Source organism: Pristiophorus japonicus, chromosome 2 (genome assembly GCF_044704955.1).
Source record: "Pristiophorus japonicus isolate sPriJap1 chromosome 2, sPriJap1.hap1, whole genome shotgun sequence".
Classification (NCBI taxonomy): domain Eukaryota; kingdom Metazoa; phylum Chordata; class Chondrichthyes; family Pristiophoridae; genus Pristiophorus; species Pristiophorus japonicus.
The window spans coordinates 129,096,840-129,241,018 of NC_091978.1; positions in this window are offsets into that span (position 1 = coordinate 129,096,840).

The window sequence follows — 144,179 nt, forward strand, 5'->3', positions numbered from 1 at the left end:
CCACGCACGGCCTGCCTGATGTCCTTGTGAGCGACAATGGGCCATGTTTCACCAGTGCCAATTTCAAAGAGTTCATAACCCGTAATGGGATCAAACATGTTACATCTATCCCCTTTCAAACCAGCATCCAATGGTCAGGCAGAGAGAGCTGCATACCATCAAGCAGAGCTTGAAGAGGGTAACTGAAGGCTCACTGCAGACTTGCCTATCCCGAGTTCTGCTTAGCTACCGCACGAGACCCCACTTGCTCACTGGGATCCCACCTGCTGAACTACTCATGAAAAGGGCACACAACACAAGGCTCTCGTTAGTCCACCCTGATCTACATGAACAGGTAGAGAGCAGGTGGCTTCAACAAAGTACATATCATGATAGCGCAAACGTGTCACGTGAAATTGAAATAAATGATCCTGTATTTGTGCTGAACTATGGACAAGGTCCTAAGTGGCTTCCCGGCACTGTTGTAGCCAAAGAGGGGAGTAGGGTGTTTCGGGTCAAACTTTCAAATGGACTCATCTACTGGAAACACTTGGACCAAACCAAACTCAGATTCACGGACTATCCAGAGCAAACCACATTGGACCCTACCTTCTTTGACCCCCCCAAAACAGACACGAGTGGCAACCGACACCACGGTTGACCACGAAGCAGAACCCATCACCCTCAGCAGCCCAGCAGGAATCACCACACCAGGCAGCCCTGCAAGGCCAGCTGCACAGCAACCCATCAGGGGCCCAACAAATGATTCACCAAAACCAGCATTTACACCGAGACGGTCAACAGAGAAAGAAAGACCCCAGATCGACTCACCTTGTAAATACTGACTATTGACTTTGCGGGGGAGTGTTGTTATATATATGCAAACCTGTAAATACCTTGTGTAGCCACCAGAGGGCTCATCCCCTGGAGTCCCAAGGGATCCCACAATCCCTTGGGAGCATCTGTACTTAAGGAGGTCTCACAGGCTGGAGAGGCACTCTGGAGACCTGCAATAAAAGACTAAGGTCACACTTTACTTTGAGCTCACAGTATCTGGTCAGACTCTTTATTCATACACAACAGATAACCTCACATTTTCCCATATTAGATTCCATCTGCCAAATGATTGCCCACTCTCTTAGCCTATCTATATCCTTTTGAAGATTCCTTGCGTCCTTCTCACAACTTGCTTTCCCACCTATCTTTGTATCATCAGCAAATTTGGTTACATTATACTCGATCCCTTCATCCAAGTCATTAATATAGATTGTAAATAGTTGAGGCCCCAGCACTGATCCTTGTGGCACCCCATTAGTTACAGTTTGCCAACCTGAAAATGACCCATTTATCCCGACTGTCTATTTTCTGTTAGTCAGCCAATCCTCTATCCATGCTCTACCTCCTACCCCGTGAACTTTATCTTGTGCAGTTACCTTTTATGTGGCACCTTATTGAATGCCTTCTGGAAATCCAAATACACCACATCAACTGGTTGGCCTTTAACCACCCTGCTCATTACATTCTTAACAACTGCAGCAAATTTGTCAAACATGATTTCCCTTGAAACCATGCTGACGCTACTTGATTGTATTAAGAATTTCTAAATGTCCTGCTACTACTTCCTTAATAATGGACTCCAGCATTTTCCCAATGACAGATGTTAGGCTAACTGTTCTATAGTTTCCTTCTTTCTGCCTCCCTCCTTTCTTAGAGAGGGGCGTTACATTTGCGGTTTTCCAATCCCCTGGGACCTCTCCAGAATCGAGGGAATTTTGGTAGATTACAACCAATGCATCCACTATCTCTGCAGCTACTTCTTTTAAGACACTAGGATGCAAGCCATCAGGTCCAGGGGACTTGTTCACCTTTAGTCCCATTAGTTTGCCTTGTACTTTTTCTCTTGTGATAGTGATTGTTTTAAGTTACCCCCTCCCAATAGCCTCTTGATTATCAATTTTTGGGATGGTTTTAGTGTCTTCTACATCGAAGGCCGATACAAAATATTTGTTGAAAGTCTCTGCCATTTCGCTGTTTCCCATTATTAATTCTCTCAGTCTCATCCTCTCAGGGATCAATATTTACTTAAGCAACTTTCTTCCCTTTTATATACCTGTAGAATCACTTACTGTCTGTTTTTATATTTCTTGCTAGTTTACTCTCACAGTCTATCTTCTCTCTTATATTTTAGTCGTCCTTTGCTGGTTTCAAAAAATTTCCCAATTCTCTGGCCTTCCACTTTTCTTCTCATCATTGTATGCCTTTGTTTTCAATTTGATACCTGCCTTTACTTCCTTAGTTAGCCATGGATGGTTCATCCTTCTCTTAGAGTCTTTGTTTCTCACTGGAATATATCTTTGCTGAGAGTTATGAAATATTTCCTTAAATGTTTGTCACTACGTCTCTACTGAGTTACCCTTTAATATATTTTCCCAGTCCACTTTAGCCAACTCTGCCTTCATACCTTTGTAATTGCCTTTATTTAAGCTCAGGACACTAGTTTGAGACTTAGCTTTCTCACCCTCAAACTGAATTTGAAATTCTACCGTGCTATGATCACTCTTCCCTAGAGGATCCTTTACTATGAAATCATTAATTAATCCAGTCTCATTACACATTACCAGATCTAAAATAGTCAGCTCTGTGGATGGGTTCCACAACGTATTATTCTAAAAAAACCATTCCGAATACACTCTGTGAACTCTTCCTTAAGGCTACCTTTGCCAATTTGCTTTGTCCAATCAATATGAAGATTAAAATCACCCATGATTATTGCCGTACCTTTCTTACAAACCTCTATTATTTCTTGATTTATACTCTGTACTACAGTGTAGCTACTGTTAGGGGGCCTATAGATTACTCCCACCAGTGACCTATTTCCCTTATTATTTCTTATTTCCACCCAAACTGATTCTACATCTTGATCTTCTGAGCCAATATCATTTCTCACTACTGCACTGATCTCATCCTTTATTTACAGAGCTACCCCACCTCCTTTTCCTTTCTGCCTATCCTTCCAAAATGGCAAATACCCCTGAATATTCAGTTCCCAGCCTTGGTCACCTTGCAATCATGTCTCTCTAATGGCTATCAGATCATATCCATTTATTTCTATTGGTGCCATAATCTCATCTATCTTGTTACGAATGCTGTGTGCATTCAGATAAAGAACTTTTAATTTTGTCTTTTTACCATTTTTCCCTACTCTGACCCCACTTTCTGGTGCACTCTTATGTTTATACGCTTTGTCCCTTCCTGGTTATCATTACCCCTATCATTACCCTGCACTAATACCTTCTCCTTTCTTTTTGTCTTTTTAAATTTCTGCTCATCTGATACCTCCCCCCCACCTCCCCACCGCCCCCACTATTTATTTTAAAGCCCTATCCACAGCTCTAGTTATTTGATTCACCAGAACACTGGTCCCAGCTGGTTCAAGTAAAGCCTATCCCGAAAGAATAGCTCCCTCTTATCCCAATACTGGTGCCAGTGCCCCATGAATCGAAACCCATTTCTCCCACACCAATCTTTGAACCACGCATTCATCTCTCTGATCATATTTACCCGATGCAAATTTGCTCGTGGCTCAGGTCGTAATCCAGAGATTATTATCTTTGTGGTTCTGTTTTTTCATTTAGCCCCTAGCTGCTCATACTCCCTCAGCAGAACCTCTTTCTTAGTCCTACCTATGTCATTGGTACCTACATAGACCACAACAATTGAATCATTCCCCTCCCCCTCCAAGTTCCTATCCTGCCCAGAGATGTCCTTAACCCTGGCACCGGGCAGGCAACACAGCCTTCTTGACTCATGCTCTCGACTGCAGAGAACAGTATCTGTCCCCCTAACTATACTGTCCCCTACCACTACAGCATTTCTTTTTACTCCTCCAACTTGAATGCCCCCCTGTACCATGGTGTTGTGGTCAGTTTGCTCATCCTCTCTGCAGTCCCTGCTCTCGTTCACACAGGGAGTAAGAACCTCATACCTGTTAGACAAGATCAAGGGCTGAGGCTCCTCCATCGCTACATCCTGGGTCCCATACCTGCCTCACTCATAGTCACACCCTCCTGTCCCTGACCACGGACCAAATGAAACTGATTTAACTTAAGGGGTGTAACTCTCTGCTGGAACATAGCGTCCAGGTAACTCTCCCCCTCCCTGATGTGTCACAGTATCTGAAGCTCGGACTCCAGCTTATCAATTCGGAGCTGAAGTTCCTCAAGCAGCCAACATTTACTGCAGATGTGGTCGCTGTGGACCTCAATGGTGTCCACCAGCTCCCACATACTGCAGCTGAAACACATCGCCCGCCCTGCCATCTCTAATGTATTTTATTTAATTCATCAAGTTTTCAAGTTTGGAAATATCAATTATCTATGCTTAGTTTTTAATTCCAGCTCTTAATTTAAAGCAATGCCCAAGTTTAGAAAAAAAGAGAGAGAAATAAATACCAACCGTCTTCCCAGAGTTCCTGTGACATCACACTTTGAGTTCTTTTTACTTCTCTCCTCTCACAGGTTCATTAGTGCTGATCCGGCTGATTGCTCCCCTTGGAGGATAAGGCACACCCAGAAGTTTCTCTGGAAAGTGTAATTAGAACCGTCCAGCCCAAATTCTCAGTGACTTTGCAAAGTGCAATTCGAGCCATTCTGACTGCCATCTCCAGACAGGATAGAACTCCCCCATCCCAGACCAAGTTCCTGCCCCATCCCAGTCCAAGTTACTTACACCCCCAGTCCAATTTCGTGCCCCCACTAGCCGAAGTTACTGCCCCATCCCAAGCCCAAGTTCCTGAACTTACCACCGACCCCCCCCATCCACGCCTCACCCTAGATAGGGAATTGTGGTGTGCATCACAGATTGTTAACAGGTATATTGGGTATGAAGTGAATAGATACATGTACCGAGCTTTCTGAGAAATTGGATGCAGGTGTAAATGGGGTGCGGTTGGAGGAACGTGATCCGTCTTTCCTGAGTTCCCTCTCTCCACTCCAATCCCCTCTCCTGCATCCCGTCTCTCTGCCTCCCCCCAGTCTTTCTCCCCCCTCCCCAGTCTCTCACTCTCCCCCTCTCTCTCTCCGCAGTCTCTCTCCCCCTTTCTCTCTCTCTCCCTCTCTCTTTCCCCCTCTCTCTCTCCCTCTCTCTCTCTCCCAAGTCTCTATCCCCCCCAGTCTTCCTTTACATATCTACAAATGCGGTCCTTTAATGGACCCAGGTCCACACCCCCTGTAATTGCTCCCTCAGTTAGTCTCATGGTCCTACCTGTTATGAGTTCGTATGGGGTTAGACCTGTTGTACGGTTCTGAGTTGCTCTCAGCCTCATTAATATGGCAGGTAACAGCTCAGCCCAGGCCTGTCCAATCTCTTGGATGGCCTTGGCCAGGGCTGTCTTTATAGTGTGATCCATCCGTTCCACCATCCCCGAACTCTGGGGGTGGTAAGGGATGTGAAATTTCTGAAATAACTTTACTACCTGCCATGTGAAGTGGGTTCCTTGATCAGAGTCAATTTGAGTGGATATTCCTGAGTGGGGAATTACCTCTTCTGCAAATATTCTTGCTACAGTTGTCGCTGTGCAGTTTCGGATAGTAAATACTTCCACCCACTGTGTAACTATATCTATTATCACTAGACAGTAGTTTCTTCCTTGAGAGTTTGGCAGTGGCCCTGTAAAATCAATTTGTATATTCTCCCACGGTCCCCGTGGACATGGTTGATGAGCCATTCTTATTTTGATGGCCTTCCCCGAATTATGTTGGGTGCACGTAATACACTGCACCCAACATAATTCCCATTCCTGGCCACCCCCAATCTCGGGAAGTAATTATTATCATGGCCACCCCGGCGTGGTTGATGCCGTGGTGCAATTCCATGAGCATTTTCCTTATACAGGAGGGGGCTAATACCTTTCCGTCCTTTCTCCACACGGAGTCCGAACCAGACACTCCTCCCTTCCTGTTCTATTCTGCTCTTTCTTTCTTACTAATGTCTGCATGTAATTTTTATATTCTCTTCTATGGTCAGGGTGCATACTGGTTCTGCCTTGACTTGGGCAGATGTTGACGCCTCACGAACAGCCTCGTCTGCAGCCTCGTTTTCTTTCTAAATGTCGTCCACCACCCGCTGGTGGGCTTTTACCTTTAGTACCACCGCCTTGGCAGGTTTACTAGCAGCCTCTAGTAACAACCTAATCTGGCCTTCAGTTTAATGGCCTCACCACCTGAGGTGACGAACCCTCATCTTCCCCAGGTAACTATGTATCATGTACTACTCCGAAAGTTTACCTGCTGTCGGTATGAATGTTTACTGATTTTACCCTCTGCTAATATCAGGGCTTCGGTCAGGGTGATCAGCTCTGCTACCTCTGCCGATAGTCCTCCATCCCGTGCCCCTTGCACTTCAGACCCGAGCCTTTAACCTCTTTTTACACTTCCCTCCATTGTTTCAAAGTGCCTTGGGATGCTTTACTACGTTAAAGGCGCTATATAAAGTTATTATTATTATTTGCAGGTGTTGATCCACCACCGCCCATCCCATTCTAGGATGGCCATTCACATAGATTCGAGACCCGTCCATGAGGTCTGGATTCTTGAGTGCAATCCCACCTAAATTTCCCGGGGAGTCCTCCCACTCCTGAGATTTACTCGGGGCCACATGTAGTCAGGAGTGTGCCATCCTGATTCTTCAGGTACAATCCACTAACCCCTTTAAACAACATTGTTTCTTCCCGATGGTCGCCGACTTAAAACAAAAGAAACAGAGAATCTCTGCTGATTCTGCTTAAGAGCCCGAGGGGTTAATTTGTAATATGATCCTAAAATTCCTTCTACCCCAGGAGCAAATATTCTCTTCAAATTAAGAAAATCTCCAATATTCAAAAGGTATCGCCCACTGAATTAAAACAGAGTTCACAGCTGCCTGTGAAAGAGTTAACTTCCTTTGTTTTGAAAGCCGACAAACACAGACACCATCAATCAATGTCAACTTTCGTCCCACAGCTTGCAGTCTTTTCAGTATAACCTCTCTGTGCTTTTACACTTAAAGAAAAACATAATCTTCCCTTTCAGGCAGTGCGTTCCAGACCCCCACCACCCATGGGCGAAAAGATCTTCTCTAAACCTCCCCCCCTTCTATATTGTCATCCTGATGGGTGCTGTCACCATCACACCTTCTGTCGGTTTATTTCATCGCCTTCTCAGTCAATAGTCATCACAATACTCGCGAGTCACTAAAAATAGGTTTTTCTCCTCTTTTTGTTTCTTTTCCAACTCCTACCACTTCCTTTGTGCCACAGGTGGGTCGTCTGGTTTCCAATTTCAATTACTTTTTGATTTTTTTTATCTGCTAGGTACCGTGTCAGAGACACCTCTGGTGCCAACTCGAGTTTCTCACTTCCCATGGCTATATGTTGTCAGCGGTACGTTCCTTAATTACTTGCCCTGAGTGAAACCGATACTTGCAACATATACCAATTATCATTCGGAACGTTACACAGGCACCCTTCTATATAACCGATCGCAATTGTTTCACCTGGGATCTTCTGCTGACTACTTGAAGTCTTGGCCAGACCTGCAGATTAGGATCTCTCAGGCAGCTGACACCAGACACATTTCTGCCCTTGTCTTAACTATGGTAATTAAAATGTACTCACGCCTTTGACGTGGCTTGGAGGCCCCGACCTGCGAGGAACATCAGCGGCAGGTCGGGGCCATAAAAGGAGCTGTGAGCAGCGGCCATGGGCAGCGTGGAGGCAGGCCACTACAAGGTACAGCACGAGCTGGTGCAGGAGAGCGATGGCTATGAAAAGTGGCGTGGGCAGATACAGCAGGAGCAGCGAGGTCGGGGTGAAGGAGCGGTGAGAGACAGTAGAGGGACGTGATCGGGCCCAGGGGAGGCGTGAGTTCGGGGCCAGGGCCCCAGGGGCAGCACGGACCAGCCCACACTGCGATACGTGTGCGCACTAGGTCCGTGCAGCAGAGCTGGTCTCTACTTGTCTTGGGTAATCCTTGCCACTGGACCAAGACCTAGCTCTGTCAAGCCCGTGTGGTAGCTGGTGTGCAACGTCCACCCCACGTTAAAAAAAATCACGCACAGGCATCTTCCATCCTTCAGGATGTAGTTCGGGTCCTTCATTGAAACACCCGTGAACTCGTCCTTTTTTTGGCATGGAAACAAATCATCCTCATTTCGAGGGACTGCCTCATGATGATGATGATGAATTGCCGGTGTCTGCCGCTCGCTTGAGATCCTGTCGACTACGAAGGGGGAATTCTTTTTAGCTTAAGCCTGTCTGCGGTTTATGTGTACGTGCCATCTCAGCCAATGCAGTAGGTTTGCAGGTTGCATTGTTAATCCCTTAATTCCTGAAGGACGCAATGTCCCACTTCAATTCTTTTAGTTTCTATATATTTGGCTTGTTCAATTCCACATATTTCAGAAATTGTCGTGCTATAATTATGCCAGCTTTAGTTGCCCTTTTTCTCTTCTCTTTCACCCACCACTCCTTTTGAGTAGGTGGCTCTTTGGACGGGTCCCAACTGTCTTTTATCATTTTATTTATAAGTCCCTGGCGGTCATCGGCATAAAACCTCGTGAGCGACTCTTCTGGTCCTCAGTCTATTTTACTTCCATCGGCCATCCCTTGGTCCGAACCGATACTTGATAGTTTAATCTCTTCCGAGTTGGGTATCTCTCTAGACAACTACCATGCATTCAGGTACTTCCTAGATCCAGATTAACTAGTCCTCGACTGTTATCCGGAAAGTTATATTGTACACTCTAAACTTATACAATTACAACTAACTTAATTTACTTTCAACTTGCCGACTGTAAAAGTGAAAAACCTTAATTAGGGGTGAAGTAATTCGGTGTAATTAAAATACAAAAGTAGGAAAGGCAGAGAAAGGTTTAAATGCGTTCGTGGTAGAATAGCTGAATTCCACATCCCAGCAATTAGGCAGAACATAGAAGGTCGGAGAAATTCTCTTAGGAGATAAGAACACACACAGGATTTATGTAGACAGCTCACAGTAAAAATGAGAGGAGGCCACGATGTTCCAGCCACATGAGATAACAGGGATAATGCCTCTTTTAAGCAGAGGGTAGCCATATGTCTGCCAAGGACATTAATCTGAGAATTAGCCTGGGAAGACGTTCCCAGAAATGTAACACATAACCTGTATGGGGCTTTTCCCTTGCAACAGTCGCCAGAACTGAATATACCACTGGAATCATTAGAAATTACTGTAACCAATAAAATTAATGTGACTGTACCACCCAATGAAATTGCTGTAACCTGTATTAACCAATGGAACACTTCCCCGCGTAGTTCCACCATTTTGACTGTATCTGAACTGTATAAGAATGTAACTGCGTAACTTGTCCCATGAGATCGGCGTGGAGAGCACTGATGAGGGCCGGATCTCCCTTGATTAATCAGGTTTTAATAAACAACTCTTTTCTCTATAAAAGACTTTTCGAGTGAGTGTTATATTTTTAATACTGCACAACATTATCGCGTCACGAACAGGATTATAATGGGCAACCTACAGACGGACGTATACGAATCTATCACGAGTGAGTATCTTCAATTACCACTCATAATCCGATGTGAGCCGTTACGAGACGTGTCTGTTGCCCGGGGTACTTGAATCTGTGAAAAGTCTGCTATGGTGTAAAAGACTTGGGGGAATTGGGAAGTCACGATAGACACTATCAGAAGGTATCAATGTGGAAGTGGCCTCTAAGTTCAAGGGGAACCGGGTAGAGGAACCATTAGTGTCTAGAATACAGATAAATCGATAAGGGTGTTGATGGGATTGCAGACTCTAGGGGTAGGGGAAACCGATTAGAGGGACAATCAGTATCTAGAGATACAGTTTAAATCAATAAGAAGTCGGTGGGACCGTAGACACCGGGGTTAAGTGATACAAGTGGGAAGACGGTCAGTATCTGAGAATACAGTGAAACCGATATAAGGGTAGATGTAACAAATTGAGTATGGTGTGTAAAGATATACTAAATTAGTAGATATTTTTCAGCCAACCACAAGAAACTAATAGTGACTATCTTAAGTGATGTATGGATCCAAAAATAGAGCCGGCCAAACAATAAAGTTTGTTGAATAAAGAGAGACTTTTGTGAATGTCTGTCTTTGAATGAAAGTGCTTGTGTGATTTTTGACGGCGGAATATTTGAGATGGGAATTAATGAATTTTTCATGTGTCTGAAAGCCTGTTTGAAAAAATGGTGGAGATGTCTGTTTGTTTTAGCTCCACCCACTTTTTCAGACAGAGTGAAAGTTTTTTTTAACCCTTTGTAGTGTACTGTATGTGGGAAGTTTTAAGAAAGTGTGAACCTAGAATTTAATTACATTTTAAGTTAGAAATGCAGGTGCGGATTTATTCGGATGATAAGTTACGGAGCTAGGAAATGCACAAGGGATAGGTTTGTTGAGCAACAGGTAAAAAATGTATGGTCTTAAAAAAAATGTTGACACACTCACTTACTTGTCAAAAGAGAACACGTAATCATTGATTACATTGGGTTGAAAGACAATAAATTTAGTCTAGGAATGAAATAAAGAACGGAGAAGGGAAGTTGTAATGCCTTTAAAAAATGGCTGCGTGGGTCTCTCGAGGCTGCGGGCTGGGGAAGTACACCCCCATTTTCCTTTGTGTAAAACCTTGACGCGAAAGCTTCTAGCTCAGTAAAAAGAGTTTTAAATAAAAGATTAGCAGTACAATATTTGAATTGGGATTTTGAGATATTTCAGGTGATTCTCCTTGATAAACATTTTAGTTGTATTGGAAAATCTTGGGTTTGGAAGTCTTAATAAAAGTATACATACTGCGTCAGAAGCTGAAGCTTAAAAAGATGTAATTTATGAGATACTGTATCATAACATTGAAGTTCCAGAGCAAAAGATTAGAGTTTTTGATGTTCAGCTTCTAAAATAGAAGTTAGGCACATAATGATAAAACAAGTACTTTGCATTCTATGATCTGTGAATCACTATAAGCATAAATGAGAAGTCTGATATTAAAAAAAAGCTTTACCATATTTGACATTTCGTAATCCAACAATAAATACAAATACTACAAAAGGGGAGCAGTAATTAGGATGGGAACAGTGAAGAGTTAATTTTGTTGTGAAGGTTTCAAGTACCACTGGTTAAGAAAAGGCACTACAAAATAAGATACATTTAAAATAAAAAGTTAAATCTGATCTCTTAAAAAAAAGAAACAAAACTAAAAGATTTGGAAACAATCTAGAAATACCTTCAGAAATCAGGTCAAACTCCCCAAGAGGGGAGCTATCTGCGAAAGTGTAAAAGGGACTTTGGAAAAATTAAAATGTTAAAACGGCAGACATTCGCAGTTTAGAACAAAGGACAATATAAGTTGAACTTGTGACTTCAGATACGATGGTTGAAGAACCACAGAAAATGAGATGTAATCATCTTGAAACTGGAACATTTGAGATAACGGAAAGTAGCTTTCAAAGCCTACGTGCTAGACCCTGTTCTAGTTATGGAAAAGACATTTGAGATAACGGAAAGCAGGATTTAAAGTAAATCCCAAAAAGGCACAAATTGGACAAGCTGTGGTACAGTACCTGGGACACGAAATATCCCAAGGAACTAGGGCCATGTCCAATGACAGGAAAGAGGCCATTAGGATTATGCCCCGACCAAAAACAGTCCGAGGGGTGCATAAGGTGCTGGGGCTCTTTTAGCTATTGCAGGAATTTTGTACCTAACTTCGCAGCAATTGCAGAACCAGTACAGCAGCTAGTGAAAGGGGGAAGCCCATCCTTAGAAACTATAGAGTGGGGCTCCGAACAAGAAGCAGCTCACGGTAATCTGAAGGAAGCCCTAATGTCAGCTCCAGGCCTGGGACTCCCGAACATGGATCTCCCGTTCCATATATATTGTGAGAACCAGGGAGGCTTCTATGGAGCCGTGGTGACACAAATGCATGGGGATAGGATGAGACCCGTAGCTTACTACTCAACACAGCAATTACCAATGGCAGCCGGTCAGTCCAGGCGCATGGCCGCACTGGATTGTGTCACTTGGGCAGTCAAAATTAACGAGCCTGTCATAATGACAGGAGAAATAATGCTGCATACAAAACACACACTGGTGGAAATGCTAAATGGGAGGTAGTCCTATTACCACATGATTGACTTGGATCAAGAGACTCATTTCACGGGTCAAGTGATGAAAGAAACTTGTCGAATAATTGGTATTAAGCAGAAGTTTCACATCCCATATCACCCCTAGAGTACAGGGATGGTAGAAAGAATGAAACAGACCACTAAAAATGCCTTGAGCAAGGCAATGAAATTATCAGAAGGAATAGTGACAAGAGGAACCGATTTGGCCCCCTACAAGACAGAATCAGAAAGTATGTGAGGGAATTGAGTGAGCAGTTGAAAGTTATGCGACAGGAGGTCCGAGAAAGGCAGAAGGAGGAGGACGAAGGCGGTGAGATAACCGCCTCGGCTATAATCCCCGAGGTGGGGGCGAAGGTAATGGTTAAGGAAGTGGCAGAGAAGCCAGGGTTTGCACCTAGGTGGAGCGGACCATATGAGGTATTAATTAATGGAGATACGTGTGCTTGCGTGAATATGAAAGGTAGGGGTCGATGGAAGCACTGGTCCCAGCTGAAAGAATATAAAGTTACGACAGATGTGCTTTTTAGAGGATTAGGATGTATATTTGCAATATTAGGGGTACTGGCTATAACAAAATGGATCTGGAAAAGGGCACATGCCTGAAGAAACGGTGAAACGGTGCAATCCGGTTGAAATAGAAATGGTAAGACTCTAACTAAAAACCTGGAATATCCAGGATGGATATTTTATCAACAGAATGTATATAAACGTGATCACCACCGCTCTTACAAGTCTACAAGGACAAGCTACAAGGCTGCCCCTAGGGGGCCCAGAAGCATATACCCACACCAGAGGATACAACAACTACGTAAAGCAGCCCCTAGTGGGGTGGCATCCGAGTGTCAGGAGCGTTTATCTTGAAGCCACAAGTGGGTAACAAAATGTTACCTGAATATTGTAAACCAGGGGAATTAACCTTGGGAAAGCACGTGGTAGTTAAACCTGGAACAGAAGTAATGTTGTTATTTGATAATGTGCAGCATGAAATGTTACCTGTGAGCATAAATTTAACAGCCCAATATCTGCCAGAAAAGTTTAGCCCCAAGATTAAAGCGTTGTACACACGATTGCTAGACACAATCCTGAGAAAAGCTAGTGACACACCAGGAGCAAGGGAGTATCACAAGCAGCTGAAACACAAAGGAGGAAGACAGAGGCGATCCAAAGGGAATGATGTATTAACAGGAGTGAGTACAGGGACCTCTCTAGTAGATGCACTAGATATACAGGCGATCCAAGCAGGAGTAGATAGTTTGAGGGGAACGATGGAGGTACTAATGAGGAAACAGGCTGGGATAGGGATAGAATCTTCAGAGTTAGGATCTAAAACATCCAAAATACTGTTAGAGGGTATATCCACATTGGAAGGTCATGCACGAACAATTAATGAGCTAAATAAGCTGGCATGAGAGGACGATACCGAGGACAGGAAAAGAGACACATATCATGCCTATGGGAGATGGATGATAGGTCAGGTGAGACACAATATGGATCAGATACAAACCGAGCGAGTTCTAGATTGGATAAATAGCACCCAGTTGAAAGAAATGGCACAGAACACTGGGCCTTTTGATGCCTGCACCCTGAAAGGAATGACTAAGGTGTATGCGGTTACAGGAGGATGTAAGGAGAAACAAACATAATACGAGGGGAAGAGTACATCCGCGATGGACCAGTATGAGATCAAAAAGAATGGAAATATAAGGGGAATATCTTTATCCGGGTGCTGGAGAGAAGGAAGCCTAACTATATGCCCTCACCCAGTGGGAGACGGGAGCAAGGATAGCTGTGGGTTGGACAATACGGAAGGATGCGTCATTGGAATAAGCCCTTCCTGAATCAAACCCACACATTACGCCTATCAAGGGCGAGGAGAATATTGTGTGGTAACTAGCCTGGGAACTTACGATTACGGAGGCTTGACTAGTATCATTTTAATGTCTAACTTTTGCTTTACTCCCAGTGTCGGTGGCAGTGGGAAGAAGCGATGAGATTAAGCAAGATATTGATGATTACATGGAAGAGCAAGCATCACCAATTCCCCTGTTACTTGAAGATTTAACTGAGCTCAAAGGACTATTAAGAAATAACATTAAAAGATATTATGAGTTAAAGGATAAAGTCAAAAGAACTGAACAGTGAAATAAAGGATAACCTGAAAAACCCGCCTTGATACTTGAGATTATACATCCATGGATAAGGATCCTTTCACATACCCCAGTGGCAGTACAGATAGGAATAGCCTTGAGTTGGTTGGTGAGGTTATGTAACAAGTGCAAAGACAGAAGAGGCATACCCTAGTAAAGTTACAAGATAGGGGTTAGAATTAAATCCTATGTGTTAGTCCTAGACAAGCAATAGTGTTGCTGATACTCCTGGGAGAATGTGCAGGCAGATACAAGAGACGCAGAGTGAAGAAGTTGGCCAAGGCCCGTAACCAAGAATGCAGAAAGCCTTTGCTAGATCCAAAGAGGGGTAATCAAACACAAAGACGGCATGAATACCTGATATGAGTCGTGAGTGTCCCAATCCTATCGCCTGATCTACGAAACCGAGGCGGGAGACACACGAATCAAGACAGGAAAAGCAGAGAAAGGAAAATTGTTGTTCATGGTGGGTATTAGGGGTTACCACCTGATCAAATGGGGGATTGTAAGAGCGAAAAACCTTAATTAGGGGTGTTATGTATTTAACCCCTTGTAATCTGCATCACACCTGACCACTAGAGGGCCCACCTGTTGGAGTCCCAAGGGATCTCAGCATCTCTTGGGAACAGAGTATATAAGCAGGCCACCTACGCGGTACCTGTACTCTGGAACCTTAATAAAGGAGCTAAGGTCACACTTGCTCATTACACACAGTACTCAGTCTGACCATTTATTATGAGTGTAACAATTTGCGACGAGGTAACGAACAACCACGCAAAAATGCAAAGAACAATCGGCATCCTGGAGAAGTTCTCAGAGGGGGACAATTGGGAGGCCTTCGTGGAGAGAGTCGACCAATACTTCGTGGCCAACGAGAATGCTACCAAATGAAGGGCGATCCTTTTAACTGTCTGTGGGGCAACAACCTATGGCCTCATGAAGAATCTCATGGCCCCGGCAAAACGAACAGAGAAATCCTATGAAGAACTGTATACGCTGGTCCGGGAGCACCTAAATCCTAAGGAAAGCGTTTTGATGGCGAGATATCGGTTCTACACGTGTCAACGATCAGAGGGTCACGAAGTGGTGAGCTACATCGCCAAACTAAGGCGCCTTGCAGGACATTGTGAGTTTGAGGGATTCCTAGAACAAATGCTCAGAGACTTTTTTGTACTGGGCATCGGACATGAGACAATCCTTCACAAACTGTTGAATGTAGAAATTCCGAATCTGAGTAAAGCCATAACTATAGCCCAGGCATTTAGGTCCACCAGCGACAACACCAAGCAGATTTCGCAGAACAAAAAAGTTTCGGCCAGTACTATGCATAAAGTAACATTGGTTTTGAGCAGAAAAGTATAGGGCAGAACTTACACGCCGACTGCTGTGGCCCAACCTCAATTGACCCAGAGTCTGCCATCATCTGTTAATGCGAGGCAGTTAACACCCTGTTGGCACTGCGGAGGTGATCATCGGCCCTGTTATATATGTGGAGTTGTATTTACTCTGTACAGCCACCAGAGGTCTCATCTCCTGGAGTCCCAAGGGATCCCATAATCCCTTGGGAGCACAGGTATGTAAGGAGGCTTCACAGGTTGGAGAGGCACTCTGGAGACCTGCAATAAAAGACTAAGGTCACACTTTACTTTGAGCTCACAGTGTTCAGTCTGACTCTTTCTCCATACACAACAACTGGTGAAGAGATACAGATAGCGAACCCAAAGATGCAGAGAACAGTGGGCACCGTGGAGAAATTCTCGGAGGGAGATGATTGGGAAACTTTTGTGGAGCGACTCGACCAATACTTTGTAGCCAACGAGCTAGATGGGGAAGAGAGCGCTGCCAAACGAAGGGCGATCCTCCTCACCGTCTGTGGGGCACCAACGTATGGCCTCATGAAGAATCTGCTCACTCCAGCGAAACCCATGGAGAAATCGTATGACGATTTGTGCACATTGGTCAGAGAGCATTTGAACCTGAAGGAAAGCGTTCTGATGGCAAGGTAACGGATCTACACCTACAAAAGGTCTGAAGGCCAGGAAGTGGCGAGTTATGTCGCTGAGCTAAGATGCCTTGCAGGACATTGCGAATTTGAAGGACATTTGGCGCACATGCTCAGAGACTTTTTCGTACTTGGCATTGGCCATGAAACCATACTTCATAAACTTTTGAATGTAGAGACCCCAATCTTGATTAAGGCCATAGCGATAGCCCAGGCGTTCATTGCCACCAGTGACAATACAAAGCAAATCTCTCAGTACACAAGTGCTACTACAAGTACTGTGAACAAAGTGATGTTGTTTTCGAATCGTAATGTACAGGGCAGGTCATACATACCTACAGCTGCACGTCCGCAGATGACTCAGAGTCCACCATTAAGGGTGATGAATGCAAGGCCATTAACACCTTGTTGGCACTGCGGGGGTGATCATCGTTTCCTTCATGCCGATTCAAAGAGTATGTTTGCAAGGGCTGTGGAACAATGGGACACCTCCAATGAGTGTGCAGGCGAGCTGCAAAACCTGTTAAACCTGCAAACCACCATGTTGCAGAGGAGGACAGATGGAGGATCACAACGAACCAGAGCCTCAGATAGAGGAGGCAGAGGTACATGGGGCGCACACATTCACCACGAATTGTCCCCCGATAATGCTGAATATTGAACTAAATGGACTCCCGGTGTCAGTGGAGCTGGACACGGGCGCGAGCCAGTCCATCATGGGCAAAAAGACTTTCAAAAGGTTGTGGTGTAACAAGGCCTCAAGACCAGTCTTAATTCCAGTTCACACGAGACTAAGAACTTACACTAAAGAACTGGTTCCTGTAATCAGCAGTGCTACTGTAAAGGTTGCCTGCGATGGAGCGGTGCACAAGCTACCACTCTGGGTGGTACCGGGCGATGGTCCCACGCTGCTCGGCAGGAGCTGACTGGGAAAGATACGCTGGAACTGGGACGACGTCCGAGCGCTATCGTCTGCTGACGACACTTTGTGTGCCCAGGTCTTAAACAAATTTCCTTCACTGTTCGAACCAGGCATCGGGAAATTCCAAGGAGCAAAAGTTCAGATCCACCTAATTCCGGAGGCGTGACCCATCCATCACAAGGCGTGAGTAGTACTGTACATGGTGAGAGAAAGGGTAGAGATCGAGCTTGACCAGTTGCAAAGAGAGGGCATCATTTCACTGATCAAGTTCAGCGAGTGAGCCTGTCCCATTGTCCCAGTCCTCAGACAGAGGCAATCGAGAACGCACCAAGGCCACAGAACATGACGGAGCTGCGGTCGTTTCTGGTACTCTTGAACTAATTTGGTAACTTCTTACCGGGTCTCAGCACACTGTTAGAACCACTACATATTCTTACTATGAAAAGGGGGCGAATGGATTTGGGGCAAAAGCCAAGAAAATTCCTTTGTAAAAATGAGAAAATTGTTATGCTCGAACAAATTGCTTGCATTGTATGATCCATGTAAGCGTTTGGTACTAGCATGTGATACGTCATCAACTAATGATTTTGGGAAACTGCAACCGCTGCTTATGCATCCAGGAGTCTGTCTAAGGCTGAGAGAGCCTACAGCATGATTGAAAAAGAAGCATTAGCGTGTGTCTATGGGGTAAAGAAACTGCATCAATACCTTTTTGGGTTAAAATTCGAATTGGAAACTGACCATAAGCCATTTATATCCCTGTTTTCTGAGAGTAAAGGGATAAACACCAACGTATTGGCCTGCATCCAGAGATGGGCGCTCACGTTGTCCACATACAGCTAAGCCATCCGCCACAGGCCAGGCACAGAAAACTGTGCTGATGATCTCAGTAGGCTGCCATTGCCCACCACGGGGATGGAAATGGCACAGCCCGCAGATCTGACCATGGTTATGGAAGCATTTGAGAGTGAACAATCACTCGTCCCTGCCCGGCAGATCAAAAGCTGGACAAGCCAGGACCCCTTATTATCTCTATTCAAAAGCTGTGTGATTCAGGGGATCTGGTCCAGTGTCCCAGTCGAAATGCAGGAATAGATAAAGCCGTTCCAGCAGCGCAAAGATGAAATGTTTATACAGGCAGACTGCCTTCTGTGGGGCAATCGACTAGTGGTCTCCAAGAAGGGCAGAGACAGCTTCATCAATGACCTCCACAGTGCCCACCCAGACATCGTAATGATGAAAGCGATAGCCATATCCCACGTGTGGTGGCCCGGTATTGATGCGGACTTAGATTCATGCATTCACATATGTAATACATGCTTGCAGTTAAACAATGCACGCAGGGAGGCACCGGTAAGTTTATGGTCTTGGCCCTCCAAACCGTGGTCTAGGGTACACGTCGACTATGCAGGCTCATTCTAGGGTAAAACCTTCCTTGTGGTTGTAGACGTGTACTCCAAGTGGATTGAATGTGAGATAATGTCGGCTCGCACACCTGCTGCCACTACTGAAAGCCTGCAGGCCATGCTTGCCACTCACGGCTTACCCAATGTCCTGGTGAGCGACAATGGGCCATGTTTTATCAGTGCTGAGTTCAAAGAATTCATGATCCGTAACGGGATCAAACATGTCACATCTGCCCCGTTTAAACCAGCGTCCAATTGTCAGGCAGAGAGAGCAGTGCAAACCATCAAGCAAGGCTTGAAGAGGGTAACTGAGGGCTCACTGCAAACTCGCCTATCCCGAGTCCTGCTTAGCTACCGGACGATACCCCACTCACTTACTGGGATCCCACCTGCTGAACTGCTCATGAAAAGAGCACTTAAGACAAGGCTCTCGTTAGTTCACCCTGATATACATGAACAGGTAGAGAGCAGGCGGCTTCAACAAAGTACATACCATGATAGCGCAAATGTGTCACACAAGATTGAAATCAATGATCCTGTATTTGTATTAAATTATAGACAAGGTCCCAAGTAGCTTCCCGGCCCTGTCGTGGCCAAAGAGGGAGCAAGGTGTTTCAGGTCAAACTTTCAAATGGACTCATTCACCGGAAACACTTGGACCAAATCAAACTCAGATTCACGGACTACCCTGAGCAACCCACCTTGGACCCTACCTTTTTTGATCCCCCAACATACACACCAGTGGCAACCGGCACCACGGTTGACCACGAAGCAGAACCCATCATCCACAGCAGTCCTGCAGGGCCCAACACACCAGACACCCCAGCAAAGCCAGCTGCACAGCAGCCCAGCGAGGGCCCAACAAATGATTCAACAACACCAGCTTTCACACCTAGATGATCAACCAGGGCAAGAAGGGCCCAAATCGACTCACATTGGAAATAGTTACACTATTGACTTTGGCGGGGGGTGGGGCGGGAAGTGTTGTTATATATGTTGACTTGTATTTACTCTGTACAGCCACCATAGGGATCATCCCCTGGCATCCCAAGGGATCCCATAATCCCTTGGGAGTACAGGTATTTAAGGAGACTTCACATGTTGGACAGGCCTAATGGAGACCTGCAATAAAAGATTAAGGTCACAGTTTACTTCGAGCTCACAGTGTTCAGTCTGACTCTTTCTCCATACACAACAGGCCCCATCAATGATGCTTGAAGCACTATGCATGCAATGGCTGCAGAACAATGGGACACCTTCAACGAATGTGCAGGCGAGCTGCAAACCCTGCAAACCCTGCAAACCACCATGTTGCAGAGGAAGATCGATTCACAGTGGATCAGACAGAATTGAAAACTCGTACGGAGGAGGCAGAGGTACACGGAGTACACACGTTCATGACGAAATGCCCACCAATAATGTTGAAAGTTGAACTGAACGGTATTCCAGTGTCTATAGAGCTGGACATGGGGGAAAGTCAGTCCATAATGAGTAAAACAGCCTTCGACAGGCTGTGGGGAAAGAGGGCACACAGGCCCAAGCTCAGCCCCATTCACATCAAACTAAGGACTTACACAAAGGAAATAATCTTTGTAATTGACAGTGCTGAAGTCAAAGTCTCCTATAATGGAGTCGCACACGAACTCTCGCTGTGGATTGTGTCAGGGGATAGCCCCACGTTGCTTGGCAGAAGCTGGCTGGGGAAAATCCACTGGAACTGGGCCGACATCTGAGCAAGTTCCCTTCGTTATTCGAGCCAGGCATTGGAAGCTTTTTGGGGGCGAAAGTGCAGGTTCATTTGGTTCCCGGTACGCAATCCATCTACCACAAGGCTCGGGCGGTACCGTACATGATGCGTGAAAAAGTGGAAATCAAGCTGGACAGGCTGCATCGTGAAGGCATCATCGCGCGGGTGGAATTCAACGACTGGACCAATCCGATTGTTCTGGTACTCAAGGAGGATGGTATGGTTAGAATTTGTGGGGACTATAAAGTAACGATTAACTGTTTTTCGCTGCAGGCCAGTACCCGCTACCCAAGGCAGATGACCTATTCGCGACCCTGGCTGGAGGGAAGACGTTCACCAAGCTGGACCTAACCTCAGCCTACATGATGCAGGAACTGGAGGAGTCTTCGAAAGGCCTCACCTGCATCAACACGCACAAAGGTCTGTTTATCTACAACCGGTGCCTGTTCTGGATTTGGTCAGTCGCAGCGATCTTCCAGCAGAACATGGAGAGCCTGCTAAAGTCGGTTCCTTGCACAGTGGTCTTCCAGGACGACATATTGATTACAGGTCAAGACACCATGGAGCACTTGAAGAATCTGGAGGACGTACTTAGTCGGTTGGATTACGTCGGGCTCAGGTTGAAAAGCTCGAAGTGTGTTTTCCTGGCACAGGACGTCGAATTCTTAGGAAGGAGAATCACAGCAGACGACATCAGACCCACCGACGCCAAGATGGAGGCCATCAAGAATGCGCCATGACCACAGAACGTGACGGAGCTGCGGTCGTTCCTGGGACTCCTTAACTACTTCGGTAGTTAAGCACCCTGCTAGAACCCCTACATGCGCTACTGCACAAAGGAGACGACTGGGTATGATGGAATTCACAAGAGGCTGCCTTTAAGAAAGCCAGAAATTTATTGTGTTCTCACAAACTGCTTGTCCTGTATAACCCATGTAAATAATTAGTGTTAGCTTGCGATGCATCGTCATATGGGGTCGGGTGTGTGTCACAACAGGCTAATGAATCAGGAATTTTGCAACCAGTTGCGTATGCATCCAGGAGTTTGTCCAAGGCCGAAAGAGCCGACAGCATGGTTGAAAAAGAGGCTCTGGCGAGCGTTTACAGGGTAAAAAAAATGCACCAGTACTTATTTGGCCTCAAGTTCGAGGTTGACACTGACCACAAGCCGCTCATATCGCTATTCTCGGAGAGCAAAGGGATTAATATCAATGCCTCTGCCCGCATCCAAAGATGGGAGCTCACGCTGTCGGCATACAACTATGTAATCCACTACAGACTAGGCACAGAGAACTGCGCAGATGCTCTCAGTCGGCTACCATTGCCCACCACCGGGGTGGAAATGGCACAGCCAGTGGACTCGCTCATGGTCATGGAGGCATTTGAGAACGAGAAATCGCCCGTTACGGCCCGCCAGATCAGGAACCCAGGATCCTTTACTGTCCTTGGTAAAAAACTGTGTCCTCCATGGGAGCTGGTCCAGTGTCCCAGGGGAGATGCAGGAAGCGATTAAGTCGTTCCACAGGTGCAAAGATGAGCTGTCCCTGCAGGCGGACTGTCTTTTGTGGGGCAATCGCGTGGTCTTGGCCAAGAAAGGCAGAGTCACACTTACTTGCGAACTGCAGAACACCCACCCAGGCATCGTAATGATGAAAGCCATAGCCAGATCCCACATGTGGTGGCCTGGCATCGACTTAGATTTAGAGTCTTGTGTGCAGCGCCAGTGCAACACTTGCTCTCAGTTGAGCAATGCACCCAGAGAGGCACCGCTAAGTTTGTGGTCCTGGCCATCCAAACTGTGGTCGAGGATCCATGTAGACTATGTGGGTCCATTCCTAGGCAAAATGTTTTTGGTTATCGTGGGCGCTAACTCAAAGTGGATTTTATTGTGTTCCTAACACAGATAAGACTGCACACAGGGAGGTTAAAGTAACAGTGACCTCAGTCTTTATTAAGACACTCCAGAGTGAGGAACAGGCCTTAGGGGCCGGCTTATATACAGTGCTCCCAAGGGATGCTGGGATCCCTTGGGACTTCAGGGGATGCACTCCCTGGTGGCGGAACATGGGAGTGCATGCTTTACAGATACACAACATCACTCTCCCCGCAAAGTCAAAGTGAAAACTATTTACAAGGTGAGGCGGTCGGGAGCCTTTCTTTCCCTGCTGGACCGCCTCGGTACAAATGTCTGTTCTGGTGTATTGGCTGTGCCCTCGCTGGGCTGCGTGTTGTTGGCCCTGCAGGGCTGCTGGGTGAGCCTGGCCTTGCTGGGCTGTTGGGCGTGATGGGTTTGATTTCCTGGTCCGGGGTGGTGTCGTTGATCCTTTGGGTGTGTGTTGTGGGCTCAAAAAAGGTGGTGTCTGCTGTGGGTTGTTCAGGGCAGTCTGTGAACCGCAGCCTTGTTTGGTTCAGGTGCTTTCTGCAAATTTGTCCATTGTCAATTTGACTACAAACACCCTACTCCCTTCTTTAACTATCACCGTGCCCACGATCCACTTGGGACCATGTCCATAGTTTAGCACATACACAGGGTCATTCAGATCAATTTCCCGTTACACAGTGGCGTGACCATCGTTTACATTTTGTTGCTGCCGCCTGCTCTCTACCTGATCATGCAGGTTGGGGTGAACCAGCGAGAGTCTGGTTTTAAGTGTCCTTTTCATGAGTAGCTCAGCCGGGGGCACCCTGTGAGCGAGTGGGGTCTCGTGCGGTAGCTGAGCAGTACCTGGGACAGGCGGGTTTGGAGTGAGCCTTCTGTGACTTGTTTCAGGCTCTGTTTGATTGTTTGTACTGCCTGCTCTGCCTGCCCATTGGAGGCTGGTTTAAATGGGGCCGAGGTGACATATTTGATCCCATTGCGGGTCATGAATTCTTTAAATTTGGCACTGGTGAAACATGGCCCGTTGTCACTGACCAGTATGTCAGGCAGGCCGTGGGTGGCAAACATGGCCCTCAGGCTTTCAATGGTGACGGTGGCGGTGCTTCCCGACATTATTTCACATTCAATCCATTTAGAAAAAGCATCCACCACCACCAGGAACATTTTACCGAGAAACGGGCCCGCATAGTTGACATAGATCCTTGACCATGGTCTGGAGGACCAGGACCACAAACTTAGTGGTGCCTCTCTGGGCGCGTTGCTCAACTGAGCACACACGCTGCATTGACGTACACAGGACTCTAAGTCAGAGGTGATACCGGGCCACCACACGTGGGATCTAGCTATCGCTTTCATCATTTCTATACCCGGGTGTGTGTTGTGGAGATCCGAGATGAACGTCTCCCTGCCCTTTTTGGGTAGCACCACATGGTTACCCCACAACAGACAGTCTGCCTGAATGGACAGCTCGTCCTTTCGCCGCTGGAACAGCTTGATTAGCTCTTGCATTTCAACGGGGATGCTGGCCCAGCTCCCTTCTCTGTCCAGCTCGTTGGCTACAAAGTACTGGTGTAGCCGCTTGACATAGGCTTCCCAGTCCTCACCCTCCGAGAACTTCTCCAGGATGCCCACAGTTTGCTGCATCTTTGAATGTGCAATAATGTCTGTATAGATTGAATGTGCAATAATGTGCAATAATGTCTGTAAGTACATCCACGGCCACCATTGAAAGTCTACGAGCTATGTTTGCCTCGCTCGGCTATCCCGATGTCGTAGTCAGCGACAATGTGCGTGCTTCACCAGTGCAGAATTCAAAGAATTCATGACCCACAACAGGATCAAACGTGTCACACTTGGACCAAATCAAATTGCAGTTCACCAACAGCTACGAACAACCTGAAGAGGACACCACCAACTTTGAGCTTCCAAAAGACACACAAGTGGCAACTGACATCACAGTTGACCACAAATCGAATTCATCATCATCCGCAGCAGCCCGGCAAGGCTGGCTGCCCAACAGCCCAGTGAAGAACTGACCAACCCACCCACACCAGCATTTGTACCAAGACGTTCGACAAGGGAGTGCAAAGCCCCAGATTGTCTCACCATGTAAATAAATGTAATGTTGACTTCACAGGGGAGTGATGTTATATATTTAACCTCTTGTAACCTGCATCACACCTGACCACCAGAGGGCCTACCTGTTGGAGTCACAAGGGATACCAGCATCCCTTGTGAGCACAGTATATAAGCAGGCCACCCACGAGGTACCTGCACTCTGGAACCTTAATAAAGGAGCTAAGGTCACACTTGCTCATTACACACAATACTCAGTCTGACCATTTATTTTGAGTGTAACAAGGGGCAAAGTAATTCAGTGTAATTAAAATACAAAGTAAGAAAGACAGAGAAAGGTTTAAATGCGTTCATGGTAGAATAGCTGCATTCCACATCCCAGCAGTTAGGCAGAAATTCTCTTAGGAGATAAGAATACCCACAGGATTTATGTAGACAGCTCACAGTAATAATGAGAGGAGGCCACGATGTTCCAGCCATATGAGATACTGCCTCTTTTAAGTAGAGCGTAGCCATATGTCTGCCAAGGACATTAATCTGAGAATTAGCCTAGGAAGATGTTCCCAGAAATGTAACATAACCTGTAGGGGAATTTCCCTAGCAACAGTCGCCAGAACTGAATGTACCACTGGAATCATTAGAAATTACTGTAACCAATAAAATTAATGTAACTGTACCACCCAATGAAATTGCTGTAACCTGTATTAACTAATGGAACACTTCCCCGTATAGTTCCACCATTTAGACTGTATCTGAACTGTATAAGAATATAACTGCGTAACTTGTCCCATGAGATCGGCATGGAGAGCACTCAGTAACGGTACTGATGAGGCCAGATCTCCCTTGATTAATCAGGTTTTAATAAACAACTCTTTTCTTTATAAAAGACCTTTTGTGTGAGTGTTATATTTTTAATACTCCACAATACCGACATATATCGCAACGACAATTTATGACGTCTTACTTCTGCTACGAGTCTTCATTCCTTCACAGACCTCTCCAAGTTCGGATTCTCTGGTTGACCGACATGTTCCGTCGGATTACATCGGATTTTTAGAGTGGTATTTTAAAATACTCACTCTGTGATGATTGGTCGACGTTCGTCTGTTTGCCGTCCAAGGAATCCTGTTCGTGACGCCATTTGATGTGGTATAATAATAAATACACCATGAGAAGTCTATGGAAAGTCAAAGAGTGGTTTATTTACTTGCAAGGGAGATATGGATATCCCTTATCAGCAATTCACTGAGCTCTAAAATCTGATCTCAAAAAATTCACTGAGGTGCGCAGCAGTTATACAGAAAGCAAGTAGGCGTGTACATTCATTGTTCATCGACATGACATTTTTTGGTCAAAGATACAGACATTGGTCAAATCATACTGTTTGGACAAATTAGGGACTTTACATTTTCTGTTCAGAAGCAACAGCCAAGGCTTCCTGTTCAACACCTCGCCTAACCAAAAGAACTGAATATTGATTTGATGCTGGTATTGCCATGGCCAATCTTGCGATGGCCAACTTTCTAAAACTACTAATGCAGGCTGTTGGCTAAAGCAGACCCAATTCCTACTTCAGGGGGCTTGTCAAGGTGGATGCAGAGAGGATGCTTCCACTGATGGGGGAGACTAGAACTAGAGGGCATGATCTTAGAATAAGGGGCTGCCCATTTAAAATTGAGATGAGGAGAAATTTCTTCTCTCAGAGGGTTGTAAATCTGTGGAATTCACTGCCTCAGAGAGCTGTGGAAGCTGGGGCATTGAATAAATTTAAGACAGAAATAGACAGTTTATTAAACGATAAGGGATAAGTGGTTATGGGGAGCAGGCAGGGAAATGGAGCTGAGTCCATGATCAGATCAGCCATGATCTTATTGAATGGTGGAGCAGGCTCGAGGGGCCGTATGGCCTACTCCTGCTCCTATTTCTTATGTTCTTATGTTCTTATGTAACAGGAAGGGATAGAGGGGCTGAAATTGGCCTCTTGTGAGCCGTTGGGGGGTGCTAACGAGTAGAAAATCTGTTTTCACCCGGGCGATCGGCCCCAGCAAAATTGGCCTAGTTTTTTGCGGAGGCACTACCAGGTAGCGCCCCACTCCTGCCGGTAGCGCCCTACTTTGAGGCGCCAGGTGATGATGATGTCATTGCCATATGCATCACCTCATTACCAACCCCAACATAAATTCGGCCTCTTCCTCTCAGCTCCCACCTGTCGAGTTGCAAGCGGGAGTCGGCTTGAGAAGTGCTATTGAAAGGCACCATCATCTCAAAAAAATTCTGTCGGCCATTGTTATTTCTAGCTTGCTGAGAGTTAGGCACAGTGCCTATTGCAAAGATTGTATTGGCTTTGACCTCAACGAATTTTGGGGGTCTTAAGCATTGCTTTGTTTAATTCAGGGCCGATTTAACTTGTCAACATTTTTCTCGTTTCATGGGGGCTGTGTTGGCACTTGACCTCCTGCTTCGACGTCACTGTCGGAGGTCACTTAGGTGGAGGGAAAGGCAGAGGGAAAGACAGAGAGAAAGAGAGGGAGCAAGACAAGGAGAAAGGCAAAGAGAGAGAGAGAGAGAGGGAGAAAGACAGGTACAAGGACAGCAAGATGTGGCCATTGGGAGAAGACACAACAAGCCTAGCAACAGGAGACCTTACCCTTCCGGGGATTCCGGCAGCAGTTCTCATACATCAATTTCACTGATGAGCAATGTGGTCGAAGACTACGCTTCAAAGGACGTGGTCACAGAGCTCTGCCATATCCTCGAGCCTCAGACCAGGGTGAGGACGGCTCTCTCAGTGGCAGTCAAGGTCACCATCATACTCAATTTCTAGGCCATCTAACCTGTCCCGTCCTGTCAGAATCTTGTATGTTTCTATGAGATCCCCTCTCATCCTTCTAAACTCCAATGTATAAAGGCCCAGTTGATCCAGTCTCTCCTCATATGTCAGTCCAGCCATCCCTGGAATCAGTCTGGTGAACCTTCGCTGCACTCCCTCAATAGCAAGAATGTCCTTCCTCAGATTAGGAGACCAAAACTGACACAATATTTCAGGTGAGGCCTCACCAAGGCCTTGTACAACTGCAGTAAGACCTCCCTGCTCCTATACTCAAATCCCCCAGCTATGAAGGCCAACATACCATTTGCCTTCTTTACTACCTGCTGTACCTGTATGCCAACTTTCAATGACTGATGTACCATGACACCCAGGTCTCGTTGCACCTCCCCTTTTCCTAATCTGCCACCATTTAGATAATATTCTGTCTTCGTGTTTTTGCCCCCAAAATGGATAACCTCACATTTATCCACATTATACTGCATTTGCCCTGCATTTGCCCACTCACCTAACCTGCAGCCTCTTAGCATCCTCCTCACAGCTCACACTGCCACCCAGCTTAGTGTCATCTGCAAACTTGGAGATATTACACTCATCCTTCATCTAAATCATTAATGTATATTGTAAATAGCTGGTGTTCCAGCACTGAGCCCTGCGGCACTCCACTAGTCACTACCTGCCATTCTGAAAAGGACCCGTTTATCCCTACTCTCTGCTTCCTGTCTGCCAACCAGTTCTCTATCCACGTCAGTACATTACCCCCAATACCATGTGCTTTGATTTTGCACACCAATCTCTTGTGTGGGACCCCTTGTCAAAAACCTTTTGAAAGTCCAAATACACCACATCCACTGGTTCTCCCTTGTCCACTCTACTAGTTACATCCTCAAAATATTTGAGAAGATTTATCAAGCATGATTTCCCCTTCATAAATCCATGCTGACTTGGATCGATCCTGTCACTGCTTTCCAAATGCGCTGTTATTTCATCCTTAATAATTGATTCCAACATTTTCCCCACTACTGATGTCAGGCTAACCAGTATATAATTACATGCTTTCTCTCTCCCTCCCTTTTTAAAAAGTGGTGCTACATTAGCTACCCTCCAGTCCATAGGAACTGATCCCGAGTTGATAGACTGTTGGAAAATGATCACCAATACATCCACTATTTCTGGAGCTACTTCCTTAAGTATTCTGGGATGCAGACTATCAGGCCCCGGTTATTTATTGGCCTTCAATCCCATCAATTTCCCGAACACAATTTCCCCCCTAATAAGGATATCCTTCAATTCCTCCTTCTCTTTAGACCCTCGGTCCCCTAGTACTTCCAGAAGGTTATTTGTGTCTTCCTTCGTGAAGACAGAACCAAAGTATTTGTTTAATTGGTCTGTTATTTCTTTGTTCCCCATTATAAATTCACCTGAATCGGACGGCAAGGGACCTACGTTTGTCTTCACTAATCTTTTTCTCTTCACACATCTATAGAAGCTTTTGCAGTCAGTTTTTATGTTCTAGGCAAGCTTCTTCTCGTACTCTATTTTCCCCCTCTTAATTAAACCCTTAGTCCTCCTCTGCTGAATTCTAAATTTCTCCCAGTCCTCAGGTTTTCTGCTTTTACTGGCCAATTTATATGCTTCTTGCTTGGATTTAACACTATCCTTAATTTCTGTTGTTAGCCACGGTTGAGCCACCTTCCCCATTTTATTTTTACTCCAGACAGGGATGTACAATTGCTGAAGTTCATCCATGTGATCTTTAAATGTTTGCCATTGCCTATCCACCGTCAACCCTTTAAGTATCATTTGCCAGTCTATTCTAACAAATTCATGCCTCAAACCATCGAAGTTACCTTTCCTTAAATTTAGGACCCTAGTTTCTGAATTAACTGTGTCACTCTCCATCCTAATAAAGAATTCTACCATGTTATGGTCACTCTTCCACAAGGGGTCTCGCACAACAAGATTGCTAATTAGTCCTTTCTCATTACACATCACCCAGTCTAGGATGGCCAGCTCCCTGGTTGGTTTCTCGACATATTGGTCTCGAAAACCATCCTCCACCGCATTGCTACCAGTTTGGTTAGCCCAATCAATATGTAGATTAAAGTCACCCATGATAACTACTGTACCTTTATTGCATGCATCCCTAATTTCTTGTTTGATGCTGTCCCCAAACTTACTACTACTTTTTGGTGGTCTGTACACAACTCCCACTAGCGTTTTCTGCTCCTTGGTATTCCGCAGCTCCACCCATACCGATTCCACATCATCCAAGCTAATGTCCTTTCTTACTATTGCATTAATTTCCTCTTTAACCACCAATGCCACCCAGCCTCTTTTTCCTTTCTGTCTATCCTTCCTAAATGTTGAATACCCCTGGATGTTGAGTTTCCCCCCTTGGTCACCCTGGCACCATGTCTCCGTGATGCCAATTACAACATACCCGTTAATTGCTCTCTGCACAGTTAATTCGTCCACCTTATTCCGAATATTCCTCGCATTGAGGTACAGAGCCTTCAGGCTTGTCTTTCTAGCACACTTTGCCCCTTTAGAGTTTTGCTGCAATGTGGCCCTTTTTGCTTTTTGCCTTAGGTTTCTCTGCCCTCCATTTTTACTTTTCTTCTTTCTATCTTTTGCTTCTGCCCCCATTCTACTTCCCTCTGTCTCCCTGCATAGGTTCCCATCCCCCTGCCATATTAGTTTAACTCCTCCCAAACAGCACTAGTAATCACTCCCCCTAGGACATTGGTTCCAGTCCTGCCCAGATGCAGACCGTCCGGTTTATACTGGTCCCACCTCCCCCAGAACCGGTTCCAATGTCCCAGGAATTTGAATCCCTCCCTTCTGCTCCACTCCTCAAGCCATGTATTCATCTGAGCTATCCTGCGATTCCTACTCTGACTAGCACATGGCACTAATAGCAATCCTGAGATTACTACTTTTGAGGTCCTACTTTTTAATTTAGCTCCTAGTTCCCTAAATTCGTCTTGTAGGACCTCATCCCTTTTTCTACCTATATCGTTGGTACCTGTATGCATCAGGACAACTGGATGTTCACCCTCCCCTTTCAGAATGACCTGCACCCGCTCCGAGACATCCTTGGCCCTTGCACCAGGGAGGCAACATACCATCCTGGAGTCTCGGTTGCGGCCGCAGAAACGTCTATCTATTTCCCTTACAATTGAATCCCCTATCACTATAGCTCTCCCACTCTTTTTCCTGCCCTCCTGTGCAGCAGAGCCATGAACTTGGCTGCTGCTGCTCCCCCCTGATGGGTCGTCCCCCTCAACAGTACCCAAAGCGGTGTATCTGTTTTGCAGGGAGATGACCGCAGGGGACTCCTGCACTACCTTCCTTCTACTGCTTTTCCTGTTGGTCATCCATTCCCTATCTGCCTGTAACCTTTTCCTGCGGTAAGACCAACTCGCTAAATATGCTATTCATGTCATTTTCTGCATCGTGCATGCTCCAGAGTGAACTCACCCGCAGCTCCAGTGTCGCAATGCGGTCCGTCAGGAGCTGCAACCGGATACACTTCCCACACACGTAGTCGTCAGGGACACCGGAAGTGTTCCTGACTTCCCACATAGAACAGGAGGATCATAACACGTGTCTGTGCTCTCCTGCCATGACTTATCCCCGAGATCAACTTAATTGGGGAACAACAAGGTTAAAAGGTTACTTACTGATAAAGAAAAGAAAAGGAAAAACTACTTACCAATCACTTGCCCCCTTGGCTGTGACATCACCTTTTGATTTCTTTCTACTTCTTTTTTGCCTTCTCTCCCAGCTGCAGCTGCACCAGCTGGCCTCTCCGACACTGGTGTTGGGCCTCTTGTAGACCTCTCGCCTGGCGCTCCACCTCCCGACTCGTCTCTCCGACACTGGTGTTGGGCCTCTTGTAGACCTCTCGCCTGGCGCTCCACCTCCCGACTCGCCTCTCCGACACTGGTGTTGGGCCTCTTGTAGACCGCTCGCCTGTCGCTCCACCTCCCAACTCCCCGCTCGCCTCTCTGACGCAGCTGTTGGGCCTCTTGTAGGTTGCTCGCTAGATGGGGAAGAGAGCGCTGCCAAACGAAGGGTGATCCTTCTCACCGTCTGTGGAGCACCAACGTATGGCCTCATGAAGAATCTGCTCACTCCAGCGAAACCCACGGAGAAATCATACGACAATTTGTATACACTGATCCAAGAGCATTTGAACCCAAAGGAAAGCGTTCTGCTGGCGAGGTACAGGTTCTCCACCTACAAAAGGTCTGAAGGCAAGGAAGTGGTGAGTTATGTCGCCGAGCTAAGACGCCTTGCAGGACATTGCGAATTTGAAGGACATTTGGAGCATATGCTCAGAGACTTTTTTGTACTTGGCATTGGCCATGAAACCATAGTTCACAAACATTTGACTGCAGAGACCCCAACCTTGAGTAAGGCCATAGCGATAGCCCAGGCGTTCATTGCCACCAGTGACAATATGAAGCAAATCTCTCAGCATACAAGTGCTGCTACAAGTAATGTGAACAAAGTGATGTTGTTTTCGAATCATAACGTACAGGGCAGGTCACACATACCTGCAGCTGCGCCTCCGCAGATGACTCAGAGTCCACCATCAAGGGTGATGAATGCAAGGCCATTAACACCTTGTTGGCGCCGCGGGGGTGATCATCGTTTCCATTCATGCCGCTTCAAAGGATACGTTTGCAAGGGCTGTGGAACAATGGGACATCTCCAACGTATGTGCAGGCGAGCTGCAAACCCTGTTAATCCTGCAAACCACCATGGTGCAGAGGAGGACAGATCAATGGAGGATCACGATGAACCAGAGCCTCGGATCGAGGAGGCAGAGGTACATGAGGTGCACACATTCAGCACAAATTATCCCCCGATAATGCTGAATGTTAAACTAAATAGATTCCCGGTGTCAATGGAGCTGGACACAGGTGTGAGCCAGTCCATCATGAGCGAAAAGACTTTGAAAAGATTGTGGTGCAACAAGGCCTCGAGGGCAGTCTTAACTTCAGTTCGCACGAAACTAAGAACTTACACTAAAGAACTGATTCCTGTAATCAGCAATGTTACCGTAAAGGTCTCCTACGATGGTAGCACAAGCTACCACTTTGGGTGGTACCGGGCGATGGTCCTACTCTGCACGGCAGGAGCTGGCTGGGAAAGATACGCTGGAACTGGGACGACGTCCGAGCATTATTGCCCGCTGACGACACTTCGTGTGCCCATGTCTTAAACAAATTTCCTTCGCTGTTCGAACCAGGCACCGGGAAATTCCAAGGAGCAAAAGTGCAGATCCACCTAATTCCGGGGGCGCGACCCATCCATCACAAGGCGAGAGCAGGACCATACATGATGAGAGAAAGGGTAGAGATCGAGCTAGACTGGCTGCAAAGAGAGGGCATCATTTCACCAATTGAATTCAGCGAGTGGGCCAGTCCTATTGTCCCAGTCCTCAAGGGAGATGACGCCATCAGAATCTGTGGCGATTACAAAGTAACTATCAATTGTTTCTCCCTGCAGGAGCAATACCCACTACCAAAGACCGACGACCTCTTTGCAACGCTGGCGGAAGGAAAGGCGTTCACGAAGCTGGATCTGACTTCAGCCTACATGACGCAGGAACTGGAGGAATCATCAAAGGCCCTCACCTGCATCAACACGCACAAAGGTCTTTTTATTTATAACAGATGCCCATTTGGAATCCGGTCAGTGGCGACGATATTCCAGAGAAACATGGAAAGTTTACTAATCTCGGGCCCGCACACCGTGGTCTTCTAGGAAGACATCTTCGTCACAGGTCAGAACACAATTGAGCACCTGCAGAACCTGGAGGAGGTTCAAATGCGTGGGGCTCAGGTTAAAACACTCAAAGTGCGTTTTACTGGTGCCTGAAGTGGAGTTCTTGGGAAGCAGGATTGCGGCAGACGGCATCAGGCCCACCAAAGCGAAAACGAAGGCAATCGAGAACGCACCGAGGTCAAAGAACGTGGCAGAGCTGCGGTCGTTTCTGGGACTCTTGAACTGCTTTGGTAACTTCTTACCGGGTCTCAGCACCCTGCTCAAACCACTACATGTCTTACTACGAAAAGGTGGCGAATGGGTTTGGGGCAAAAGCCACGAAAATGCCTTTGTAAAAGCGAGAAAATTGTTATGCTCAAACAAATTGCGTGTGTTGTATGATCCATGTAAGCGTTTGGTACTAGCATGTGATGCATCGTCATATGGGGTCGGGTGTGTATTGCAACAAGCTAATGATTTTGGGAAACTGCAACTGGTTGCTTATGCATCCAGGATTCTGTCTAAGGCTGAGAGAGCCTACAGCATGATTGAAAAAGAAGCGATAGTGTGTGTCTATGGGGTAAAGAAAATGCATCAATATCTGTTTGGGCTAAAATTCGAATTGGAAACTGATCATAAGCCACTTGTATCCCTATTTTCCAAGAGTAAAGGGATAAATACCAATGCATCAGCCCGCATCCAGAGATGGGTGCTCATGTTGTCCGCATACAACTACGTCAACCGCCACACGCCAGGCACAGAAAACTGCGCCGGTGCTCTCAGTAGGCTGCCATTGCCCACCATGGGGATGGAAATGGTGCAGCCCACAGATCTAGCCATGGTTATGGAAGCATTTGAAAGTGACCAATCACCCGTCACTGCCCGGCAGATCAAAACCTGGACAAGCCAGGGCACCTTATTATCTCTATTCAAAAGCTGTGTGCTTCACGGGAGCTGGTCCAGTGTTCCAGTGGAAATGAAGGAAGAGATAAAGCCGTTCCAGCAGCGCAAAGATGAAATGTTTATACAGGCAGATTGCCTTCTGTGGGGCAATCGAGTAGTTGTCCCCAAGAAGGGCAGAGACACCTTCATCAATGAGCTCCACAGTACCCACCTAGGCATCGTAATGATGAAAGTGATAGCCAGATCCCACGTGTGGTGGCCTGGTATCGATGCAGACTTAGAGTCCTGCGGTCACATATGTAATACATGCTCACAGTTAAGCAATGTACCCAGGGAGGCGCCGCTAAGTTTATGGTCTTGGCCCTCCAAACCGTGGTCTAGGGTACAGGTCGACTATGCAGGCCCGTTCTTGGGTAAAATGTTCCTTATGGTTGTAGACGCGTACTCCAAGTGGATTGAATGTGAGATAATGTCGGCTAGCACGCCCGCTGCCACTACTGAAAGTCTGCGGGCCATGTTTGCCACTCACGGCTTACCCGATGTCGTGGTGAGCGACAATGGGCCATGTTTTGCCAGTGCTGAGTTCAAAGAATTCATGATCCGTAATGGGATCAAACATGTCACATCTGCCCATTTAAACCAGCGTCCAATTGTCAGGCAGAGAGAGCAGTGCAAACCATCAAGCACGGCTTGTGAGGGTAACTGAAGGCTCACTGCAGACTCGCCTATCCCGAGTCCTGCTTAGCTACTGCAGGAGACCCCACTCACTCACTGGGATCCCACCTGCTGAACTGCTCATGAAAAGAACACTTAAGACAAGGCTCTCGTTTGTTCACCCTGATCTACATGAACAGGTAGAGAGCAGGCGGCTTCAACAAAGTGCATACCATGATAGCGCAAATGTGTCACGCGAGATTGAAATCAATGATCCTGTATTTGTATTAAATTATGGACAAGGTCCCAAGTAGCTTCCCGGCACTGTTGTGGTCAAAGAGGGGAGCAGGGTGTTTCGGGTCAAACTTTCAAATGGACTCATTCACCGGAAACACTTGGACCAAATCAAACTCAGATTCACAGACTACCCTGAGCAACCCACCTTGGACCCTACCTTTTTTGATCCCCCAACATACACACCAGTTGCAACTGGCACCACGGTTGACCACGAAGCAGAACCCAACATCCACAGCAGCCCAGCAGGGCCCAACGCACTAGGCAGCCCAACAAGGCCAACTGCACAGCAGCCCAGCGAGGGCCCAACAAATGATTCAACAATACCATCTTTCACACCGAGACGATCAACCAGATCGACTCACATTGTAAATAGTTACACTATTGACTTTGGGGGGGGCAAGTGTTGTTTATATATGTGGATTTGTATTTACTCTGTACAGCCACCAGAGGGCTCTTCCCCTGGAGCCCCGAGGGATCCCATAATCCCATGGGAGCACAGGTACTTAAGAAGGCTTTAAAGGTTGGAGAGGCATGCTGGAGACCTGCAATAAAAGACTAAGGTCACATTTTACTTTGAGCTCAGTGTTCAGTCTGACTCTTTCTCCATATACAACACTGAGATAGAAACATAGAAACATAGAAATTAGGTGCAGGAGCAGGCCATTCAGCCCTTCGAGCCTGCACCACCATTCATTAAAATCATGGCTGATCATTCAAACTCAGTACCCCTTTCCTGCCATAACTGCAAAGGCTACCACTTTGTGCAGTTGGTGTGCGACCACACACGTAGAATCCTCACCCTCAATGCCCGCTAACCTGGCAGCAGTCATGATGCCTTCAGCCTATGCCAGCCCGATGCAGCAGCTCACTTCTAGCCACTACATCAAGCTCATGGATGCCTGCTGGGAGACAAGGGCTACCAGCTCTCCACCTGGCTCATGATTCCCCACCGCAACCCCAACACTCCTATCCAGAGCTCATACAATGAGAGCCGTGCTGCCACCAGGAACATCATTGAGCAGGCTATCGGAGTGCTCAAGCAACGATCCTACTACCTTGACCACTCGGGAGAAGTCCTCCAGTTCTTGCCAGACCGAGTGTCCCTATTTGTCGTCGTCTGCTGCATGTTGCACAACTGGCTCCAGGACAGATTGGTGGGCTGCTGCGACACTGTGAGATCCTTGGTGGACTGTGGTGGATCCAGTGGTGGTGGCAGCAGACAGAGCTTGTGTGGCATGCAGCTGAAAGAGTATAAGCGCATTCTGAGCCTCGATGCCAGCAGTCATTGACTACATTACAGCACCAAGACGTTCCGTTGCTTCCGTCTGTGCTGCAATGGAAGCTGCCACATCTCCCATGACATGCGTCATGAGGTCTGGATCCACATGGTCTCTCTGGGAGTTCACTATCATCTGCAGACAGGCAATGATGCCCTCCATGATGTGCGAAGAGCTCTGTGCAATATTGGAGGCTCACTCCTCCATTCTCCTTACCACTCTTGGGCACCCTTACGATTGCACCTATCATGTCGGAGTATGTCATGTATTCAACTATCATTGTAACCCATGTATAAGCTGACCTAAGTTGTACACCTTGAGAACACTGACCACAGGGGGCGAACTTGTGGGAGACACTCCTAATCTGGACTTTCAGGTATAAAAGGGGAAGCTCCATCCACCTTCAGCTCTTGAGGTTTTGATAATAAAGATAACTGGTCACAGAGTGACCTTCTCTCAAGTATGGGCCTCGTGTGCATTTATGCTGTATAGTAAGGACAAATTATTGGCGATGAGAAACTGAGATTTAAACCACGCAAGCATGGCCACTAGTAGCACAGATGAGAGGTACTGTGTTGGTGATGATTGGGATGACTTTATTGAGAGACTACAGCAAAGTTTTGTCACTAAGGAATGGTTGGGACAGGATTCGTCCGACAAACGCAGGGCTCATCTCCTGATGGTTTCTGGATCCAGAACCTATTCCCTGATGAAGGACCTTCTAGCGTCAGAGAAGCCGGCGGACAAGACGTTCGAAGAGCTCAGTAAGTTGATCGGGGAACACCTTAAACCGCTGAGCAGCATGCACATGGCGAGATACCGGTTTTACATGCACCGGCAGCGAGAAGGGCAAAGCGTTCCAGACTTCGTGGCAGATCTCCGGCGACTGGCGAGACTATGTAAGTTCACAGATGCATGCAGAGCGGAGATGCTGCAATACTTTTTTTATTGAGGGCATTGGGCATGCTGGGGTTTTCAGCAAACTGATTGAGACCAAAGACTTGACCTTGGAAGCGGCGGCTCTGATAGCCCAGACAATTATCTCAGGGGAGGAAGAGACCAGAATGATGTATCACAAAAATCTTGGCTAAAATGCGGCGAACGACCAGGGAGTCAACATTGTTAACGCGGCACACAGTTCTCTAGGCAGACAAGAGCAATCGGACATGCCCCAGTATGCAGTCGAACCCAAAGGGGAAATTCAACAGAGACAATGGCTAGCTGAACGACGATTCATGCCATCGCAATGGACAATGCGGCCAGTAATGGGGCCATCAACACCTGTTAATGGTGCGCTTAAGGACAGTTACAGAGACAGTCAGAGACGATCGACTGGTAATAGACCTTTTGTTTCCGACAATGGGGCCTCCAGCTCATGTTGGAGTTGTGGAGGCAAACACCCAGCCAGAGCTTGCAGGTATCAGCAATATACCTGCAGAAACTGCAATGGCAGCGGTCACTTGGCGCGTATGTGCAGGAAGCCTGCAGCCAGGTTGATGTACGAGGAGGACGGGCCCGATGTACGCCCTACGAGACCAAATGAATACTGGGGGAAATTGGCACTTTCATGGGGACCAAGGTAGTGATTCACATGAAACCGGACACCAGGCCCATTTCCTCATCCGTATTATTCATACCCGAATGTTCGAGCCACGTGCATCTAAACCGCTCGTCATACTCCAGGACCTCCTCTGTTCCTTTCTGTTGGCAGGCTGCAATTTTTCCCCAGTCTGTCTTAACTGGACTGAAGGCTTGCAGCCAATGTTTAATCGCATCCCACCCTGCGTCTAATTCTTGCTCATCCCGCCCCAAAGCTCCTTCTACCTTGTCGTACAATTTTCTTCCTTGTGTTTTTGGCACCATTATGGTCAAAATTTGCACTCCGTCCCAGGGATGAAGTTAATATGTATTTCTTAAGCGGTCCAATTGGTCCCACGTTTTCACTCCCCCTTTCTTTGGATTGGGCAACTCCTTGGACCATTTATCAATTTTCTCTGGGTCTGCCGGATCATGAACTAAATATTTTTCATTCAGCCTTTTCTTTGTTTTTTTGGTTCCGCCCTCATCCGCAGTCTCTTCTGATTTGACTACAACTCGTCTTTTTTTAAACGGGGCAAAACGCACCCCTAATTCTTCATCCTCCGACCCTGTATCGTCGGAGGACTCAGAATCCGTATCTATTCCTTGGTCGTGTCTTTGGGTTTGCACTTTTAATTTATCCAAACATGGGTACCCTGGGAATTGACCGATACATTTTCCTTTTCCTATTACTGTCGCTTGACCTAATGATTTTTTCCTTCTTTAAGTTCACCTTTAAGATCTTTAACTTCCGCTTCCAACTTTTCAAGTTCGAGCTTTTTCTGTCTCATTTGTTCACAAACCACTTGCAATTGGTGCTTTGTACTGGTCAGGTCCCCATCATGTTGGGAACGCGTTATAAATTTCATTCTGCTGTCGGATCTGTCCCATAACAGCTAAGGACCATCTGGTTCGCTCTTTATTTTTCATGCGGGTCACTTTTCCCCAGACCCTTTTGATCTCATCCAAGGACCATTGTCCTTTGGAGGTACCATATTTTCGTTCGATCTTAATACAAGTTTTAGATAAGTCGAATTGTTGCTCTATGCATTCTTTCAACTGTTCGAGGATTTCATCTATTGAAACCTCAGGTGAGGCCCGCCCGCCTTTATCAGTTGTAGGCAATTCTTTGCTCTTATCTTCTGCTGCCATAATATTAATTTCTTTACTGGGGTCTCGAGTCGTAGGCTTTCTAGCCGATCAGTGGGTCGGTGATGAATTAACTAACACACCGCCGAAGTTTAGACATCTATGGGACCTCGAGCCGATTACCAACCAAAGGGTTAGCAAACCGGAGGCTTTCGAAATCGCGTAGAAGGGGAGGTAAATTTAGACAATTGACCGAGGACTTTTATAAAGAGGAGTCCTGACCTCAGTATGTAGGTCCGATGTTCAAAATTCAGTTTCTTCCCTCAGCGATCCTGTTCGTGATGCCAAAATTGTTAGATCTCTTAATTTTCAATGAGTTGCGAACTCCGGTGATAGTTTAACATAACTTTATTCTGGCAGCTGCAACGAACTGCTGGCTTTATGCCAGGTACTTTATCCTTCTGAAACACATGGCAAAAAATTGCTGTACTTATCCTGGATCAATTTACAATCGTGACCTCGCCCCCTTTGACCTTATTGGCTCAATTGATATGTTGTTAGCCCATAATTGGCTCGCTGCCAAAAGTCCTGAAATGTCAAGTTGATTGATGTCTTAATGCAATGTGCTCGCTCTCACGTAGGCAGGGGTCTGTATTTTCTCAACTTTGCAGCCTGCTTGAATTCTCTATCAAGCACTGAATTCTAGGACTTCATGGCAGGCAATGGAATCAACCATGTCAGACTGGCACCATTCAAGCCGGCCTCAAACAGCCAAGCTTTAAGAGCAGTACAGATAATCAAACAGGGGATGCTCAGAATCCAAGGGGGTTCCCGACAAAGCTGCTTATCATGCCTCCTGTTGGCCAATAGATCACTCAGTGCATGCCCCTCTTCTAACGTAACCTCTAAAGAGCGCTTAGTGCCAGTATCTGGGCTGGTGCCTGTGGATGAGAGAAGCACAGACGCATTGCTTGGCTCCTCCTCCTCGTCCCCCTCTTCCACCTTGTGACTCTGAACCATCATCATCATAGACAATCCCTCGGAAATGAGTCCTTATGTGGCTGAACAGTCCAATACGAGAACCACAGTCCCTGTCACAGGTGGAACAGATAGTCGTTGAGGGAAAGGATTGGTGGGACTGGTTTGCTACAAGTTCTTTCCGCTGCCTGCGCTTGATTTCTGGGAGGGCGCTTGCTTAGCGCCCTCCCAGATGCACTTCCTCCTCTTACGGCAGTCTTTGGCCAGGGACCCCCAGGTGTCAGTGGGGATGTCGCACTTTAACAGGGAGGCTTTGAGGGTGTTCTTCTAACGTTTCCTTTGCCCACCTTTGGCTCGTTTGCTGTGAAGGAGTTCTGAGTAGAGCGCTTGCTTTGGGAGTCTCGTGTCTGGCATGTGAACAATGTGGCCTGCCAAGTGGAGCTGATCAAGGGTGGAGGCGGTGTTGAATCTCATCGTCAATGTCTGCTCTTGTTGATAAGAGGCTCCTGTGGTATGGGAAATGGTCCACGTTGTCCAAGGCTGCACTGTGGATCTTGATGACTGGGGGGCAGCACTGTGCAGCGAGGACAGGTTGGTGGAAGACTTTTGTCTCACAGATGTTTAGCGTAAGGCCTATGCTTTTGGACGCCTCAGTAAATACGTTGAATATGACTTGGAGTTCAGCCTCTGTATGTGTGCAGATGCAGGTGTCGTCCGCGTACTGTAGCTTGACGACAGAGGTTGGGGTAGTCTTGGATCTGGCCTGGAGACGATGAAGGTTGAACAGTTTCCCACTGGTTCTGTAGTTTAGTTCCACACCAGCGGCAAGCTTGTTGACTGTGAGGTGGAGCATGGCTGCAAGGAAGATTGAGAAGAGGATTGGGACGATGATGCAGCCCTGTTTGACCCCGGTCCGTACGTGGATTAGGTCTGTGATGGATCTGTTGTTAAGGATCATGGCCTGCATGTCGTCGTGGAGTAGGCAGAGGATGGTGACGAACTTTTGGGGCATCTGAAACAGAAGACGCTCTATAGACCCTCGTGGTTGACAGTGTCAAAGGCCTTTGTAAGGTCGAAGAAGACCATGTATAAGGGCTGGCGCTGCTCCCTGCATTTTTCCTGTAGCTGTCACGCTGTTAAAATCATGTCCGTTGTGCCCCGTAGGGGACGAAATCCGCACTGTGACTCCGGGAGGAGCTCCTTGGCCACAAGGGATAAGACGGTTGAGGAGGACTCTAGCGACGACTTTCCCAGTGGCTAATAACAGGGAGATTCCTCTGTAGTTGCTGCAGTCGGACTTGTCCCCTTTTTTAAAGATAATCACGATCACTGCATCTCTGAGATTTCCCGGCATGCTTTCCTCTCTCCAGATGAGAGAGATGAGGTCACGTATTCGTGCCAACAGTGCCTCCTTGCCATACTTCAGTGCCTCAGCGGGGATTCCATCTGCTCCCGTAGCCTTATTGTTCTTAAGCTGTCTTATGGCTTTTTCGACCTCATGCAGTGCTGGGGTTTTACTGAGGTGGTGGCAGGTAGCATGCTGCGGGATCGAGTCAAGCACACTTGAGTCAAAGGCAGAATCTCGATTGAGGACATCTTCGAATGCTCCTTCCAGCGTGTCCTGACAGCCTTGGTGTCCTTGATGAGTGTTTCCCGATTCTTAGCCAGCAGTGGGGTGGGCCATTGGATGTTTGGCCCGTAGGTGGCCTTGACTGCGATGAAGAATCCTCGCATATCATGGCTGTCAGCCAGCTGCTGTATCTCCTGCGCTTTCTCCATCCACCACCTGTTCTTTAGGTCCCCCTCTTCTCCCTTGTGACTCTGAGCCACCCCCGCAACAGGCTCGTCATCTGCTTGCCGATTATTTGAAAGCAAAAATTACATTAAGGTGAGGACAGGGGGAGCAGGAATGAATGGAGCAAGGAAGGCAGACAGTATGTGAAGTAGAAAGTGATAAAGCCTTCTGGTTTAACAGGGAAGTGGAATGAGAAGAGGGGATAAAGATACATAGAAACATAGAAACATAGAAAATAGGTGCAGGAGCAGGCCATTCAGCCCTTCTAGCCTGCACCGCCATTCAATGAGTTCATGGCTGAACATGAAACTTCAGTACCTCCTTCCTGCTTTCTCGCCATAACCCTTGATCCCCCGAGTAGTAAGGACTTCATCTAACTCCCTTTTGAATATATTTAGTGAATTGGCCTCAACTACTTTCTGTGGTAGAGAATTCCACAGGTTCACCACTCTCTGGGTGAAGAAGTTTCTCCTCATCTCGGTCCGAAATGGCTTACCCCTTATCCTCAGACTGTGACCCCTGGTTCTGGACTTCCCCAACATTGGGAACATTCTTCCTGCATCTAACCTGTCTAAACCCGTCAGAATTTTAAACGTTTCCATCAGGTCCCCTCTCATTCTTCTGAACTCCAGTGAATACAAGCCCAGTTGATCCAGTCTTTCTTGATAGGTCAGTCCCACCATCCCGGGAATCAGTCTGGTGAATCTTCGCTGCACTCCCTCAATAGCAATGTCCTTCCTCAAGTTAGGAGACCAAAACTGTACACAATACTCCAGGTGTGGCCTCACCAAGGCCCTGTACAACTGTAGCAACACCTCCCTGCCCCTGTACTCAAATCCCCTCGCTATGAAGGCCAACATGCCATTTGCTTTCTTAACCGCCTGCTGTACCTGCATGCCAACCTTCAATGACTGATGTACCATGACACCCAGGTCTCGTTGCACCTTCCCTTTTCCTAATCTGTCACCATTCAGATAATAGTCTGTCTCTCTGTTTTTACCACCAAAGTGGATAACCTCACATTTATCCACATTATACTTCATCTGCCATGCATTTGCCCACTCACCTAACCTATCCAAGTCACTCTGCAGCCTCATAGCATCCTCCTCGCAGCTCACACTGCCACCCAACTTAGTGTCATCCGCAAATTTGGAGATACTGCATTTAATCCCCTCGTCTAAATCATTAATGTACAATGTAAACAGCTGGGGCCCCAGCACAGAACCTTGCGGCACCCCACTAGTCACTGCCTACCATTCTGAAAAGTACCCGTTTACTCCTTGTCTGACTGTCTGACAACCAGTTCTCAATCCACGTCAGCACACTACCCCCAATCCCATGTGCTTTAACTTTGCACATTAATCTCTTGTGTGGGACCTTGTCGAAAGCCTTCTGAAAGTCCAAATATACCACATCAACTGGTTCTCCTTTGTCCACTTTACTGGAAACATCCTCAAAAAATTCCAGAAGATTTGTCAAGCATGATTTCCCTTTCACAAATCCATGCTGACTTGGACCTATCACGTCACCATTTTCCAAATGCGCTGTTATGACATCCTTAATAATTGATTCCATCATTTTACCCACTAACGATGTCAGGCTGACCGGTCTATAATTCCCTGTTTTCTCTCTCCCTCCTTTTTTAAAAAGTGGGGTTACATTGGCTACCCTCCACTCCATAGGAACTGATCCAGAGTCAATGGAATGTTGGAAAATGACTGTCAATGCATCCGCTATTTCCAAGGCCACCTCCTTAAGTACTCTGGGATGCAGTCCATCAGGCCCTGGGGATTTATCGGCCTTCAATCCCATCAATTTCCCCAACACAATTTCCCGACTAATAAAGATTTCCCTCAGTTCCCCCTCCTTACTAGACCCTTTGACCCCTTTTATATCCGGAAGGTTGTTTGTGTCCTCCTTCTTGAATACCGAACCAAAGTACTTATTCAATTGGTCTGCCATTTCTTTGTTCCCCGTTATGACTTCCCCTGATTCTGACTGCAGGGGACCTACATTTGTCTTTACTAACCTTTTTCTCTTTACATACCTATAGAAATTTTTGCAATCCACCTTAATGTTCCCTGCAAGCTTCTTCTCGTACTCCATTTTCCCTGCCCTAATCAAACCCTTTGTCCTCCTCTGCTGAGTTCTAAATTTATCCCAGTCCCCGGGTTCGCTGCTATTTCTGGCCAATTTGTATGCCACTTCCTTGGCTTTAATACTATCCCTGATTTCCCTTGATAGCCACGGTTGAGCCACCTTCCCTTTTTTATTTTTACGCCAGACAGGAATGTACAATTGTTGTAATTCATCCATGCGGACTCTAAATGTCTGCCATTGCCCATCCACAGTCAACCCCCTGAGTATCATTCGCCAATCTATCCTAGCCAATTCACGCCTCATACCTTCAAAGTTACCCTTCTTTAAGTTCTGGACCATGGTCTCTGAATTAACTGTTTCATTCTCCATCCTAATGCAGAATTCCACCATATTATGATCACTCTTCCCCAAGGGGCCTCGCACAATGAGATTGCTAATTAATCCTCTCTCATTACACAACACCCAGTCTAAGATGGCCTCCCCACTAGTTGGTTCCTCGACATATTGGTCTAGAAAACCATCCCTTATGCACTCCAGGAAATCCTCCACCGTATTGCTTCCAGTTTGGCTAGCCCAATCTATGTGCATATTAAAGTCACCCATTATAACTGCTACACCTTTATTGCATGCACCCCTAATTTCCTGTTTGATGCCCTCCCCAACATCCCTACTACTGTTTGGAGGTCTGTACACAACTCCTACTAACGTTTTTTGCCCTTTGGTGTTCTGCAGCTCTACCCATATAGATTCCACATCATCCAAGCTAATGTCTTTCCTAACTATTGCATTAATCTCCTCTTTAACCAGCAATGCTACCCCACCTCCTTTTCCTTTTATTCTATCCTTCCTGAATGTTGAATACCCCTGGATGTTGAGTTCCCAGCCCTGATCATCCTGTTGTTGCTCCCTGCTCCCTTCTGTTATGTGCCACCTTGGTTGCAAAAGAAAGGAACTTTTGTGGGTAATGTTATGTATTAACCTGCATCATACCTGACGACCAGAGGGCCCAACTGTTGGAATCCCAAGAGATCCCGGCATCCCTTGGGAGCAGAGTATATAAGCAGGCCTCCCACGAGGTACTTGCACTCTGGAATTGTAATAAAGGAGCTAAGGTCACACTTACTTATTACACACAGTACTCAGTCTAAACATTTATTATGAGTGTAACAATTGGCGACGAGGTAACGAACAACCGCGTGAAAATGCAAAGAACAGTCGGCATCCTGGTGAAGTTCTCAGAAGGGGACGACTGGGAGGCCTTCGTGGAGAGACTCGACCAATACTTTGTGGCCAACGAGCTGGAAGGGGCCGAGAATGCCAGCAAACGAAGGGCGATCCTCCTAACTGTCTGTGTGGCAACAACCTATGGCCTCATGAAGAATCTCCTGGCACCGGCAAAACCAACAGAGAGATCCTACGAAGAATTGTGTACGCTGGTCCGGGAGCATCTAAATCCTAAGGAAAGCGTTTTGATGGGAGATATCGGTTCTACATGTGTCAACGATCGGAGGGCCAGGAAGTGGCGAGCTATGTCGCCGAACTAAGGCACCTCGCAGAACATTGTGAGTTTGAGGGATTCCTCGAACAAATGCTCAGAGACTTTTTCTACTGGGCATCGGACATGAGACGATCCTACGCAAACTGTTGACTGTAGAAACTCTGAATCTGAGTAAAGCCATAACGATAGCCCAGGCATTTATGTCCCTCACCAGCGACAACACTAAGTAGATTTTGCAGAACAAAGAAGTTTCGACCAGTACTGTGCATAAATTATCAGTTTTGAGCAGAAATGTACATGGCAGAATGTACACGCCGGCTGCTGTGGCCCAACCTCAATTGACCCAGAGTCTGCCATCATCTGTTAATGCGAGGCAGTTAATACCCTGTTGGCGCTGCGGAGGTGATCATCAGCCCCATCAATGCCGCTTTAAACACTATGCGTGCAATGGTTGCTGAACAATGGGACACCTCCAACGAATGTGCAGGCGAGCTGCCAACCCTGCAAACCCTGTTGCAGAGGAAGATCGATCCACAGTGGATCAGACGGAATTGGAAACTCATACTAAGGAGGCAGAAGTGTATGGGGTACACAAGTTCACGATGAATTGCCCAACTATTATGTTGGAAGTTGAACTGAACTGCATTCCAGTATCTATGTAGCTGGATACGGGAGCAAGTCAGTTCATAATAGGTAAAAAGGCCTTTGACAGGCTGTGGGGAAAGAAGGCACACAGGCCCAAGCTCAGCCCCATTCACACTAAACTAAGGACTTACATCAGGAACTTATCCCTGTAATTGGCAGTGCTGAAGTCAAAGTCTCCTATAATGGAACAGTACATGAACTCCCACTATGGATTGTGCCAGGGGATGGCCCCACGTTGTTTGGCAGAAGCTGGCTGGGGAAAATTCGCTGGAACTGGGATGACATCCGAGCACTTTCGTCTGTTGACAATGCCTCATGCACCCAGGTTCTAAGCAAGTTCCCGTCGTTATTCGAGCCAGGCATTGGAAACTTCTCGGGGGCAAAAGTGCAGATCCATTTGGTTCCTGGTATGCGACCCATCCACCACAAGGCTCGGGCGGTACTGTACATGATGCGTGAAAAACCCAAGACAGACGACCTGTTTGCTACCCTGGCTGGAGGGAAGACGTTCACCAAGCTGAACCTGACCTCGGCCTACATGACGCAGGAGCAGGAGGAGTCTTCGAAAGGCCTCACCTGCATCAACACGCAGAAAGATATGTTTATCTACAACCGTTGCCCGTTCAGGACTCGGTCGGCCGCAGCAATCTTCCAGCAGAACATGGAGAGCCTGTTAAAGTCGGTTTCTCGCACAGTGGTCTTCTAGGTCGCCATATTGGTTACAGGTCGGGACACCATGGAGCACTTGAAGAATCTTGAGGAGGATCTTAGTCGGTTGGATCGTGTGGGGCTCAGATTGAAACATTCAAAGTGAATTTCTTGGCACAGGACGTCGAATTCTTAGGAAGGAGAATCACAGCAGATGGCATCAGACCCACTGTTATGTCTTTAAGCTTGTAACGTTTGTAGCTCCACTCTGTGGATGTAGACGTATGGTGTACTGCAAGTACAGAGTTAATAATTAAATAGAAGCAGAAGATTCCGGAGACTTCCGACAGCTGCCTGCCATGTTAGAAAGCTGTGTGTGCTTGTGCTCTGTGAATGTATCACATTTGGCAAAGGGATGAGATTTTTCGGATGATTTAAAGCTGAAATTTTGTTGCGAAAGGATTCAGCTAGCCGACAGACACTTTGGAAGCTTCTCTGCCTTTGGAAAAAGCTACAAAATCCAAGGTAAAAAACGAGCACACTAGATACTGGAGAGTTTAAAATGGCAGCACCCATAGCAGTAATGGGACACTTAGGTGAATATAAACACGACCAGGAAAGGTTTAAGGCGTTTGTGGACCGGGCTAAAAATGTATTTCACTGCAAATAACAATCGAAATTCCAGAGAATGCAGATCAGAACTGGGCTGTGTTAGAACAGAAGTGAGCTATCTTCTTACCTGCAGCTGGACCTGAATTGTAGGAAATGCTGATAAATCTGCTTGTGCCTGATAAACCAAAGGACACAACGCTTAAAGAGATTATAACGAAGTGGAGCAGCACTACAACCCGTTAGAAATTGCTGAAAGCTATCATTTCGGTATACGAAATCAAAAGACCAATGAAAGTATCAGTGATTACATTGTAGCATTAAAAAAGCTATCTATTCAATGTAATTTCAGAAACTTTCAAAACCGAGCATTGCGGGACCGTTTTGTTATCGGAATGGAAAATGATGCGATCAGAAGAAAGTTATTGACGACGGAAGACTTGGCTTTTGAGCTTGCTTGTCAGACAGCGAGGTCGATGGGCATGGCTGATCAATATTCCCGAGAATTTCATAATAATTATGGTCATCAGTCAACCGAGGTGAATCGCCTGCAGGGTCAAAGTAAAAGACAGTGGGGGCCCAAAGTCTCAGAAACTGAAAATTCTAACAGAGCGTCGAAGTCATGCTATAGGTTCCTGGGACAACACATTGCTCAAAGTTGCCCATATGTGAAGGCAGCGTGTTTCTTCTGCAGAAAAACTGGGCATCTTGCGAAGGCATGCCGACTGAAGGGTAAATCAGCTTTCAAAGCTGTGAGTCCAGCATTCAAAGTTATGAGTAGAAATCCCCAGAGACGACATAGTATGGAAGAACAACAACAGGACATGGAGATGTTAGAGTTACACATCGGGAGCACGAGGTTAACGGACAGCAATTCGAAAAGTATCAAAATCCACATAGATGTTGCGGGATTCAAGATACCAATGGAAATCGACACGGGTGTACCCGTGAGTGTAGTACCGGAGTTGCTATACCTTCACAAATTGCTTGATTTCCCATTGGAGAAAGCCAAGATAAAGCTGTGAGGCTACTCGGGAGAGAACATTCCTATGGTAGGTCGTATCACCGTACCGGTGAAATACAAGGATCAATTTCAGAACTTGCCTCTAATAGAAGTGAAAAGAGACAAGCCTGCCTTACTAGGAAGAAATAGGTTGAGATCACTGAAGCTGGATTGGAATTAGATTTTGTGTGTGGAAGCGAGATTTGCATCAACGGATGATGTCATCAAGAAGTATCCGAACGTGTTCTGCGAAACAGGCAGTCCGATCCAACGCTTCAAGGCAAGTGTCAGGGTACAGAAGGATGCTAGATCGGTTTACTACAAGCCACATTCCATACCATATGCACTCAAGGAGAAAGTTGAGCAAGACTAGAGACTGAGAACATTATTGCTAAGATAGATCGATGTAATTGGGCTACACCCATTGTTGTTGTACCTAAGTCCGATGGTAAGGTAAGATTGTGTAGTGATTATAAAATTGCCAAATTAAGTTAATTTAAGGGTTAAGTCATGGCAGGAGAGCCCAGACGTATGTCATGCTCCTCCTGTGCTATGTGGGAAGTCAGGGACACTTCCAGTGTCCCTGATGACTACATGTGCAGAAAGTGTATCCTGCTGCAGCACCTGACAGATCGCATTGCGGCACTGGAGCTGTGCATGGATTCACTCTGGAGCATCTGCGATGCTGAGGTTGCCATGAATAGCATGTTTAGTGAGTTGGTCGCACCGCAGGTAAAGGTTACACAGGCAGATAGGGAATGGGTGACCATCAGGCAGAGCAGTGGAAGGAAGGTAGTGCAGGGGTCCCCTGCGGTCATCCTCCTCCAAAACAGATACACTGCATTGGGTGCTGTTGGGGGGGATAACTCATCAGGGGAGGGCAGCAGCAGCCAAGTTCATGGTACCATGGATGGCTCTGCTGCATCGGAGAGCAGGAAAAAGAGTGGGAGAGCGATAGTGGTAGGGGATTCTATTGTAAGGGGAATAGTTAGGTGTTTCTGCGGCCGCAATCGAGACTGCAGGATGGAATGTTGCCTCCCTGGTACAAGGGTCAAGGAAGTCTCAGAGCGGCTGCAGGATATTTTGGAGGGGGAGGGTGAACAGCCAGTTGTCATGGTGCATATAGGTACTGACGATATAGGTAAAAAATGGGATGAGGTCCTACAAGCTGAATTGAGGCAGGTAGGAGTTAAATTAAAAAGCAGGATCTCAAAGGTAGTAATCTCAGGATTGCTACCAGTGCCACGTGCTAGTCAGAGTAGGAATTGCAGGATAGCTAAGATAAATACATGGCTTGAGGAGTGGTGCAGGAGGGAGGGATTCAATTTCCTGGGACATTGGAACTGTTCTGGGGGAGGTGGGACCAGTACAAACCGGACGGTCTGCACCTGGGCAGGACCAGAATCAATGTCCTCGGGAGAGAGTTTGCTAGTGCTGTTGGGGAGGGGTTAAACTAATATGGCATGGGGATGGGAACCTATGCAGGGAGACAGAGGGAAGTAAAATGGGGTCAGAAGCAAAAGATAGAAAGAAGAAAAGTAAAAGTGGAGGGCAGAGAAACCCAAGGCAAAAATCAAAAAGGGTCACATTACAGCAAAAGTCTAAAGGGACAAAGTGTGTTAAAAAGACAAGCCTGAAGGCTCTGTGCCTCAATACGAGGAGTATTCGTAATAAGGTGGATGAATTAACTGCGCAGGCAGTTATTAACGAATATGATATAATTGGGATTACGGAGACATGGCTCCAGGGTGACCAAGGCTGAGAACTCAACATCCAGGGGTATTCAACATTCAGGAAGGATAGACAGAAAGGAAAAGGAGGTGGGGTAGCGTTACTGGTTAAAGAGGAAATTAATGCAATAATAAGGAAGGACATTAGATTGGATGATGTGGAATCTGTATGGGTAGAGCTGCGGAACACCAAAGGGCAGAAAACGCTAGTGGGAGTTGTGTACAGACCACCAAACAGTAGTAGTGAGATTGGGGACAGCATCAAACAAGAAATTAGGGATGCGTGCAATAAAGGTACAACAGATATCATGGGCGACTTTAATCTACATATAAATTGGGCGAACCAAACTGGTAGCAGTACGGTGGAGGAAGATTTCCTGGCGTGTATTAGCGATGGTTTTCTCGATCAATATGTCGAGGAATCAATGAAAGAGCTGGCCATCCTAGAATGGGTGATATGAAATGAGAAAGGACTAATTAGCAATCTTGTTGTGCGAGGCCCCTTGGGGAAGAGTGACCATAATATGGTAGAATTCTTAATTAAAATGGAGAATGACACAGTTAATTCAGAGACTAGGGTCCTGAACTTAAGGAAAGGTCACTTCGATGGTATGAGACATGAATTGGCTAAAATAGACTGGCGAATGATACTTAAAGGGTTGATGGTGAATAGGCAATGGCAAACATTTAAAAATCACGTGGATAAACTTCAACAATTATACATCACTGTCTGCAGTAAAAATAAAACGGGGAAGGTGGCTCAACTGTGACTAACAAGGGAAATTCGGGATAGTGTTAAATCCAAGGAAGAGGCATATAAATTGGGTAGAAAAAGTAGCAAACCTGAGGACTGGGAGAAATTTAAAATTCAGCAGAGGAGGACAAAGGGTTTAATTAGAAGGGGGAAAATAGAGTATGAGAGGAAGCTTGCTGGGAACATAAAAACTGACTGCAAAAGCTTCTATAAATATGTGAAGAGAAAAAGATTAGTGAAAATAAACGTAGGTCCCTTGCAGTCAGAATCAGGTGAATTTATAATGGTGAATAAAGAAATGACAAACCAATTGAACAAATGCTTTGGTTCTGTCTTCACGAAGGAAGACACAAATAACATTCCGGAAATACTATGGGACCGAGGGTCTAGTGAGAAGGAGGAACTCAAGAAAATCCTTATTAGTCAGCAAATTGTGTTAGGGAAATTGATGGATTGAAGGCCGATAAATCCCCGGGGCCTGATAGTCTGCATCCCAGAGTACTTAAGGAAGTGGCCCTAGTAATAGTGGATGCATTGGTGATCATTTTCCAACAGTCTATCGACTCTGGATCAGTTCCTATGGACTGGAGGGTAGCTAATGTAACCCCACTTTTTAAAAAAGGAGGGAGAGAGAAAACACGGAATTATAGACCGGTTAGCCTGACATCAATAGTGGAGAAAATTTTGGAATCAATTATTAAAGATGAAATAGCAGCAAATTTAGAAAGCAGTGACAGGATCAGTCCAAGTCAACATGGATTTATGAAGGGAAATCATGCTTGACAAATCTGCTAGAATTTTTTGATGATGTAACTAGTAGAGTAGACAACTGAGAACCAGAGGATGTGGTGTATTTGGACTTTCAAAAAGGCTTTTGCCAAGGTGCCATACAAGAGATTGGTGTGCAAAATTAAAGCACATGATATTGGGGGTAATGTATTGACGTAGATAGAGAACTGGTTGACAGATAGGAAGCAGAGAGTCAGGATAAACGGGTCCTTTTCAGAATAGCAGGCAGTGACTAGTGGGGTGCCACAGGGCTCAGTGCAAGGACCCCAGCTATTTACAATATACATCGATGATTTAGATGAAGGAATTGAGTGCAATAACTCCAAGTTTGCAGATGACACTAAGCTGGGTGGTGGTGTGAGCTGTGAGGTGGATGCTAAGAGGCTGCAGGGTGACTTGGACAGGTTAGGTGAGTGGGCAAATGCATGGCAGATGCAGTATAATGTGGATAAATGTGAGGTTATCCACTTTGGTGGCAAAAACATGAAGGCAGAATATTATCTGAATGGCGGCAGATTAGGAAAAGGGGAGGTGCAACGAGACCTGGGCGTCATGGTACATCAGTCATTGAAGGTTAGCATGCAGGTACAGCAGGCGGTGAAGAAGGCAAATGGCATGTTGGCCTTCATAGCTAGCGGATTTGAATATAGGAGCAGCGAGTTCTTGCTGCAGCTGTACAGGGCCTTGGTGAGGCCTCACCTGGAATATTGTGTTCAGTTTTGGTTGCCTAGTCTGAGGAAGGACGTTCTTGCTATTGAGGGAGTGCAGCGAAAGTTCACCAGACTGATTCCCGGGATGGCAGGACTGACATATGAGAAAAGACTGGGTCGACTGGGCCTGTATTCACTGGAGTTTAGAAGAATGAGGGGATCTCATAGAAACATATAAAATTCTGATGGGACTTTACAGGTTAGATACAGGAAGAATGTTCCCGATGTTGGGGGAGTCCAGAACCAAGGGTCACAGTCTAAGAATAAGGGGTAAGCCATTTAGGACTGAGATGAGGAGAAACTTCTTCACTCAGAGTTGTTAACCTGTGGAATTCCCTACGGCAGAGAGTTGCTGATGCCAGTTCATTGGATATATTCAAGAGGGAGTTAGATGTGGCCCTTATGGCTAAAGGGATCAAGGGGTATGGAGAGAAAGCAGGAAAGGGGTACTGAGGTGAATGATCTGCCATGATCTTATTGAATGGTGGTGCAGGCTCGAAAGACCGAATGGCCTACTCCTGCACATTTTTCGATGTTTCTATGCTTCTATGTAACTGTAAATCAGGTTCAAGAGGGTAATGTCCCCAAAACATTGCCGAATGTAGAAGATTTGTTCACAACACTGACAGGTGGTCAGATCTTCTCAAAACTGGATCTTACGAATGCCTACTTACAGTTTGAACTAGATGAGGAATCCAAGTCATGTTTGACTATAAATACTCATCTAGGCCTATATCAATATTAATAGGCTACCGTTTGGAGTGTCTTCCGCCCCGGCCATAGTCCAAGGGGTGATGAACCAGATTTTGAAGGTATTGAAGGGGTAGTATGTTATTTGGATGACATACTAATTTCAGCACCAAATAACATATTGAATGAAGTCCTCAAACGGCTAGAGAAGCACAGATTACGAGTGTCTGCTCGTAAGTGTGGGTTATTTAAAAACTCAGTGGAGTACTTAGGGTACAGAGTAGACAAAGATGGTTTACATCCAACCATGGAAAAATTGTATGCAATTAGAAATGCACCCACTCCCAGGAATGTCACTGAACTTCGTTTATTCTTGGGTCTTTTAAACTATTGTGGGAAGTTCCTACCAAATTTGGCTGCAGTATTACATCCACTGAATGAACTATTGAAAAAACAGGTCCATTGGAATTGGTCAAAAGAATGCGATACAGCATTCATGGAGTGTAAAAGCAAATTGGTAGAGAGCACCATGTTAGTTCACTATGACATATAAAGGAGATTAAGCTAGCATGTGATGCCTCTCCATATGGAGTTGGGGCAGTAATCTCTCATGTATTAAGTAGTGGGGAGGAGAGACCAATTGCTTTTGCTTCACGCACTCAGTGCCAGTGAGAGTAATTATGCGCAAATTGAAAGGGAAGCTTTGGCATTAATTTTTGGGGTCAAGAAGTTTCACAAATACTTGCATGTTCGTAAGTTTACCATCGTTACGGACCATAAGCCCCTAACAGCAATCCTCCATCCAAAGTTCCCAGTTCCAACATTAGCTGCAGCCCAAATGCAGAGATGGGCTTTGATTTTGTCAGCATATACATATGATATTGAATACAGACGATCAGCTGATCACAGCAATGCTAATGCAATGTCTAGATTGCCTTCCCCATCACAAGTTACACCCGATAGGGAAGAAGTGTTTTATTTTTCATTTGAACTGCCAGTCATAGCTGAAGAGAATAGTATAGCAACCAAATGTGACCCAGTGATGTCAATGGCGTATGAGCATATTGCAAATGGCTGGCCAAACCAGATAACAGACAAAGATACACATCCATTCTTCATTCGTAGGAATGAATTATTAGTCGATAAAGATTGTATCATGTGGGGTGCAAGAGTGGTTATACCAAATAAATGCAGGTCCAAATTATTAGGAGACCTCCATGGCAAGCACCTGGGAATGTGCTTGACCAAGAGTTTTGCACGCAGTTATTTATGGTGGCCAGGTCTTCATAAAGATATAGAGTACATCGTGAGTCAGTGTACGACATGTCAAGCGGTAAGCAAGCAACCACCACCAGTACCATTACAGCCATGGAAATGGCCTCCCAGGTTGTGGCAAAGGTTACATATTGATTTTGCTGAGTTAGAAGGACAACAATTGTTCATTGTGATTGATAGCCATTCGAAGTGGGTTGAGGTGTTTCCAATGTGGAAAATAACAACAAGTAAAACATTGGACATTTTAGGGAAATTATTTTCTTCATTTGGCCTCCCTGAAGAAATTGTTATGGACAATGGACCACAATTTCGTTCAGAAGAATTTGCACAATTCACGAGCAAAAATGGTGTGAAACATACCAAGGTTCCACCATACCATCCTGCTTCGAATGGTGCAGCAGAGCGCACTGCACAAATTGTAAAACGTGCCCTCAAAACAAATGTTAGATCCAAATCCAAGGAAACGACAGTTGTCATTGGATCACAAATTGGCTAATTTTTTGATTATACATCGCAATACTCCTCATACAACTACTGGTAGAACATCAGCAGAGTTGTTTCTCAAACGACAGCCTCGATTCTCGTTGGTAAAGCCAAATTTGGCACAGTCCGTAGAAGAGACACAATTAAGACAGAAAGAGAATCATGATAGAGGTAGAGTAAAAGAGAGAAGTGTGAAATTAAACCAGAAGGTGGGAGTGAAAAACCATCACCATAAATGGATAAAGTGGTTACCAGGAAGAATGGTGAAGATATGTGGTCCTCGCACATATTTGGTAAAGATGTTTGATAATGGACAGGTTAGGTTTGTTCATATTGATCATATTTTACCGACAGACATGGAAGGAGTTGAAGGTGGGAATGATTCAATTATTTCTGACTCATCAGATAGTTTTGATACACCAGTAGCAAATCCTAAATCCAATGTACTGGAAACCAATCCAGTGGAGAATCAGAATGAAAGTCTGAGTCTGACTCAGGAAAACAAAGAGCCTGAAGTTAGAGTGAGTTCAAATGAAAATCAAGAAAATTCCGTGGAGGAAAACGTTCCTCAGGATGAGCCTCGAATCTGTGTGAAATCGACACCATGTTTGGAAGGTTCTGTTCGAGAGCAAAGGTATTCCCTTTGAAACAGAAAACAAGTGGTAAAGTAAAATTTGTAAATATGGAAAAAAATAAGTTTATATCCTGTGTTATGTATAAACATGAAAGTTATGTATGATGTTTGTTATGATGGCTTCTTCATTAAGGAAGGACAAGTGTAATGTCTGTAAGCTTGTAATGTTTGTAGCTCCACACGATGGATATGGACGTATTGTGTACTGCAAGTTCAGGGTTAATAATAAACAGAACTAGGCAGATTTCCGGAAACTTCCGAGAGAGCTGCCTGCCACATTGGGAAGCTGTGTGTGCTGTGCTCTGTGAATATATCACGCAGGGGATGCTCAGAATCCAAGGGGGTTCCCTACAAAGCCGTTCATCACGCTTCCTGTTGGTCAATAGATCCCGACCACACTCGCTCACAGGGGTTCCACCCGCAGAGCTGCTAATTAAAAGGACGCTCAAAACCAGGTTATCCCTTATACACTCGACTATGAAAGAAATTGTTGAGAGCAGGCGTCAGTCACAATGTGAATTCCATGACAGGAGTACGAGGGCGCGATGTATTGATGTCAATGACCCTGTTTTTGTCCTTAATTACACTGCAGGGCCCAAATGGCTTGCAGGCACTGTGATTGCCAAAGAGGGGAATAGAGTTTTCGTAATTAAACTTACCAATGGACAAATCTGCCGCAAACATGTGGATCAAACTAAAAGGAGGTTCAGCAACCCCATAGAAGAAGCAGAGGAAGAACACAACGTGGAGTTTACTCCACCACAGGTGACCGAACACCGGAACCAAGTGGAGGAGAGCCCAGTCACTGTGGGCAGTCCGGACAGGCCTGAGGCACCGCAAACAGCAGACAGTCAGGCCAGCGCCCAACAACCAGAGCCCCAACTCAGGCGCTCTACAAGGGAGCGTAAACCATCAGAGAGACTTAACCTGTGATCCCAATAAGACTTTTTGGAGGGGGGGGGGGGGAGGTGATGTCATGTATTCAACTATCATTGTAACCCATGTATAAGCTGACCCAAGTTGTACACCTTGAGAACATTGACCACAATGGGGCGAACTTGTGGGAGACACTCCTAACCTGGACTTTCAGGTATAAAAGGGGAAGCTCCACCCACCTTCATCACTTGAGGTCTTGGTAATAAAGGTAACTGATCACAGGGTGACCTTCTCTCAAGTTTGGGCCTTGTGTGCATTTATACTGTATAGTAAGGACATATCAATCTTGATCACAGGTCAGGACACAGTCGAGCATCTGCAGAACCTGGAGGAGGTTCTTAGTCGGCTTAATCGCGTGGGGCTCAGGTTGAAACGCTCGAAATGTGTTTTCCTGGCGCCTGAAGTGTAGTTCCTGGGGAAAAGAATCGCGGCGGATGGCATCAGGCCCACCAATTCGAAGACGGAGGCAATCGAGAATGCACCGAGGCCACAGAACGTGATGGAGCTGCGGTCATTTATAGGATTCCTTAACGACTTTGGTAACTTCTTACCTGGTCTCGGCACACTGTTAGAACCACTGCACGCTTTACTGCGTAAAGGAGACGAATGGGTATGGGCTAAAAGCCAAGAAAATGCCTTTGTAACAGCTAGAAAACTGTTATGCTCAAACAAATTGCTTGTGTTGTATGATCCAGGTAAACGTTTGGTACTAGCATGTGATGCGTTGTCATACGGTGTCTGGTGTGTATTGCAACAAGCTAATGAATCTGGGAAATTGCAACCGGTTGCTTATGCATCCAGAAGTCTGTCTAAGGCTGAGAGAGCCTACAGCATGATTGAAAAAGAAGCGTTAGCGTGTGTTAATGGGGTAAAGAAAATGCATCAATATCTGTTTGGGCTCAAATTTGAATTGGAAACTGACCATAAGCCACTGATATCCCTCTTTTCGGAAAGTAAGGGGATAAATACGAATGCATCGGCCCGCATCCAGAGATGGGCGCTCACGTTGTCCGCATACAACTATGCCATCCGCCACAGGCCAGGCACAGAAAACTGTGCCGATGCTCTCAGTAGGCTGCCATTGCCCACCATGGGGATGGAAATGGCACAGCCCGCAGATTTAGTCATGGTAATGGAAGCATTTGAGATTGAACAATCACCTGTTACCACTCGACATATTAGAACCTGGACGAGCCAGGTCCCCTTACTGTCCTTAGTAAAAAATTGTGTGCTTCACGGGAGCTGGTCCAATGTCCCATTAGAAATGTAGTAAGAAATAAAGCCGTACCAGCGGCGCAAAGATGAAATGTCTTTACAGGTAGACTAGTACCCACCCAGGCATCGTAATGATGAAAGTGATAGCCAGATCCCATGTGCGGTGGCCCGGTATCGATGCAGACTGAGAGTCCTGCGTGCACAAATGTAACACATGTTCACAGTTAAGCAATGCACCCAGGGAGGCGCCACTAAGTTTATGGTCTTGGCCCTCCAAACCATGGTCTAGGGTCCATGTTGACTATGCAGGCCCGTTCTTGAGAAAAATGCTTCTTGTGGTTGTAGATGCGTACTCCAAATGGATTGAATGTGAGATAATGTAAGCAAGCACCTCCACTGCCACCACTGAAAGCCTGCGGGTCATGTTTGCCACGCACGCCCTGCCTGATGTCCTTGTGAGTGACATCTGGCCGTGTTTCACCAGTGCCGAGTTCAAAGAGTTCATGACCCACAATGGAATCAAACATGTCACATCTGCCCCGTTCAAACCAGCATCCAATGGTCAGGCAGAGAGAGCAGTGCAAACAATCTAGCAGAGCTTGAAGAGGGTAACTGAAGGCTCACTGCAGAATCGCCTATCCCGAGTCCTGCTTAGTTACCACACGAGACCCCACTTGCTCACTGGGAGTCCACCTGCTGAACTGCTCATGAAAAGGGCACTTAAGACAAGGCTCTAGTTAGTCCACCCTGATCTCTATGAATAGGTAGAGAGTAGGCGGCTTCAACAAAGTACATATCATAATAGCGCAAATGTGTCACACGAAATTGAGATTAATGATCCTGTATTTGTGTTGAATGATGGACAAGGTCCCAAGTGGCTTCCCGGCACTGTCGTGGCCAAAGAGGGGAGTAGGGTGTTTCGGGCCATACTTTCAAATGGACTCATCTATAGGAAACACTTGGACCAAACCAAACTCAGATTCGCGGACTAGCTAGAGCAACCCACATTGGACCCTACCTTTTTTGACCCCCCCAACTCACACATCAGTGGCAACCGACGCAGTGGTTGACCATGAAGCAGAACCCATCACTCGTAGCAGCCCAGCAGGACTCACCACACCAGGCAGCCCAGCAAGGCCAGCTGCACAGCAACCCAGCGAGTGCCCAACAAACGACTCACCTAAACCAGCATTTGCACCGAGACGATCAACCAGGGAAAGAAAGGCCCCAGATCAACTTGTAAATAGTTACACTGTTGACTTTGGAGGGGGTGTTGTTTTATATGTAAACCTGTAATACCTTGTTTAACCACCAGAGGGCTCATCCCCTGGAGTCCCAAATGATTCACAATCCTTTGGGAGCACCTGTACTTAAGGAAGCCTCACAGGCTGGAGAGGCACTCTGGAGACTTGCAATAAAAGGCTAAGGTCACACTTTACTTTGAGCTCACAGTATCTGGTCAGACTCTTTATTCGTATACTACACAAACCATGTAACAGACAAAGATATTCATCCATTCTTCGTTCATAGGAATGAATTATCAGGCGATAAAGATTGTATCATGTGGGGTGCAAGAGTGGTTATAAATTCAGGTCCAAATTATTAGGAGACCTCCATGACCAGCACCTGGGAATGTGCTTGATGAAGAGTTTTGCACGCAGTTACTTATGGTGGCCAGGTCTTGACAAAGATATATAGAGTACATCGTGAGTCAGTGTACGACATGTCAATCGATAAGCAAGCAACCATCAGTACCATTACAGCCATGGAAATGGCCTCTCGGTGTGGCAAAGACAACATATCGATTTTGCTGAGCTAGAAGGACAACAATTATTAATTTTGATTGATAGCCATTCGAAGTGGGTTGAGGTGTTTCCAATGTCGAACATAACAACAAGTAAAACATTGGACATTTTGCAAAGTTTATTTTCTTCATTTAGCCTCCCAGAAGAAATTGTTTCAGATAATGGACCACAATTTCATTCCGAAGAATTTGCACAGTTCACGAGCAAAAATGGTGTGAAACATACCAAGGTTTCACCGTACCACATTGCTTCGAATGGTGCAGCAGAGCGCACTGCACATACTGTAAAACGTGCCCTCATAAAACAAATGTTAGATCCAAATCCAAAGAAACGACAGTTGTCACTGGATCACAAATTGGCTAATTTTTTGATTACATATTGTAGAACACCAGCAGAGTTGTTTCTCAAACGACAGCCATGAACCAGATTCTCGTTGTTAAAACCAAATTTTGCACAGTCCATAGAAGAGATACAATTAAAACAGAAAGAGAATTATGATAGAGGTAGAGTAAAAGAGAGAAGTGTGAAATTAAACCAGAAGGTGAGAGTGAAGAACCATCACCATAAATGGTTAAAGTGGTTACTAGGAAGAATGGTGAAGATATGTGGTCCTCGCACATATTTGGTCAAGGGGTTTTGATAATGGACAGGTTAGGTTTGTTCATATTGATCATATTTTACCAACAGACATGGAAGGAGTTGAAGGTGGGAATGATTCCATTATTTCTGACTCATCAGATAGCTTTGATACACCAGGAGCAAATCCGACATCCAGTGTACTGGAAACAAATCCAGGAGAAAATCAGAATGTAAGTCTGAGTCCGAGTCAGGAAAACAAACAGTCTAAAGTTAGATTGAGTTCAAATGAAAATCAAGGAAATTCCGTGGAGGAAAACGTTCCTCAAGAGGAGCCTCGAATGAGTTTAGATTCAACACCATGTTTGGAAGGTTCTGTTCGAGAGCGAAGGTATCCTCTTCGAAACAGAAAACAAGTGGTGAAGTTAAATTTGTAAATATGGAAAAAATAAGTCTATATCCTGTGTTATGTATAAACATGCAAGTTATGTATGATGTTGTTGTAATAACTTCTTCATTAAGGAGAGAGGAGTGTAATGTCTGTAAGCTTGTAATGTTTGTAGTTCCACACTGTCGATGTGGACATATGGTGTACAGCAACTACAGAGTTAATAATTAAACAGAAGCAGAAGGTTCCAGAGACTTCTGAGAGCTGCCTGCCATGTTAGGAAGCTGTGTGTGATTGTGCTCTGTGAATATATCAGACCCACCGGCGCCAAGATCGAGGCCATCAAGAACGCGCCGCGACCACAGAACGTGATGGAGCTGCGGTTGTCCCTGAAACTCCTTAACTATTTCGGTAATTTCCTACCTGGATTAAGCACCCTGCTAGAACCCCTACATGCGCTACTGTGCAAGGGAGACGACTGGGTATGGGAGAATTCACAAGAGGCTGCCTTTAAGAAAGCCAGAAACTTAATGTCTTCTAACAAACTGCTTGTCCTGTATAACCCATGTAAACGATTAGTGTTAGCTTGCAATGCATGGTCATATGGGGGTCGGGTGTGTGTTACAACAGGCTAATGAATCGGGGATTTTGCAACCGGTTGCGTATGCATTCAAGAGTTTGTCCAAGGCCAAAAGGGCCTACAGCATGGTTGAAAAAGAGGCTCTGGCGTGCGATTACGGGGTTAAAAAAAAAAGCACCAGTACTTATTTGGCCTCAAGTTAGAGCTTGAAACTGACCACAAGCCGCTCATATTGCTATTCTTGGAGAGCAAAGGGATTAATACCAATGCCTCTGCCCATATCCAAAGATGGGCGCTCACGCTGTCGGCATAGAACTATGTAATCCGCCACAGACCGGGCACAGAGAACTGCGCAAATGCTCTCAGTTGCCTACAATTGCCCACCACTGGGGTGGAAATTGCAGAGCCAGCGGACTTGCTCATGGTCATGGAGGCATTTGAGAACGAGAAGTCCCCCATCATTGCCCATCAGATCAGGACCTGGACCAACCAGGATAGAAACATAGAAACATAGAAACATAGAAAATAGGTGCAGGAGTAGGCCATTCGGCCCTTCTAGCCTGCACCGCCATTCAATGAGTTCATGGCTGAACATTCAACTTCAGTACCCCATTCCTGCTTTCTCGCCATACCCCTTGATCCCCCTAGCAGTAAGGACTTCATCTAACTCCTTTTTGAATATATTTAGTGAATTGGCCTCAACAACTTTCTGTGGTAGAGAATTCCACAGGTTCACCACTCTCTGGGTGAAGAAGTTCCTCCGCATCTCGGTCCTAAATGGCTTACCCCTTATCCTTAGACTGTGACCCCTGGTTCTGGACTTCCCCAACATTGGGAACATTCTTCCTGCATCTAACCTGTCTAACCCCGTCAGAATTTTATATGTTTCTATGAGGTCCCCTCTCATTCTTCTGAACTCCAGTGAATACAAGCCCAGTTGATCCAGTCTTTCTTGATAGGTCAGTCCCGCCATCCCGGGAATCAGTCTGGTGAACCTTCGCTGCACTCCCTCAATAGCAAGAATGTCCTTCCTCAGGTTAGGAGACCAAAACTGTACACAATACTCCAGGTGTGGCCTCACCAATGCCCTGTACAACTGTAGCAACACCTCCCTGCCCCTGTACTCAAATCCCCTTGCTATGAAGGCCAACATGCCATTTGCTTTCTTAACCGCCTGCTGCACCTGCATGCCAACCTTCAATGACTGATGTACCATGACACCCAGGTCTCTTTGCACCTCCCCTTTTCCTAATCTGTCACCATTCAGATAATAGTCTGTCTCTCTGTTTTTACCACCAAAGTGGATAACCTCACATTTATCCACATTATACTTCATCTGCCATGCATTTGCCCACTCACCTAACCTATCCAAGTCGCTCTGCAGCCTCACAGCATCCTCCTGTCCTTGGTAAAAAAAACTGTGTCCTCCATGGGAGCTGGTCCAGTGTCCCAGTGGAGGTGCAGGAAGCAATTAAGCCGTTCCACAGGCGCAAAGACGAGTTGTCCCTGCAGGCAGACTGTCTTTTGTGGGGCAATCGCGTGGTCTTGCCCAGGAAAGGCAGAGACACATCTATTTGTGAACTGCACAACACCCACCCAGGCATTGTAATGATGAAAGCCATAGCCAGATCTCACATGTGGTGGCCTAGCATCGACTCAGATTTAGAGTCATGCATGCGCCAGTGCAACACTTGCTCCCAGCTGAGCAATGCACCCAGAGAGGCACCGCTAAGTTTGTGGTCATGGCCATTCAAACCGTGGTCGAGGATCCATGTAGACTATGCAGGCCCATTCCTAGGCAAAATGTTTTTGGTTGCCGTGGACGCTTACTCAAAATGGATTGAATGTGCAATAATGTCTGTAAGCACATCCACGGCCACCATTGAAAGCCTACGAGTCATGTTTGCCATGAACAGCTTGCCTGATGTCCTTGTCAGCGACAATGAGCCGTGCTTCACCAGTGCTGAATTCAAGGAATTCATGACCCGCAACGGGATCAAACATGTCACATCTGCCCCGTTCAAGCCCGCATCCAATGGCCAGGCAGAACGGGCAGTTTAGACCATCAAGCAAAGCTTGAAATATGTGTTGGAAGGCTCCCTGCAGACACGATTGTCCTGAATACTGCTCAGCTACCGCACCAGACCCCACTCACTCACCGGGATTCCCCCAGCTGAGCTGCTCATGAAAAGGGTGCTTAAAACAAGGCTCTCTCTTGTCCACCCTGATCTCCGTGATCACGTAGAGGGCAAGCGGCATCAACAAAGTGTGTACCATGGCCGCGCAAATTTGTCACGCGATATTGAGATCAATGATCCAGTGTTTGTGCTCAGTTATGGACATTGTCCCAAATGACTCGCCGGCATGGTCACAGCCAAAGAGGGGAGTAGGGTGTTTCAGGTCAAACTGACCAATGGACAAATGCACAGAAAACATTTGGATCAAATCAAATTGCGGTTCACCAACAGCTACGAACAACTCGAAGAGGACCCCACCAACTTTGACCTTCCAACACACATACAAGTGGCAACTGACATCATAGTTGACCATGAAACCGAACTCATCATCCCCAGCAGCCCAGCAAGGCCAGCTGCCCAACAGCCCAATGAAGAACTGACCAACCCACCCACACCAACATTTGTACCGAGATGATCGACAAGGGAGCGCAAAGCCCCAGATCGTCTCACCTTGTAAATAAGTGCACTGTTGACTTCATCGTGGAGTGATGTTATGTATTTAACCCTTTGTAACCTGCATCACACCTGACTACCAGAGGGCCCACCTGCTGGAGTCCCAAGGGATCCCAGCATCCCTTGGGAGCACAGTATATAAGCAGGCCACCCACAAGGTACCTGCACTCTGGAATTGTAATAAAGGAGCTAAGGTCACACTTGCTCATTACACACAGTACTCAGTCTAACCATTTATTATGAGTGTAACAGGTAAGAGTCCAGCTATGTATGTGGAAGATATGCTTGCCATGGTTGAATAGCTGTGACGTAGGCAAGGTGTGAAATGAAGATGTGACTGTGAATAGGTACAAATGCTTGATGGTTGCCTATTGGGTTAAGTGATGGTTTGTGGTGAGTGCATAGACAGGGGCTCAGAGGCTGGTATGTCAGGGTTGTGGCAACACATACTCACCTGCACCATCCGACCGAAGTCGTTACATTTTTTCCGGCACTGTTTTGGGGTTCTGTCAACCACAATGCTGGCTGACACCTCCGTGGCCACCTCTCTCCACATGACCTTAAAAACCTGCGATGGCCTTCTCCCAGATGGTGGGAACAGTGCATCCCTCCTTTTCTCCACTGCCCCTACCAATGTGTCCACTGCTACCTCATTGAAATGAATAGCCCTTGTAGCAGGATTTGGAGCAGCCATGTCAGAAGTTGCTTCCAGCTCTGAGTGAAGTCCAGTAATGATGATGATGAACAGGTGCTGCCTGAAACGACACCCCCTTTAAGAAGTGGGATGAGCTCGAGGCTGCTGATTGCTGAATGAAAGTCACCTGAAATTGGGTAGAGCTCTGGCAATCACACTGCAACACTGCAGCAGTGCCCCACTGAGGCCATTAGTGCCTCGGTTACTGCAGTAGTGAGAAAAAATCTTGGCTCTGAAGATCACAAAGTAAAATCAGTAGGGATGGAGTTAACAATAACAAGATGCGAAAAACAGTGGTGGGGTTAGTTTATAGGCCCCCTAAAAGTAACTATGCCTTTGGACAGAGTACTAATCAAGAAATAATAGGAGCTTGTAACAAAAGTAATGTAATAACTGTGGGGGACTTTACTCTTCATACAGATAGGGCAAATCAAATTGGCAAGGGAGGTCTGGAGGATGGGTTCATGAAATGCATTCGAGACAGTTTCCTGGAACAAAACATCATAGAACTGACCAGGGAACAGGCTATTTTCCATCTTATTTTGTGTAATGAGACAGGGTTAATTAGAAATCTTACTTGGGAAGAGTGATCATACCATGAGTTTGAGAGTGACATTCTTAAGTCTGAAACTAGGGTCTTAAACTTAAAAACTTAAATAAAGCCAATTACATAAGTATGAGGGGCAATTTGATAGATTGGGACAGTAGAGTAAAGGTTATGATGGTAGATGGTAGGTAGCTAAGCACTGGCAAATATTTAAAGAAATATTCCAAAATTCTCAACGAATATACATTTCAGTGAGAAATAAAAACTCCATGGGAAAAGGGATCTGTCTGTGGCTACCTAAAGAAGTTAAGGACGGTATTAGATTAAAAGAATAGGCTTATATTATTCTGAACAATAGTAGTAAGCCTGAGGATTGGGAGAACTTTAGAAACCAGCAAAGGATGACCAAAAATTGGGAAAAAGGGAAAAGATGAGAGTAAATTAGCAAGAAATATAAAAACAGATTGTAAGAGCTTCTACAAGTATGTAAAAAGGAAGAGAGTAGCAAAAGCTAGCATTGGTCCCTTAGAGGCTGAGACAGGCAAAATTACTTTTGGGAACAAGGTAATGGCAGAGACTTTAAACAAATATTTTGTCTCTGTCTTCACAGTAGAAGACACAAAAGCTATTCCAAAAATAATGGGGAACCAAGGGGCTAATGAGTGTGAGGAACTTAAGGTAATTAATATCAGTGAGAAAAAGTACTTGAGAAACTGAATGTACTAAAAGCTGACAAATCCCCCTTTGCCTGATGGTCCACATCCTAGGGTTCGAAATGAACCTTTATAAACCACTGGTTTGGCCTCAACTGAAGTATTGTGTCAAATTCTGGGCACCGCACTTTAGGAAGGATGTGAAGGCTTTAGAGAGGGTGCAGGAAATATTTACAAGAATGGTTCCAAGGATGAGGGACATCAGTTACATTGATCGACTCGAGAAGCTGGGGTGGGGCTCCTTGGAGTAGAGAAGATTGAGAGGAGATTTGACAGAGGTGTTCAAAATAATGAGGGATCTAGATAGAGTAGATAGAGAGAAACTGTTTCCATTGGCGGAAGGGTTGAGAACCAGAGGGCACAGATTTAGGATGATTGGCAAAAGAACCAAAAGGTAACATGAGGAAAAACTTTTTACATAGTGAGTGGTTAGAATCTGGAATGCACTGCCTGATAGGATGGTGGAGGCAGATTCAATCGTGGCTTTTAAAAAGGAATTGGATAAGTACCTTCAGGAAAAGATTTAGAAACATAGAAAAATAGAAAATAGGTGGAGTAGGCCATTCAGCCCTTCTAGCCTGCACCGCCATTCAATGAGTTCATGGCTGAACATGCAACTTCAGTACCCCATTCCTGCTTTCTCACCATACCCCTTGATTCCCCTAGTAGTAAGGACTTCATCTAACTCCTTTTTGAATTATATTTAGTGAATTGGCCTCAACAACTTTCTGTGGTAGAGAATTCCACAGGTTCACCACTCTCTGGGTGAAGAAATTCCTCCTCATCTCGGTCCTAAATGGCTTCCCCCTTATCCTTAGACTGTGTCCCCTGGTTCTGGACTTCCCCAACATTGGGAACATTCTTCCTGCATCTAACCTGTCTAACCCCGTCAGAATTTTAAACGTTTCTATGAGGTCCCCTCTCATTCTTCTGAACTCCAGTGAATACAAGCCCAGTTGATCCAGTCTTTCTTGATAGGTCAGTCCCACCATCCCGGGAATCAGTCTGGTGAACCTTCGCTGCACTCCCTCAATAGCAAGAATGTCCTTCCTCAGGTCAGGAGACCAAAACTGTACACAATACTCCAGGTGTGGCCTCACCAAGGCCCTGTACAATTGTAGCAACACCTCTCTGCCCTTGTACTCAAATCCCCTCGCTATGAAGGCCAACATGCCATTTGCTTTCTTAACCGCCTGCTGTACCTGCATGCCAACCTTCAATGACTGATGTACCATGACACCCAGGTCTCTTTGCACCTGCCCTTTTCCTAATCTGTCACCATTCAGATAATAGTCTGTCTCTCTGTTTTTACCACCAAAGTGGATAACCTCACATTTATCCACATTATACTTCATCTGCCATGCATTTGCCCACTCACCTAACCTATCCAAGTCGCTCTGCAGCCTCATAGAATCCTCCTTGCAGCTCACACTGCCACCCAACTTAGTGTCATCCGCAAATTTGGAGATACTACATTTAATCCCCTCGTCTAAATCATTAATGTACAGTGTAAACAGCTGGGGCCCCAGCACAGAACCTTGCGGTACCCCACTAGTCACTGCCTGCCAATCTGAAAAGTCCCCATTTACTCCTACTCTTTGCTTCCTGTCTGACAACCAGTTCTCAATCCATGTCAGCACACTACCCCCAATCCCATGTGCTTTAACTTTGCACATTAATCTCATGTGGGACCTTGTCGAAAGCCTTCTGAAAGTCCAAATATACCACATCAACTGGTTCTCCCTTGTCCACTCTACTGGAAACATCCTCAAAAAATTCCAGAAGATTTGTCAAGCATGATTTCCCTTTCACAAATCCATGCTGACTTGGACCTATCATATTACCTCTTTCCAAATGCACTGCGATGACATCCTTAATAATTGATTCCATCATTTTACCCACTACCGATGTCAGGCTGACCGGTCTGTAATTCCCTGTTTTCTCTCTCCCTCCTTTTTTAAAAAGTGGGGTAACATTGGCTACCCTCCACTCCATAGGAACTGATCCAGAGTCAATGGAATGTTGGAAAATGACTGTCAATGCATCCACTATTTCCAAGGCCACCTCCTTAAGTACTCTGGGATGCAGTCCATCAGGCCCTGGGGATTTATCGGCCTTCAATCCCATCAATTTCCCCAACACAATTTCCCGACTAATAAGGATTTCCCTCAGTTCCTCCTCCTTACTCGACCCTCCGACCCCTTTTATATCCGGAAGGTTGTTTGTGTCCTCCTCAGTGAATACCGAACCAAAGTACTTGTTCAATTGGTCCGCCATTTCTTTGTTCCCCGTTATGACTTCCCCTGATTCTGACTGCAGGGGACCTACGTTTGTCTTTACTAACCTTTTTCTCTTTACATATCTATAGAAACTTTTGCAATCCGTCTTAATGTTCCCTGCAAGCTTCTTCTCGTACTCCATTTTCCCTGCCCTAATCAAACCCTTTGTCCTCCTCTGCTGAGTTCTAAATTTCTCCCAGTCCCCGGGTTCTCTGCTATTTCTGGCCAATTTGTATGCCACTTCCTTGTCTTTAATGCTATCCCTGATTTCCCTTGATAGCCACGGTTGAGCCACCTTCCCTTTTTTATTTTTACGACAGACAGGAATGTACAATTGTTGTCGTTCATCCATGCGGTCTCTAAATGTCTGCCATTGCCCATCCACAGTCAACCCCTTCAGTATCATTCGCCAATCTATCCTAGCTAATTCACGCCTCATACCTTCAAAGTTACCCTTCTTTAAGTTCTGGACCATGGTCTCTGAATTAACTGTTTCATTCTTCATCCTAATGCAGAATTCCACCATATTATGGTCACTCTTCCCCAAGGGGCCTCGCACGAGATTGCTAATTAATCCTCTCTCATTACACAACACCCAGTCTAAGATGGCCTCCCCCCTAGTTGGTTCCTCGACATATTGGTCTAAAAAACCATCCCTTATGCACTCCAGGAAATCCTCCTCTACCGTATTGCTTCCAGTTTGGTTAACCCAATCTATGTGCATATTAAAGTCACCCATTATAACTGCTGCACCTTTATTGCACGCACCCCTAATTTCATGTTTGATGCCCTCCCCAACATCACTACTACTGTTTGGAGGTCTGTACACAACTCCCATTAACGTTTTTTGCCCTTTGGTATTCTGCAGCTCTACCCATATAGATTCTACATCATCCAAGCTAATGTCCTTCCGAACTATTGCCTTAATTTGCTCCTTAACCAGCAATGCTACCTCACCTCCTTTTCCTTTTATTCTATCTTTCCTGAATGTTGAATACCCCTGGATGTTGAGTTCCCAGCCCTGATCATCCTGGAGCCACGTCTCCGTAATCCCAATCACATCATATTTGTTAACATCTATTTGCACAGTTAATTCATCCACTTTATTGCGGATACTCCTTGCATTAAGACACAAAGCCTTCAGGCTTGTTCTTTTAACACCCTTTGTCCTTTTAGAATTTTGCTGTACAGTGGCCCTTTTTGTTCTTTGCCTTGGGTTTCTCTGCCCTCCACTTTTCCTCATCTCCTTTCTGTCTTTTGCTTTTGCCTCCTTTTTGTTTCCCTCTGTCTCCCCGCATTGGTTCCCATCCCCCTGCCATATCAGTTTAAATCCTCCCCAACAGCACTAGCAAACACTCCCCCTAGGACATTGGTTCCGGTCCTGCCCAGGTGCAGACCGTCCGGTTTGTACTGGTCCTACCTCCCCCAGAACCGGTTCCAATGCCCCAGGAATTTGAATCCCTCCCTGTTGCACCACTGCTCAAGCCACGTATTCATCTGCGCTATCCTGCAGGACTATAGGGACCCACGTTTACTTTCGCTAATCTTTTCCTTTCTACATACCTATAGAAGCTTTTACAATCTGTTTTATGTCTCACGCTAGTTTACTCTCATATTCTATCTTCCCTTTCTTTATCAATTTCTTGGTCCTCCTTTGCTGCATTCTAAAGTTCTCCCAATCCTCAGACTTACTGCTCTTTTTTGGAACATTATAAGCCTTGTCCTTCAAGTTCAGGAAAATGGGTTTTGCATAACATTTGTGGTTCCATTGTGAGACAAGTACGTTAGATACCTTATCGATGCAGTGACCGATGCAGGAGGACAAACTAGTTCCGGAGCTGCTGGGTTGTGTCCCTGCAGTCTGGTGGCAGCTTACTGCCCGGTGCTGGCAGTGGGAACCCGGTTGGCTCGAGTTGCCTGCTCTCGGGGTTGTTGCCGTTGTCCCTAGCGTTGGGCCAGTTCACAGATGCCTGTGACCTCTCTGTCCTTTTTTTGTGCCCTGGGTCACTGCTGCTTCCTGAGGAGCTGTCGTCTAGCTGTCAGCTGACTAGCTGGCCTGGGCGTTGTTTGGTTTGGGATCCTGGCTGGTGCCTGTTCCCTCTGGGGGAACTGTGACAGGTGACCCTACATCTACAGGTATGGCCTTGGTGGCGATGGGGTCTGGGGACTGCGTCTTAGTACAGTCTGCTCCTTCAGGCTCGTGGCAGTTGGTGCCATCGGGTGCCTGAGAGGTGGAGCCGATCAGGGGCAGGGTATCGATACCGGTGCCGTTGCCCTGCTGAGGTCACTTGCTTTGCAGCTCGTGTGTGTTCGCTGCTTGTGGTCACATTCCATGGTGCATGACTCTGGTCCCCGGGACATGGGCTACTGCATTGGGTAGCTCGCTGGACCTGTGTGTTCCCGATAGGTGTCTGCCCGCTGCATTGGCTGCATGCAGTTGAAACCCTGCATCGCAGAACTTTTCATTACTTATGATGGACATACTGTGGGTCCGATTACGATCGCGCGACTTTTTCTCGCTGGTTGTATGTGCACAATTCAGATCATCAATTACACATTTTACGTAATCGCGCGACTTTTCCTTGATGGTTGCATGTACACAATTCAGATCATCAGTTGCACATTTTACATGATCAATTACATCTTTTGTCTCTGACTTACAATTACTATTACATTGCTTAAGTATGTGGAACTGTCCCTTTAATTGTGATGGGTTGCAGGCCTCCTTTAAGAGAGCCTTGCTTTCTTTACCCCAATCCGCTTCTCCATTTGGTGCCATGTGTTGCTCCATCAGCGCTGCACCTCGTGGTCTGGCCACGGCCATCTTTGTCTTCAGCGCCTCACCTCGTGGTTTGGGCGCCATCATTTCACCATCCAAGATGTCAACTGCGGTGATCCTCTTCTCCCCGGGTTCTGCCTCCGAAGCTGGGAAGTCGCCTCTGGATCCGATTTTCTTCCTCCGGAGTCCTGCCACTGGACCCCGGAAGGTGCGTTCAGGTCGTCTCAGCTGGATCATCTCCACTTAGTCATGCTGAGTGGTCAGTGCTTCAGTTACATGCTGGTCTGCTCTCTGGTGCCGTGTCCACCCTCAGGTGAGGGTTTGCTTTGCCTCTGAGCGCAGAGGGTGTCGATCGCTGGAGGGGTGAAGTGTTCCCACTTCCAATGGATCTTCTCCATCCACCTTCTGCTGAGCAGCGTTGGTCCATCACCTACAACAACCCACAGAGGTAACATGTGCACCGCGCCATCATGGAGTACCTTTACATTCGCACTACCAATGACTGGGATGATTTCATCGGTGTAGGTGCGCAGCTTTGCCTGAACTGGGACCAACTTGGGTCATTCAGCTTGATTGTCCCATAGCCTTTCAAAGGCTTCTTGATTCATTGCTGACTGGCTCGCCCCTGTGTTCACTTCCATGAAGACTGGAACGTCATCTATCTCGACTTCCACCTTCAGCGGGGAACACTCGGTGGTGCAGGTAAACATGCTATGTACTTCCCCGAGGGGCTGGGCTGCCTCTCTGCCTATCGATTCATAATCCGTGCTGGATTCCTGGCCATCTGCAGACTCTTCATCGACACAGTGAGTCATATTTCTCTTACACATTCGCTGGAGTGGCCCTTTGTGCTGCAACCTTTGCATATATAGTTTTTGAAGCGGCACTGGTGAGCCTTGTGATTCCCTCCGCAACGCCAGCATGGTGCTACTCGATTAGCCCCCCTCGGCAGTTAAGGGGCTCTGGGGCCTGTTCTCTCTTCCCTGAGAGGGTTCGTGCTCTACAGTCCAGCACCTAAACGGCACTACTCTGTGCACAGTACCTGCCGTGTTTGAGTCCTGTGGGTGAGTCATCTGCCTAGAACCACAGGTCGAGGTCATGAATGACTGGCTCACAGAGATGGCCTTCTGCAGTGTGACTGTGGTATCTGCCGACAGTAGCTTATGAAGTAGGCCCTCATGGCCAATTCCAATGAAAAAAATGTCCCGCAACGCTTCATTGAGGTGGGTGCCGAACTTGCACGGTGCCGCCAGCCTCCTGAGGACTGCTGCGTACTTCGCGACTTCCTGGCCTTCGGGCCGCTGGTGGGTATAGAACCGGTGTCTGGCTGTGAGGATGTTCTCCTTGGGCTTGAGTTGCTCATGGATCAGGGTTACGAGCACCTTGTACATCTTGGCCGTCGTCTTCGCTGGTGCCAGCAAATCCCTGACGAGGCCATAGATGGTGGGCCCACAACTGGTTAGCAAGATAGCTCAGCGCTTATCAGCCAGTGTGGTCAGGTTGTCTCCTGCCAGGTCGTTTACTGTGAAGAAATGTTCGAACCTCTCCACAAAGGTGTCCCAATTATCACCATCGGCAAACTGCTGCAACGTACCAAGGGTAGCCATTTTCATGTGAAATTTTATAACCTCGTCACCAATTGTTGTATCCTTAGATGCTCTAGTAATGACTCTACGAGGAAATGTGTTGTACTTGAACTGTAGTAACCTTAGTCCTTTATTCGTTAACTCCAGAGTGAAGATCACACCTGATGGCCTGCCTTTTATACCAGGCCAGGCACATCTGTATAGGTAACCTACAAGTCTCCCACTGTTGTGCCCTCTAGTAGCACACCTTGTGATAGTACCAACAGTAGCCATGTAGGATACATGTCAGGTTGGGCCTCTACTCATTGGAATTCAGAAGAATGAGAGGCGATCTTATCAAAACGTATAAGATTATGAGGGGGTTTGACAAGGTGGATGCAGAGAGGTTATTTCCACTGATAGGGGAAACTAGAACTAGAGGGCATAATTTTAGAATAAGGGGCCGCCCATTTAAAACTGAGATGAGGAGAAATTTCTTCTCTCAGTGGGTTGTGGATCTGTGGAACTCACTGCCTCAGAGAGCTGTGGAAGCTGGGACATTGAATATATTTAAGACAGAAATAGACAGTTTCTTAAACGATAAGGGAATAAAGGGTTATGGGGAGCAGGCGGGGAAGTGGAGCTGAGTCCATGATCGGATCAGCCATGATCGTATTGAATGGCGGAGCAGGCTCGAGGGGCCGTATGGCCTACTCCTGCTCCTATTTCTTATGTTCTTATATTATTACTGCAAATGTGGTTTAACCAGTGTATATGTAAGTTAAAGTCCCCCATGATTACTATATTACCCTTGTTACATTTACCTCTAATTTCCTGATTTATACTGTGCCCTACATTATCACTACTCCCACCAATGTTTTCTGCCCCTTGCTGTTTCTTAGCTTCTCCCAAACTGATTCTACTTTTTGATTTTCTGAGCTAAGATCCTTTCTCTCCACTGTTTTTATCCCATCCTTTATTATCAGGGCTATCCCTCCTCCTTTTCCATTTTGCCTAGCTCTTCTAAAAGTTAAGTATCCTGGAATATTTATTACAACCTTGGTCACTTTGCAACCACGTCTCCGTAATGGCTATTAGATCAAACCTATTGATTTCTATCTGCGCTATTAATTTATCTATTTTGTTGCGAATGCTTCGCGCATTTGGATATAGTGCCTTTAGCTTTGACTTTTTTCTATTTTTCCCTGATGTCACTTTCATCAGTAATGCCCTATTACCTTTGTTACTCTCTCTGTCCCTTCCTGACACATTCTGCTTATTTTTACCCAAAACTCTGCTCTGCTCTAGAGCTTTGGCATTTCTCTTGCTGCTTTTAAAATTTACTCTTTCCTGCCTTAGTTATTCGATTCACCAGGAATCTGATTCCAGCCCGGTTCAAGTGGAGCCCGTCCCAACGGAACAGCTCCCTCTTTCCCTATGTCAATTGCATGTGGCTCAGGTAACAATCCAGAGTTTATTACCTTTGAGGTTTTGCTTTTTAATTTGGATGCCAACACTCCAAACTCTCAGCAGAATCTCATTCCTAGTTGTGCCTATGTTGTTGGTTCCTACGTGGACCATGACAACTGGATCCTCCCCTTCCCACTCCAAGGTCTTCTCCAGCCACGAGGAGATGTCTTTAACCCTGGCACCAGGCAGACAACACGACCTTTGGAACTCCCGGTCGCGGCTGCGGAGAACAGTATCTATTTCTCTGACTATACTGTCCCCTACCCAACTGCATTCCCTTTCACTCCCCCCACTTGAATGGCCTCCTGCATCATGGTGCCATGGTCAGCCTGCTCATTCATCCGGCAGGCTTTTCCCTCATCCACACAGGCAGCAAAAATCTCATTTGTTGAATAAGGGCAAAGGTTAAGGCTCCTCCAGCACTGCACCTGGGGCCCCCTTAGCCGCCCGAGTTTCAGTCACACCCTCCTGTCCCTGACCACTAACCAGACCTGTACCACTACCTTACCTAAGGGGTATGACTGCCTCCTGGATAAAAGTGTTCAGATAACTCTTCCCCTCCCTGATGCCCCGCAATGTTTGCACCTCAGCCTCCAGCTCAACAACTTTGAGCTGAAGTTCCTCAAGATGCAGATACTTACTGCAAACATGGTTGTCCAAGATCACAATGCTCTCCACAAACTCTCAAATGCTACAGTTGCAGCACACCACCTGCACTGCCATCCTTATATGACCTTGTTCTATTTAATGAAATGTAATTAAATTTGATTTTATGTAATTTAGTTTACAATCTAGTTCCTTGACTTCCTAATTGATCAGGAATAAGTAATGGCTAATGAAATTAAATATCTCCCTGTAACACAAAACACTACAACTAGTGTGGGCAAAACGCAACAAATCCTTCCCCCTCTTCTCCGAATTCACACTCTTTCCAAATTCCCAAATAAACCACTCTTTTTAAGTCCACTTCGTTTAACACTGTGCTCTGAAAATCTGTTTATTTTTATACTCTTAAGAGCTACATCCAATTTACAAGTGTTGATTCAGCTCCCCAATCCCCTGTGATTAACACCTATTCAAGACAAACACTTGCAACTGACTGACAGTTCAATGCCAGTGGCAGGCAACTTCTGTTGACTACAGTTTTAAAGTTCTAGGTTTAAAGCAAAATGTTAAACTAAATTGCACTTTTTACAGCTTCTACTTACCCAATACTTACCAGAAATTCCAACTCCTTCCAAGGTCCCAAATTATCCACTCTGTTTAAGTCCACTCCATTTAAGACCACTGTGCAGACCTTATGTGGGGAAATGTGAGGTTACTCGCTTTGGTATTAAGAATAGGAAAACAGAATCTTTTTTAAATGGTGAGGAATGTTGGTGTTGGGAGAGATTTAGGCGTCCTCGTACAAGCAACACAGAGAGTTGGTATTCAGGTACAGCAAGCAATTGGGAAGGCAAATGGCATGTTGGCCTTTATTGCTAGAGGGTTGGAGTACAAGAATATAGAATTCTTGCTGCAATTGTACAGAGCTTTGGCAAGACTACACCTCGAGTACTGTGCACAGTTTTGTTCTCCTTACCTAAGGAAGGATATACTTGCCTTAGAGGCGGTGAAACAAAAAGCTTTATTAGATTGTTTCCTGGGATGAGAGTGTTGTCCAATTAGGAGAGATTGAGTAGATTGGAACTATACTTTCTGGAGTTCACAATAATGAGGTGATCTCATTGAAACATATAAAAACCATGTGTGCAAGAGATGTCTCCAGCTTCAACTACTTGAGCTCTGCGTTTTGGAGCTTGAGCGGCGGCTTGAGTCAATACGGTGCATCCGCGAGGCTGAGAGCTACGTGGATAGCACATTTCAGAAGATGGTCACCGTGCAGTTTGAAAGCATGTAGGTAGAAGGGAAGTAGGTGACCACCAGATGGAGTAAGAATGCTAGGCAGGTAGTGCAGGAGTCCCCCCATGAGTCCATCTCACTTTCCAACCGATATTCTTTTCTGAGCACTGGTGAAGGCGATGGTGCCTCTGGGGAGTGCAGCCAGAGCCAAGTCCAAGGCACCACGGGTGGCTCAGCTGCACAGGGGGGAGGGACGAAGAATAAGAGAGCTGTAGTCATAGGGGATTTAATAGTTAAGGGAACAGAGAGGCGTTTCTGCGGCCGTAGATTTGATTCCAGGGTAGTCTGGTGCCTCCCTGGTGCCAGGTCAAGGATATCACAGAGCCGACGCAGGGCATTCTGGGGGAAGAGGGTAAACAGCTAGAGGTCGTGGTCCATATCGGGACCAATGACATAGGTAGAAAGAGGGATGAGGTCCTGCAGGCAGAATTTAGGGAGCTAGGAGAAAAATTAAGGATAGGGCATCAAAGGTAGTAATCTCCAGGTTACTACTGGTGCCACGTGCCAATGAGTATAAGAATAGAAGGATAGAGAGGATGAACGCGTGGCTGGAGAGTTGGTGTAGGTGGGAGGGCTTTAAATTCCTGAGGCATTGGGACCGCTTCTGGGGAGATGGGACCTGTACAAACCGGACAGGTTGCACCTCAACAGCGCCGGGACCAATATCCTCGTGGGGAGTTTTGCTAGTGCAGTTAGGGAAAGTTTAAACTAGCTTGGCAGGAGGATGGGAACCTGAGAACAAATTCAATAGGGAAGGAAGTGAAGCTGAAATTGGATATCAAGAATTTAGAAAGTGAATCTGTAAGACAGAGGAAACAAGGGTTAGTAAATAATAATCAAGGAGGTCTTCCTGTGCTAAATGGTGTATACTTTAATGCAAGGAGTATAGCGAATAAGGCAGATGAGCTAAGAGCACAGGTAGACACTTGGGAATATGACATTACAGAGATATGGCTGAAAGAGGGGCAGGTTTGGCAGCTATTATAGCGGTGAGGAGGGTTGATATGTGAGAGGGATCATCAAATGAGGTCATATGGGTTGAATTGAAAAGTAAAAAAGGGGTGATCACATTGCTGAGTGTGTATTATAGACCCCCAAACAGTGGGAGGGAGATAGAGGAGCAAATATGTAGGCAAATTGCTGTGGTCCAAAAACCATAGGGCAGTAATAGTAGGGGTTTTTAACTATCCTAATATTGATTGGGACAAATGTAGTGTGAAGGGTATAGAGGGTGTGGAATTCTTAAAATGCATTCAAGAAAATATTTTTTAGTCAGTATGTAACAAGCCCAACATGAGAGGGGGTGGTTTTGGATTTTGTTTTGGGGAATGAAGCTGGGCAGGTGGAAGGAGTATTAGTGGGAGAGCACTTGGGTGCCAGTGACCATAATTCAGTCAGATTCAAGTTATTTATGGATAAAGCCTAAGGATAGACCAGGAATAAAAGTCCCAAATTGGAGAAAAGCTAACTTTGCTAAGTTGAGGAGTGATTTGGCCACAGTGGACTGGAAACAGCTACTTGTAGGTAAATCAGTGTCAGAACAGTGGGAGGTATTCAAGGAGGAGATCCGGAGGGCTCAGGCCAAACATGTGCCCTTAAAGAAAAAAGATGGAAATAACAATTCTGGAGCCACCGAGCGACTTACAGGGGAGGATAAAGAATAAAAGGGAAGTTTATGTCATATACCGATGGCTAAATACTGTAGAATCTTTGGAGAAATATAGAAAATTTAGAGGTAAAATTAAAAAGGATATTAGGAATGCTAAAAGAGAGCATGAAAAATTCTTGGCAAGTAAAATGAAGGTAAACCCAAAGATGTTCTATAAATATATTAAGAGCTCGAGGATAACTAAAGAAAGGGTAGAGCATATTAGAGACCATAGGCTAGAATCTCCACTTTTGTGCTTATTGCCCAAAAATGGGCATTATTTCCGTCGTGGGCATTACAAAAGGGTTTTCAGATCACCGGCTTCTCACCCATTCTCAAAACACCTAGTTTCCATTTTTGAAAATGGGTGTTACGGCGAGCGATATCAAATGGGCGGTCACGTAAAATTTTTTTGACCTTCTGCCGTAAACTGTAGCCGTCCTTAGCAACGGCATGGCAGCGCTCAATTCCCGCGATTCAGGAGGTCAATGGTCATCATGACATGCGCTGAAGAGGAGACAGAGAGAGAGGGAGCTCAGAGGCACTGAAAGCGTGAGTAGCTGTGATGTGTGCTTGTCTGGCTGTTGTGCGAAGAAACGACGGAGATTCAGCAGTAGCAAAAGCCTACTAAGCACCAAGAACATAGTTGGCACCAAGTTTTTGTCCAACAAATAACATATAACATGGAAGGGATGGAGGAGGCCCTGGAGCTGGTAGACAGGAGCACTGGTGGCAGATGGCTCTCAGTGGTCCCGGAGCACGGCACTGCACCCCAAGATGCCGCACCCCCATTGTTAACCACATGAGAGCCAGCAGCAACATCTTGCTTCTGCCTCGGAGCACGTTCCCACCTCGGGACTGTCCTCTCCTGTATCTGTCCAAGCGGCGCTTCAGCCGTCACCCCCCATTCCCCTCCCCCCCCCCCCCTCCCCAATGAAGAAGCATCGCCTAAGGAGCTCCTCGGCCAGGCGGCTTGGAGTCAGGAGGGGACAGGGAAGGAGTAGATTTGGGGAGGAGAAGTGGGAGGGACGGGGGGGGCGGGGGGCGGGCGGTGGCGGAAAGAGTTAGTTTGTACAGAAATACCGATGATTTCAGACTAATGTTCGGTTTGAATGTTTTTTATTTAACAAAACCTTGTAGCACATTGGCTCAGATAGCTGCGCCATTACACGCTGGTGATTCCTTTACATCAAAGAGTATAATCACACTTAACTTCAATTAACTGTCACCAAGGTGATGCCCACCATTGATGTATGACCTGCACACCCAGCAGTGTGTCAGCCTTGTAAATAACATCAACGTTCTTTCAGGCAAAGCGATCATTAATGAGCTTCTGAGTTAAGGCTCTTGCAGCTATCATGTCACCATGGGCCCTTTCATGCGGTCTACAGGGGGGCGGGGGCATGGCTTCAGCATCAGTCTGATTGTCTGGGCTGATGTCAGCGTCCGCCTCCTCTTCCTCCTCTTCCTATCTCTGGTGAGGTGGACTGTCAGACTCATCAGGCAATTCTTGTTCCCTCCTGATAGCCAAGTTGTGCAGCATGGAGCACACCACCATGAATTGAGCTACCTGCTCAGGATGGTATTGGAGCTCACCTCCTGAGTGGTCCAGGCATCAAAACGCTGCTTCAGCACTCCAATGGTTTTCTCCACGATATTGCGAGTTGCTCTGTCGCTCTCGTTGTATCACCTCTCGGCTTTGGTGTGGGTGTCATGCAGGGGGGGGTCATCAGTCAGGTGGCGAGGCCATATCCTTTGTCACCAAGCATCCAGCATTGACCTTGTGGCTCATTGTTAACCAAGTCAGACACAGTGCTCTCACGCAGGATGTGAGCATCATGGATGCTGCCTGGAAATTGAGCATTCATTGCCAGTATAATTTTCTGGTGGTCGACAACCAGTTGGACATTCAGGGACTGGAATCCCTTGTGGTTCCTGAAAACCTCAGCATCCTGAAAAGGTGTCCGCATCGCGATGTGCGTACAGTCTATTGCTACCTGCACCTTGGGGAAGTTTGCAATTCTGAAGAATCCTAGAGCCCTCTTACTGTGTGCCTCCCCTCTGGTCATAGGGAAGCTGATCAAGTCCCTCCTGCATGCGTACAGGGCTTCAGTGACCTGTCTAATGCAGCGATGTGTGGCATACTGAGAAAGTCCGCAAATGTCTCCAGCTGTGGCCTGAAAAGAACCCGAGGCATAGAACGACAGTGCTGCGGTGACTTTGACCTCGACGGACAGTGCAGTACTGATGGTGCTGGCAGGCTGCAGATCTGCCCTTATCAGCTGGCATACCTCAGTCATAACCTCTTTGTGGAAGCACAGTCTCCGAAGACAGGTGGTGTCGGCAAGTCGAGGTAAAAATGCTTGTCCCTGTATTTGCGGGGCTGTAACGTCTGGTCCTTCTCATCTGTCTGTCATGTCTTACATTGGACACATAATGCAGTGGAGCATTCCTTCGGCGATGTCGAGTCTGCTGCATGTAATTGGTCACCAAGAGAGGGTGGGAAAGGACAGGCACCATTGCAGTAGCTCTCTGTTTTCCACCAATTGGTCACAAACAAGTAATGCCCTGACGAAGACACCTCTTCAATTCCAATCGGTCACTGTATGGTCAAGATGTTTTTACAGACGTTCACATCAACTCCCACGACCTGCAGAGTACATCTGAACTCCGCTGAGGTTGAAGCACAGCAGCCTTGTAAAGGATGCGACATGTGATGTGGAACATGGCGTCCATAATGCTGTGATTAATTTCGGTTAGTTCCACTTTTTCTGGGTGTTTTTTTGGGCGAGCGATATTGTGGGCGATATGTGTGCGAGGTGGTGAAAGTGACGCTGGGCGATCTCATGGTCGCTTGTTTCGGTAAATATGCTCTTTACGACAAAAAAAGTCCGCAGGCGTTAATATTGAATTTTGGCGTTAAATCCGTGCGGGAATTAATGCTGGCCGATATTATGCGCGTTGAATTCGCCCATTCTGCTGATTCCGCCCCAAAAAAGTTGCCGGGCGGTAATATTTTTTCCCGCCGTTAAGCACATGGGGAAAGTAACGCTCGCCGATAAGTTTCCGAAATATGCCCGGCAGTTTCCATTTTGTGCCAAAATGGGCGCTATATGGGCATTATAAGTCATTTCAACGGTAAAATGGCCGTTAAGTAGGCGTTAAGCATGCAAAAAAAAGTGGAGGTTCTAACCCCATGCATGTAATCTTTGTATGGAGGCGGAAGATGTTGGTATGGTTCTTAAAAAATACTTCGTGTGTGTTTTCACACAAGAAACGGGCAATGAAGATACTGCTATCGAGGAGGAGTGTGAAATTTGGATAAAATAAACATAGTGAGAGAGGAACTATTAAGGGGTTAGCAGCTTTGAAAGTTGATAAGTCCCCAGGCCTGGATGAAATGCATCCCAGGCTGTTGAGCAAAGTAAAAGAGGAAATAGCAGAGGCCTTGACCATCATTTTTCAGTCCTCTTTGGATTTGGGATTTGGGCATGGTGCCGGAGGACTGGAGGACTGCTAATGTGGTACCCTTGTTTAATAAGGGAGAAAGGGATAGGCCAAGTAATTACAGGCCTGTCAGCCTAATCTCAGTGGTGGGAAAATTATTGGAAAACGTCCTGACAGACAGGATAAATATACATTTAGAAAGGCAAGGATTAATTAAGGACAGTCAGCACGGATTTGTTCAGGGAAGATCGTGTTTGACTAACCAGATTGAATTTTTTGAGGAGGTAACCAGGAGGGTGGATGAGGGTAGTGAGTACAATGTAGTGTAATTGGACTTTAGCAAAGCTTTTGATAAATTCCCACATGGTAAACTTGTCATGAAGGTTAAAGCCCATGGGATACAGGGAAAAGTGGCAAGTTGGATCCAAAATTGGCTTAGAGGTAGGAAGCAAAGGGTAATGGTTGATGGATGTTTCTGTGACTGGAAGGATTTTTCTAGTGGGGTTCCGCAGGGCTCAGAACTGTGTCCCTTGCTTTTTGTATTATACATCAATGATCGAGATTTGCATATAGGGAGTGTGATTAAGAAGTCTGCAGATGACACTAAAATTAGCTGTGTGGTTAGATAATGAAGAGGAAAGTCATGGGCTGCAGGCGGATATCAATCTACTGGTCAGATGGGCAGAACAGTGGCAAATGGAATTTACTTTGGAGAAGTGTGAGGGAATGCACTTGAGGACAGCTAATAAGGAAAGTGTATACACATTAAATGGTAAGCCACTTAAAAGCATAGATGAACAAAGGAACGTTGGAGTGCTTATCCACAGATCCCTGAAAGTAGCAGGCCAGGTGGATAAGGTGGTTAAGAAGGCATACAAAATGCTTGCCTTTATTAGCCGAGACATAGAATACAAGAGCAGGGAGGTTATGCTTAAATTGTATAATATTCTGGTTAGGCCACAGCTGGAATACAGTATGCAGTTCTGGTTTCTGAATTATAGGAAGGACGTGATTGCACTAGAGAGGGCGCAGAGGAGATTTACTAGGATGCTGCCTGGAATGGAGAATCTTAGCTATGAGGACAGATTGGACAGGTTGGGTTTGTTCTCATTGGAACAGAGGAGGCTGAGAGGAGGCCTCATTGAGGTGTATAAAATTTGGAGGAGCCTGGATATAGTGAATAGCAAGGGCCTATTTCCATCAGTGAGAGGTCAATTACAAGGATGCATAGTTTTATCATCATCATCATAGGCAGTCCCTCGGAATCGAGGAAGACTTGCTTCCACTCTTAGCATGAGTTCTTAGGTGGCTGTACAGTCCAATACGAGAACCACAGTCTCTGTCACAGGTGGGACAGACAGTGGTTGAAGCGAAGGGTGGGCGGGGAGCCTGTTTTGCCGCAAGCAGTTTTAAGGTGGTTGGTGGAAGGTTTAGAGGGGATTTGAGGGGAGGCTTCTTCACGCAGAGGGTTGTGGGGGTCTGGAACTCACTGCCTAGAAGGGTGGTGGATGCAGAAACCCTCACCACATTTAAAAGGTACTTGGGCACTTGCTGTGCTGTAACCTGCAGGTTTATGGACCTAGAGCTGATAAGTGTGATTAGACTGGATAACCTCTTGTTGGCTGGCGCAGATACGATGGTAAGTACTGCAGGGAATTGAAAAAGGCCAGGGTGATCTCCTGCACTAGTTTCGATCGCTTGGATGGGTCTTAGAGTAATTTTCCCAGATTCTTTTCCCCAATTGGCCTGTTTTTTTTAATCTGTTTTTTTGTCTCTCCCAGGAGATCACATGTCTCTGGTTGAGGTGGAGTGTAGAATGTTGTGGTGCAAGGGGTGTCGCAGTTGTGTGGGGCGGATTGGTTGGGCCGGATGCTCTTTACCTTTCCGCCATTGTTCATTGTTCATAGGTTTATATGTAACCTTCAGGGCTGCTGACCGAGGGCCGTGCGGCTCTTTGTCGGCCGGCGCGGACACGATGGGCCGAAATGGCCTCCTTCTGCGCTGTAGATTTCTATGTTTCTATGTTTCTATTCTGTGAGGAATTGACATGGTAGATGCTGAGCGACTGTTTCCCTTGTTGGAGAGTCTGGAATAAAGAGCCATCGTCTCAGAATAAGGAGTTGGCCATTTAAGACTGAGATGGGAGGAATTTCTTTACTCAGACGGTTGGGAATCTTTGGAATTCTCTGCCCCAAAGGGCTGTAGATGCTGAATTGTTGAGTATATTCAAGGCTGTGATTGATAGATTTTTAGATTTTAGAGGAATCAAGGGATATGTGGATAGGGTAGGAAAGTGGAGATGAAGTTGAAGATGATCCATGATCTTATTCAATGGCAGAGCAGTCTCGAGGGGCCGTATGGCCTACTACTGTTCTTATGTTCATAAATTCAAAAAGTGTTTCAAAATCACCAAATTTGCCATTCTAACTACCACATGGACGATTTATTCCACTGGTTTTTCAGCACATGGGCATTAAAAAATTATGCTGACCTATTTTATTTCAATACTTTACAAGGCTCGTGGTTCAAATGTTTTGTGTCAAGCAAATATTCCACAGAGCACTCACTGTAAGCAAATATGTATTTGATGACAAGCAGAGCATAATCTTTTGAAGTAGACAACTTCAAATGATCATGAGGATTAAATGCAAATCCATTTTTATTTCAAAAGCTGACATTTATATAAAGAATGCACTGAATAAGCACAATGTGGATTTCTAAGAATAATAAATATTCAGTTATTGGGCAATGTCACCAGTGGCAAAAACCTGCAACTCTAATGATATCAGAAGTATCGGGGCTCAGACATACTCATTTCAAAACAAACCTTATTGGCCCAGATTTTTCTGTCAAAATAACGATGAGGCTAATGACGCTCATTGCTATTTAAGTGTAAATGGTACAGCAACTCAGGCGAGGGGCAGATGCGCGGTTAAATGCCAATACCCAAAAGTTGCTTTCTGAGTAGTGCCGCACTGCCCTGAGCTCCACGAAAAAGGCATTTCGTTTTCTGCCTTACAACAACAACAACTTGCATTTATATAGTGGCTTCAACGTAGTAAAACATTCCAAGGCACATCACAGGAGTGTTATAAAACAAAAAAAATTGACACCGAACCACATAAGGAGAAATTAGGGCAGATAAGTAAAAGCATGGTCAAAGAGGCCAGTTTCATGAAGCATCTTAAAAGAGGAAAGAGAGGTAGAGAGGCAGAGAGGTTTAGGGAGGGAAATCCAGAGCTTAGGGCCTCGGCAGCTGAAGGCATGGCCACCAATGGTTGAGCGATTAAAATCAGATATGCTCAAGAGCGCAGAAGTCTCGGGGGGGTTGTGGGGTTGGTGGAGATTACAGAGATGGGGAGGGGTGAGACCATGGAGGGATTTGAAAACTAGGATAAGAATTTTAACATTGAGGCATTGCTTAACCGAGAGCCAATTTAGGTCTGCGAGCACAGGGGTGATGGGTGAACGGGACTTGGTGCGAGCTAGGACATGGGCAGTTGAGTTTTGGATGACCTCTAGTTTACGTAGGGTAGAACTTGGGAGGCCAGCCAGGAGTACATTGGAATAGTCAAGTCTAGAAATAACAAAGGCATGGATGAGGGCTTCAGCAGTGGATGAACTGAGGCGGGGCAGGAACGGGTGATGTTATGGAGGTGGAAATAGGCGGACTTAGTTATGGCGCGATATGTGGTTGCTAGCTCATTTCAGGGTCAAATATGATACCTAGCTTGCGAACACCCTGGTTCAACCACAAACAGATGCTAAAGAGAGGGATGAAGTCGGGGACTAGGGAATGGAGTTTGTGCCGGGGACTGAAGACAACAGCTTCATTTTTCCCAATATTCAATTTGAGAAATTTTTGCTCATCCAGTACCAAATTGTGATGAAGACACAAAAAATCTGCAAAGGGATATAGACAGGCTAAGTAAGTGGGCAAAAATTTGGCAGATGGAGTATAATATTGGAAAGTGTGAGGTCATGCACTTTGGCAGAAAAATTCAAAGAGTAAGTTATTATTTAAATGGAGAAAGATTGCAAAGTGCTGCAGTGCAGCGGGACCTGGGGGTACTTATGTACAGAACACAAAAGGTACAGCAAGTGATCAGGAAGGCCAATTAAATCTTGGCCTTTATTGCAAAGGGGATGGAGTATAAAAGCAGGGATGTCTTCCTACAGCCGTACAGGGTATTGGTGAGGCCACACCTGGGGTACTACGTACAGTTTTTGTCTCCATATTTAAGGAACGATATACTTACATTGGAGGCTGTTCAGAGAAGGTTCACTAGGTTGATTCTGGAGATGAGGGTGTTGGCTAATGAAAATATGTTGAGTAGGTTGGGCCTGTACTTACTGGAGTTTAGAAGAATGAGAGGTGATCTTATTGAAACATATAAGATAATGAGGGGACTCAACAAGACGGATGCAGAGAGGATATTTCCACTCATAGGGGAAACTAAAACTAGGGGACATCGTCTCAGAATAAGTGACCACCCATTTAAAACAGAGATGAGGAGGAATTTTTTCTCTGAGAGGGTTGTAAATCTATGGAATTCTCTGCCCCAGAGACCTGTGGAGTCTCTGGGTCATTGAATATATTTAAGACAGAAATAGATAGTTTCTTAAACGATAGGAGAATAAAGGGTTATGGGGAACGGGCAGGGATGTGGAGCTGAGTCCATGATCAGATCAGCCATGATTTATTAATTGGCGGAGCAGGTTCGAGGGGCCAGCTGGCCTACGCCTGTTCCTATTTCTTATGTTCTTATATTCTTATGAGGAGGTGGCCGTGAATATGGGTTAGGTACTTGTTATGTCCAGAATAAACCAATGTGATTGAGTACTGTAGACATGAGTAAGTGTGACCTTAGTCTCTTTATTCTAACTCCAGAGTGTTCGTACAGTATAGGAGGCCTGCTTATATGCAGTGCTCCCAAGGGATCCTGGAGTCCCAAGGGATCCTGGAATCCCTTGGGACTCCAACAGATATGCCCTCCAGTGGCAGTAGAATGCTGGTTACATAATGTTGCATACATAATATCACTCCCTCCCAAAGTCAATAGTACACATTTACAGAGTGAGACGATCTGGGGCTTTTTGCTCCCTAGTCGATTGTCTCGGTACAAATGCAGGTGCAGGTGAGTTGCTTAGTTCTTCACCGGGCTGTTGCACAGCTGGCCTTGCTGGGCTGCTAGGGATGATGAGTTCAGCTTCGTGGTCAACCGTGATGTCGGTTACCACTTGTGTCGGAGGGTTGAAGTTGGTGGTGTCCTCTTCAGGTTGCTCGTGGCTCTCTGTGACTCGCAGTTTGGTTTGGTCCAAATGCTTTCTGCAAGTTAGTTCATTTGCGAGTTTGACCTGAAACACCCTACTCCCTTCTTTGGCTATGACAGTGCCAGCAAGCCATTTGGGACCATGTCCATATTTGAGTACAAATACAGGGTCATTGACTTCAATATTGCGTGAAAAGTTTGCGCGATCAAGGTACATGCTTTGTTGATGCCGCCTGCCCTCGACGTGATCATGGAGATCAGGGTGGACGAGAGAAAGCCTTGTTTTGAGCACCCTTTTCATGAGCAGCTCGGCTGGGGGAACCCCAGTGAACAAGTGGGGTCTGGTGCGGTAGCTGAGCAGGACTCGGGATAGGCGGGTCTGCAGGGAGTCTTCCGACACGCATTTCAAGCTTTGCTTGATGGTTTGGACTGCCCGTCCTGCCTGGCTGTTGGATGCAGGTTTGAATGGGGTAGATGTGACATGCTTGATCCCATTGCAGGTCATGAATTCCTTAAATTCAGCACTGGTGAAGCACGGCCCGTTGTTGCTGACAAGGACATCAGGCAGGCCGTGCGTGGCAAACATGGCTCATAGGTTTTCGATGGTGGCAGTAGACATGCTTACAGACAATATTACACACTCAATCCACTTTGAATAAGCATCCACAACAATCAAGAACATTTTGCCTAGAAACGGGCCAGCGAAGTCAACGTGGACCCTAGACCATGGTTTGGAGGACCATGACCACAAACTTAGTGGTACCTCCCTGGGTGCATTGCTCAGTTGAGAGCAAGTGTTGCATTGGCGCATGCAAGACTCCAAATCTAAGTCGATGCCAGGCCACCACACATGGGATCTGGCTATAGCTTTCATCATTACTATGCCTGGTTGGGTACTGTGTAGGTCATGTACGAAAGTTTCCCTCCCTTTCTTGGGCAAAACCACGCGGTTACCCCACAAAAAACAGTCCGCCTGTATGGACATTTCGTCTTTACGCCGCTGGAACAGCTTTATCTCTTCATGCATCTCCGCTGGGACACTGGACCAGCTCCCATGGAGGAAACAGTTTTTTACTAGGGACAGTAAAGGATCTTAGCTGGTCCAGGTCCTGATCTGGTAGGCCGTAACGGGTGACTTTTCATTTTCAAATGCATCCATCACCAAGAGCAAGTCTGCAGGCTGTGCCATTTCCACCCTGGTGGACAATGGTAGCCAACTGAGAGTGTCAGCGCAGTTCTCTGTGCCTCTGTGGCGAATTACATAGTTATATTCAGACAGTGTGAGCGCCCATTTTTGGATGCGAGCAGAGGCATTGGTATTGATACCTTTGCTCTCTGAGAATAGCGATATGAGCGGCTTATGGTCAGTTTCTAACTCGAACTTAAGCCCAAACAGATATTGGTGCATTTTTTTCACCCCGTAAATGCATGCCAGAGCTTCTTTTTCAATCATGCTGTAGGACCTTTTGGCCTTGGACAAGCTCCTGGACGCATAAGCGACCGGTTGCAATGTTCCCGATTCGTTTACTTGTAATACATACCCGACCCCGTACGAAGATGCATCGCAAGCTAGCACTAAACGTTTACAAGGATCATACAGGACAAGCAGTTAGTTGGAATATAACAGATTTCGGGCTTTCTCAAAAGCTGTCTCTTGTGATTTCCCTCATTCCCAGTTATCTCCCTTGCGTAGCAACACATGTAGAGATTCTAGCAAGGTGCTTAACCCGGGAAGGAAATGACCAAAATAATTGAGGAGTTCCAGGAACAACCGCAGCTCCGTCACGTCCTGTGGTCTCGGTGCATTCTTGATGGCCTCCGTCTTGCCGCGATTCTTCTCCCTAAGAACTCGACCTCTGGTGTCAGGAAAACACACTTCTCGTCTTTCAACCTGAGTCCCACATGATCTAGCCGACTTAGAGCTCTTCCAGGTTCTGCAAGTGTTTGATGGTGTCCCAACTTGTGACCAGTATGTCGTCCTGGAAAACCACGGTGCGCGGAACTGACTTTAGCAGACTCTCCATGTTCCTTTGAAAAATAGCCGTGGCCGATCGAATCCCAAACGGGCATCTATTGTAGATGAACAGACCTTTGTGCGTGTTGATGCAGGTGAGGTCTTTCGAAAATTCCGCCAGCTCCAGCGTCATGTAGGCCGAGGTCAGGTCCAACTTGGTGAACGTCTTTCCTCCAGCCAGGGTCGCAAATAGGTCGTCTGTCTTGGGTAGTGAGTACTGGTCCTGCAGTGAAAAACGGTTAATCGTTACTTTATAGTCCCTGCAAATTCTGACCGTGCCATCGCCCCTGGGAACCAAAACAATCGGACTGGCCCACTCGTTGAACTCCACCGGCACGATGATGCCCTCTCATTGCAGCCTGTCCAGCTCGATCTCCACTTTATCTCGCATCATATATGGCACCGCCCATGCCTTGTGGTGGATGGGTCATGTGCCGGGAATCAAGTTGATCTGCACCTTCGCCCCCGAGAAACCTCTGATGCCTGGCTCAAACAATGAAGGAAACTTGCTCAGAACCATGAGGCGTCGTCGACGGATGAAAGCGCTCGGATATCGTCTCAGTTCGGCGGATTTTTCCCAGCCAGCTTCTGACGAACAGTGTGGGACCATCTCCTGGTACTATTCATAGTGGTAGTTCATGCATTGCTCCATCAAAGGAGACTTTTACTGCTGCGCTGCCAATTACAGGGATCAGCTCTTTCGTGTAAGTTCTCAGCTTGGTGTGAATGGGGCTCAGCTTGGGCCTGGGTGCCTTGTATCACCACAGCCTGTCGAAGGCCTTTTTGCTCATGATGGACTGACTCGCACCTGTGTCCAATTCCATGGATACTGGAATTCTGTTCAGTTCAACTTTTAACATGATCTGTGGACATTTCATGGTGAAGGTGTGTACCCCGTACACTTCTGCCTCCTCGGTTTGAGTCTCTAGTTCAGTTTGATCCGGCATGGATCGGTCTTTCTCTGCAACGTGGTGGTTGGCAGGGTTTGCAACTCGTCTGCACATTCGCTGGAGGTGTCCCATTGTTCCACAACCTTTGCACGCATAGTGTTTGAAGCGGCATTGATGGGCTCGATGATCACCTCCGCAGCGCCAACAAGGTGTTAACTGCCTCGCATTAACTCTTGATGGCGGACTCTGAGTCATCTGAGGTCGTGCAGCTGCAGGCGTGTATGTTCTGCCATATGCATTCCTGCCTCAAAACTACGTTATTTTGTGTACAGTACTTGCCGAAACATCTTTATGCTGCGAGATTTGTTAGGTGTTATCGCCGGTAGTCATAAATGCCTGGGCTATCGTTATGGCTTTGCTCAGGTTCGGTGTTTCAACAGTCAATAGTTTGCGAAGGATAACCTCATGGCCAATGTCAAGCACAAAGAAGTCTCTTCGCATTTTCTCCAGGAATCCATCGAATTCGCAATGTCCTGCAAGGTGCCTTAGTTCGGTGATGTAGCTCGCCACTTCCTGGCCTTCAGATCGTTGACGTGTACTAAAATCGATACCTTGCCATCAGAACACTCTCCTTCGGATTTAGGTGCTCTCGGACCAGCGTACACAATTCTTCATACGATTTGCTTGTTGGTTTCACCAGAGCAAGAAGATTCTTCACGAGGCCATAGGTTGTTGCCCCACAGACGGTGAGGAGGATCGCCCTTCAGTTGGCAGTGTTCGCACTCCCTTCCATGAAGTATTGGTCGAGTCGCTCCACAAAGGCCTCCTAATCATCCCCTCCTGAGAATTTCTCCAGGATATCAACAGTTCTCTGAATTTTCGCGTGATGGTTCATTATCTCGCCGCCAGTTGTTATGTCCAGAATAAATCAATATGATTGAGTACTATAGACATGAGTAAGTGTGACCTTAGTCTCTTTATTCTAACTCCAGCATGTTCGTACAGCATGGGAGGCCTGCTTATATACAGTGCTCCCAAGGGATGCTGAGATCCCTTGGGACTCCAACAGATACGTCCTCTGGTGGTGGTAGAATGCTGGTTACATAGGTTTGCATACATAACAGTAGTTGATAAGGAGGGAGAGATTAAGGGAGTATAGAAGGGTAGTGAACTCAGAGGAGAGAAAGCATGGTGAATTGAGATGGAGGTTGAAATCACTAAGGATGAGAAGTCGCTCGGTGTAGAGGCTGTTAAGAATGCAATGAAGATATCTCGGTAATAGAACTTTTATGCGGTAGAGAATGAGAATTTTAATGAGATTTAAGAGGAATGGAACAAGGTGAGATGCTCAAAGGAGTAGAAAGTGCCGGAGGAGTAGGGGAACAGTTCAAAGTTTGATTTGGTGATGAGAGCCACACTGCCACTATGGAGATCTGGGCGGGCAAGTGATGGAAGGTATAGCCAGGTGGGAAGGCTTAGTTTATGGGTAAGTTGTCATCACTCTTCTGCCAAGTTTCCATCATGTCCATGATGTCAATGCCATCATCCACGATGAGCTCATGTATGGTAAAGGCCATCTTCGCAAGTGAACGGACATTCTGGAGGGAGATGCGGAGAGGGTCAGTGATGGCTAATCCACTGCCAGCATCCACAGTGTCAGCGTTGGGAGGGGTGAGTTGGATGGGGAGGAGATTTGTATGATTAGCCCCCAGTGGGCATGCTGGGCAGAAAGGTGCTGAGAGAGTAGGGTGGGACAGTTGTGGTTGCTACTTGTGAGATGGCCAAGAGAGGCATGGAGGGAAGCTGTAGGCTTATCTAAGAGGAAGAGGGCGGCAGGAGGGTAGGCAGTTCGAAAAGTAATGATGGGTTGGCTAGGGATTTGGGAGGGCAGAGTACCCGAGAGAGGAGAGATGAAAGGAGGCATAATGACAGGAGAGAACGGTCAGTGAGGGATAGAGAGAAAAGGAAAAGGGGGTAAAAAAAGTGGAAATTGAAATGACTGACTCTGGTTCAGAGTGGCAACCAAAATACACAGGCGAACGGACACAGGGAAATACTCACATTACACAGGCCAGGTTATGTACCAATTATTGGGATACATATTTTCTGGTAGTAATGGAGGATAGGTTGGAAACAATAGTAGGGAGTCAGAGTTGAAGTCTGAGGCCTGATGGAGTGAAAAACTTGGTGTAGGTAGGATGAAGTCGGCATGGAGCATCTACGAACCTTTTGTCCAAGTTGGAAGACAGGTATAGCGGGCGAGTGAAATCCAGAAGATATTTGAAAGGTAGAGAATTGGAGGATGGAGGTTATTCCCGTGGGAATGTGAATCAGTTGTGGTGCAGAAAGATGATGGCGAAGTTGATGCGACGGTGGAGGTCACCGTAGATCAGAAGCGGCAGTGAAATTTAAAATCCCAGCCAGCGACCAACAAAGCTGAAAAGCCAGTAGAACGAGTCGCCCAGTGGGGCAAGATGACCAAATGATTACTTAAAAAAATTTTAGCAGCAGAATCAGAGACACAGCAAATGTCTTACGGTGTAATCCAGTGTAGTCCGGTGTAGAAGCACAGGGTTAGACTTTCCACTTCACATAGCTGGAAGATCGCCCATATATCGCCCAAAACGGCCTGCTATCGCCCATTTTGACCAAAAAGTGGAAATTCAGGCTGGATTATCGCCGGAAAATTAACCCCCCAACTTTCGGCTCACATCGCTGAGCCGATCGCTGAGGTAATCGCCCGCACATCACCCAGTGGAACTTTCGGCACATCGCCAGCACATCGCTCGGCGAGAACATCGCTGGAGAATAGTTGCTTTTCCCGGGTCTTCCTCACAGAACTGGGCACTACGGACGCCATTTTAAATTTTGGAGGAACGGAGGAGGCAGCTAAAAAACTTGAGCTTATATATTGTGAGCTATTTAATGGTCTTTTACAGATAGATCCACTCACATTTATACTTATATTTAATTATACTAATATTAGCTTAGTAGATTACACATTTTTTTTTACAAAAGAGTGCATTTATAGCAAGTGAAAATAATATTATTGATAGTGATGGGGCCTATGGCTTCTCTGCCATTACTCGTAACTGCTCACATGCTGGTTTCTGAAAGGATAAATCGAAGAGGTGGCAGAGTGATGCGGAGACAGAGGAGGCGAGCATACAGCCAACGAAGGTACAAGGAAAAGCAATCTTACCTCAACTTGTCTGAAAATGCATGTCTTAGAAGGCTGCGCTTCTGGAAGGAGGTCATCGATGAGATATGCCAGCTCATCAAGGGGGATCTGCAGCCTTCCAGCACTATCAGAACCGCACTACCCGTTGAGGTAAAGGTTACTGCGGCACTATACTTCTACGCATCTGGATCCTTTCAGGCTTCAGCTGGCAACATCTGTGGTATATCTCAGTACGCCACACACTGCTGAATTCGACAGGTGACTGAAGCCCTTTACGCTCACAGGATGGACTTTATAAACTTCCCTTTGACCAGGGAAGCACAGACCGGGAGGGCTTTGGGTTTCTCGAGAATAGCAAACTTCCCCATGGTGCAAGGAGCAATAGACTGCACGCACATCACTCTGAAAACCCCTTTACAGAACCCAGAGGTATTTTGTAACAGAAAGGGATTCCACTCCCTGAATGTGCAGCTTGTTGTCGACCACAACCAAATAACCATGACAGTAAATGCTACATTTCCCGGCAGCATCCATGATGCGCACATTCTGTGTGAGAATGCTATCCCTGACCTGTTTGTCAATCAGCCAGAAGGTCACGGTTGGATGCTGGGGATAAAGGATATGGCTTTGCCAGCTGGCTGATGATCCCACTGTGCAATCCTGTTACTGAAGCCGAGAAGCGTTACAACTAAAGCCACATACACACAACATCGTCGAAGACAATTGGAGTCCTAAAGCAGCGCTTCAGATGCCTGGACCACACTGGAGGCAGCCTACAGTATCACCCTGACTAGGTTGCTGAGTTTATTGTGATGTGTTGCATGTTGCATAACCTAGCTATAAGGAGAGGACAACAAATGCCAGATGGGGCTGCAGGTCCACCTCCAGAAGGAGGGGAGGCGGAAGAGGCAGATGGCGAGGAGCAAGAGGAGGAGGAAGAGAAGGCTGATGAGGACCTTGGGGAGGACAATCAGCCTGGCGATGAAGCCATGATCCCACCACCCCCCTCCTCAGAAGACTGGAGAAACCCCGTGGGAGTTACCCGACTGCAAAGCTGTTGCATCAGCAGCTCATAAATGAACGCTTTGCATGAACTTACATTGGGGACAGTCACAGTTACAGTTACAGTTAAACAAAAGTTGCATTTGCATTGAGTTATATTTTAGCCTTTCCTGCACTGCCCTGGGCTCGCCATTGTTGTACAACAGTTGCAATAATGCTTAACTTAACTAAACTTATGTTATTATAAGACAATTCACAACAATTGTTAAATTCAATTAAAAAATGCATTACTTTAACAAAGAATTTTATTGTAATTTTTAACAACACCCCCCACCCAACTATAAACAAATATTAACATTAACAGTAACAGAATTTAACAGTAACAGAATTTAAGATAACACAACAATTTTAGCCGAAACACACCCCCTCCCTGCCTGGACTTGCGGCCATGTTTCCCTCCAGATCCTTTCCACCCCCCTTGTCTCAGGCCCACCTGCCCGTTTTGGTCCCCGGAGACCGAGACAAAGCTGGCATGCAGCGAGCAACAGAAAGACTTCCTGCCATGGTGGGGGTGTTGGAGTGGAAGACGAAGCTGGCGGATCATCTTCCGAGTCAGGAGGAAGTGGTTCCTCCGTACTCGTTTGAGTGTTCGGGGTGATAATCTGACCCAACAGGACACCTTGGGATGCAGCGCCATGTTCAGCCAGCAGCGCATGTCGAAGGGAATTGGTTGCGGCGGTCTGCTCATGCATCTCCTCCAGGGTCTGCCATACTACCTCCAGTAGCTCGACTTGCACAGCAGACACCTGTGAAAAGTCACGCGCAAACTGAGTAAACCCCTGGAGAAGCTCGCGACCTATCGCAACCGTCTCCGAGCACATGAAGATCAAGCCCTCCAACTGATCGTCCAAGGGAGGTGATTGCTGACCTCGCTGACCCGGCCTCCGTGGGGTCAGCGTGCGCAATATAATGTGCCTTGGCATTGCCGGCTGCATGCCGCTTGGTCCTGGTGCCTCTTCTGTCTCAATTGAGATGACCACAGGTTCATCCCTCTCCGTAAATGTCTGCTGCTGCTGAAGCTCCTCCTCCTCCTCCTCCTCTGGTTCGGTGGTGGTGGTGGTGTGCTCCTCCTCCTCCTCCTCCTCTTCTGGTTCGGTGGTGGTGGTGGTGTGCTCCTCCTCCTCCTCCTCTTCTGGTTCGGTGGTGGTGTGCTCCTCCTCCTCCTCCTCTTCTGGTTCGGTGGTGGTGGTGGTGTGCTCCTCCTCCTCCTCCTCCTCCTCCTCCTCTGGTTCGGTGGTGGTGGTGGTGTGCTCCTCCTCCTCCTCCTCTGGTTCGGTGGTGGTGGTGGTGTGCTCCTCCTCCTCCTCCTCTGGTTCGGTGGTGGTGGTGGTGTGCTCCTCCTCCTCCTCCTCCTCCTCTGGTTCGGTGGTGGCGGTGTGCTCCTCCTCCTCCTCCTCTGGTTCGGTGGTGGTGGTGGTGTGCTCCTCCTCCTCCTCCTCTGGTTCGGTGGTGGTGGTGGTGTGCTCCTCCTCCTCCTCCTCTGGTTCGGTGGTGGTGGTGGTGTGCTCCTCCTCCTCCTCCTCTGGTTCGGTGGTGGTGATGGTGTGCTCCTCCTCCTCCTCCTCCTCCTCCTCTGGTTCGGTGGTGGTGATGGTGTGCTCCTCCTCCTCCTCCTCCTCTGGTTCGATGGTGGTGATGGTGTGCTCCTCCTCCTCCTCCTCTGGTTCGGTGGTGGTGGTAGTGTGCTCCTCCTCCTCCTCCTCTGGTTCGGTGGTGGTGATGGTGTGCTCCTCCTCCTCCTCCTCCTCCTCTGGTTCGGTGGTGATGGTGGTGTGCTCCTCCTCCTCTGGTTCGGTGGTGGTGATGGTGTGCTCCTCCTCCTCCTCCTCCTCTGGTTCGGTGGTGGTGGTGGTGTGCTCCTCCTCCTCCTCCTCCTCTGGTTCGGTGGTGGTGATGGTGTGCTCCTCCTCCTCCTCCTCCTCTGGTTCGGTGGTGGTGGTGGTCTGCTCCTCCTCCTCCTCCTCCTCCTCCTCCTCTGGTTCGGTGGTGGTGATGGTGTGCTCCTCCTCCTCTTCCTCTGGTTCGGTGGTGGTGATGGTGTGCTCCTCCTCCTCCTCCTCCTCTGGTTCGGTGGTGGCGGTGTGCTCCTCCTCCTCCTCCTCCTCTGGTTCGGTGGTGGTGGTGGTGTGCTCCTCCTCCTCCTCCTCTGGTTCGGTGGTGGTGATGGTGTGCTCCTCCTCCTCCTCCTCTGGTTCGGTGGTGGTGGTGGTGTGCTCCTCCTCCTCCTCCTCCTCTGGTTCGGTGGTGGTGGTGGTGTGCTCCTCCTCCTCCTCTGGTTCGGTGGTGGTGATGGTGTGCTCCTCCTCCTCCTCCTCTGGTTCGGTGGTGGTGATGGTGTGCTCCTCCTCCTCCTCCTCTGGTTCGGTGGTGGTGGTGGTGTGCTCCTCCTCCTCCTCCTCCTCTGGTTCGGTGGTGGTGGTGGTGTGCTCCTCCTCCTCCTCCTCTGGTTCGGTGGTGGTGGTGGTGGTGTGCTCCTCCTCCTCCTCCTCTGGTTTGGTGGTGGCGGTGTGCTCCTCCTCCTCCTCCTCTGGTTCGGTGGTGGCGGTGTGCTCCTCCTCCTCCTCCTCCTCTGGTTCGGTGGTGGCGGTGTGCTCCTCCTCCTCCTCCTCTGGTTCGGTGGTGGTGGTGGTGTGCTCCTCCTCCTCCTCCTCCTCTGGTTCGGTGGTGGCGGTGTGCTCCTCCTCCTCCTCCTCTGGTTCGGTGGTGGTGGCGGTGTGCTCCTCCTCCTCCTCCTCCTCTGGTTCGGTGGTGGCGGTGTGCTCCTCCTCCTCCTCCTCTGGTTCGGTGGTGGTGGTGGTGTGCTCCTCCTCCTCCTCCTCCTCTGGTTCGGTGGTGGCGGTGTGCTCCTCCTCCTCCTCCTCTGGTTCGGTGGTGGTGGCGGTGTGCTCCTCCTCCTCCTCTGGTTCGGTGGTGGTGGTGGTGTGCTCCTCCTCCTCCTCCTCCTCTTGTTCACCAGGTGCAGGTGCAGGTGCTGATTGTACCTCGACTAGCGTCTCAGGTTGACCTTAAAAGCACATTTGAGCTTATTACAGAACTTATTAGAACATAAGGGTACACATTAACGCGAGACATTACATATCACTACATGGATTTCATTGCCCCAGAAAGCTGTAGCGGCTGCATCCCCTGTTCTTATTGCTTCTTATGCACAAAGGCTGCATGCATGACATGACATGACATCATTCATATATTGCATATTGCATTATAATTACAGGACATTAGATTACTTTTTAATACTGTTTGACACATTACTCACGGGACGCATAGCTGGGCTCCGGCAGACCGCGGGTGGTGGCCGAACGGCTTTTCATGGCCCATTAGCGCGGCTGCACGCTCCTCGAGGTTCGTCAAAAGTTGGAGATGAGCAGAGACCCCGCCCCCCCGGTGCGCCTCTGCTCCGAACGGTTGTTAGTTTTCTTCTCCTGCAAATGAGAAAAGAGCACAGCATAAGTTAATTGACTAGGCTGTATCATGGAAACACAACAGTTTAAAACATTACATGCAACTAGGATCATGCACGGTTGAAACAAAGCTCAGCATGTTTAGGCGCTACAGCTTGACACATATATCTCTCTACATTGCAGCAGCCAGGGAGACTTAAAAACGGTACAGGTTCAGAGCCCTGTCCGGATCTTAACAGGGAGTATATGTCAGCATCATCATAGGCAGTCCTTTGGAATCAAGGAAGACTTGTTTCCACTCTTAACATGAGTTCTTAAGTGGCTGTACAGTCCAATACGAGAACCACAGGCTCTGTCACAGGTGGGACAGATAGTCGTTGAGGGAAAGGGTGGGTGGGACAGGTTTGCCGCACGCTCTTTCCGCTGCCTGCGCTTGATTTCTGCATGTTCTTGACGACGAGATTCGAGGTGCTCAGCGCCCTCCCAGATGCACTTCTTCCACTTAGGGCGGTCTTTGGCTAGGGACTTCCAGGTGTCAGTGCACTTTATCAGGGAGGCTTTGAGGGTGTCCTTGTAACCTTTCTGCTGCCCACCTTTGGCTCGTTTGCCGTGAAGGAGTTCCGAGTAGAGCGCTTGCTTTGGGAGTCTTCTCAATCTTCCTCGTTGCCATGCTCCGCCTCACAGTCAACAAGCTCCCCGCAGGACTAGTGGGAACCTGCGCATATACAGAGGCTGAACTCCAGGACATAGTCGACGTATTTACTGAGGCGTACGAAAGCATGGGGCTTACGCTAAACATCCACAAGGCAAAGGTCCTCCACCAGCCTGTCCTCACTGCATAGCACCGCTCTCCAGTCATCAAGATCCATGGCATGGCCCTGGATAACGTGGACCATTTCCCATACCTCGGGAGCCTCCTATCAACAAGAGCAGACATTGATGACGAGATTCAACACCGTCTCCAGTGCGCCAGCGCAGCCTTTGGCCGCCTGAGGAAAAGAGTGTTTGAAGACCAGGCCCTCAACTCTGCCACCAAGCTCATGGTCTACAGGGCTGTAGTAATACCCACCCTCCTGTATGGCTCAGAGACATGGACCATGTACAGTCAAGTCGCTGGAGAACTACCACCAATGATGTCTCCGCAAGATCCTACAAATCCCCTGGGAGGACAGACGCACCAACATTAGCGTCCTCGACCAGGCCAACAGCCCCAGCATTGAAACACTGACCACACTTGATTAGCTCCGCTGGGCAGACCACATTTTCCTCATGCCAGACACGAGACTCCCAAAGCAAGCGCTCTACTTGGAACTCCTTCATGGCAAACGATCCAAAGGTGGGCAGAGGAAACGTTATAAGGATGCCCTCAAAGCCTCCCTGATAAAGTGCAACCTCCCCACCGACACCTGGGAGTCGCTGGCCAAAGATCGCACTAAGTGGAGGAAGTGCATCCGGGAGGGCACTGAGCATCTTGAGTCTTATCGCCGAGAACATGCAGGAATCAAGCGCAGGCAGCGGAAAGAGCGTGCGGCAAACCAGTCCCACCTTCCCTTACCCTCAACAACTATCTGTCCCACCTGTGACAGGGACTGTGGCTCTCGTATTGGACTGTTCAGCCACCTAATAACTCATTTTAAGAGCGGAAGCAAGTCTTCCTCGATTCCGAGGGTCTGTCTATGATGAAGATGATGACTATTTTTAACTTCTCTTGTTAGCCATGGTTGGACCACTTTTCCTGTGGGGCTTTTTTGCCTTAAAGGAATGCATATTTGTTGTAAATTATGTATTAATTCTTTAAATGCCATCCATTGTTTGTCTACCATCATACCTTTTAATGTAGTTTCCCAATCTATCTTAGCCAACTTGCCCCTCATACCTAAGTAGTTTGCTTTGTTTAGATTTAAGACATTAGTTTTGGATTCAACTCAATCATTTTCAAACTCAATATAAAATTCTTTCCTCAAGGTTGCTTTACTACAGGCTTATTAATTAACCTTTTCTCATTGGACAATACTAGATCTAAAATAGCCTGTTCCCTAGTTGGTTTCTCAACATACTGATCTAGAAAACTATCTTGCATATAGTCCATGAATTCGTCCCCTACACTATTACTGCAAATTTGGTTGGTCCAGTCTATTTACAGATTAAAGTCCCCTATGTTTACTGTATTTCCCTCATCACATGCATTTTTAATTTTTTGATTTATACTCTGCCCTACATTACAACTACTGTTTGGGGTCCCTTGAACAACTCCCACCGATGTTTTCTGCCCTTTGCTGTTTCTTGGCTCCACCCAAACTGATTCTACTTCTTGATTTTTGGAGTTAAGATCCTTTCTCTCTACTGTCCCATCCTTTATTATCAGGGCTGTCCCTCCTCCTTTTCCATTTTGCCTATCTCTTCTAACAGTTAAATATCCTGGAATATTTAGTTCCCAACCGTGGTCACTTTGCAACCACATCTCCGTAATGGCTATTAGATCAAATCTATTAATTTCTATCTGCGATATTAATTCATCTGTTTTGTTGCAAATGCTTCGCGCATTAAGATATAGTGCCTTTAGCTTTGACCTATTTCTATTCTTCCCTGATGTCATCTTGGTCACTGATGCCTTATTACCTTTGTTACTCTCTCTAGCCCTTCCTGACCCACTTTGCTTATTTTTACCCAAAATACCACTCTGCTCTAGAGGCTTGACATTTCTCTTGCTGCTTTTAATTTGACTCTTTCTTGAAACCCCCCACCACCCCTTCATTAGTGCTTTGGCACAAACATTATTTTACTTTAGAAATGTAATTCTATAGCTTTACCTGAAAGCTTCACAGCAACAAGAAAGTTGGATATTTTCTGATCAAATGTTTTAAGGTGCCAAAGAAATCCATTATGTGTGTGTGTGTGTGTGTGTATGGGGGGGGGGTTGGGGGGAGGGGCGTGGGTGGGTGGGGGTGGGGGGGTGGGGGGGTGGAAGGGAAGGAGACGTATAGAATCATAGATTATGTTGAAGTTTTTTTATAATGAGTGTAAGCATCGGCGCAGGCCCAGGAAGATATTAAAGGATATTGGACAAAGTGTTTACGCCAGAAGGTTTTTATTAAAGAACATGCTGGACACTGTACTTTTCCCAAAGGTTGGAAGTTTTGGACATATTGTGTTTCATTGTTTGCTGAAAAGAAGACAGCAGCCTGTTTGTGTTAATGTCTGGAGCAGACCGAGGTCGCTGGGCAACAATGGCCAGGAGAGAAAACTCATCCCAGGCAATTGGTAGGATTGTTCAGTAATGGGAAACTGCTTAGCCCAAGATCGGATGTGAAGCAGGAACCCATCAATGGACATTTACGCCATTACCTCGATGAGATAGCCCCGAAAGGCGGGAAACCAAACAAAGAACTGCCATTAAGTCCCAGAGCCAGTGGAAGCAGAAGCCATCAGGAGCCATCAACAGAATATACGAACGTAAGATCTGGGATGATGGGTCATTCAGACAATCACCCCAGACAAAGGAAATACTCTATTTTGGCAGGAAGAAGCATGGACAGTAACAGTTTGCTGCCATTTCTCTCTCTTCTCTCTTCACTTCGAAAACTGTGCACGCCATCTGGGATGGAGAGGAAACCCACCAATGAGGGACCAAGAGCCTTGCTACTCTACTTTCAGAAGCACGCTCGAGACCAGGACCTGAATGCTGCAACGGCGGCACGGAATTGGAAGAGAAAACTTTTCCCAAGGAAGAAGCAGCGAGTAAGCCAACGGATAATCTGGGTGAGCATTATCCAAGCCCAGGCACCGTTAAGACCACCGAATCGAGTGTGAGGGGGTATCGTGTGTCCAAACCAAGCCTTAGGGGTTTAGTGGGGAGGTGCTGCATGTGATTATAGTGTGTGTAAGGTGGGATTTGTTGGATGAATCCAGTTATACCCTGTAAATTACCATAGTGTGTTGTTTTCTTAGTCGTCTTAATTCACGACAGGGCCTGTTAGGACGGGCCAGTTTTTGTACTTTTGTACTGTTTCGTTTACCCCACCCGGTGTTACTTTTACTGCTGCGTGTGTATGTGGAACCGAATAAAGTATTGTATGGTTGAGGCCGAAAGACCTGTCTCTGGTTCAGTTTTCTGTTACCCCAAATAATTCCCGTGTCTAGAACCGTAGGCTGGGGTGATTCGAAACCACCAAGGCAAACCACCTACATGAGCTGATAAATGGCAGGGCTATGGAGAAAGTGTGGGGTATTGGGACTAGCTAAAGTGCTCTTGCAGAGAGCCGGCATGGGCTCGACAGGCTGAAATGCCTCCTACTGTGCTGTAACCATTCTATGATTCTGTGAAGCTGATTTCAGACAAATCGGGGGTCACATTGATATTGGGGTGGGGATGACATGAGAGAGATTTGGTTCCAGCAACTGGAGTTAAGGCTTCTGAATACTCAGAGCATTGTGGACACACACACAGTAAATATGCTTGTTGTGATGTTCTGATATGTTCATAGAAACCTTTTTCATGCAGAACCTACAGTGTATATAAATTATTTCTAACATGTCCTCCTTAAAAATGAAAATAAGATGGTTACAGAGGTTATACTGTAATTAACCTCTTGATTGGCGATCATGTTGTCCTGTAATAAATATCTCTTAAACAGATATAGCAATATTAGTTCTAAATACAGGAATGCCTGCTCAGCTTTACAACTTTTCTAAGGAACGAATGTTGCATAGAAAGTATTTTTTTTGTGCTTTTTCCCCCCTCCCATTCTGTAGAATGCCCTTCCTTTCCTCTCACCCATTTTACAGACCAATTTGAGGTTGGATTTTCATCTCCATACTGAAGCATGGGCAATTTAAAACCCACTACTTCAGTGTGTTTGTGAATTTTGAGTTGCCTTTTGAGCTAATTTGGTCTTCATATGGAAGACACCACCAAGTACCCAAGGTTTCCTAAGTCTAACTCCATATAGTTAATGCAACAAATGCTGCAGTGAGTGATTGAAGAGTTAAAGTGGAATGAACGTTCATGTTGCAGACTCAGTATGACATATTTCTGTCCCATTTTCTAGGAATTGATCTTTGCTGAATTTCTGCTGGAAACATTTGACTACAATTAAATTATAGCTTTCAGAGCCAAAGAAAAACATTGGGAACAAACATGTGTTCGTGGTTTCCAAAGTTGTGGAGCCAATGACTAGTTGAAGTATTTTATTAATTGTACATTTAACATAAAAAAGGCAGAATTGGCTTCCGAAATAGCCTTGTCCTTTTCTCAGCGAAAAGATTCAAATGTTAGAGACCCCATTTTCTCCAAAGGGATTTTAACTTGATTATTGTGCAGCTGAATCTTTATAAATTAGAACTAATTGACTGAAAAATATACTTGGATCGAGACTCCTGTGGAAGGTGTGTCCAAGTCAAATGTGCTTTTGGCACCTTGCCAATTTCTTATTTCTCCTCCTAGTGCTGTGTACACTTCTGCGAGGGTGTGGGTATACTGCCAGGCATATGCCAATACAGTCCAAAGTCAACCGTGTGCTGATTATTTCCTTGCAGAACTTTCAAATGTGTTCTTGTTGGAGGAAGGTGGTGGGGGTGGAGGTTGTTGCTGGTGACGGTTGGTTTTCTAGAGGGCTGTTTTGATCTCTGAAATTAAATTAATTTGGAACGGCATGGATACATAGGAATTCTGAAGCTGTGCAAGATGTTCATCTAGCCAGATTTCTTTGTACTAACCAAGCATCTCTTGGTTCAGCATTGTGAATAGCCAAGAAAGTATTCCAAAAGCCTCCATGTATCAGAAAGAGTAGTAAGCAGAGATTAGATGTGAATACTGACTGTAATCCATTCAATCAGCTTATTGAAGTACAAATATTTCAGGCCAGTCCAGCAATGAATGATGCTGAATGTGTGTGTGGGGCAGGAAGGGGTGGGAGGGACGTTGTAACATGGTTTGTTTTCAGACTCTGGTTAGCAAGATGCAAAAGATTGCAGTTTCTCCTCTGTAGAAATTATTTAATTAGAATAAACATTTTTCCACATTCAGCGTGTTTATGGAATGAATTTGCCATGACCAAATTTGAAGTGTCAAACTGAAGAGAGTAGTCTCATTCTTCATACCCACATGTTGTACAGTAAACACGTGAATCTTACTGAAGGTGAATGACTTTGACAGGCTTTGAAATAGCTGAAACTTTTTTGCCATGAGAAATGCATGGGGAATGCTTGACTGATTCTGACATTAATTGGAAATATGCAGTGGAGCCTGTCAGCATATTAAACTCTCTCAAGAACCAGCTGATCAGATAAAGCGGAAGCTCATTTACTGAATTAATGTGCTGAAAATTCAGGTAATTTGCCTCTTGTTTTGGTGTGTTTACCAGTCTGCCTATTTAAAAAAAGCCATCTTTCATTGTTAATTCACATCAGGTTTTGTCTAAGGTCCGAAATTGTGTGATACATTCTATAATATATAAATGGTATATATGGAATGAAAGTAGTTCTGTACAATAGGCAATGGCTTCAAATAGCTTTGTTTCCTGTGTTCGGTTCAGCAGAACAGCTGAATGAATAAACATGGTGAAACTGCACATAAATAAACTTCAGAAGCAAAATAGAAAAATCTGAGTGCTTGGCCATGTTCTTTTAAGAAACATATCCTTATTTGTAGGAAGAGCCTTTCCCTATCTATCTGGTTAATACCTTTCATTATATCCAACACCCCAATCGGGGCACCCCTTAAACCTCATACCTTGAGGAATACAACCCAAGTTTACCCAGTGTCGGATTATAGCTAAGTCCCTTCATTCTAGGTATTACCTTGTTGAATTGTTATACCACTCCCCCCAAAGGCAGTATATCCTTAATATGGGGTACCTAAAACTGAACACAGTATTCCAAATTTGGTCTGACTACCACTCCCTATAAATGGACCACTAAAGCCCTCTGTCCATCTACTTCTGCATTTACATTATGGAGCTGATTTAACAAAATTGCACTTGGTGCATAATCTTGCCCATTGGAATGCATATTGGGAAATCACAGGGCTGCTTCCCATAATGTTTCATAATTTGAATGGTGGGATGGGGGGAAATTACAGTAAGTGTACTCACAATTTCTATATGTATGCTCTTGGTGGCTGACACCCCTTACCAGGAGCATAGATTTGTAAAGGCAGCCATTGTAACAATTGTGTTGCCTCACATTGATTCTATTAAACTGCATTTGCCATCGTCCTGCCCACTTGCTTAATCTCTGTGTTCAATAACAATTGAAATAACTTCCCCTGGAAGTGGATGTTAAAGTTGTCAGTCCAAATAACATTTGAGTGAGTGGAAATTAGGATAATAAGGCAGTTATGACAGGAGATTATTTATTGTGAGACACCTTTAAATATTAGACATGTGACCCTGATTTTTTTAATATCCTTTTGTATAATAGATTCAAAGATTAAATAGATTACTTCACCTTAATACATTTGAATGTCAAAATTCCTTTAGCCTTAATTTACTTTCCCCAAAATGTTCAAAATGTTCATTCACTACACTAAGTAATACAGTCTTTTATTTGAATGTTCTTCCTGCTATTCAGTACTGGATTAAAGTGTGCAGGACCTGAAAGCAGGTTACAAATGTCCCAATTTACTGATCTGTAAATGTGCCTTAACCTGATACTACCTACCACTCCTTAAGTGGATGATTTTGTTTTTCTAATGCTGGAGTCTCAAGACTTAGGTTACAAGATGTTTGTTTTATGCAGCCTGACTTCATCTCAAATTGATCTCCATCCACCCAATTAAATGTAAACTTAAATGCAGAATGAGGTAGCTTGGAATGGATAGTTCTGTACACTTGAGGTGGTTTATGCAGTTTTCTTAATGTATGATGAAACAAAATGATTTTGTTTGATCCAGTAGAACAAAAATAACTTGGCATGAAGAAGGCAGAATAAAAGCGAGATATTGTCACCATTCAAGTTCTTAGGATGTCCCAAAGTGCTTCACAGCTGATGAGTTAATTGTGGAGTATAATTATGTAGGAATACATAATGTGACAGCAAATATATTCACAACAAGATGCCATAAACAGTAAGTGAGATAAATGCCCAATTAATCCGTTTTGGTGGTGTTGGTTGAGGGATAAATGTTGGCTCGGATAACTTTGGAAAAGACAAAAATCAGTACTTGCTTTTCAGGTTGGATAATCACTTGTACTTCATTTTTAGATTCTGTTCTTGGGATGTGGGTAACACTAGCAAGACAGTGTTTATTGGCTATCCTTAATTGTCTTGAGGGTTTTAAGAGTCAACCACATAATGTGGGGCTGGAGACAAATGTCGGCCAGACAGGGTGGAGGTGGTAGGTTCCCTTTCCAGAAAGTCATTAATTGAAGTAGTTGCGTTATTACAAAAATCCAGCCGCTTTCATAGTCACTATTTATTGAACTTAATTTCACAACTTGCTGTGGTAGGACTTGAACTCTCACTTTCAGAATTTCTGCATAACGTACCTGTCTGGACTATGGAAGCTCTGATTATAATAAACATGTGCTTGAAGGGTGACTAAAATGTTACGGAGGGAGAGTAGGCTGTTTTGTGCTGTGCATATTTTTTCTGCAGGTGATTGTACTCATCTATGTTGTCCTTGTTGATCAGGAAAATTAGATAGTCTAACCCATCAATGTGGGTTAATCATCATATTGCTGCTACTCTTGTCCTCGCAACCTCCAGGTTGCTTATCCAGTACAACTAGACGACAGTATCCTAAAGGAAGGGGCAAGAGTTCCACATGACCATCAGCTGCTTCATCAGTGAGCTTCCCTCCATCATAAGGTCAGTCCCACACTATGTAGTTCACTCTTGATGCCCTCTGAAGTGATTTAGCAAGCCACCCAGTTATAAAGCAATTGCTACGCAGTTCAATTTTGCCCTTTGTCCTCTGTGTCTTGAAAGTACCTGTAATTTCAAATACTGGTGCAATCCAGTTCAATAGATGGGAGTGGCCCTCTAGTACATCAACTAAGCCCCATTTCCATATGGGGGTAGGACAGTGAGTGTTGATCAGGTATTCGAGCTGAATCTAACCCTGAATTTCTGTACCTTTTAAATTTGAAGTAATTATTTCTAAACATTGTTTTATGGCTTTTTAAAGATTCTCACCTGTGAAGTATATACTTTTCCTTTGATGTAGGAGGCTAGAGTAATGCAGAAAAGTGCACCATTTTACTTGATGTGAATAAAGTTAAACTCAGATGCATACAAGAAAAGTGTGTAATTGTGCATTTCATCCTTTGGAGATCCCATCAGGATTGAAAAGAAAGAACATGCATTTATATAGCATATTTTATGTCCTCCATATTTCCCAAAGTGTTTTACAGGCAAGTAATTATTTTTATAGTGTCCGATAATGTTGTTTTGTAGGCAAACGTGGCAACCCATTTATATGCAGCAAGGTCCCACAAACAGTAATGAAATGCATTATGTATGTAACTATGTAATACTTGCCACCAGAGTGTGTGACTGTTGGGAGTCCAAATGGTCACCTGCACACACGTGCAGGGCCAGTATAAAAGGTTGGCTGCCATGTTGTTTAGGCACTCTGGAGTTGTAATAAAGAAGACTAAGGTCACACTAAGTTTAGCTCACAGTACTCAGCATCTTGGAGTTCTTCTATACACATCAATTGGCGACGAGTAACAGAATATGAACGTTCACGCAACCATGGCTGCTGTTGGAATATTAGAGAGATTCGTAGAGGGTGACGATTGGGAAGCCTCCATCGAGCGTCTCGACCAGTACTTTGTGGCCAACGAGCTGGAAGGAGACACTAGCGCAGCCAAGCGCAGGGCGATTCTCCTCACTGTCTGTGGACCTAAAATACACGGCCTCATCAAGAATCTGCTCACACTGACAAAGCCAATGGAGAAGGAATATACAGAGTTGTGCATGCTGGTTCAGGACCACCTCAAGCTGAAGGAGAGTATCCTCATGGCCAGGTATCATTTTTACAAGCACCATTGCTCCGGGGGCCAGGACGTGGCAGATTATGTCACCGACCTGAGACGCCTTGCGGGACCTTGCGATTTTGGAGCTGCGTTGGGGCAAAGGACTTTTTCATGCTGGGCATCAGCCACGAGGTCATTCTTCGAAAGCTGCTGGCTGCCGAAACCCTAGACCTGAGCAGGGCCAGCGCGATCGCCCAGGCATGCATGGCCACAGACAATAACACCAAACAGATATCTTCTCAACATCGAAGCTCACCGGCAAGTACTTTGCATAAAATGATGTCGCTAGCAGGCCGAACTGCATATGGCAGGGCCTATACATCTGCGGCTGCAAGACCTGTGATGACTCAGAGTCCGCCATCGGGGGTGAATGTGAATCCATTAGCATCGTGTTGCGGGGATAATCATTGGGCCTATCAATGTCGATTCAAGCACTACGTGTGCAAAGGCTGCGCAATGATGGGGCATCTCCAGCGAATGTGTAAACGTGCTGCGACATATCACGTGGCAGAGGATGATCGATCCGGCGTGGATCACGCAGCAGAGGCAAGCTGAGGAAGACGTGTATGGGGTACATATCTTCACCACCAAGAGCCCTCCTATAATGCTGAAAGTCAAATTAAATGGAGTTCCAGCATCCACGGAGTTGGACACGGCTGCGAGTCAGTCAATAATGAGCCAGAAGGCTTTCAAGAAACAGTGGAGCAATAAAGCACAAAGGCCCAAACTGAGCCCGATTAATGCAAAGCTGCGTACCTACACCAAAGAGCTCATACCAGTTATTGGAAGTGCGGCAGTGGAGGTATCGTATGATGGAGCTGTGCATGACCTATCATTGTGGATTGTTCCAGGTAATGGCCCAACGCTGTTCGGCAGAAGCTGGCCAGAAAAGATTAGATGCAATTGGAAAGACATCAAAGCACTATCTTCAGTGGATGACGCCTTGTGTGCTCAAGTCCTGAGCACGTTTCCCTCGCTATTCGAATCAGGCATCGGCAAATTCACAGGCGCCAAGGTACAGATCATCTAGGCACCGATGCACGGCCCGTCCATCACAAGGCTCGGGTGGTTCTGTACATGATGAGGGAGAAAGTCGAGATCGAACTGGACAGACTCCAACGCGAAGAAATCATATCGCCAGCCGAGTTCAACGAGTGGGCCAGTCCAATTGTTCTGGTGTTGAAAAGCGATGGCACGGTCAGAATCTGCGGAGACTACAAGGTAACGATTAACCAAGTCTCACGACAGGACCAGTACCCGCTGCCCAAGGTGGATTACCTATTTGCAATGTTAGCGGGGGGAGAGTCGTTCACCAAGTTGGACCTAACATAGAAATATAGAAACTTAGAAAATAGGTGCAGGAGTAGGCCATTCGGCCCTTCGAGCCTGCACCGCCATTCAATACAATCATGACTGATCATTCACCTCAGTACCCCTTTCCTGCTTTTTCTCCACACCCATTGATCCCTTTAGCCGTAAGGGCCATATCTAACTACCTCTTGTAGATATCCAGTGAACTGGCATCAACAACTCTCTGCGGTAGGGGATTCCACAGGTTAACAACTCTCTGAGTGAAGAAGTTTCTCCTCATCTCAGTCCTAAATGGCTTACCCCTTATCCTTAGACTGTGTCCCCTGGTTCTGGACTTCCCCAACATCGGGAACATTCTTCCTGCATCTAACCTGTCCAGTCCAGTCAGAATTTTATATGTTTCCATGAGATCCCCTCTCATCCTTCTAAACTCCAGTGAATACAGGCCCAGTCGATCCCGTCTCTCCTCATATGTCAGTCCTGCCATCCCGGGAATCAGTCTGGTGAACCTTCGCTACACTCTCTCAATAGCAAGAGCATCCTTCCTCAGATTAGGAGACCAAAACTGAACACAATATTCCAGGTGAGGCCACACCAAGGCCCTGCAGTAAGACCTCCCTGCTCCTATACTCAAATCCCCGAGCTATGAAGGCCAACATACCATTTGCCTTCTTCACCGCCTGCTGTACCTGCATGCCAACTTTCAATGACTGATGTACCATGACACCCAGGTCTCGTTGAACCTCCCCTTTTCTTAATCTGCTGCCATTCAGATAATATTCTGTCTTTGTGTTTTTGCCCCCAAAGTGGATAACCTCACATTTATCCACATTACACTGCATCTGCCATGCATTTGCCCACTCACCTAACCTGTCTAAGTCACCCTGCAGCATCTTAGCATCCCCCTCACAGCTCACACTGCCATCCAGTTTAATGTCATCTGCAAACTTGGAGATATTACACTCAATTCCTTCATCTAAATCATTAATGTATATTGTAAATAGCTAGGATCCCAGCTCTGAGCCCTGCGGCACTCCACTAGTCACTGCCATTCTGAAAAGGACCCATTTATCCCGACTCTCTGCTTCCTGTCTGCCAACCAGTCCTCTATCCACGTCAGTTTTTTACCCCAATACCATGTGCTTTGATTTTGCATACCAATCTCTTGTGTGGGACCTTGTCAAAAACCTTTTGAAAGTCCAAATACACCACTTCCACTGGTTCTCCCCTGTCCACTCTACTAGTTACATCCTCAAAAAATTCCAGAAGGTTTGTCAAGCATGATTTCCCTTTCATAAATCCATGCTGACTTGGACCGATCCTGTCACTGCTTTCCAAATGAGCTGCTATTTCGTCTTTAATAATTGATTCCAACATTTGTCTCACTACCGATGTCAGGCTAACCGGTCTATAATTCCCCATTTTCTCTCTCCCTCCTTTTTTAAAAAGTGGTGTTATATTAGCTACCCTCCAGTCTATAGGAACTGATCCAGAGTCGATAAACTGTTGGAAAATAATTATCAATGCATCCACTATTTCTAGGGCCACTTCCTTATGTACTCTGGAATGCAGACTATCAGGCCCTGGGGATTTATCGGCCTTTAATCCCATCAATTTCCCTAACACAATTTCCTGACTAATAAGGATTTCCTTCAGTTCCTCCTTCTCGCTAGACCCTCGGTCCCCAAGTATTTCCGGAAGGTTATTTGTGTCTTCCCTCATGAAGACAGAACCAAAGTATTTGTTCAATTGGTCTGCCATTTCTTTGTTCCCCATTATAAATTCACCTGATTCTGACTGCAAGGGACCGACATTTGTCTTCACTAATCTTTTTCTCTTCACATATCTATAAAAGCTTTTGCAATCAGTTTTTATGTTCCCAGCAAGCTTCCTCTCATACTCTATTTTCCCCCTCCTAATTAAACCCTTAGTCTTCCTCTGCTGAATTCTAAATTTCTCCCAGTCCTCAGGTTTGCTGCTTTTTCTGGCCAATTTATATGCCTCTTCCTTGGATTTAACACTACCCTTAATTTCCCTTGTGAGCCATGGTTGAGCCACCTTCCCCGTTTTATTTTTACTCCAGACAGGGATGTACAATTGTTGAAGTTCATCCATGTGATCTTTAAATGTTTGCCATTGCCTATCCACCGTCATCCCTTTAAGTAACATTTGCCAGTCTATTCTAGCCAATTCACGTCTCATCCCATCGAAGTTCCTTTCCTTAAATTCAGGACCCTAGACTCTGAGTTAAATGTGTCACTCTCCATCTTAATAAGGAATTCTACCATATTATGGTCACTTTTCCCCAAAGGGCCTCGCACAACAAGATTGCTAATTAGTCCTTTCTCATTACACATCACCCAGTCTAAGATGGCCAGCCCTATAGTTGGTTCCTTGACATATTGGTCTAGAAAACCATCCCTAATACACTCCAGGAAATCCTCCTCCACCGTATTGCTACCAGTTTGGTTAGCCCAATCTATATGTTGATTAACATCGCCCATGCTAACTGCTGTACCTTTATTGCACGCATCCCTAATTTCTTGTTTGATGCTGTCCCCAACCTCACTACTACTGTTTGGTGGTCTGTACACAACTCCCACTAGCGTTTTCTGCCCTTTGGTATTCTGCAGCTCCATACATACAGATTCCGCATCATCCAAGCTAATGTCCTTTCTTACTATTGCGTTAATTTCCTCTTTAACCAGCAACGCTACCCCACATCCTTTTCCTTTCTGTCTATCCTTCCTGAATATTGAATACCCCTGGATGTTGAGTTCCCAGCCTTGGTCACCCTGGAGTCATGTCTCCGTGATGCCAATTATATCATATTCACTAATTGCTGCCTGTGCAGTTAGTTCATTCACCTTATTAGGAATACTCCTTGCATTGAGGCACAGAGCCTTCAGGCTTGTCTTTTTAACACATTTTGCCCCTTTAGAACTTTGCTGTAATGTGACTCTTTTTGATTTTTGCCTTGGGTTTTTCTGCGCTCCACTTTTACTTTTCTTCTTTCTATCTTTTGCTTCTGCCCCCATTTTACTTCCCTCTGTCTCCCTGCATAGGTTCCCATTCCCTGCCATGTTAATTTAACCCCTCCCTAACAGCACTAGCAAACATTCCCCCATGGACATTGGTTCCGGTCCTGCCCAGGTGCAGACCGTCCGGTTTGTGCTGGTCCCACCTCCCCCAGAACCGGTTCCAATGTCCCAGGAATTTGAATCCCTCCCTTCTGCGCCACTCCTCAAGCCACGTATTCATCTGAGCTATCCTGCAATTCCTACTCTGACTAGCATGTGGCACTGGTAGCAATCCATAGATTACTAACTTTGAGGTCCTACTTTTTCATTTATCCTCTAGCTCCCTAAATTCAGCTTGTCGGACCTCAGGCCATTTTTTACCTATATCTTTGGTACCAATATGTACCATGACAACTGGCTGTTCACCCTCCCTTTTCAGAATGCCCTGCACCCGCTCCGAGACATCCTTGACCCTTGCACCAAGGAGGCAACATATCATCCTGGAGTCTCGGTTGCGGCCGCAGAAGCGTCTATCTATTCCCCTTACAATAGAATCCCCTATCACTATAGCTCTCCCACTCTTTTTCCTTCCCTCCTGTGCAGCAGAGCCACCCACGGTGCCATGAGCTGCCAGCTGCTGCTGCCCTCCCCTGATGAGTCATCCCCCCCATCAGTACCCAAAATGGTATTTCTGTTTTGGAGGGGGATGACCGCAGGGGACCCCTGCACTACCTTCCTTCCACTGCTCTTCCTGTTGGTCACCCATTCCCTATCTGTCTGTGTAACCTTTACCTACGGTATGACCAACTCACTAAACGTGCTCTTCACGGCATCCTCAGCATTGTGGATGCCCCATAGTGAATCCACCCGCAGCTCCAGTGCCGCAATGCGGTCTGTTAGGAGCTGCAGCAGGATACACTTCCTGCACATATAGGCGGGAGTTCGAGGAAGCGCGTGAGATCAGAGGAGGAGGCCTATAAAAGGCCCATCAGTCACAGTCGGGGAGCGGGAGTTCGAGGAGGCACGGGAGATCGGAGGAGGAGGCCTATAAAAGGCCCATCGGTCACAGTTAGGGAGCGGGAGTTCGAGGAGGCGCGGGAGATCGGAGGAGGAAGCCTATAAAAGGCCCATCAGTCACAGTCGGGAAGCTGGAGTTCGAGGAGGCATGGGAGATTGGAGGAGGGGGCCTAAACAAGGTCCATCAGTCACAGTCGGGGAGCGGGAGTTCAAGGAGGTGCGGGAAATCGGAGGAGGAGGCCAGTTGGTGCAGCTGCAGCAGGGAGCTGCAGGGAGAGAAGGCCAAAAAGAAGTAGAAAGAAATCGACGGGTGACGTCACAGCCAAGAGGGTAAGTGATTGGCTGGTGATTGGTGAGTAGTTTTTCTTTTTCTTTTCCTTTATCAGTAGATAACCTTTATCATTGTTGTTGCCAATTAAGTTGATCTAGGGGTTAAGTCATGGCAGGAGAGCTCGGACATGTGTCATGCTCCTCCTGTGCTATGTGGGAACTCAGGGATGCTTCCAGTGTCTGCATGACACAGGAGCTGGCTGAATCTTTGAAAAGACTGACGTGCATCAACACACACAAAGGGCTGTTTATATACCACAGGTGCCCTTTCGGGATTCGCTCGGCTGGAGACATTTTCGAGAGAAACATGGAGAGTTTGCTGAAATTTTTCCGCTCATCGTTGTGTTTCAAGACGACACCCTGATCACTGGTCGTGACACCATCGAACATCTACACAACCTGGAAGAGGTTCTAAGTCGCCTAGACATAGTGGGATTCAGGCTGAATGGCTCCAAGTGTGTTTTCCTGGAGCCAGAGGTCGAATTTTTGGGGTGAAAGATTGCAGCAGACGGCATCAGGCCCACGGACTCAAAGACAGAGGCCATCAAGAATGCACCGAGACCACAGAATGTGACAGAGCTGCGTTCGTTCCTGGGACTCCTCCACTATTTCGATAACTTTCTACCTGGATTGAGCACTTTGTTAGAGCATTTGCACATGTTGCTATGTAAGGGTGACGACTGGGTTTGGGACAAATCTCAAGACACAGCCTTTGAGAAGGCCAGGAACCTGCTATGTTCAAATAAGTTACTTGTACACCAAGACCCATGTAAATGTTTAGTGCTAGCTTGTAACGCTTCATCGTACGGGGTCGCCTGTGCATTACAGCAAGCCAATGTATTGGGCAACCTCCAACCGGTTGCATACACGTCTAGAAGTCTGTCTAAGGCTGAGAGAGCCTATAGTATGGTCAAGAAAGAGGCGTTAGCATGTGTATATGGGGTTAAGAAAATGCACCAATACTTATTTGGACTTCGGCTTGAAACTGACCACAAGCCGCTCATTTTGCTGTTTTCAGACAGCAAAGGTATAAATACCAATGCTTCGTCCTGCATCCAAAGATGGGCACTAACATTATCCACTTATGACTATGTTATCTGCCACATACCAAGCACTGAAAACTGTGCCGATGCTCTCAGCCGGCTACCATTACCCACCACTGGCGTTGAAATGACGCAGCCCACAGACTTCCTACTGGTCATGGATGCTTTTGAGAGCTAGGGGTCACCCGTCACAGCTCACCAGATCAGGACCTGGACCAGCCAGGATCCTGTGCTATCATTAGTAAAGAGTTGCATCCTAAATGGGAACTGGTCGGCTGTTCCCAGGGAATGCAAGATGAAATTAAGCCGTTTCACTGATGCAAAGATGAAATGTTCATCCAGTCGGATTGTCTCTTATGGGATAATTGCATGGTTTTGCCAAAAAAAGGCAGGGAAATGTTTAATCACGACCTACACAGCACCCACCCAGGCATTGCCAGGTCGCATGTTTGGTGGCCCGGCATTGACTCAGACTTGGAGTCATGCGTGCTTCACTGCAACACTTGTTCGCAGCTGAGCAATGCACCAAGGGAGGCTCCACTGAGTCTGTGGTCATGGCCCTCCAAACCATGGTCCAGGATCCGCATAGATTTTGCCAGCCCCTTTCTAGGAAAGATGTTTTTATTAGTTGTGGACGCTTACTCCAAATGGATTGAATGTGTAATCATGTCATCCAGCATGTCCACAACCACCATTGAAAGCCTCCGGGCTATGTTTACCACCCATGGCTTGCCCGATGTCCTTGTCAGCGACAATGGACCGTGTTTCACAATGAGTTTATGACCCACAATGGCATCAAGCATGTCAGGTCTGCTCTGTTTAAGCCCGCCTCTAACGGTCAAGCGGAGCGGGCAGTCCAAACAATCAAGCAGAGCATGAAACGCGTGATGGACGGTTCCCTGCAGACCCGCTTGTCTTGCATTCTGCTCAGTTACCGGACGCAACCCCACTCGCTCACCCGGGTTTCCCTGGCAGAATTGTTAATGAAGAGAGTCCTCAAAACCAGGCTCTCCCTTGTCATCCCGCATCTTAAAGATCATGTGGAAATCCGGCGACACCGGCAGAACATGTACCACGATCGCGTGGCTGTTTCACGTGACATTAATGTTAACGACCCTGTGTTTGTCCTGAACTATGGTCATGGACCCCAGTGGGTTATTGGCACTGTTTTGGCCAAGGAAGGGAATAGGGTGTTTATAATCAAACTGTTAAATGGTCAAACCAAGTTGCGATTTACTGACAACCAGGAACGACTTGAAGAGGACATCACCATCGACGATCCACCAACACACACCCAACCAGCAATCAACCTTGCTGTCAATCACGAGGATGAACCCACCATTCCTGACAGTCCGGTCAGACCAGCCGCGGTGCAGTGCAGCAATGGTCCGACCAACTCGCACACGACACGCCAGGGTTTGAACTTAGATGATCAACCTGGGAGTGAAGGGCTCTGAATCGCCTCAACTTGTAAATAACTTGTACCGAAGACTTTGGGGTGAGGGGTCGTGATTTTATGGATGTAACTATGTAATACTTGCCACCAGAGGGCACGACTGTTGGAGTCCTAATGTTTAAGCACTCTGGAGTTGTAATAAAGAAGACTAAGGTCACATAAGTTTAGCTCACAGTACTCAGCCTCATGGAGTTCTTCTATACGCAAGACGAATAAGCAGTTTTGGTTTTATTGGTTGAGCGATGAATATTAGCCAAGACACTAGGACAGCTCCCTGCTCTTTAATTTAAAAAAAAGTGCCATGTAATGTTTTATGAATAGCTGAGACAGCAAAGAGGCCTCCAACAATGCAGCACCATTCCACTACTGCACAGAGTGACATCATAGATTGATTACAGCACAGGAGGAGACCATTCAGCACATCAAGCCTGAGCCGGCTCTCTACAAGAGCACTTCAGCAAGTCCCACTCCCCCGACCTATCTCCATAGCCCTGCAATTTTTTTTTTAGGTACTTATCTAATTTCCTTTAGAAAGCCACGATTGAATCTGCCTCCATCACCCTGTCAGGCAGTGAATTCCAGATCATAACCACTCGCTGTGTAAAAACTTTTTTCCTCATGTCGCCTTTGGACTTTCTTCCAATCAGGTTAAATCTGTGTCCTCTAGTTCTCAACCCGTCTACCAATGGGAACAGTTTCTCTTTATCTAGTCTGTCTAGACCCCTCATGATTTTGAACACCTCTATCAAACCTTCTCTCAACTTTCTCAACTGGAGAACAACCCCAGTTTCTCCAGTCTATCCACGTAACTGAAGTACTTCATCCCTGGAACCATTCTTGTAAATCTTTTCTGCGCTCTCTCTAAAGCCTTCACATCCTTCCTAAAGTGCAGTGCCCAGATTTGGACACAATACTCTAGTTGAGGCCGAATCAGTGTTTTATAAAGGTTCATCATAACTTCCTTGCTTTTGTACTCTCTGCCTCTATTTATGAAGCCCAGGATTTTGTATGCTTTTTTAACTGCTTTCTCAACCTGCCCAGCCACGTTCAATGACTTGTGCACATATACCCCCAGTCTCTCTGTTCATGCTGTCTCTTTAGAATTGTATTCTTTACTTTATATTGCCTCTCCTCATTTTCCTTACCAAAATGTATCCTAGATTATTTGGTGAAATCCTGCAGTGGAGCTTCAACCCATAACCTTTTGACTCAGGCAAAAATGCTATCCACTGAGCCAAGCTGATGCTTTTGAGTTCTGTCAAATTTATAAATATTAACATGCGCAGTTTGTCGAGTTCTTCCAATATGCCAGTATGATTGTGTACTGCACACACTGGTGTACTTACGGTAAATGTCAACAGCTATGCAATTAAGTGGAAGTGAATACATAATATCTTTAGAAGTGGAGAGATGCAGTGATTTTAAGAGCATAATTGTTCAATGTTGCTTCAAGTGATGTAAAGGTTTTTGTTTGCACTGAATGTTAACTAGCTGAGCAATCTTCCCAAACTGCATCCCAGCTATTATCATGGTATGTTAAAAAGGTGCCATGACTTTTGCAGTGAGCGCTTTCACTCCACTTTGTGTAGGATTTGCTTAAATGTCTGACAAGTTTTGTAACCAAGTTGAGAGATCTATTCAGATAACTGAAAATTTGCCTTTAATTGAGTTTAGCTAATGTTTAGTGACATAGCTATAATTTTGTTTTTATTTTTAAATGTCGCACCTTGTTGGGAATTAATGTTGTTGGAAAGTACTTTCTAGTCCCAAGATTATCTGCTCCAATCCTCTAGTTCAGTTTGAGCCGATGACCCCCTGACTCAGAAGCAAGAGTGCTATCACTGAGTTAAATTGACACGAACTGCAGCTCACTACTTCTAGATAGGTGGTTTTGTGTCTGTTTTAACTGCTTTGTGGTAGGTTCTTCTCCCACAGACCTGCTTTTTCTACAATTGGATGGCGGTCAATATTTTGCCCCCATTTTGGAATGTAAATATTTCTGTTTGGGTTATACTATGAATACATAAATAAGCTTTTTCCAGGACTGAGCCTGGCAGCATTGCCTTATAAATGTAGTTGTTGGATGGGAGGTATTATTTGGAATAGGATCTTCTCTCCTTTTGAGGGGAAGGGTGTGCGGTTCGTAAAACATTTTCAGACATTGTTTTTTATTCAACAATATGACTTCATTTCTGCCTGCACTAACTGTAGTTAAGTGGTTGGATATCCAGTTACAAGTCTCTGCTAATATTGCTCTAATTTAGTTTCCAACATGTAGAAAAGTACAGACTGAGGAAAACTGTCCTTCTCACCACTTTCTTCCTTCTCTTTCCCCCCTCCGCTTCTCTGTCTTTGCCACATAGTTGCATGTTTCCTTGGAGAATGTGCATGTAAGGGTAGTATTGGTGTCATGTCCATGGTGCTGTTAGCACTTTGAACCAACCGAGCCACCATGTCACCCTGTAAGTTCTTTAAAAATATTTCCCCCTTTTCCCTCTTACCTTACTGTACCCTGATCAAGAGAACAAGCAGATAACCCACCAGTGATGTTTAGTACAATTTGGGGAATTTTTTTGATTTAATTTTTCTCCACATGTTAAGTGCCTAGATTTAACAATTTTATTTTCTTCTTTTGTTATACTTTTGGAAGTTACTGGAGTGCTCGATGACCAGGGTAACATTTTCTAGTTCTATGCTTCCTTTATGTCAGAAATTTTAATTTCTTGCTATTTTTTGTTTGTAATTTGTTAGATTGCTGAAACAAAAGTCATGCAAAATGCAATCTACAGAAGCTGACTGTTTAACGTATGGTCAAGTGGATAGAAAATGATTATGGGTGTGGGGCTGATGGTTTTTAAGGTTTTCAACCACTTGACATCAATATTCACAAAACAGAAATTTACTTAAGTAGTGACTAGTTTTCTAAATACTTAAGCAAGCCATACGTAGCAGCACAATGGTTATATTGGGTAGGTATTGTGTGTTGGTGCTTTGTACCAATTTTGCGGTCTATTTGTTACAAAATGTTGTTCCTTATTTATGATCTTTCATGAAGCCAATCATTTCTTCAATGCATAGTAAGGCAGGCTATTATTTTCTCCTCATTGGAGGTGCGCCAAATGAAGGTGCGGGGCCCAGAAGAGCTGAGGTCTCAGGGGTAGTATGGGCCAGCCCACACTGCGATATGTGTGCGCACTAGGTCTGTGCAGCAGAGCAGGACTCTAGTCATCCTGGTTTAACCCTTGCCACTGGATAAAGGCCTAGCTCTGTCAAGCCCGTGTGGTGGCTGATGTGCAACAGTCACCACATGTTAAAAAAATCCACGCACAGGCATCTTCCATTCCTGGAGGTCAGGACTGGAATATTGGGTCCGCCATTGAAACATCAATCAACTCATCCCTTTTGGTGTGGAAGCAAGTCATCCTCGTTTGAGGGACCACCTATGATGATGATGACATGATATGTCATTTTTAAGAAGTTATACAATGGACCAAAAATTCCGGCAAAAAGTGCGCATGGACCTGGCGAGGCCTCGCGATGCACATGTGCTGAAAAGCGGCTTTTCCAATCTGTCAAGATTTCTAAAGACAGATCCTCTGCTTCCCCGGGAGAAGGACATCCGCGCGGGAGAGATTGGGCTATTTGCCCAACTCATGCCCAGTGAATGTCCTTCAAACTTTTATGCCTGGTAAAAGCAGCCGCATAGCTTACTTTTACCAGCATAAGAGTTTTAAAACATATAAATATTAAATTTAAATACACATTTTTATATTAAAAACACTGTCCATTAAGGTAAGTTTATTTTTAACACTATTAAAACACATTAAAAAAAAATTCCACAAAAATATTTTTTCTAAAGCATTTAATTGCATTTAATTTCAATTGATTTTAAATATGTGAAGTGTTTTATTTATTTATTATGCTGTGTTTCGGTGTTTTAGGGGTTTATTCTCATTGATAGTAATGGGAACTCGTACAAATGGAGTTTCCATTTTTATCAATGGGAATACTGCATAATGATTGGTGATCCAGGCCCACGTGACTCCAGCATGTACTTACATACCTGAAATACATCTGCCTTTGCGCTGCACAGCGAATCTAAGCTTCCGACCGGGATCCTACGTTCCTCCAGTAGATTTTTTTCTGGTCTGAGGCGTTCGTACGAAGGAAGCCTCCGACCGCAATATCCCCCCCGCCCCCCCCCCCAATAACTTCTCCATAGTCCCAAGAATTTGGTCCTGTTTATGCAAGGTACTTGACATTTAGCCATTTCAATTGGATTAACTAGTGTCCATATATGTCCATTGTTCAGTTTACCATCTATAGTCCAGAGGACAGATGTTTATGATGAACAATCCAGATTAGGCCATTCAGACTGATTGCTTATTTCAACAATTTTCCTGTTGTAAGAAGTTAATAAAGTTATTTATCCAGGGTCAGCCCTTGAAGGTAAGAATTCTTTTGTAGCTAGGATTTCAACGTGAGGTCTGGGTCATTTAAATACATCAGACCCAACTCTCGCCTGAACTCTCTCCTGTTTGTAATGCTGTGAGTAGAAAAACATTTCCTTGTATGTACTCAAAGTTATCAAGATTGATGTTCCTCATCCAATTGTAGTTCTCTGGAACTGATTATGCTCTATCTTTTCCTTTGCAATGAAATAACAGAGCTAAAAGAATGTGACTGCCTGTCATGTATGTAACCATCATGCAACGGTAATCTTCATGTAACTGTAACCTTCATGCAACTCCTGTACACTGTACTTATACCCTAGAAATGCACACCCTGACCACAGAGGGTGAACTTGTGGGAGACACTCCTCACCTGGGTTTCCAGGTATAAAAGGGGAGGTCCCACCCAGGGTCAGCACTCCTTGGTCCTGGGAATAAAGGTTAAGGTCACGTAGTGACTGTGTCTGCAGTACATGCTTCGTGTGAGTTTGTAATACGGTGCAGGGACACCACATTTGGCGACGAGAAACGGGAATCACCGAACCACGAGGATGGCCACCGGTAGCACAGGGGAACGTTACTGTGTGGGTGAAGACTGGGACAACTTCGTGGAAAGGCTTCAGCAGAGCTTTGTCATGAAGGACTGGCTAGGAGCGACAGCAGCTGACAAGCGGTGGACCACAGACGTATGCGCTGATGAAAGACCTGCTCGCACTCCAAAAGCCAGCGGAAAAGTCATTTGAAGAGCTCAGCCAGCTGATCAGTGAGCATCTCTAGCTGACGAGTAGCATACACATGGCCCGGCACCGGTTCTACACACACCGGTGTCGGGAGGGACAATACACCTCGGACTTCGTTGCGGACCTGCGGCACTTGGCCAGTCTCTGTAAGTTCACAGACGCCTGCAGGGGGGAGATGTTAAGGGAGTTTTTCATCGACGGCGTTAATCATGCCGGGATTTTCAGGAAGCTCATAGAGGCCAAGGACTTGACTTTAGAAGGGGCGGCATTGATACTTCAGACCTTCATGGCAGGGGAAGAGGAGACCAAGCTAATTTACACGTGCAGCCCTGGTCCCAACGTGGCGATGGACCAGGGAGTTAACATTGTGAACGCGGCTATGGACCCCACAGGTAGGCAAGGGCATTTTGAAACCGCCCAGGCAGCAACAGACTCTAGGGTGGGCCCACAACAGGGACAATGGAAAGAGGATCGGCAATTCACGCCATCATGAGGAACAATGCGTCCCACGATGGGACCATTAACACCCACCATCAGAGTGTTTAGAAACAACCAAATGGGCAATCAGAGAGGAATGCCTGGTAACAGTCCCTTTGTTAACAACAATTTCAGCTCATGCTGGAGATGTGGGGGTAGACATACTGCGAAAAGCTGCAGGTTCCAGCAATATACCTGCAGGATTTGTAACGTCAGTGGACACTTGGCCAGGATGTGCAAAAAGGCTGTGGCGAGGCTAATCTGCAAGACAGAGGAACCAGACGAGGGGTCTGCAATGCAGGATGATGCCTGGAGAAAAGCCATGGATGCTGAAGTTCAGCGGGTTCACGTGGCTGACGTCCACAGCTCATACACTATAACGCCACCCATGATGAGGAAAGTTTTATTGAATGGCATCCTGGTGCGCATGGAGCTGGATACAGGAGCTAGCCAGTCACTTATGAGCAGCCAACAATTTGAGAGACTATGGCCACACAGAGCTAGCAGGCCCAAACTGGAACACATTGACACGCAGCTACAGAAATACACCAAAGAGATCATCCCAGTGCTGGGCAGTGCAAACCTGGTGGTAACACATAATGGATCACAGAACCGGCAGCCACTCTGGATCATCCGAGGAAATGGCCCCACGCTGTTGGGGAGGAGTTGGCTAGCCGAGATGAATTGGAAATGGGGGGATGTGCACGCCATTTCATCTGTGGAGTGAAGTTCATGCTCATAGATCCTACAAAAATTCGGGTCACTGTTTCAACCCGGTGTCGGAATGTTCAAGGGCATTAAAGTAGTGATATGCATCACTCCGGACGCCAGACCAGCGCACCACAAAGCCAGAGCGGTGCCGTATGTGATGCGTGAGAAAATTGAAAGTGAATTGGACAGGCTGCTCAGACAGGGCATAATTTTGGCCATTGAATTCAGCGACTGGGCAAGTCCTATCGTTCCTGTCCTTAAAGCAGATGGCTCAGTCAGGATTTGTGGCGACTACAAAGCCATCATCAACCGAGTGTCGCTGCAAGACCAATACCCACTCCCGAGAGCGGAGGACCTTTTTGCCATGCTGGCAGGTGGCAAGCTGTTCATGAAGCTGGACCTCACTTTGGCCTACATGACTCAGGAACTGACTGAAGAATCCATGCTTCTGACCACCATCACGACGCACAAGGGATTATTTATCTACAACAGGCGTCCGTTTGACATTCGTTTGGCGGCAGCTATCTTTCAGCGGAACATGGAAATCTTGCTCAAATCCATTCCTGGAACAATCGTATTCCAAGACGACATCCTTATAACGGGTCGAGATACCGAGGAGCACCTCCTCAACCTGGAGTAGGTGCTACGCCGACTGGACCGGGTAGGCTTGCGGCTGAAAAAGGCCAAGTGTGTGTTTTTGACCCCAGAGGTCAAGTTTTTGGACAGGAGGGTTGCCGCAGATGGGATCCGGCCCACTGAATCAAAAACGGAGACGATCCGCCAGGCGCCCAGGCCCGGCAACACGTCAGAGTCGCGATCATTCCTGGGACTTTTGAACTATTTTGGGAACTTTCTGCCGAACTTAAGCACATTGTTGGAGCCGTTACACATGCTCCTGTGTAAAAGTTGTGAATGGCTTTGGGGGGACTGTCAAGAACGGGCTTTCAATAAGGCGAGGAATGTGCTGTGTTCTAACAAACTGTTGACTTTGTATGACCCCTGTAAAAAACTGATTTTAACATGCGATGCATCGTCCTACGGGGTTGGGTGTGTGTTGCAACAGGGTAATGACGACGGCCGACTCCAACTGGTGGCTTATGCCTCCAGGTCACTCTCCCAGGCAGAGTGTGGATATGGTATGGTCAAAAAGGAAGCACTCGCTTGTCTTTACGGTGTGAAAAAGATGCACCAGTACCTTTTCGGTAGACGGTTCGAGCTGGAGACAGACCACAAGCCATTAACATCCCTGTTCCGACAGCAAGGCTGTCAATGCCAATGCGTCAGCTCGCATACAGTGATGGGCTCTCATGCTGGCTGCGTATGACTACACCATACAGCACCGGCCAGGCACCGAAAATTGCGCAGACGCGCTCAGCAGGCTCCCACTGACCACCACCGAGGGGGCAGAGGAGCAAAGCGCTGAGATGGTCATGGCCGTTGAGGCTTTTGACACTGCAGGCTCCCCCATCACAGCCCGCCAGATAAACTCTGGACCAACAGAGACCCCCTCCTATCCATGATAAAGAAATGTGTCCTGACTGGGGATTGGGCGCCCGCACACAGGGCGTGCCCCGATGAGCTCTCCATCCAAGCCGACTGACTACTATGGGGCAGCCGGGTAGTCATGCCCCAGAAAGGCAGGGAAGCGTTCATCAGGGAACTCCATAGCGAGCACCCTGGCACCGTGTTAATGAAGGCCATTGCCTGGTCACATGTATGGTGGCCGGGGATTGACTCAGGCCTGGAACACTGGGTTCTCAGGTTCACGACGTGTGCCCAGCTGGGCAATACCCTCAGGGAGGCTTCACTCAGCCCGTGGCCCTGGCCCACCAGGCCATGGACATGTATTCACGTAGACTATGCGGGCCCGTTCATGGGGAAAATGTTCCTGATTGTTGTCGATGCATACTCGAAATGGATTGAATGTATCATATTAAACTCGTGCACGACATCCATCACCGTGGAGAGTCTGCGTACGGTTTTCGCGACCCATGGCTTGCTGGACATCCTGGTCAGCGACAATGCCCCGTGTTTCACCAGCCATGAATTCCAGGAGTTTATGTCGGGCAATGGTATCAAACACATCCGGACAGCGCCGTTCAAGCCGGCTTCCAATGGCCAGGCGGAACGTGCGGTCCAAATCATAAAACAGGGCATGCTACGCATCCAAGGACTCTCCCTTCAGTACCACCTATCGCGTCTCCTGCTGGCCTACAGGTCCCGCCCGCACTCGCTCACGGGAGTCCCGCCAGCGGAACTCCTCATGAAACACACACTTAAAACGCGGCTGTCCCTCATTCACCCAGCCCTGGCAGACATTGTTGAGGGCAAGCGCCAATCCCAAACCGAGTCCCATGATTTAAACTCAAGGGGGAGATGTATAGAAATGGATGACCCGGTATTTATTCTTCACCATGCTTTGGGACCCAAGTGGCTTGAGGGCATCGTAATTGGCAAAGAAGGGAATAGGGTCATATTGGTCAGACTAAACAATGGGCAGATATGCCGCAAATATTTGGACCAAGTAAAGAAAAGGTTCAGCATAGACACGGAGGAACCTGAAGAAGAGCATGAGATGTCACCCACACCACTGCCAGTGGACGAGCAATAAGGACAGACCATAGCATGCACAGTCCCTGCGGCCAGCCCGGACAGGCCGGAATCACCTCAGGTGACAGAGACGCATGCCGAGGCTCAGCCACCAGAGCCACAACTGCGGAGCTCCACGAGAGAGCGTCGACCACCTGAAAGACTTAATCTTTGACACAAAAAGACGTAAGGGGGGAGGTGATGTCATGTATGTAACCATCAAGCAACGGTAATCTTCATGTAACTGTAACCTTCATGCAACTCCTGTACACTGTACTTATACCCGAGAAATGCACACGCTGACCACAGGGGGTGAACTTGTGGGTGACACTCCTCACCTGGGTTTCCAGATTTAAAGGGGAGGTCCCACCCAGGGTCAGCACTCCTTGGTCCTGGGAATAAAGGTTAAGGTCATGTAGTGACTGTGTCTGCAGTACATGCCTCGTGTGAGTTTGTAGTACAGTGCAGGAACACCACACTGCCAATTATCATTCATATATGTGCATACCATTGTTACTGATAAACTTGCAGGTGCAGGTTCCCTTTAAACACCTCTCCATTGACAACAACAACTTGCATTTAAGGCAGTAGAAAACGTCCCAAGGCACTTCACAGGAGCGTTGTCAAACAAACTTTGACTTCAAACAAATCCCATTGTGGCCGGCAATGTGCGTTCTCACAATGGTTTGCAGTTAACATGGTGCATTACTGTTTCCACAAATTCTCTGTGAATTGTTCAACTTTCCCTTCATGTACGTAATGGTACCAAAAACCATGAGAGGTGAGGAGTTGAGTCATGCCTCTGTCAATCCTATTGGATGTACATAGGGAACAGTGCCTGTACTTAGCTTGGCCAATCTTGTGAGCTTGTTAAACCTCCTCCTGCTTTGTGTGGCAGTTCATTGGGTCGTGAAAGTTGAACTGATTGCTTCAGCATTTTTTATGTATAATGTTTGCACCACCTTATTGGGCTTCCTTGTCTCAATCCGCATAGATCTGGCCCTTATTTCTGCTGGTAACACATTCTGAAGCTGACCCCTTAATGCTGATCCTTCCTCTTTCATTGCTGCTGTTTTCAGCTGCTCCATTCACAGAAACTGAAAAGTATTTTAAATTCAGCAGCAGAACTCGGCATCTCTCCCTCGCAGTAAGGGTGAACCAATCACCAGCTGTTTTCCCGTTGCCATCTCACACTTAATGAGGTCCTTCCCAGGTCTCAACTGTTATGAGATGAGAACCACCTCAGTTCCAAGGGACTCTTGATCTATGCATGCAGCCGATCACCTTTGCAACACTGGCCCTCAGTTTACAGGTCAAGGAAGCACTAGTTCATAGAAAAGCACAGCAAGAGGAAGCATGGGAATATGAAATGGAGATTTTTTTTTGGATTGCTTCCTGAAAAAGAATAATTAGTCACTTATATTTGTTTCATTTCTGGTGTTCAATAAGTTATTTGCAAATTTCCCTGGCAGCTGAGAGGCAGACTTCTCCTTATCAATATCCTCCTAATGCTGGCTTCCAAGTGCCTCTGGCTCGAGAGCAGCTTGACCTTCTTTCCCCAGGGATGCCAGTTCCACTTTTCTTTTGGAATTCCACAGTTGTGCAGGGCACAGCAAGGAACTGAGAGACCTGCTCAGGAGCCCTGAGGACCAATGTTGTGAGAGGTAGTAAGCTGCAAAGGTAGATCAAGAGCATCTTGGTACTGAGGTGGCTCTCGTCTCATGATAGCAGAGTCCTGGGATGAACCTGCTGCAGGCTGCATGTTTGTTGCTGCTGCCTGGATAGCATGGCCCTTTCTACTTCCTGCTACATGTGTAAGAATCTGTGGGGTGTGACTGGAGGGCTCACATGTGTTGCTATCTTGAGAGACAACAGTATCACACTGAATGGACTCCCACTGTGTCACTCCTCTTAGTTCTGGCTGGGCACTGATCAGGTCAGATGGCTAACTGAATGGTTTCCACTAGGACTTGGAAAAACGGAGAGATGTTGGCTTGATTCTGGTCTCAAGGTTCTGGAACCTTAGCATTCTCTTCAGTCCATGCTCCTGCTGAAGAGGCACTGACATGTCATGTGCCACTTGTGAGAGGGAGGGAAGGCAGTCATGGATATGCCTCAAGCTGCTACAATCTCTAGGGCACTCCACAACAACGACAAAAACCTACTTGATGTTGGTGCATAGGTTGGCAGTGGAGTTTACCATGTTCCCTGCTATCTGTAGCACATGCTGGGATATTGTTTTCAGTGCCTACACATAGGTGTGATGCCCAGTGAGCATATTTTGTTTCAGCCTGTGGCCCATGATATATGAGTCCACAGGATCGTCAGCTAAGAACTTTTACCTCCTGAGCCTCTGCATCTGACTGGCAGAATCCTCTTGCACTCTTCACTACTCTGGCTCCCTCATGCTCTCTTACTGATCCAGTGCAAAGTCCTTAACCTCAATATCTTTCTCTTCCTTGGGTGAATGTCTCTGAGCTGATGAATAGGAAAGAGAGGGTGAAAGGCAACACTGGTGAGATAGGAGGCCCATGCCCTGAAGCAGAGGGGCCTGGCTCCACATCTTCCTCCTCTGCCTCCCCTTGCTGTGATTAACCTGAAGAAGGATAAATACTTGAAAAGGAAAGATTTGCAGGGCTATGTGGAAAGAACAGGGGAGTGGGACTAATTGGCTCTTAAAGAGCTGGCACAGGCATGATGGGCCGAACAACCTCATTCTGTGCTGTATAATTCTATGATTTGATGATTCGATGATTGTATGAAGGAGAGGAAGAGAGATTAGAATGGATGGCATGCACCCAGAGAAAGGCAGAACTGCAGCTGAAAAAATAACAGAATTGATGTGCTGGAGGGTTGTTCATGTTTCTGCAGCAAAAGCTGTGAAAGCAAGACAATGACAAGGTCCAACAACAGCTGGCACAAGCCCGTCAACCTTTCTGTCCCCAAGTGCCAGCAAGGATTGTCTCTCCAGGAGGTCCATGGTGTGCTCTTCATTGAGACGTAACTGCCTGAAATCAATGCTTTCCCCCACTTTCTCCGGTAGCCTCCATCTCTCAGGTGTCGTGTACCATCTTCTCCTGCAAGAAGAATAAAGACCGAATGAAAAAGCTGTGCTTCTCGAGACATTCAAATATATTCAAGTATGGGTGAGGTAGCCTAGTGCTATATTTCTCAAACTGGGGTCTGCGGACCCGTGGTGGTTTTCATCATGCAGTCTTACAGCAGTTCAGCTGTTTAATGCAAAACATCAGCAAAGTTGAAAAGCGAAAAAAAATAAACATAATTGAAGAAGTACTGAGTAATCAAGTCTGTATATTGTAGAGGTAATGTAAAACTTAGTGAGATAAGATAATCCACAATTTTGACAGTTTTGCATTTTGGACAGGAAACAAGCAATTCATCTAACAGACTATCCTTCTCTTATCATTAATCTCTTAGCTCTCTTGCTGTTATAGATTTTCCTAACGATAGTTGATAGATGCCATTAATGTTATTTGTCTTCTGAACTTTCCTCCCTATTTCCTCCTAACTTGTTTTATCCTGCTACTCTTCTAGTCCTATGTGCAACTCTTCCTCCTTGCCTCCATACTGTGTTGAAATGAAGCACCAGTTTCTACTCTTAACTCACTCTTTCCTAGGAATGGGTCGAGAAATTCATGTAGCGCCGGAAACCGGTGTGAAGCAGACATTGTGCCTGGGATGTGTGCCCAAAGACGATGGCCTGAGAATTGCACGAAATTATGGCCTCGGGCCTCATTTCCAGAAAACCAGCAAATTGTCGACGGCAACCGCATAACTTGCTGATTGAGGCCTTGGTAAATTTGTCTAGCTTGGCGCCGAGCGTCCAGCGGGTCCTCAGATAGGTGCTAGTATCCTGATTAGCATATTGAAGAGGCTTAGCTCCTGTTTCAGACAGGCGCCCTGGACGCTTGATAGTTGGTGGCTTCCAATTTGCCCGTCGGTGCACTTCCAGGGTAGATCGGACGCAAGAGATCGTGCCTGGAAATTCGCTCCTCCAGTGCTTAACTTCTCACCCAAAAAATGGTATGACTGGGATCAATTTCACCCTCTGGAACTTTGCAATTCATGAGTTGATAATATTAATCTATCCATGGCTTGAAATTGCCTGTCATGCATTTTGACAGCTGTCAACTCATACCAACTAATAATGGTTTTGTAAACTATTTTTATCTGATGTTGATATACACTTGTGCTGAAACAGAGGTATCTCTGCATCAGTAAAACTCATTTTGTTGTGCTCTATTTGCCAGCTTATAATGTGCAAAGGAGGTCAAGCAATCCTTGAGAATGATATTGGCTCATCTAGAAACTGCAGCTATCTATGCAAGTTGAGTATGGTTCACCAGAGAGCCACAAGTTGTCCCCCTGCCTCCTAAAATAACTGCATACAGCAGCCAAGGGTCCTACACTGTACTGAACGAGATTATTGATTCTAGATAATCATTAGTTATAGTCAATGATGGGCCTGATGGATTGCATCCTAGAGTACTTAAGGAGGTGGCCTTGGAAATAGCGGATGCATTGACAGTCATTGACAGTCATTTTCCAACATTCCATTGACTCTGGATCAGTTCCTATGGAGTGGAGGGTAGCCAATGTAACCCCACTTTTTAAAAAAGGAGGGAGAGAGAAAACAGGGAATTATAGACCGGTCAGCCTGACCTCAGTAGTGGGTAAAATGATGGAATCAATTATTAAGGATGTCATAGCAGTGCATCTGGAAAATGGTGACATGATAGGTCCAAGTCAGCATGGATTTGTGAAAGGGAAATCATGCTTGACAAATCTTCTGGAATTTTTTGAGGATGTTTCCAGTAAAGTGGACAAAGGAGAACCAGTTGATGTGGTATATTTGGACTTTCAGAAGGCTTTCGACAAGGTCCCACACAAGAGATTAATGTGCAAAGTTAAAGCACATGGGATTGGGGGTAGTGTGCTGATGTGGATTGAGAACTGGTTGTCAGACAGGAAGCAAAGAGTAGGAGTAAACGGGTACTTTTCAGAATGGCAGGCAGTGACTAGTGGAGTGCCGCAAGGTTCTGTGCTGGGGCCCCAGCTGTTTACATTGTACATTAATGATTTAGACGAGGGGATTAAATGCAGTATCTCCAAATTTGCAGATGATACTAAGTTGGGTGGCAGTGTGAGCTGCGAGGAGGATGCTATTAGGCTGCAGAGTGACTTGGATAGGTTAGGTGAGTGGGCAAATGCATGGCAGATGAAGTATAATGTGGATAAATGTGAGGTTATCCACTTTGGTGGTAAAAACAGAGAGACAGACTATTTTCTGAATGGTGACAGATTAGGAAAAGGGAAGGTGCAACGAGACCTGGGTGTCATGGTACATCAGTCACTGAAGGTTGGCATGCAGGTACAGCAGGCGGTTAAGAAAGCAAATGGCATGTTGGCCTTCATAGCGAGGGGATTTGAATACAGGGGCAGGGAGGTGTTGCTACAGTTGTACAGGGCCTTGGTGAGGCCACACCTGGAGTATTGTGTACAGTTTTGGTCTCCTAACTTGAGGAAGGACATTCTTGCTATTGAGGGAGTGCAGCGAAGGTTCACCAGACTGATTCCCGGGATGGCGGGACTGACCTATCAAGAAAGATTGAATCAACTGGGCTTGTATTCACTGGAGTTCAGAAGAATGAGAGGGGATCTCATAGAAACGTTTAAAATTCTGACGGGTTTAGACAGGTTAGATGCAGAAAGAATGTTCCCAATGTTGGGGAAGTCCAGAACCAGGGGTCACAGTCTGAGGATAAGGGGTAAGCCATTTAGGACCGAGATGAGGAGAAACTTCTTCACCCAGAGAGTGGTGAACCTGTGGAATTCTCTACCACAGAAAGTAGTTGAGGCCAATTCACTAAATATATTCAAAAGGGAGTTAGATGAAGTCCTTACTACTCGGGGGATCAAGGGGTATGGCGAGAAAGCAGGAAGGGGGTACTGAAGTTTCATGTTCAGCCATGAACTCATTGAATGGCGGTGCAGGCTAGAAGGGCCGAATGGCCTACTCCTGCACCTATTTTCTATGTTTCTATGTTTCTAAATGGGAAAAGAGCAGCTGCCATTCCTAACCTTCCATTAAAAACCATTGGCAGGTTTATAGCTGTGAAAACCAAAAGGGTACTTGACAAATCTGTGCAGTCTAATTATAACTGTTTAAACAAGGTGGGAGAGTTATCAATTCCCTGATCTATTTACGTGGCATTGGGTAGTTTGAAATGGCAGGAAAACAGCAGCTATCTAAGGCCCACCTGATACAGGCAGGCCTGTAAATGGACGTTCAGCACTGCTGCCTGGAACAGCTGGGAGTTGCTTATAAATACAAATTGGGGTTCAGTGCTGGTTCTAGGACCCCATTTGCAATTTTCAAGTACACCCACTTGCCACCAGGCAGTGAGCAGCCTAACCAGTGGTCCTTAAAGAAAGAAAGAAAACTTGCATTTATACAACGCCTTTCACAACCACCAGACGTCTCAAAGCGCTTTACAGCCAATGAAGTACTTTTGGAGTGTAGTCATTCTTGTGATGTGGGAAACACAGCAGCCAATTTGCACACAACAAGCTCCCACAAATAGCAATGTGATAATGACCAGATAATCTCTTTTGTTATGTTGATTGAAGGGTAAATATTGGCCAGAACACCGAGGTAACTGCCCTGCACTTCTTCGAAATAGTGCCGTGGGATCTTTTGTGTCCACCTAAGAGAGCAGACGAGGCCTCGGTTTAACATCTCATCCGAAAGGTGGCACCTCCGACAGTGCAGCACTCCCTCAGCACTGCACTGGAGTGTCAGCCTAGATTTTTGTGCTCAGGTCCCTGGAGTGGGACTTCAACCCACAACCTACTGACTCAGAGGTGAGTGTACTATCCAATGAGCCACAGCTGACCCAATAAAGGACACCTTTGGATGCTGTTCCAAACACAGCTTGGAATATTTTGGGGGGGAATTTTCGTAGGATCAGATGGAACAGGAATGCTTCTTGTAGCCTCGCAAAAATACTGTGGCCTGCAGCCGGCCACTAAATACCAGCTAGATTTTCAGCATCCCAGTTCAGTGAGCTGCCTTCCAGCACTCATTGGGCATCTTGCCATCTGTGTTCCAATGAAGTCCAAACCTGAAAATGAGTCAGGGCTCCCACTGAAGCTATCAGGCGGGTTCAGTGAACACTCATGCTCCTCCTGGCCCCACAAAATAATTTAATAGTCCGTCCCGTTGTTTCCCAAAATAGAAATCGGGATCCCAGAAATATCATTAGCACCCCGATTTGTATATTAAAGAGGGCCTACCGCCTAAAACAAGTGGGCATTCCAGCCACCCAAATCTGCCCAATAGGGAGCGGGAATGGGGCTGTGAATTGTTTCCTACCATTTTCAGGACATTACTGCACTGCTCCCGCACAGTAGCTCCAAGGAAAATATCCCCTGAGGAGTCTGAGTGGCGAGTTTATAAAGGAATAAAAGATTAATTGTAAATAAAATATATTCGTTGTTTTAGTCTGTAAACATCTGCTATGTAAAAAATACATCTATATATTGCCTTCCATGACCTCAGGATTGTCCCAAAGCGCTATACAGCCAATTAAGTATTTTTGAAGTGTGGTCACTGTTGTAATGTAGAGAACGTTCGAGCCAATTTGCATCCAGCAAGGTCCCATAAACAACAACGTGATAATGACCAGCTAATCTGTTTTTTAATGGTGTTGGTTGAGGGATAAATATTGGCCAGGTCACCAGGAGAACTCCCCCGCATTTCTTCAAATTGTGACGTGGTATCTTTTCTGTCCACTTAAGAGGTCAGTTTACCGTCTCATCTGAAAGACAACACCTATGATGTAACTCCCTCAGTACTGCACTGAAGTGTTAGCCTGGATTATGTGCTTAAGTCTCTGGAGTGGGACTTGATCCCTCGTCTTCTGACTCAGAAATGAGAGTGCTACCCACTGAGCCTGACTGACAAATCATCTGGTCTCTTTGGTAATATATGTAATTTCAAAGAGAGTTTGATAGCATAGCAAAAGATGACATTAAGTCTAATAAACAGATTACTGGAACTGGGTCGCTACCCTGGAGTACACAGCACAGATAGTTCAGAGAATAGAAATGGGGATTCTAGGGACAAGGCTTGCTTATAGATACTGCTGCTAGACCCTGAAAGAGAAAATGTTTATAAAAATCTCAAAATGTAACAAGTAATGAGGTTAATACTTCCCCCTACAGACTGTGTACCTGACAAATATTCCAAAAAGTCATGTATCAGTACAGCAAATAATACTTTTTTTTAATTCAAAGACCTGAAGCTGTAGGCATAAATATGATTTAAAAGTAAACTTTAATTTGAAATCAGTAGCTTTAGTAAATATTGTAAGATGCCCATTGGTATTCAGTACATTACTTAACTTGGGGAAGTTCATGTTCTTGTAAAAATTTAAACAGGACAGGAAACAGCACAGCAAAGGTAGAGGTGTGTTATGAGCAGCGTTTCCTGATGTCTAATCACAAAATAGAGACTAGAGTAAGAATATGCCGGTGAAAAATAGACGAACTCCCTTTTCGACAGTTTTCCAGGGTTTCCATGGCTCTTCTGCCAATGTTATGGCAGAACAAAACAAATCTGTTCTACTTTGGCACAGGATAAATAAGGAATGATTTGGAATTGTTTCCTTATTTATTACATGAAGGCATGATTCTCATTCTGAGAATACAGGGAGATGATTACCTGAAAAAAGTACAATCTCACAGTATCCTAAACATATTCAGCTTCGTGTAGTTCTGTGTATAAATCAGGCAAATGAGGGAGGTTCAGTAATGTGGAAGCAATAAAGAGCCAAATTATTTGGACAACAATTTTTATCTCCACCTATTATTCTTGATAATGTAGCTGGATAAATAGTTACAGCAGCATCACCGCAACCTTTTGCAACATTTCCCATAAGTCTCATTTTTATTTCAACTGCAGTTATGCTCTTGCATCTCAAGAAATGAATCATGCTCAGGGGAAGCACTACCCTTCCTCTTTCTCCTCCTACTACAAGTGCCATTGGCTTCCGGAAGGGTTCTTTTCATTAACATACAGTTCTTCCTGTTTAATTGCAAATCACTCAATTGCATTACTCAGTTTTCTGCCATTATTTCCTATGCAAATATAAATTAAAGATTGGATTTTAGACTGATTCTCATAGTTTTACTTTATTCCTCAGCACTTAATATAGTCTCCTGACCTCAGCAATTCCCCATTGATTTGATAGACAGGAAAGCAAAAGCTATTATAAAAACCAAAGTGCTTTATTTCAAAGTTTTGAAAGGGGAAACAAACACTCAGGATTCGATGCTTAATCACCCAGCATGACTCAATCATTTCTGCTTGCAGAAAAATAAGACAACTAATTAAAACTCAAATATATTCAACAATTACCAACCCATGCATGTGTTTCATATTCCATTCTGCACAGGTGTTAAAGAGGCAAAATAGTATCCACTGCAGAAACATACAGAAAACTCCAGACTAACTTAATGTAAAATATTCACGGCTGAGCCGTTCAGATCTGTTAGAGGCATAGTGACATGACCATGTTACGCAAAATTAGTCAATTTGGCTGGGCACAGTCAGACGAATAGGTTGGCTCTCTCATCTATTCAGAACCAGCAGGGTTTCTTCACACAGCTTTTGGATGCTGCTATTCAGAGCTCTCAGGTGTCTTCTGAATTCCTGTTTGTAGATGTGCTAGCACTGAGTTCTTCTTTGGTCTCATGTGGCTTTGGATCCCGTATGTGAATTGTGGAGGATCCAATAGGTCATCTCAATGTTTGGCAGCAACTCCTGGGGAGATCTGTAAACAGATCAGTTTATACATGTATTCATCAATAATGCACAGCATAATTCATAATCAATGCTTTATTAATTGTTTTATTGCTATTGTTGCATATATTACTACAGAGTTAAATAAGACTACTTTAATATAAACATTTATTAAAAAACAGCACTTCCAGCCTATCTTTCATGATTTAACTTTTTGAGGTCTGCAAATTGGGGTGCAGCCTGCTTATACTGGCTTCAGCCCCGTAATGGCTAAAGTATCATTTCTGAGTGGGTCTGATGCCTTCCCGCAAGGTTTCCACTAAGTTGTCTGGAGCTCGTTATAATAAGTGGTAATAGCTTTTACAGTTTGGGAATTGTTGGCCATTTTTCTACCGAATGGATTTGGGAAAAAAATAGCTTTTTTTTAATAGACTTTTAAAAGCATATTGTGTTTGGACAAGTTAAAATAAAAAAGTTGAGGCAATAGGTAGGTAAGATGCTAATGAGCAAGCTGTGATGTTTTGGCATGGACTGTAAATAAGCAATTTATTGGTTTGTTTGGGCAAATCAGAAACCACCTCACATCCTCAGGTTACGCTCTTGTACAAGTGAGTCACCGTTAATAAAAGTAAGATACTCAGACTGCTTTGATAGAAGTGATTCATGCCACTGAACCTGAGTTCTGAATCTATGAACTGAATCTATGGCAGTCGTGAATTTGTAACAGTTCTGTGGCTCAAACCTGTGACTTGCATCTGCACTGCACTAAGTGTAACTTAGATTGCAATAAAAGCAGCCAACATCAGCTGATACTGGTGGAAATGCTTTAGTTTGTAGTCGGTAGTCTGGAGCAACATTGAAGAGTGATGACTTGATTTAGAAGAGAGCTTTTGTGATGTGTAACAAGACTTCCAGGTGGCATTGGACAGCTAATGTAATTGAACTGCTAGTAGCAACCTATTAATGTGAAGGAAAGGGTTTGAATGTTCTGCAGGCAAATAATTCCTGTTCAAGTTGACAACATTTATTTCGGAGAGCTTTCTGTGGCTGTGCCCAAATGGCCTGGATCAATTGGGCACAGTAAATGTTGGAAAATTGGGCACATCGGTAAAGGCACCATCTCAATGTTCTAATATTTGCTGCATCCAGGTAATCCAGTGTGTATGGGTACAGTCCCAGAAAAATGTTCCCTGTTACAAGATACAGAATTAGTCATCTAGTTTAACTCAGTAGTGTAAAGGATGACTTGTTTGATGTTAATTTTAGGATTAATAATAAAGAAAGGAAAGATAGATTACGAAAGTAAACTTGCGCAAAACATAAAAACAGATAGTAAAAGCTTTTACCGATATATGAAACGGAAGAGAGTGACTAAAGTAAATGTTGGTCCCTAAGGAGATGAGAAGGGGGATTTAATAATGGGAAGTGTGGAAATGGCTGAGATCTTAAACAATTATTTTGCTTCGGTCTTCACAGTGGAAGACACAAAAACCATGCCAAAAATTGCTGGTCACGGGAATGTGGGAAGGGAGGATCTTGAGACAATCACTATCATTAGGGAGGTAGTGCTGGACAGGCTAATGGGACTCAAGGTAGACAAGTCCCCTGGTCCGGATGAAATGCATGACAGGGTATTAAAAGAGATGGCAGAAGTTATAGCAGATGCATTCGTTATAATCTACCAAAATTTTCTGGACTCTGGGGAGGTAGAAGCGGATTGGAAAACAGCTAATGTAACGCCTCTGTTTAAAAAAGGGGGCAGACAAAAGGCAGGTAACTATAGGCCGGTTAGTTTAACATCTGTAGTGGGGAAAATGCTTGAAGCTATCATTAAGGAAGAAATAGCGGGACATCTAGATAGGAATAGTGCAATCAAGCAGACGCAACATGGATTTATCAAGGGGAAATCATGTTTAACTAATTTACTGGAATTCTTTGAGGATATAACGAGCATGGTGGATAGAGGTGTACCGATGGATGTGGTGTATTTAGATTTCCAAAAGGCATTCGATAAGGTGCCACACAAAAGGTTACTGCAGAAGATAAAGGTACGCGGAGTCAGAGGAAATGTATTAGCATGGATCGAGAATTGGCTGGCTAACAGAAAGCAGAGAGTCGGGATAAATGGGTCCTTTTCGGGTTGGAAATCAGTGGTTAGTAGTGTGCCACAGGGATCGGTGCTGGGACCACAACTGTTTATAATATACATAGATGACCTGGAAGAGGGGACAGAGTGTAGTGTAACAAAATTTGCAGATGGCACAAAGATTAGTGGGAAAGTGGGTTGTGTAGAGGACACAGAGAGGCTGCAAAGAGATTTAAATAGGTTAAGCGAATGGGCTAAGGTTTGGCAGATAGAATACAATGTCGGAAAATGTGAGGTCATCCACCTTGGAAAAAAAAACAGTAAAAGGGAATATTATTTGAATGGGGAGAAATTACAACATGCTGCGGTGCAGAAGGACCTGGGGGTCCTTGTGCATGAAACTCTTTTGAGCCTTGTGCATGAAACTCTTTTGAGTCCTTGTGCATGAATCCCAAAAAGTTAGTTTGCAGGTGCAGCAGGTAATCAGGAAGGCGAATGGAATGTTGGCCTTCATTGCGAGAGGGATGGAGTACAAAAGCAGGGAGGTCCTGCTGCAACTGTACAGGGTATTGGTGAGGCCGCACCTGGAGTACTGCGTGCAGTTTTGGTCACCTTACTTAAGGAAGGATATACTAGCTTTGGAGGGGATACAGAGACGATTCACTAGGCTGATTCCGGAGATGAGGGGGTTACCTTATGATGATAGATTGAGTAGACTGGGTCTTTACTCGTTGGAGTTCAGAAGGATGAGGGGTGATCTTATAGAAACATTTAAAATAATGAAAGGGATAGACAAGATAGAGGCAGAGTGGTTGTTTCCACTGGTCGGGGAGACTAGAACTAGGGAGCACATTCTCAAAATACGGGGGAGCGAATTTAAAACCGAGTTGAAAAGGAATTTCTTCTCCCAGAGGGTTGTGAATCTGTGGAATTCTCTGCCCAAGGAAGCAGTTGAGGCTAGCTCATTGAATGTATTCAAATCACAGATAGATAGATTTTTAACCAATAAGGGAATTAAGGGTTACGGGGAGCGGACGGGTAAGTGGAGCTAATTGCCACATTTCCTATTATTAAATCCCCCTTCTCAGCTTCTAAGGGACCAACATTTACTTTAGTCACTCTCTTCCATTTCATATATCGGTAAAAGCTTTTACTATCTGGTTTTATGTTTTGCGCAAGTTTACTTTCGTAATCTATCTTTCCTTTCTTTATTGCTTTCTTAGTCATTCTTTGCTGTCGTTTAAAATTTTCCCAATCTTCTAGTTTCCCACTAACCTTGGCCACCATATATGCATTGGTTTTTATATGCAAAGCACGTGGTATTGGAGGTAATGTACTGACGTGGATAGAGAACTGGTTGGCAGACAGGAAGCAGAGAGTTGGAATAAATGGATCCTTTTCAGAATGGCAGGCAGTGATCAGTGGGGTACCGCAGGGCTGAGTGCTGGGACCCCAGCTATTTACAATATACATCAATGATTTAGAAGAAGGAATTGAGTGTAATATCTCCAAGTTTGCAGATGACACGAAGCTGGATGGCGGTGTGAGCTGTGAGGAGGATGCTAAGAGACTACAGGGTGACTTGGACAGGTTAGGTGAGTGGGCAAATGCATGGCAGATGCAGTATAATATGGATAAATGTGAGGTTATCCACTTTGGTTGCAAAAACAGCCAGACAGAATATTATCTGAATTGTGACAGATTAGGAAAGGGAGAGGTGCAACGAGACCTGGGTGTCATGGTACATCAGTCATTGAAGTTTGGCATGCAGGTACAGCAGGCGGTGAAGAAGGCAAATGACATGTTGGCCTTCATAGCTAGAGGATTTGTGTATATGAGTAGGGAAATCATACTGCAGTTGTACAGAGCCTTGGTGAGGCCACACCTGGAATATTGTGTTTAGTTTTGGTCCCCTACGCTGAGGAAGGATGTTCTTGCTATTGAGGGAGTACAGCGAAGGCTCACCAGACTGATTCCCGGGATGGCAGGACTGACATATGAGGAGAGACTGGATCAACTGGGATTGTATCCACTGGAGTTCAGAAGAATGAGAGGGCATTTCATAGACACATACAAGATTCTGACGGGACGGGACAGGTTAGATGCGGGTAGATTATTCCCGATGTTGGGGAAGTCCAGAACCAGGGGACACAGTCTTAGGATAAGGGGTAGGCCATTTAGACTGAGATGAGGAGAAACTTCTTCTCTCAGAGAGTTGTTAACCTGTGGAATTCCCTGCCGCAGAGAGTTGTTGATGCCAGTTCATTGGATATATTCAAGAAGGAGTTGGATATGGCCCTTATGGCTAAGGGGGTCAAGGGGTATGGAGAGAAAGCAGGAAAGGGGTACTGAGGTTGAATGATCAGCCATGATCTTATTGAATGGCGGTGCAGGCTCGAAGGGCCGAATGGCCTGATCCTGCATCTAATTTCTATGTTTCTATGTTTCTATGTTGCTATGAATTCTCCTTAGAAAGGGTCATAGCTGAGGTCAAAGAACTCTCAAGAAGATAGTATCTGGCATTTGCCCGAGTATAAACAGCTTATAGTAGTAAAATGAAGACAAATGGTTGTGAATGTAGACAGTAATTGTAGAAAAAACAAACTGCAGAGGCTAGCTAGGAATCACATAGCGTGGTACGAGATAATGGGAAACAAAGGCTGATTGAGGACACTCTAGCTGTGTTTGTTAAACCTATTCAAGGACGAAAGACTCACACCAAACAAATGGGTTTGGAGGAGTTCAGAGAAATGATGTTGCACATGACTAATCAGATGAAGGGCCACAGTACTTAATTGCTGGAATTGTATGTACCAATGAAATCACTGTAATCGTATGTACCAATGAAATCACTGTAACTGTATTGATCAATGTAATCATAGTAGGTAGGCGAGGACTCGTGACACATGAAGGGAAACAACCAATGAAACACTTCCGCGCGTAGCTTCATGATTTTGTATGTATGTTGACTGTAGAAGATAAAGGTACGCGGAGTCGAAGGAAATGTATTTGCATGGATAGAGAATTGGTTGGCGAACAGAAAGCAGAGAGTCGGGATAAATGGGTCCTTTTCAGGTTGGAAATCGGTGGTTAGTGGTGTGCCACAGGGATCTGTGCTGGGACCACAACTGTTTACAATATACATAGATGACCTGGAAGAGGGGACAGAGTGTAGTGTAAAAAAATTTGCAGATGACACAAAGATTAGTGGGAAAGTGGGTTGTGTAGAGGACACAGAGAGGCTGCAAAGAGATTTAGGTAGGTTAAGCGAATGGGCTAAGGTTTGGCAGATGGAATACAATGTCGGAAAATGTGAGGTCATCCACCTTGGGGAAAAAAAAAACAGTTAAAGGGAATATTATTTGAATGGGGAGAAATTACAACATGCTGAGGTGCAGAGGAACCTGGGGGTCCTTGTGCATAAATCCCAAAAAGTTAGTTTGCAGGTGCAGCAGGTAATCAGGAAGGCGAATGGAATGTTGGCCTTCATTGCGAGAGGGATGGAGTACAAAAGCAGGGAGGTCCTGCTGCAACTGTACAGGGTATTGGTGAGGCCGCACCTGGAGTACTGCGTGCAGTTTTGGTCACCTTACTTAAGGAAGGATATACTAGCTTTGGAGGGGGTACAGAGACGATTCACTAGGCTGATTCCGGAGATGAGGAGGGGGTTACCTTATGATGATAGATTGAGCAGACTGAGTCTTTACTCGTTGGAGTTCAGAAGGATGAGGGGTGATCTTATAGAAACATTTAAAATAATGAAAGGAATAGATAAGATAGAGGAGGAGAGGTTGTTTCCACTGATTGGGGAGACTAGAACTAGGGGCACAGCCTCAAAATACGGGGGAGCGAATTTAAAATCGAGTTGAGAAGGAATTTCTTCTCCCAGAGGGTTGTGAATCTGTGGAATTCTCTGCCCAAGGAAGCAGTTGAGGCTAGCTCATTGAATGTATTCAAATCACAGATAGATAGATTTTTAACCAATAAGGGAATTAAGTGTTATGGGGAGCGGGCGGGTAAGTGGGGCTGAATTCACGGCCACATCAGCCATGATCTTGTTGAATGGTGGAGCAGGCTCGAGGGGCTAGATGGCCTACTCCTGTTCCTAATTCTTATGTTCTTATGTTGTCATAAAAACAGTAACCCGACGATTGTTCGGGGAGAACAGATGCTTTTGGTCACCAAGTTACTGACCTCGTGTAGAAGCTGTCTCTCCCTCAATCAAGTACTTAATAAATGATTCTTTTCTCCAAAACAGACTTGTGTTGAGTATCTTTGTAATACTCCACTGCAATTGGTGCTGCGAGCTATGGGAAACCGACAGAGCGTTTACAGAAGCATCACGAGTGAGTATATTTAAACTACCACTCATAATCCGATATAAACTGTTCCAAAACGTGTCTGTTGCCTGGGGTACCTGAATCTGTGAAAAGTCTGTTATGGTGCAAAAGACTTGAGGGTAATTTAAATGTGTTGTATATCCGTCACCATATAAGTCAAAGTGCGAAACCGGTAGTGATTGTAGGCTATAGGTTTAAGCAACCAGATTAGGGAGGCAATCAGTATTGTTAGTCCAGTTGGTCGTTAGGGGTGTCCAAAGGCTTGGAGACAGTTCACAGAATCCGGTGAAGGGGTAGATGTGCCCAAACGTGATATTATAAGGTATTGATGGGATTGTGGACCCTAGAGAGGAACAATCAGTATCTAAGAATACAGTTTAAGTTGGTAAAAACAAATATATCAGGGGGACGGTAGACTCTGCGTTTAAGTGAAACCGAGTAGAGGGACGGTTGTTATCTGAGAATACAGTGAAACCGATATAGGGGTAGACGTACCAAACTGAGTATGGCATGTAAGGATATGCTGGACTGGGGGCCGGATGGCTCCCTAAGTAGATATTTTTCAGATGACCATAAGAAACTGATAGTGACTATGTTAAGTGATGGGTGGGATCCTGAAATAGAGCCAGCCAAACAGAAATTATGGTGGGAGAAACAGAAAAATAAGAAAACAGCCAAAGCAGGATTAATAAGCTTTGTTGAATGAAAAATTGGTTTGAATGTCTGTCTTTAAATGCACGTGCTTGTGTGGTTCTTGACTGCGGAATATTTGAGGTGGGAGTTAATGAATTTTTAATTTATCTTAAAGCCTGTTTTTTTAAAAGAAGAAAAATGGTGTAGCTGTCTATTTGTTTTAGCTCCACCCACTTTTTCAGACAGAGAGTTGAAAGTTTTTAACCCTTTGTAGTGTTGTCCTCGATGTGGGAAGTTTTAAGAAAGTGCAAACCAGAATTGAATTACATTTTAAGTTCGAAACGCAGGTGCATTTATTTTGATTATGATTTATCGAATTTGGATGTTTTAAATTGGATTACAATTTTGAAAAATGCATGGTCTCGTTTTTTTAAAGAAAAAAAAATTCCGACACGCTCACTTACTTGTCAAAACAAAACACGTAATCATTGATTACGTTGGGTTGAAAGACAATAAATTTAGTCTAGGAATGAGATAAAGAAAGGAGAAGGGAGAGTGTAAATGCCTTTAAAAAAACCTGCATGAGTTTCTTGAGGCTATGGGCTGGGGGAAGCTACGCCCCCATTTTCCTTTGTGTAAAATCTTATGTTAAATGATGTGAAAGCTTCTAGCTCAGTAAAAAGAGCTTAAATAAAAGATTGGCAGTACAGTATTTGAATTGGGATTTTGAGATATTTCAGGTGATTCTCTTTGATAAATATTTTGGTTGTATTGGAAAATCCTGGGTTTAGAAACCTTTTTAATAGAAATAATAAAAGTACACATCTGTGTAACTTTACCTCAACTATTACATCAGAAGCTGAAGCTTAAAATGATGTCATTCATGAAGTACTGTATCACAAAATATATCTTGAAGTTACAGAGCAAAAGATTTTCTACTTATGCTATTCCTACTTGAATTGGAGTTTTTTAATGTTCAGCTTCTAAAACAGAAGTTAGGCACATAATTAGAAAACAAGTACTTTGCATTTTGTGATCTGTGAATCTCTTAGACATAATAAGTTTAAACTATAAGCATATAAGTTTAAACTATAAGCATAAAATGAGAATTCCAATATTTAAGAAAACAGTATTACCCTATTTGACATTTTTAATTCAAAAAATAAATACAAATACTGCAAAAGGGAAGCAGCAATTAGGATGGGAATAGTAAAGAGTTAATTTTGTTGTGAAGGTTTCAAGTACTACTGGTTAAGAAAAGGCACAACAAAATGAGATACATTTAAAATTGAGCCTCTTTAGAACTATTTTGGTGTTTGAGATTTGTTTTGTGTTAATCTGACAGTGATCTATTGAAAGAACGTTTTTCATCAAAAGGACTCACGAAATAAAATGTTAAATGTGGGTACTAACCCATGATGCCAACCTACAGTTCAAGTGTATGCAAATTTGTAAAATCTGATCTCTTTAAAAAAAAAAGAAATAAAACTAAAAAGTTTGGAAACAATCTAAAAATGCCATTTTCTCTGATGAAAGACAGAAATGCCATTTGCGGGAGATGAGATAAGATATGGAAGTAGCCTTGGAAATGATTTGCGAGAACTTGAATTGCGAGCACTTATATGTTAAGAAAGTTTATAAACTATCACTTGTTTTTGAATACAGGAAACCAGACAATCCTGGCCAGAATTACTACCCACAATATTAATGAGGTTGTGCGCAACCCCAAACCGGACCACGGGATTAACCCTGTATAAATTAATGACCGGATGTGCAATGAGGTTACCAGAAGGAATAGTGACAGGAGGAGCCGAATTCGTACCATGGCGAGATAAATCAGGAAGTATGTGAGGGAATTGAGTGAGCAGTTGAAAGTTATGCGACAGGAGGTCTGAGAAAGACAGAGAGAGGAGGACGAAGATGATGGGACAAATATCTCAGTTATAATTCCCGAGGTGAGGGCTAAGGTAATGGTTAAGGAAGTGGCAGATAAACCAGGATTTGCACTTAGGTTGAGCGGACCATATGAGGTGGTAATCAGTGGTGACACATGTGCATAATAAAATAGAAATGATAAGAATCTAATTGAACCCTGGGATGCCAGGCTGTAATCTCTCAACAGGAAAAATGTGGCTCGTTGCAAAGATCCTGACAGGTACCTCAATCCTCACCAGCCTGGGAGAAGCTACCATAACACAGGGACAACCAAATGAGGAACTGCAAGGCGTGTATTACACGGATTTGGGTGACGTTGGGTGTGAGGCCGAAAAGCTGATGGTGACGGTTAAAACAACAGTAGACTTAAGGTGCAGCATTGGAATGCTGTACTTAAAACAGTATATAAAGGGCTTGAAACACCGTGGGGATGGGCCTATACAAAGTTGACAATTTGGGTAAATGAGACCGCGGTATGTCAGGTAGCCTGGGGCGGGTGTGGGGTGGGGGCGGGGTGGGGCGGGGTGGGGACGCGCGGGGAAGAAGAGACAAAAACAATGCACCTGGAAGGAAAGGGTGCAGATAAGATGTGTGCCACAGTTCACTGAATTCTCAGGAGTACCTCAGCAAGGTCAGAACGAGCAGAAGTTATGCCTGCCCTCCAAATGCTCAAATGGGACCAGTGGTAAGTGATGCTTGGAGGTTGTTCCCCGAGGTAGACCCACCACCACTGCTCCACCGACTACCACAGCCCCTGTTATTACTACTCCCCCACTGGAACCCCTGGTATGCCCAGATATGACCGGGGGAGCTCCGGGGGGGGGGGGCTGCGGTTGGTGATGAAACGAACGAAAGACAGAGTCCACTTCGGGGTGCGACAGCGGGTGATCACAGTATTTTTAAACCTGATGGATATAACTATCCCCAGTTTCTGTGGGCCCAAATTGGTCAAACTATATAAGAATCTGACACTGCAAGCCCTGGAAGGGCCAGAGTCAAACACCATGAAATTCATGGTGACCTGAAAGACGAGGAAAAAGTGGGGCATATTAGAAATGGCAGGTGCGAACTATGCAGCTGGGATCGTGACAGTGAACACTATAGACCTGCAGGCCATAGAAGGGCAAGTCAGTACTTTAGCCCATACTCTGAAAGAGCTGTTAGAAAGAGGAGATGATAACAACAAACTGTAGGACCAACTAGGGGATGGAGCCGAACGAGAGATACTGCAGGTAGCCCATACCATGAGAGATGATGCAAAGACCATCAATCTATTGGATGACCAAACTGCTAAGGCAAGTGCGGCCGCCATATGTGCTGGGTATGGAGCATGGATGCTGGCCTCAGTGGAACATAATTTAGAACAGTTACAGAATGGGGAGGTCCCGGACTGGATAACTAATGATGTTTTTAAAACTAGGACGCTGGATAAAAATCCTAGCCAAGCCTGTCAGGTTCAGAGGCATAGCCACACATGGGTCCCAAAGAATAGATGCGTCACTTGCCACCAAAACATAATAGGGTTCGTAGTAAGCATTCCCCAGTATAACCTTACTAACGGACAAGGTCTATATAAGGTTACAAATATAGGGAAACTAAACACGAGTAAGGTACCACAAGCTGCATCAGTATGTTATTAAACATGGGAATAAGGGTGTGTCCATAACCAATTGTTATAAGAATAACCAGGTTGTGTTATGCCGAGAGTCGTTTCAGGAGGGCACGGATGACTGTGGATACGGCCAAGCAAAGGGATGTGTCCTAAGCCTCACACCATGGGCGTTGAACTATGAAACCACAGCGGCATCACAAGGAGACGGGTGGTGGTGCGTCGGCACTATAGCTGCTAACCTGACTGTGGGAGGGGAAATAACATGCCCCATCGGACGCCCTAACTTCTGTCTGAAGCCCAAACACGAAATCAATATAGAAGGGACACAATATACCCCAAGCTGGAGAAAGAAACCATCAACGGTATGGTGGTAGACACGATAAAAGCGGGATATAAAGATTTTGAGGAGCCACAAGGAAAACCGATCCCTAAGTTGAGTGAAGAGCAGATGGCATTGGAAAGGATGGCACAACGAAAGACAT